This window comes from Lynx canadensis, chromosome E1, assembly GCF_007474595.2.
Source record: "Lynx canadensis isolate LIC74 chromosome E1, mLynCan4.pri.v2, whole genome shotgun sequence".
NCBI lineage: Eukaryota > Metazoa > Chordata > Mammalia > Carnivora > Felidae > Lynx > Lynx canadensis.
The window spans coordinates 19445454-19578848 of record NC_044316.2 but is presented as its reverse complement, the minus strand read 5'-3'; the positions used below and the strand labels follow the sequence as shown (position 1 = coordinate 19578848).

The 133395-nt window shown below is 39.5% G+C and overlaps 3 protein-coding genes and 2 long non-coding RNA genes across 7 annotated transcripts; 4 read left to right on the top strand and 1 right to left on the bottom strand.

Annotated features, from left to right (window-relative positions):
- Positions 1 to 8384: 8384 nt before the first annotated feature.
- Positions 8385 to 51915, top strand: CRLF3 (cytokine receptor like factor 3). Of its 2 annotated transcripts, XM_030295375.1 has the most exons (9): positions 8385 to 8566; positions 23732 to 23939; positions 26886 to 26973; positions 27465 to 27642; positions 30204 to 30426; positions 31106 to 31238; positions 49171 to 49283; positions 50145 to 50422; positions 50736 to 51915. In XM_030295375.1, the coding sequence occupies exons 1-8, from the start codon at positions 8450 to 8452 to the stop codon at positions 50399 to 50401; spliced, it is 1317 nt and encodes a 438-aa protein (XP_030151235.1). In that variant the 5' UTR covers positions 8385 to 8449; the 3' UTR covers positions 50402 to 50422; positions 50736 to 51915. The 2 variants fall into 2 exon arrangements, with proteins under 2 accessions (XP_030151235.1, XP_030151234.1); XM_030295374.1 differs by lacking the exon at positions 50736 to 51915 and having other exon boundaries at positions 50145 to 50431.
- Positions 51916 to 60397: 8482 nt separating this feature from the next.
- Positions 60398 to 79788, top strand: LOC115500725. Its single transcript, XR_003964631.1, has 2 exons — positions 60398 to 60758; positions 77915 to 79788. It is a non-coding gene; the product is annotated as an uncharacterized LOC115500725 (long non-coding RNA).
- On the bottom strand, positions 63700 to 110410 carry SUZ12 (SUZ12 polycomb repressive complex 2 subunit). 2 transcript variants are annotated; one of them, XM_030295371.1, is made up of 16 exons: positions 109907 to 110410; positions 107486 to 107532; positions 107334 to 107398; positions 103030 to 103098; positions 91079 to 91128; positions 87113 to 87198; positions 85262 to 85493; positions 84254 to 84347; positions 78180 to 78285; positions 74724 to 74901; positions 72871 to 72962; positions 72524 to 72667; positions 71570 to 71727; positions 70748 to 70946; positions 68682 to 68761; positions 63700 to 66189 (listed from the first exon to the last, which is right to left on the bottom strand). In XM_030295371.1, the coding sequence occupies exons 1-16, from the start codon at positions 110175 to 110177 to the stop codon at positions 65844 to 65846; spliced, it is 2217 nt and encodes a 738-aa protein (XP_030151231.1). In that variant the 5' UTR covers positions 110178 to 110410; the 3' UTR covers positions 63700 to 65843. The 2 variants fall into 2 exon arrangements, with proteins under 2 accessions (XP_030151231.1, XP_030151232.1); XM_030295372.1 differs by lacking the exon at positions 103030 to 103098.
- Positions 96902 to 109566, top strand: LOC115500726. Its single transcript, XR_003964632.1, has 2 exons — positions 96902 to 97035; positions 109178 to 109566. It is a non-coding gene; the product is annotated as an uncharacterized LOC115500726 (long non-coding RNA).
- Positions 110411 to 124482: 14072 nt separating the features above from the next.
- LOC115501375 (keratinocyte proline-rich protein-like) lies at positions 124483 to 125581 on the top strand. Its single transcript, XM_030296424.1, has 2 exons — positions 124483 to 124560; positions 124847 to 125581. The coding sequence occupies exons 1-2, from the start codon at positions 124483 to 124485 to the stop codon at positions 125579 to 125581; spliced, it is 813 nt and encodes a 270-aa protein (XP_030152284.1).
- Positions 125582 to 133395: the final 7814 nt, after the last annotated feature.

The window sequence follows — 133395 nt, the reverse complement described above, 5'->3', positions numbered from 1 at the left end:
GAAAATTCTGTCTCTTCCCCTCCCCTTTCTCTCAAATTAAAAAAAAATAAAGTGGAAATTCAAAAAATACAGAAAAGGAAATAATTGATTACATTCCACCCCCATGGAATAAAATGTTATTTTGGCAAGCGTCTTACCTCGAAATATACACACAGGATCCGAGATTTTGACTTTTTCCCCTAAACTGAGCAAAAGAGGGCATTGTTTCCCACGGATTTCTTCCTCCCTGGCAGCCAGGAGCCCAACATCATGGCCTCAGCTGGTTGGAGTGCATACCAGTTGTTCCAGGGGTTTGCTCGTTTGTAGTGATGATAATCTCATACTTCATTTGCATTCTTTTCACGGATTTGTTTAGCTTTGACTTTTTTTTCACATGAGTTTATTGTTGCAGTGATATAGACATAGAGTATGTTTATTTTGTTTGAGTGCATACTTTTAACTGCATGGTGTGTAAGAACTGAGTAGGTCAGGTAAAAGGATATGCCAAATAATAACGGGAAGCCACCTTGTTGCACCTGGCTATGCAAACTGATTTTAACTACGGATGTAACTGTGTCCATCTCGATACCATAAAGATGGTATTGCTATTGTTTTCACAACATAAAGGGTGCAAATTTCTCCAATGAAATTGGAGGTAATTATTTTTTTCTTTTAAAACTGTTAGCCAAGGGGCGCCTGGGTGGCTCAATCAGCTGATCATCCGACTTCAGCTCAGGTCATGATCTCATGGTTCATAAGTTCCAGCCCTGCATCAGGCTCTATGAGGACAACCCAGAGCCTGGAGCCTGCCTCAGATTCTGTGTCCCCCTCTCTCTCTGCCCCTCCTTGCTCTCTCACTGTGTCTCTCTCTTTCTCTCTCTCTCTCTCAAAAATAAAAAAAGACTAAAAATTTTTTTAAATAAAAAAATAAAACTGTTAGCCCAGAATAAGGTTTTTCTAAAATAAATACTGTTTTGTTGATCTGGTTTGTTTTTTTTTTTTTTTCCCCTCACTGTAGAGTAAGAACACTGACCAAGGAGAAGGAGAAGGAAGAGGAGGGGGGAGGAGAAACAAATGAGAAAATTACAGAGAAAACTGAAAGTCTCCTTGACTTCTATTCCCAAATTCAATCTCCACCTCTTGGCCCAGTGGTAGTCATTATTACCTGTTTGGTGGGTAGCACTGCACACTTTTTATATTTGTATGCATATCCATAGAAAATGCTTTACTATTGTTTTTATTTACATAAACAGTAATACTGTAAATATCACTCAGCAATCTGCTTTTTTCATTCATCATTGTTTTCAAGAGCTATCCATGATACATGTAGATCTGATTCACTCCCTTTCATTCTTGAGTATTCTGTCCAATTATACACATTTTATTTATCCATTCCCTTAGTGATGAACATTTGTCACCAGTTTTCTGTCTCAGTGAGTCAGTGAACACTCTTGTCTATGTCTCCTTGAACATGTGTAATGTTTCTCTAGAAGACACATCTAGAAGTGGAATTTCGAGGTTATATGCTATATATCTCCATGACTATTCTTCTAAATTTCTAAGTATTTAAACTGCATTGTTTTGTTAAGCATTTGCACTGAGTTCATTTTGAGATATGTAGTTCTTCTTAAGGAGCTCATGGCATTTATACATTTTAAATTAAATAAGCTCTAACGTTTGCATAGCAATTAAGTATTTACAATGTGCTCATGTGGTTTTTTATCATCTTCCCCATCTAGCTAACTGCTACTTTTAAGAATTATTATTAACCCTTATATTTATCAAAAGTAATGCCTGTGCTTGGTTAAGAAATGTCAGAGAGCATTATAAAACTTACTATCAAAAAAGAGCTAATTTCTTTCTTTCTTTTCTTTTTTGAAAGTTTACTTATTTACTTTGAGCGTGCTCAGGGGAGGGGCAGAGAGAATCCCAAGCAAGCTCTGTGCTGTCAGCAGCACAGAGCCCCATGTGGGGTTCAATCTCATAAAGCATGAGATCATGACCTTAGCCAAAACCAAGAGCTGCACATTTAACTGAGCGAGCCACCCCTCTTTTTTTTTTTAACGTTTATTTATTCTTGAGAACATGAGCTGGGGAGGGGCAGAGGGAGAGGGAGACATGGAATCCAAAGCAGGTTCCAGGCTCTGAGCTATCAGCACAGAACCTGACACAGGACTCGAACCCATGAACCTGAGATCATGACCTGAGCTGAAGTCGGAGGCTTAACCAACTGAGACACCCAGGCACCCCTCCCCCTTTTCTTTTTAAGTGGACTCTATGACTAATGTGGGGCTTGAACTCACCACCCTGAGATTAAGAGTCACATGATCTACTGACTGAGCCAGCCTAAGAAAGAGCTGATTTCCATTTCATACCCTGGTGTAATTTCCCAAGGGCAGCCACTTTCAAAAGTCTTCTAGCACTATAAATATCTCATTTTTATTTTTTAAATATTTTTTAATGTTTTATTTATTTTTTTGGAAGAGAGAACATAAGCAGAGAAGGGACTGAGAGAGAGAGAGAGAGAGAGAGAGAGGGAGAGAGAGAGGGACAGAGGATCCGAAGTGGGCTTTGTGCTAACAGGCTGACAGCTGTGAACCAGATGTGGGGCTTGAACTCACCAACCTCGAGATCATGACCTGAGGTAAAGTCAGTCGCTCAACCAACTGAGCCACCCAGGTGCCCCTAGATATCTCCTTATTTTTAAATACAGCAATATGCTTATACAGATATTTCTTGATTTAACTATTTTATTTTATTTCATTTCATTTATTTTTATTTTTTTGTTAATTTTTTTAAATGTTTATTTATTTTTGAGAGAGAGAGAAAGAGAGAGAGAGAGCACAAGCAGGGGAGGGGCAGAGAGAGAGGGAGACACAGAATCCCAAGCAGGCTCCAGGCTCTGAGCTGGCAGCACAGAGCCTGACATGGGGCTTGAACTCACGAATGGTGAGATAGTGACCTGAGCTGAAGTCGGACGTCCAAGCGACTGAGCCACGCAGGCGCCCCTTGATTTAACAATTTTAAACAGTATTCATTAATGTCCTTTTTTTCTGGTTAAAGATTTAATTCTCATGTACCACTACCCTCCAATATAGTTTTTATTTTAAATTTTTATTTAACTTCTAGTCAGTTAACATACAGTGCAATATTGGTTTCAGGAGTAGAATTCAGTGATTCGTCACTTACATACAACACCCAGTGCTCATCACAAGTGTGGGCTCAAGCCCACAAACCGGGAGATCATGCCCTGAGCCAAAACCAAGAGTTGAATGCTTAACTGACGGGGTCACCCAGGTGCCCCTATAGAGCATGTGACTCTTGATCTCCGAGTTGTGAGTTCGAGCCCCACTTTGGGGGCACAGTTTACTTAAAAAAAAAAAAAGTTATTAAAAAAAAAACTGGTTCAGAGATATTTACAAAGTGTTTAGCCAAGTCTCTTAACTTCTTAGCTTCTGTGCTTTTTTGCAATGTTACATTGTAGTCAGTACATGGAAAGACTGTGAAAGATATCCTTTTCTCCCCAGTATTATATCTCCTTCCCTTGATAACCATTACTGTTGTTATTCTGAGGTATACACTTGTCCCACTTGGTCAATTCCATCCTTGGTTCTGGATCCTTTGAAACTAATCTGCATAATTCCACCTCCTGGCCAGTTACCATTTCAAAGGCGGGCATGTGTTGGGGTGCCTGGGTGGCTCAGTTGGCTGTCTGACTTCCGCTCAGGTCATGATCTCACGGTTCAGGAGTTCGAGCCCTGCATAGGGTTCTGTGTCTCCCTCTCTCTCTGCCCCTCCCCCACTCACGTCTTGTCTCTCAAAAATGAATAAACGTTAAAGAAAAATTTCAAAGGTGGGCATGTGACCAAGTGTAGGCCAACGTAGGATTGTTACATTCCAAGAGCTCTTCTGGGTGCTTCTGGGAGATAAGCAAATTTGGACTACTGATATAGCACAGAAAGGGGTCCTTTCCCTCCTTCCAGAAGGTGGGTAAGATTAAAATAAGGTAATGGTACCTTACCAATGGCAGAAAAAGAGTTGGGAAGTTTGACCTTTGAATCAGACTAACGCTAAAGCCTTTTGAGTTACACCATGTTAGGGAATGGATCCCATTTATTGTTAAAGGCAGTTTGAGTCTGCTGTAACTTGTAACTGAAAGTATCATAAAGAATGCAAGATGCAAGAAGGCATAGAAAGGAAAACTTGGGAGACTGAATGTGTAACTAACTGATCTTTGTAAAACATGTAAATAGATACTAAAGATATTTAGAAACATTCTGAATAAATCAAGAGGCCATTGAGGTAACCCAGGAAAGACTGACAAAACCAAAATGTATTAACATGTATACACTCCCAGCCTTGGCTCTTACATCCCAGCCTATCAACAAAGAGAATTTTGCCCTCACTTTCTCACTTGCAGCTTGTTTTCAGCCTGGCTCCCAAGATTCTGTGGCACAGAATTGAGAGAAATGACTGAAGAGGTAGGTGGGAAGGAGGGAGCTGGGTATCAGGAGATTTGCATTGAGTAGGGAGTAGGAGGTTTGCAAGAGATTGGGGAAGAAAGTCCAGAGCACTAATGGGGAATTAAAACAAAACGGGAGTGGAGAAAAGAATATTAAGAATGGCTGTGAAAAAAAATAAAATAAAAATAAAGGGGCGCCTGGGTGGCGCAGTCGGTTAAGCGTCCGACTTCAGCCAGGTCACGATCTCGCGGTCCGTGAGTTCGAGCCCCGCGTCAGGCTCTGGGCTGATGGCTCGGAGCCTGGAGCCTGTTTCCGGTTCTGTGTCTCTCTCTCTCTCTGCCCCTCCCCCGTTCATGCTCTGTCTCTCTCTCTGTCCCAAAAATAAAAAAAATTAAAAAAAACGTTGGAAAAAAAAAAAAAAAGAATGGCTGTGACTTGGGGTGCCTGGGTGGCTCGGTTGGTTAAGTGTCCGACTTCGGCTCAGATCATGATCTCGCGCTCCCTGAGTTTGAGCCCCACGTTGGTTGGGCTCCGTACTGACAGCTCAGAGCCTGGAACCCGCGTCAGATTCTGTGTCTCCCTCTCTCTCTGCTCGCCCTCTATCCCTCTCTGTCTCTCAAAAATAAATAAACCAAAAAAAATTTTTTTTTTTAAATTTCTGTGGCTTAATATGAATTGGAGACTGTCATGACCTATGACAATTCAATGCAACCCATGATTCTGGATTGGATCCACTTGTTATAAGGGGCATCATTGTGGCAATGGATTAAACTTGAATGAGATCTGAAAAATAGACGGTATCAATGTTAAATTCCTGTTTTTGAGGGTGCATTGTGGGTGGGTTCATAGAAGAATGTACTGAAAGAATCTGTCAACTTATTCTCAAATGGTTTACTGAGGAAAAAAAAAATTTTTGAACTGTATTTGCAACTTTTCTGTTGACTTCTGAGATTCTGTAAATGTGAGTCCTCAAAATTAAAACTAGATGGCATTAATTAAAATGTTAAGAGTTACAGTCAAAATTAGAATTGTCTCTGAATTATTTTTGATTGGACAATAGTGTTTATTTGTATGAGTCCCTATTAAAAAAACAGGTATTGGGGCACCTGGGTGGCTCTGTCAGTTAAGTGTCCAACTCTTGATCTCGGTTCAGGTGATTATCTCAGAGTTTGTGGGTTTGTGCATTTGTGCCCTGAGCCGGGCTCCACATGGAGCATACTTTGGATTCTCTCTCTCCTCCTCTCTCTGACCCTCCTCCACTCGAACATGCATGCTCTCTCTTTCTTAAAATAAATAAATTCATTAAAAAACAAAAAACTAGACACTAAGGTTTACTTAGTTGTAGCCAGTTGATTTTAAACAATGAATTAATAGTTTTAAGTGTGTAGAAAGGGGAGTCAGAGTTAAAAAAAAAAAAAAAAAAAAGTCAGTACATGCCCAATACAGTTAGAAGCTTTCTGAGAAAAGCCTGGAGTGAGGAGAGAGGAAATCTTGGCTGACCAGATAATCAAAGTATTCTGGACTGAATCCATGTTTACCAAATAACTCTCTGGTTATAACTTGATTTTCCAGCTGTTGTAATCTTCAGAGCAATTATATCCTTATGTAAATAAATAACTTAACAAGTTGCTTTATTTGTTTCTTCTAAGTCTTATTAGCATGGGGAGTCTGTGACCCTGAATCTGCTTACCTCTGGATAACCTTGAAAAGTCAATTCTAGACCAGTGTGATGTGAAAGAGATAAAAACTATGGCCTGCTGGCTTCTATCATTCCCACCTCTAGATCAATCTTCCTGTCATTGACTAGAGTATTTACTTTGCTCTAAAGCTAAAAACAAAACAACCAAAAATTTTAAGCCTGGGAGGAGTGGTTTCACAAGATTTTCCTTAGTCCATATTATTTTTTTGTATAATGTGGCTATATTAAATACATATTTCCTGCCTCCCATCAGGTGGTATAGATCAAGGAAAAAAGTTGAACGAGACCAAGATTAGAGTCTTGGCCTTTAGACATTTTCTTTCTTTCTTTTTTCTTTTTTTTTTTTTAATTTCACACAGTAAGCCTTCTGGGGTAGGATCCAATTCTGTTCAATTAGCTTTAGAGATCACACAGAACACACTGTGTTCAAGAACATTTAGTAAATCCTGTGTGCCTACACCCTCCTATTCCCTCGAACCATTTGACTATCTTTTCCTCTGCTTTACTTTCAAACCTCTATAAAGGCCAACATCCTAATTCAAGCTTCTATCACATCATAGCTGGACTAGTGCCTATGGTCTTTTCTTATTTACCACTCCATCCATCTATCTTATGTATTTTCATTTCACTGAACAAATATTTACTGAGAATTTACAATTGGCACCCCCTTCTTTATCTTAAGACACACCCAAATGCCAGGTCTGTCATTTACCATCCTAAAACATTTTTTTTTGCAAATGTAAATGCAAAAATCTTTAATGTCTACTCATTAAAGTCAAAATGTTTTTTAATTATTTATTTTTGAGAGAGAGAGAGAGAGCAGGGGGAGAGAGAAGGGGACAGAGGATGGAAAGCAGGCTCCTCACTGAAGCTGAGAGGGGATGTGGGTCTGGAACTCACCAACGTTGAGATCATGACCAAAGACGCTTAACCGACCACCCAACAGCCCCTACAGTCTAAACTTTTTAACAGGAATTCCATGGCCTTTATTCTTCTCTCAACCTCATCTCGCAATATATTATTCAGCCCTACCTCTCCAAAGTGGTCTGTTCTTTTTTCTTAAACAATTCGCTTACATTCCTGTCTCCAAGACCTATATACCTTTCCTTACTTAATTCTGTCCTACCTAGGATGCCTTTCCACACCCCTTTTGCTTAGTTCATACCTTGATTCATTCCACAGATATTTGTTGAGTATTTACTAAGTGCCCAACTTCCTCACCTTCAAGATAAAGCTAATTTCCCATTTTCTCCAGAAGGGCTCCCCTTTTCTAAATTTCTCTAGTTCCAAGTGTCATTAACCTAGCACAAAACACGGTGGTAGAAAGAGCTTTATTCTGGTCAGAAAAACTGCGATCTAGCCTTTATCACAGTCTCGTTGTGTAACCTTCAGCAAAACCCGTTCTGTCTGTTCTCTTTCCTGGCCGAGGCAACTTTCAGCTCTAACATCCATGGCCAGGGGTCAGGAAACTACGGCCCACGGCCAAATCTGACCCACCGCCTATTTTTGTAGGGCCCCTTGGCGAAGAATGATTTTTATTTTTAAATAGCTGAGAAATGATGCAAAGAATACTTTGTGACACGTGAAAATTATGTGAGGTTCAAATCTGTATCCATAAGGTTTAATGTGCACACGATCACGCCCATTTACTCACGATGTTGCAAGAGACGCGGTGGCCCGCCAAGCTCCCAATTTTTACTACTTGCCCCTTACTGAAAAGGCTTGCTTACACCCATCTTGGCCGCTGCTCATCGCCTTGGCTCCCTCATTAGTCTGCGAGCTTCTGGACGGTGGGGCTCTCGTCTGACCCTCTGAGCGTGGTGCCTGGTTCATAGTAAGCCGCTGCAGGGACGCTCCTTTGCTTAGGAGGTAGGACAAGGACGATTTAAGAGCCATCTGGGCTGAAATCTCGAGAAAGTTGATTTCCCTCTCAGCCCGTCTCTTCCTTCGTGAAATGGAGACACAAAGGGGGGCTGGCAGGGAGGCCAGAATGAGATAAGATGTGGAAAGCACCCCGCGAAGTGTCCTTACTAATCCTTCCCTGACCCCACGCGTGTCTGGAGGAAGCACCACAGCCAGGGGCTGCGCGTGCACGCGGTCATTGCGCGGTGCGACTGGAGGCGGGCGGCGCTGGGACCCGGAGGCGGGTCGCGCCGGGCGCCGGCGCGGCTGTCAATCAAGGCGGCCGTGGGGCGGGGCGGGGCGGCGCTTCCGCCTGCGCGTGGTCGCGCGGGGCCGCTCGCCGGCGCCCGGTTCAGTGGGGAAACCGCGCCCGCAGCCGCCGGCCGCGCGGCCGGACGAGGGGGCGATGGAGCTGGAGCCGGAGCAGCTGCTGCAGGAGGCCCGCGAGAACGTGGAGGCGGCGCAGAGCTACCGGCGGGAGCTGGGCCAGAGGCTGCAGGGGCTGCGGGAGGCGCAGAGGCAGGTCGGAGGGCCGCGCCCGTAGGGGCGCCGAGGGCCCCGGGGAGGGCTCGGGGTGCCCGGCGGGTGGGTGGAGGCCAGGAGGGACGGAGGGGCGCGAGTGTCCGAAAACTCTGAAGGGAGAAGGGAGGGGGCTCTGAAGGTGCGGGAGGCCCAGCAGGGTCTGGGAACGAGGGAGGTGGGTGCTGCCGGGGGGGTGGGGTGCGGTAGTGGGGAGTCTTAAGGGGAAGAGACAACTTTGGGGGATCGCGGGAGAGTGTGAGGAGCGTTCCCTAAACCCTGTGGTGGCGGTGTTGGGGATAGGGGTGGGGTCCGAGGTTGGGGAGAGGGAGAGCAGAGCAAAACCCGAGGGCGTCACAGAGGAGAGGGCAGTGAGGACCGTGGAGCGCTGGGGGAGGTGGGGATTCTTTGGGAAAACCTGTCATGGGGATGGAGACTGATTTTAGAGAGCCTGGGGAGGATATTGGAAGGGGAGGATTGAAGACACAGAGACAGAGGATGATTGAGAAGCAATTGAGTTAACACCAAATGAATGGGATTAGTAGTACTTAATGTCTCATATAACCTTGGATGCATTAAAAAAAAAAAAGCCTTTAGCAGAACGCTATTCTATATGGTTTAGAATTTAAGGCGGAGTTATGTTGGAAGGGCAAAAGGAGATCAGAATACTTGAAGGAAAGAATACAAAAGTGTAGGGAAATGGAAAAACAGATTTAAAGAAAGGAGTGCTGAAAGGCGAAGCTAAATATACTTTCAAGTGACAGTTTTATCTGTTCAATGGGGACATGGTTATCAAAGATAAAGGAACACCCTGGAACATAGAAGATACAACCCACTGCCAATGTGTTACTAGGACAGATAATCCTCAAGCTACTAGTCACGCAGGTCCTTAGTAAATGCTGTGTGAGTGAATGGGTTCCATCTGAGTGGAATCATTTGGGTGAATGGGATTTTTCTACATCACACTTGATATTAATCTATATTGTTATCCTAGTAACTCCCATGCTGCGCAGAATCTGAAAATGTACAACTGGTAAAAAGTGCTATGATAACAATGCCTTTGGATATTTCCTCACTACGGATATTCAACATACTCTAGGTTTTATATATATTTTAAAACCTTGTAGGGGCTCCTGGGTGGCTCAGTCGGTTAAGCATCCAACTCTTGATCTTAGCTCAGGCTATGATCTCAGGGGTTCCTGTGGGTTCGAGCCCCATGGTGGGATTCTGTTTGGGGTTCTGTCTCTCCTTCTCTCTGCCCCTCCCCTTCTTCTCTCTCTCTCTCAAATAAACTTTAAAAAACAACAACAAAAAACAAATAAACCTTATAGAGCTCCTGTAGGCCAGGCATTATTTGTAGCCTAGTAGTAAAACTGGGAGCAAAATTTAGATATGGTTTCACCAGTCTGGTGAATGCTTTTTATGGCCTTCCAATGCATTCATCTTGATTTCCACTTGAAAACATCTGCCTTATTCCTTCTGCTATTTTGAAATAGAGGTTCATTGTTTTGAAAGAGATTAAAGTGTCTCTCTTATTATTTGACTAATGTTTAAGCCAGTTAAGATATCTTATATATGAGCAGGACTTTTGTTTAACTCATCTGCAACTAAGAAACAGTAGTGTTGACGCTAAAAGAATGAGTTTAGCACCTGGGAGTAGTACTTACTAATTTCTTGTGTAATATTGAATTCACTTAACAAATTTAGTATGATCCCATTCTGATTGGGTTAGAATTCAGTTTCCAGGCCTATATTCTTTTAATTTTTATATCCAATCATTTAAATACAGGACATACTTTCCTGCAATTTGGTGTAGTTCAGTATGGGTTTTTGTTTTGTTTTTTGAGGCCCATTGTGTCAGACTTGAGACAGAAAACACCAAGAGAACATCCATCACAGGTTCCTGGTGACGCTGCCTTCTGACTAGACTAATAGCGTAGTTTTCTCTCTTGTGAACTGGAATGTGTTTTGTGCCAGTCCCAGTTACAAGGCGTCTCCCCTCAAAGCTAATTCTAGTGGACTGTATATGTTTGGGTTTGTAGAATAAGCCCTCTGTCAACTTGCATTTTAAGGAAAGTCTGTGTTACAAAAATGTTATCAAAATAAGCAGCTGCTTTTGTTTAGTGGCTAGGGTATTTTTAGGGTCCCAGTCATTTTCAGAATAACTACATAATATTTGGCTTTTTAAAAATTTTTTTTTTTCAACGTTTATTTATTTTTGGGACAGAGAGAGACAGAGCATGAACGGGGGAGGGCCACAGAGAGAGGGAGACACAGAATCGGAAACAGGCTCCAGGCTCCGAGCCATCAGCCCAGAGCCTGACGCGGGGCTCGAACTCACGGACTGCGAGATCGTGACCTGGCTGAAGTCGGACGCTTAACCGACTGCGCCACCCAGGCGCCCCATATTTGGCTTTTTAGTCAAAGATTTTGTATGGGGGAAGGATGAGCACAGAGGAGAGATCCTCCCCTTTGTGTATATTTTTTTATTCATTGGTTTTGTTTCCTTTTGGTGTATGATTTTTTATTGATATATAATTTACATACCATAAAATTCATGCCTTAAAATGTACAATTCAGCATTTTTTAGTATATTTGCAAAGTTGTGCAACCATCACCACTAATTCCAGAACATTTTCATCACCCCAAAAAGAAATCTTCTCCCTGTGAGGTATCACTCCCTCTGTCCCTGACAGCCAGTAAACTACTTTCTCTATTTGGATTTGCCTCTTCAGAACATTTCGTGTGGATGGAATCATACAGTATGTGGCCCCTTGTGACTGGCTTCTTTGACTTAGCACAGTGTTTACAAGGTTCATCCTTGTGGTAGCACGTTATCGATACTTCAATCCTTTTTATGGCTGAATAACATTTGTTGCGTGGATATACCACATTTTAGTTATACATTCATCAATTGATAGATACTTGGATTGCTTTCACTTTTTGGCTATTATGAATACTGTTGCTGTGAACATTCATGTACAGGTTTTTATGTGGATACATGGTCAGTTCTTTCAGTATATACTTAGGAATTGCTGGGCTGTATGGTAACCCTTTGCTTAACACACTTTTGAGCACTTTTTATTTTTTCTTTTGTTTCTTACCCTTTAAAAATCTCTCACGAAGGGGTGCCTGGGTGGCTCAGTCGGTTAAGCATCTGACTTGCGGCTCAGGTCATGATCTCACAGTTTGTGAGTTCGAGCCCCATGTCAGCCTTGCTGTTATTATCAGTGGAGAGTCCTGTTGTATCCTCTGACCCTCTTTCTCTCTGCCCCTCCCCTCTCTCTCTCTCAAAAATAAATTAAAACATAACAAAAAAAAATGTCTTACGAAGTTTGTCTCATGTTAAGAAATCATGTCTATGAAAATCTAGAAGGAAGAAGAGTAAAAATATTTTGTTATTCTGTCAGAAACAACTGCCAGCATGTAGCAGTTTCTCCTCTTGTGGTTAGTTTAGGCCCTACCCTCTGTCTTTACAGAAAAGGAAGTTCTGTGTAGGAATGCACGGGTACTCTATAACTCTTGCTGTTTAAATAAGTTAAAGACTAGAGAGGTATGTTCATTGTCTTCAGGAAATCAGATGATGTTTACAGCCAGCCTGGCCTAACTGATGTTGAAATCATTAAGAATAATTCTCTATAGTTCCCTGGAATCCTTGGTACTAAGATGTAAATGCCAGAGAAATTAACTCCCACTCTCCTTAAATACTCATTTGTTCATTCATCAGTAAATATTTATTAGGTGCCTGCTGTGGCTCAGAGATACTTCTAGGTCTTAGAAATACTGTGGCTAGGGAAACAGACTAGTGCTCTCATGGATTTACTCTTCCCTTTGTTGGTGGGTCTTGGGACTGTTACCCCTAAAAACAAAACAAATACGAAACACCTAAATCCGTGTGTATTCATTTTCAGATTTCACTTCCATTGTGTTTTTCCTCACTTGTTTATTTCTGCAGGGTTGGTTTTCCTGCTTGTTGTAAGTAGAGATAGCTGATCAAGATGTCACATAGTGATGTCATCTGGCCAGTCAGATGTGCCTCACAGAGTGACACTGCCTTGATGACATTGCCACTGTCTGGGGCCTGGTCCTTAAGCTTTGCAGGTCCAGAAACTCCATCGTTGTATGTGATAAAGGGGGATGGATTAGTTTGAGGTACGGGAGGGGCCTACAGTGAGAAATACCAATTTTCTAGCCTGTGTACAGTTATAATGCATGCTAGAAAGTGAACATGTTGGCCTTCATATACCTTTTTTTTTTTTTTTTTTTTTTTTTTAAGATTGATTTGTTTGTTTAAGTAATCTGTGACCTCGGGGTTGAACACAAGACCCTGAGATCAGGAGTTAGTTGTGCTCTGTTCTACTGACTGAGCCAGCCAGGCATCCCCTTCATGTGCCTTTTGGTATGATTCAGTGTCTCTTGGGGCATTGATGAAAGCAAGTCTCTGTTCTTTGAGAATAGAGGGCCAGATCTTGTTACCTAATTAAGATACTCTGGTGAGGACCCTGCATAGCTCTGGACAGTGGTGTCCTTTGTTTTTTTAATGTTTGTTTATTTTTGAGAAAGACAAAGAGCCTGAGTGGATGAGGTCAGAGAGAGGGGAACGGAGGATCCCAAGTAGTCTCCACGCTGACAGCAGCAAGCCTGATGCAGGGCTCGAACTCACGAAATGTGAGATAACAGCCTGAGCCAAAGTCAGAGACTCAACCGACTGAGCCACCCAGGCGCCCCACAGTGGTGTCCTTTTGATCCTCGCTACCACAGATGTGGTTCTTGACCTGAGAGCTTATGAAGAATATAGCAATCAGGCCCTGCCCAGACCTACTGAATCATAATCTGTACTTGCACAAGATTGTCAGGTATGATATGCATGCACATTAAAAATTGAGGCATACTCCCCTCTCGGGGCTCCATTCCAAGACTGTGGGATCATGACCTGAACTGAAATCAAGACTCAGACACTGAACCAACTGAGCCAACCAGGCACCCCGAGCCCTCTACTGATTTTCCTAGTTTAAACCCATAGGTGTGTTGTTAAAAATTGCTGTCCTTTATCCTCAAGGTTAAAACATTGTTTGAGGGGAGGCTGGCTGGCTTAGCTGGTAGGGCATGTGAACTTGATCTTGGGTTTCTGAATTTGAGCCCTGCATTGGTTGTAGAGCCTACTTTAAAAAAACAACAAAACAAAACAAACATCGAGATAGCATAGGTTTGTTAATTTAAAAAAAAAAAAATTTTTAAGTTTGTTTATTTTTGAGAGATAGAGAGGGCACAAGCCAGGGAGGGGCAGAGAGAGACGGAGACAGAATCTGAAGCAGGCTCCAGGCTCTGAGCTGTCAGTTCAGATAATTTTTTGATTTAACTAGCAGTCTTGATATTCTTAATGCATAATACCATGTCCTCTATAGATCATTATTTCCACAGGGTTTGAAAACGCATAGCATACTAAAGACTGGGACAGATCTAGAACTCAGTGGGGAGGAAAAAGTCATTTCAGAAAAGCAGGGCAGGAAGTCTTTAGTAGCTTAGCAAAGAAAAGAAAGCTATCATTGCTTCTTTTATCTCCCACTTCCCCTTCTGTTACCCATTTTCAAAACAGTCCAAAACTCTGACTGAAAATGATGTTACTACAGTAGTAGTGATCATAGTGTCCTAAGAAAAGGTTAAATCTAGAGCTGGGGAAAACCAAGAACAGATGAACTAATTTTAAAATAACCTATAATTCTACTACTTACAGTCAACCACTGTTAACATTTTGGTGTATCCTTCTAGGCATATTATTTTGCAAAACTGAGAGACTACTGTATATACAACTTCATATTCATTTTTTTTTCCTTTTGGTTAGTTTTATATGGAACATTTAGCAACTTAGGGAGCATTTGTTGGTAGGCTAAAGCTGTATTGACGTAGGTATGCCAGAATACTGGAAGTGACGCTCTAGAAGCAAAACTAACCAACAGCCAAGGGGGAAGAAAAAAGCTGCACACATATTTGTGTGCAAAAGACCACGTGTTTACATTGGCTTTCAAACATATTTTCTCAATTCTTTTCACACATTTAAAAAAAAATTTTTTTTTCTTACGTTTCTTTATTTTTGAGAGGCAGAAAGAGACAGAGTGTAAGTGGGGGAGGGGTAGAGAGAGAGAGAGAGAGGGAAACAGAATCCGAAGCAGGCTCCAGGCTCTGAGCTGTCAGCACAGAGCCTGACGCGGGGCTCGAACTCACGGACCACGAGATCATGACCTGAGCCAAAGTTGGATGCTTAACCAACTGAGCCACCGAGATGCCCCAACAAGTTGTTTTTAAACATGGCACTCTGAAGGCACCTGGGTGGCTTAGTTGTTTAAGCATCCGGCTCTTGATTTCAGCCTAGGTCATAATCTTATGGTTCATGGGATCAAGCCCCAGGTCAGGCCCTGCACTAAGCATGGAGCCTACTTAAGATCCTTTCTCTCCTGCTACCCTGCTCGCTCTCTCACTCTCTAAAATAAAATTAAAAAAATAAAATAAAGCATGCCTTCTGAATCAACAATGTTAAAATCAGTGATGTTAATTACAGAGTGTGTGAATGTCACAGAGGTGCCCAGGTTTTCTCTGTGTAGATGTTGTTTTCGGTGTAAATGTAGTGTATGTATAATTTTGATAGAGAAAAACTACTTATTGCTATAAATCTGGTTAATCTGGCTAATTTATGATCTAAAAAGTCAACCAAATGTAGGACAGGCTTTTATTGAGGGTTATCAATATTTGCAGTTATTTTACTTTGCTAGCATTTGCTCCTATTAGCCATGAGACCTTGAGAAACTTTTTTTTTAATATATATATATTTAATATTTATTCTTTTTTTTTTTTTTCTTTCCAAGAGAGACAGAATCCGAAGCAGGCTCTGGGCTCTGAGCTGTCAGCACAGAGCCTGATGCAGGGCTTGAACCCATGAACCACAAGGTCATGACCTGAGCCAGAGTTGGACACTTAGACTGAGCCACCCAGGCGCCCCGAGAAGCTTATCTTTTCTGATCCTCACTTTTCTTATCTGTATGGTGAGGATAAAGATAGTACCTACTTTGCTTGGCCAATGTGGGAATTCAAATGAGCAATGTATTTAAATTGCTTAGCACAATGCCTGGGACATATAAAGCACTTCATAAATATTAGCCATAATAATAATACCACTGAATATTATTGTTATTCAAGGAGACATTCCCTGCTTCTTCAAATGTCTCCTACTGTGTTTCCCAGCAGAATGCTGTTTTTGAGTGTAGATGGCAGTTTGTGGCCATCCCACTTACGTAAGAACTTAATACATTTTATTATAGTTACGTGTGCATGCAACTATCTCTTTTACCAGAATGACAGTTTTTTTGAGGTCAGGCCCATGCTTTATTCATCTTTATAACCCCAGCTCCTGGCACATATTAGACTTCAATAAATGCTGAATAAGTGCCTTTATGAATGATGTGGGTGTAATTTTGCAGACATTCTTTTTAGATTATTCATGGTCTTGATTCATTAATGCAGATAATCAAGAATTAAATTTGTGTTATCATACAGTTTGGTTATTTGTTGTTACATAATAAACTATGCCTAAGTGTAACGGCTTAAAAAACAATCTTATTTGCTTACTGTTCTGGGGATTGACTGGGACTGGGGTGGGCACTTCTTCCAGTTTTGCTGGCGACACTCGTGTAATTGCAGTCAGATGGTAGCTAAGACTGGAAAGTTCAAGAAAGAACGTTCACTTACCTGTTAGGAGCCTTAGTGGCAGTGGGACTCAGTTGGAATGCTGTCATGGCTGGGCCTGGATGCTAGTCTCCCTCTCTCCTCCCTTCCTTCCCGCTTCTCTCCTCTTTCCACTCTTTACAAAGGAGTGGCTCAAGACCCTCAAAAGTGCAGAAGCAGCAGTTGTCAGAGCTTCTAAAGGCTGAGACCTGAAACTGACACAGCTTTAGTTCCACTGTGCACTTATGCCTGCAAGTGCATGTCACAGCCCAGCCCGTACTCTCGGGGACTGAACAAAGATAGAGTATCAGGACGTGTGGTTCTTGGTTCCCTGGGGACCACTAATAAATGTTTCTGAATGTTCTCAAATAGATATTAAAAAAAAAAAAAAAGCGCCTAACTCTAAGAGAGGCAAGGAGGAAATGTAGCGGCACTTATGAGTCCGTAAGTGAGTCATGCAATTCAAATTCTCTGTCACTTTACTCGCTTTGTGATGTGGACATGTTTATCTCTCTGACTCCACTATGATACTTATCTGCAGATGCTTTCTTCACAGGGTTGTGGTAGCATTTAAATGAGACCATGGCTGTAAGTACCTGGCACACAGTAGGTGTTCAGCAGATGATCGCTGTTGTTGCTGTATTATTATTGCCATCATCATTATTATTTTCAGTGACTGATATCTTGGTGTCCGTGCAAAGACAAGTGGCTGATGCAGTACATTTCACATGAATTGAGAAGAAACATTGTGGTTAGCTTTTCCAATTCCAGTGGACTATTTTATATCTTATTTTTGATCGTTATGTTCTTCAGCTAAGTGTTCAAAGCCAGTCCCTAATTTTAAAATAATTTTGGGGTGCCTGGTTGGCCTAGTCAGTGGAACATGTTTCCTCAGTCTGAGGATTGTGAGTTCAAGCCCCATGTTGGGTGTAGAAATTACTTAAAAATAAAACCTTTTAGGGGCGCCTGGGTGGCTCAGTCGGTTAAGCGTCCGACTCCGGCTCAGGTCACGATCTCACGGTCCGTGAGTTCGAGCCCCGCGTCGGGCTCTGGGCTGATGGCTCAGAGCCTGGAGCCTGTTTCCAATTCTGTGTCTCCCTCTCTCTCTGCCCCTCCCCCATTCATGCTCTGTCTCTGTCTCAAAAATAAATAAAAACGTTAAAAAAAAAAAAATTAAAAAAAAAAATAAAACCTTTTAAAAAAATAACAAAAGAGTTTTAGTTGCTTGTTTGTTAATTGGGAAACTAAACTTGGAGGATAAAAATTATTTTCTTCTATAAAGTCAAAATTGTTTTAGAGGAGATGGAGGAGATTTCAATTTCTTAATTTTCTGAAATATGCTATTATATTTATTATATCATATTGTTTTACATTATATTGATGTAGCAACTGTATATTGCCACTGAAGACCACAGATGTTTTAAGTCGCATTCTACATAGGTTTTATAACCTTTTTAGTATCTAAACTCATGAGGAAAATATATCAGTCTCTGTTATCTTGGAGGGCTATGAAGTATGCATTTACTAGGCTTTTGCAAGCCTTAGTATTGATACGTAAACTTGATGACTTTTTGGCATTTTGTGAACTCATCCTCATGTTAAAACATTAAAAATACAGTTGCTTGGTGGAGTCTGGGTGGCTCAGTTGGTTGAGTGTCCTGCTCTTGGTTTTGGCTTAGGTCATGATCTCACGGTTTGTGAGTTCAAGCCCTGAGTTAGGCTCTGGGCTGACAGTGCAAAGCCTGCTTGGCATTCTCTGTCTCTTCCTCTCTCTCTCTCTGCCCCTCCCCTGCTTGCATTCTCTCTCTCTCTCTCTCTCTCTCTCTCAAAAATAAATAAACTTGAAAAAAAAATCACAGTTGCTTAGGGGACACTCAATTAAGCATTCAACTTGATCTTAGCTCATGTCTTGATCTCAGGGTTGTGAGTTCAAGCCCTGGTTGGGCTCTGTGCTGGGTGTGAAACCTAGTTAAAAAAAATTTTTTTTTTAATTTTTATTAAAAAAAAATTTTTTTTTTTTTTACATTTATTTATTTTGAGAGACAGGACACTAGTCGGGGAGGGATAGAGAGAGAGGGAGACACAGAATCCGAAGCAGGCTCCAGGCTCTGAGCCATCAGCACAGAGCCCGATGTGGGGCTCGAACTCAAGAACCATGACATCATGACCTGAGCTGAAGTCAGACGCTTAACTGACTGAGCCACCCCGGCGCCTCCCCCCCCCCCCCCCCCAGTTTAAGGATTAGATTAAAGGATTAGATTAAACTGCAGTAGAAACTTTGTAAGTAAACTTTAATGGTCTGTTACAGTAGAGGTTTGATGGAAAATTGGTTTGGAATATTATTAATCAGCATAAACAGTGTATATGACAACTTCCTTTTTGAGACCTTGAGTTGCTTATCATTTGTATTCTATTTAAATGTACTTTGTTACTACCACAGTTGTTTTGCCCTAGAATGGCTAGGTAGAATTTGGGGGCTGTTTGGTAGTCTACCATGATTCTTTTTTTTTTTTTTTTTTTTAATTTTATTTTTTTTTTAATTTTTTTTTTTTTTTCAACGTTTATTTATTTTTGGGACAGAGAGAGACAGAGCATGAATGGGGGAGGGGCAGAGAGAGAGGGAGACACAGAATCGGAAACAGGCTCCAGGCTCTGAGCCATCAGCCCAGAGCCCGATGCGGGGCTCGAACTCACGGACCGCGAGATCGTGACCTGGCTGAAGTCGGACGCCTAACCGACTGCGCCACCCAGGCGCCCCCTTTTTTTTTTTTTTTTAATTTTAGAAAGAGAACATGAGAGCTGAAGAGAGGAGCTGGATGGAGTGAGGGGCGTTGGGAATCTCAAGCAGGCTCCATGCTGAATGTGGAGCCCCATGTGGGGCTGGATCTCACAACCCTGGGATTGTGACACAAGCTGAAATCATGAGTCTGATGCTCAGGGCACCTGGGTGGCTCAGTCGGTTAAGGGTCTGACTTCAGCTCAGGTCATGATTTCACAGTTTGTGAGTTCAAGCCCTCATTGGGCTTGGTGCTGGCGGCTCAGAGCCTGGAGCCTGTTTCAGATTCTGTGTCTTCCTCTCTCTCTCTGCCCCTCCCCCGCTCATACTCCGTGTCTGTCTCTCTAAAAAATAAATACACATTAAAAAAAAAAAAAAAGAGTCTGATGCTCAACCAACTGAGCCACCCAGGGCCCCCAACCACACGATTCTTTATGCAAGGATAAGAAATACAGGGGAGCCTGGGTTAAGCATCCGACTTTGGCTCAGGTCATGATCTTGCAGTTGGTGAGCTTGAGCCCTGTGCTGACAGCTTGGCTCTGTGCTGACAGCTTGGAGCCTGGAGTGTTTTCAGATTCTGTATGTGTCTCTCTCTCTCCCTCTCTCTCTCTCTCTCTCTCTCTCTCTCTCTCTCTCTGCCCCTCCCCCGCTTGCACTCTGTCTCTGTCTCTCTCAGAAATAAATAAACATTAAAAAGAAAAAAAAGGATAAATACATGTTATAGCAGGAAGTGTTTTTAGTCAGTACATAATTTATAGGTTTACCTGGGAACTCCTGAAAATGGGAAAAGTGGAAAGACCATGGTCCTTGGAGTCAGACTGTTTCTGGCACCATGAAGCCTTGGGAAAGTTATTTGATTTCTTCAAGATTCACCCTCTTCAGTGTAAACCATGGAGACCCACTTGTTAGAGTCATTGTGAAGTTAATGAGCTAACGGTGAACACGTTGGACCATGGTAACACGTCAAATAAGAAGAAACCACTCAGCAGTCAAGTCTGTGTTGTTTAGTTTCATAAAGCCAAGCAAATGAACTTGATTAGTTACATGATTGGATAAAAGGTGACTGTGGCTTAAATTATGAACTGTTTCAAGGGTGCTGCGTGGCTCAGTCCATTGAACATCTGACTCTTGATTTTGTGCAGGTCCTGATCCCAGGGTTGTGGGGTTGAGCCCCCCCATTGGGCTCTGCGCTGAGCATGGAACCTGCTCGGAATTCTCTCTTCCCCTTCTCTGCCCCTCTCCCCCACTTGGGCCCTCGCTCTCTCTCTGTCTCTTTCGAAAAAAAAAAAGGGGGGGGAACCATTTTGTGGAGAAGAAAATAATGCCAAGGTAGTATCAGGTCTGAAACGGCAATGATTGGGATTCTGTGAACAAAAGGGACCACACTTACAATGGAAGCTTAGGAAGTAGATTTGGAAGTGGAGTCTCCCCTCCCTGGCCCTCTCACTGCTTTATGTTCACATACTTCCTTTTTTTTTCCCCCCTCTGAGGTTCTGAAGTAAAAACAAAACATATTTGGCCTCTGAAACAGTTGAAGGAGCTTTTGAATTCTTTCTAAAGAGGAAATTGACTTTACCTAACCAATGCACTTCCTGTGTGTGCAGTATCCGTTAAAGAGTGAGACAGGACCTCATTGGTATACTTCTCAACTGCAGAATTTCCTCTTGGTGCTGGGAGTGTGAACTGTACTACAGGGTTTTGACATGTTATCTTCATTTATTTTGGAATCTGTAAGGTCTGTCATGATTCACCTAGGGATCTTGTTTAAAACGTAGGTTCTGATTCTGTGGTTCTTGGTGGGGCCTAAGAGTCTGCATTTCTTTCTTTCTTTTTTTTTTTTTTTTTAATGTTTTTATTTATTTTTGAGACAGAGAGAGACAGAGCATGAACGGGGGAGGGGCAGAGAGAGAGGGAGACACAGAATCCGAAACAGGCTCCAGGCTCTGAGCCACTACCACCAAGTCCGATGAGGGCTTGAACTCAAACTGTGAGATCATGACCTGAGCTGAAGTCGGACGCTTAACTGACTGAGCCACCCAGGCGCCCCAAGAGTCTGCATTTCTAACAGCATTCAGGTGATACATCAAAATCATAAGGCATTCTTTCCCTAGTTCCTTAAAAAAGGTCTTAAAAATGTACATGATTAACTTCATTTTTATTCAGCAACATTTATTTCCCTGGTGCTATGTATGTTAGGGCCTGAGTCTTAAAGATCCCACAGGTGACTCATGAAGCAAATCAAGTACATTTTGAATATGGCTCCCTCCCTTTTTTTTTTTTTTTTTTCTTCAACCTTGGCTTGGGCTAATTTCATAGAAGTTCCTTAGTAACTGCACAGACAGTGATCAACAAACTTAAATTAGAATCTCTCTTTTTCCTTTTAAAAAAAAAAATTTTTTTTTTTAATGTTTATTTATTTTTGAGACAGAGAGAGACATAGCATGAACGGGGGAGGGCCAGAGAGAGGAAGACACAGAATCTGAAGTAGGCTCCAGGCTCCTAGCTGTCAGCACAGAGCCCGACGCGGGGCTTGAACTCACGGACTGCGAGATCATGACCTGAGCTGAAGTCGGCTGCTCAACCGACTGAGCCACCCAGACGCCCAGAATCTCTCTTTTTCTTTCTTTTTTTTTTTTTTCAACGTTTATTTATTTTTGGGACAGAGAGAGACAGAGCATGAACGGGGGAGGGGCAGAGAGAGAGGGAGACACAGAATCGGAAACAGGCTCCAGGCTCCGAGCCATCAGCCCAGAGCCTGATGCAGGGCTCGAACTCCCGGACCGCGAGATCGTGACCTGGCTGAAGTCAGACGCTTAACCGACTGCGCTACCCAGGCGCCCCGAATCTCTCTTTTTCTTTATGATTTAAGGAATTCTTTGGGGTCCCTGGGTGGCTCAGTTGGTTAAACTTCTGACTTTGGCACAGGTCATGATCTCGCAGTCTGTGAGCTTGAGTCTGGCATCAGGCTCTGTGCTGACAGCTCAGAGCCTGGAGCCTGCTTCAGATTCTGTGTCTCCCTCTCTCTCTGCCCCTCCCCTGCTCATGCTCTGTCTCTCTCTGTCTCCAAAAATGAATAAACATTAAAAAAAAAATTAAAAAAAAAAAAGGAATTCATTCACTTCACACATACTATTGTAAGTTAAATTAATGTTGGAAGGAGAAAAAATTATTTCCATGATCCTTCCACTTCATCTAATCGTCAGACTGTCCCTGTATTTTCCTCCCTGTATTTCTTTGTACTCTTTGAGCATAGGCATCTTTTGTTTTTACATGGTTGTGAATATTTCTGGAAAACAATTTTGTATTCTGCTTTTTAAATTTAGTATTAGAGAATAAACGGAAACTTTTTAAATTTCTGTTAACTGTTAAAGTCGTATGCTTTGTGGATTTTCTTGGACTTCAAATGCTCTTGCAAAGATAAAGTTAGCAAAAGGGTTAGAGTATAAATGTAATAATGTCATTATGAAACTAATATCTGCAAAGTAAGTATGTGTTTGCTTTAATTCAACTTTTTGGCTTTTGTTAGAATTTTCCTGTTAAGTGGGAGTGAATTGTGTGTTATCCATATTCTTAAAAAAAAAAAAAATCTTGTATCTGTATAGACAACTGGTTTGTTTTCAAAATATGTCTGAGCTGTAAAGATTTCCCTGCCCTACCTCCCAGAACAGCAGCCCTTACTCTGGGCTCTGTGGACCTGAGGGCAGTGTTTCTCAGAGTCTGGGCTGCAGAATCACAGGTGTGCTTGTGAAACATGAGAACTGTATCCATATACCCCTTTACCCTTCTCGAAGGTTCTGAATCATTAGGTCTGGGATGGAGCCCTACAGTCTAAATTATAACAGGCAGCCTACATGATTCTTCTGCAAACCAAGTTTCAGAATTACTGTTTCAGGCAAGCCATGGTTGAAATTTGAGGGAATTTGTAGCTTTGAAATTGAATTAATTTCTTTAGGGTACGTATTCTTCATTTTACTGGGAAGAGGGTCTATAAACCTCTTGTTGAGATTTGCGAAGAGGAACGCGACTCAGAAAGGATGAAAGCGTTGTCCCAGAGGTGTGTTTTCATGAACATTCTCTGCCTTCTGTGAGCCTCTTTGAATTCTGAATAAATTCTTAGTTTTACCACAATGAGGGCATTTTATCCATTAGGTAATTAAAAAAATATATTAATTGCCTTCTAATCTACCTTTTATTTACTACTTTTCAGTAAAATGAACCTTAATCCCCTCCTAATTTAAAATTTTTTTGTACTGAAACATACTGTTGCCAAGAACTACTTTGTGTAGATAATAATACTTTCTAACATTTTTTGGGAACATCAGTGTGCCAGTTATTTTACCAAGTGTAATACATAGATTATTTTTATTTAATCCTTACAGCAACTCCATGAGGTAAGCATTACATTGATTTGACAATTAAGGAAATTGAGGTGTAGAGTGCTTAATTAACGTGACCAAAATCGACGGGGTTTGTGAACGATGGAACCAGGATTTGAGCCCATTCAGTTTTACCTGAAGGCCAGTTTTATGCATTTCTGCAAGTTTGTGCAAATCAGTCACATTTGATTTATCAAGAAATGGAAGATGGTTGTTGTGTAGTGCCTTGAGATTTTGAGTGATGCCTGCCCATGTATTAGCCTATTCAGAGATTCTAAGTTTTTATGTTCTTCCTTTTCAGATCAAAGAGAGTGCATCCCAGACCAGAGATGTCCTCAAACAGCATTTTAATGACTTAAAGGGAACCCTTGGGAAGCTCCTGGATGAGCGATTGGTGACCCTTCTGCAAGAGGTGGACGCCATTGAACAGGAGACCATTAAACCTCTAGATGATTGCCAGAAACTCATAGAGCACGGAGTTCATACCGCAGAGGACTTAGTCCAAGAAGGTGGGAGTCCAGGGAGCCTGTTAAGTGTGGCACATTCAGATTGGCACTTTGTCGATTTCTCAGGGTACCAACAGGCTTCTTGCCATCTGTGGGGTGCTTAGAATGTTCCTGCCTTAGGATGGTTTGTAATATAGGACAGCAGATACTGTGAGGTATCCCAGGGTGAGTGCAGTTAAAGTGTTAATTATAATTATTTACAAAACAAGGAGTAAAGGGTTTTTCTCAAATGGTTCTATGATAGGGTCTTACTCACTGTTAACACAGTGATTTTAAGGTCCTTTTGAGTCTATTTAAATGTTTTTCAGTGTTCAAATAATTTAATTCCATTGTTAGTTTTAGAAGGTTACAAATTACGATCGGTGTTTACTCCTGAAATCGTAATAGTTTCATACCCATCTGTAGCCCATTATTGTGGTTAAAGCATGCCCAGATCTTGCCTTGCTACCTTCCCGTCTTCACACCCACCTTCCTCCCTTCACATACTTCTTTGTTGAGTGTATTAATTAAAAAGATCACAGTTCTGCCCTGTGGGGTTCACAGTACAGTGAGAGAGGCATACATGCTGAGAGCAATCTAAGACCCACAGGAGCACAGAAGGGAAAGCCCTTAACTCCGGGAGAGTGTAGGGTAGCTTTCTGTAGGAGGAGTTGCACAGAGGCTTGAAGGAATTCATTAAGCAGACAAAGGAAAAAAGGAGGTAACAGCACAATTTGAAGCAGAAGTAACATCACGAGTGAAGTGAATGGTGTATCAGGGATCTATTGAAGTATTTTAGGCAGCAGAGTTACACAATCAGATTTGAATTAAAAAAAAAACAGCAAAATGGTACTGCCTACAGTTTGGAGACTGTATTGGAGGTCATAAGACTGAGGTAAAAGAGGCCAATTAGGAAGTTGTAGCACTAATCCAGACAGGAAATGATGAAGGCAATGACAGGTAGAGATGATGTGGAGCTGATTTTAAGATTTTTCAGAAAGAGAATTGATGATTTTACTTGTCAGTGAGTGTTGATTACTGGTGATTGTCTGGATATTGGAGGATAAAGGGAAGGCCTTAGGATGACCAAAACCAGCCTGATTTTGGATTACCAGGTGAATTGTGCTGTTTATGGACATGAACAAAGGAGAAGGGTGGGCTTCACTGGGTAGTTGGGCATTCAGTATGGGGCAAGATGCCCAGAAGGTAGTTGGGAATGTGGCATGTGGCTTAGGAGAGACATCAGTATGGCAGTATGACAATTGATGGTGTATACATCGAGTCTGAATCCGTGAGAGTAAGTAAATCGTCAAGAGTTAGTGTACAATATTGAGAAGAGAGGGTGGCAGAGGGTAGACGGTGGGGGATGCCAGCATTTAAAGGACAGTTGAGGAAAAAGGAGCCAGAGGAGACTGAATACCACCCATTCTGCATTGAGTGCTGTGAATGGCATGAGATAAAAAGGGTGAGTGGCTAACAAGTCTGTCATTCCAACTGGAAATTCATCCCTTTGTGGTAACATTTAGAATGTGGTATTGGTATTATCTGTAGATGCTCATTACATTTTGTCTTCTCTTCAGTGAGAACTGCTTATTTGACACTGACCCTAGCAGTGCCTTTGAGAAAATGCTTCTTAGTGGGACCATAGAACGTCTTTCCCTGGAGGCTTTGCATTTGGAAACAAACCCAGAAGTAGTTCACAGGTCATCCATCACCCTGAGGACTGAGAAATGTTTTTATTTTAGAAAAGAAATCCTTTGAGGCACAAACTTGTTTGTTACAGCATCTGATGCTTAAATTTTTTTATATTTCAGAAATATTTTGAATTTCAATCTCTTCCTTTCAAGGGATAAAGACTTATTGATGGAATTTTGAGGACTTTCAGGCATTGTTCAATATGTCTCTGTTTTACTGTTGGTGAGGGAGAATGTCATGTTATTTGGTCCCCAAAAACTTGAGTCACTCCAGGGCACATTCAGATGGAAAGAGTCCCGGTACTGTTTCTTCGGGGTCCTGGAAGGACACAGAAGTTGTCTTTATATAGCTCCTCCTTTTTATTTTTCTGTGGAATACTTTTTTTTTAATGTTTGTTTATTTTTGAGAGAGAGAGTGTGTGTATGAAAGAGGGAGTGGCAGAGAGAGAGGGAGACAGAGGATCTGAAGCAGGTTCTGCGCTTGAGAGTACAGAGCCTGATGCGGGGCTCAAACTCACTGACCTCGAGATCATGACCTGAGCCAAAGTCAGACGCTTAACCGACTGAGCCACCCCAGATGCCCCTCTGTGGAATAATTTCTAATGTGTGATATTCTTTCAGGAAAATAGCTGTATCATTTGACTTTATAAGACCCCGTGCCCTATTCTTCTGTCAGGGTAAAACCTGTACTGGCTCCTATTGGAGTTCTGTAAGTCAAGATTCTGTAGGAGAGATGGCAGAAAGTACCTGCACCTTGTCCATTGCATAAAATTGGTTGACAAACTAGGGGCGCGTGGGTGGCTCAGTAGGTTGAGCATCCGACTTCGGCTCAGGTCATGATCTCGAGGTCAATGAGTTCGAGCCCCGCATCAGGCTCTGTGCTGACAGCTCAGAGCCTGGAGCCTGCTTCAGATTGTCTCCCTCTCTCTCTGCCCCTCCCCCACTCATACTCTGTCTCTCTCTATCTCTCAAAAATGAATAAACGTTTAAAAAGAATTATAAAAAAATTTTCGTTGATAAACAGTATTTCTTTGTTTAGAGCACATTTTTTCATTTCTGGCAAAATGTTAACCATCATGTACCCCTTTTCCTCATGAGCTTCACCTTAGAGTCACTTCTAAAATAGTTTCTACTTTTGCTTTTTGGGAATTTGACTCTGGAATCACTTAAGAATTGTTTGTAGGAAAACCAGAGACCCACCTTGACACGGGTTGTAGTGATTACTTTGTAACAGGACCGTTTTTCATTGTACTTGTTCTCTTATTCCTGATTGTAGGGGAGATCGCCATTCTGGGTGGTGTAGGAGAACAGAATGAAAAACTGTGGAACTTTACCAAAAAGGCCTCACACATTCAGTTGGACAGGTAAAGTAGTTAGTGCCTTCAGGATTTGGTTTTAAGCATTTAAACTGTCTGCTTTTTTTTCCCCTCCCTATTAAAGATTCTGAGTAAGTGTGATAGAGAATATAGATTTCAAGGTCCACTGCCCAATACCAGTATTAGTAGTATGAAATAGTTGTGATTGTAATTTTTGGTATAGTTTTATTGTAGATTTTCTTCAATTCTAATGTGTAAGAGAATTGTTAAATTTTAGATATTCTGCACATATTGAAACTGAGTACATTGGATCTTTCAGTATAAACTTGACAGTGGTGATCCTACCAATTTTCTATTTTGTTGGTTATATTTATCTGGGAAGAGAATCTTTATGTAACATCTTGCAAAGCCTCTGTTGCCATTGGCATTATTTCCTGGGGGCTTCAGCATCATTATAGTATGTGACTGATTGAAACTCTGCGTCATATTTTTAACTTCCAGTTAAAAGCCTCATAAACACATAAGCTTTGTTTCCTCAGCTTACCAGAAGTGCCTTTACTGGTTGATGTGCCTTGTTTATCTGCTCAGTTGGATGACTCAATTCTGAACATAGTGAAAGACCACATTTTCAAGCATGGAACGGTAGCATCTCGCCCACCGGTACAGATAGAAGAACTAATAGAGAAACCTGGAGGCATCATTGTTCGATGGTGTAAGGTATGTAATTAATTGTAGAAGTGGCTTCAACATTGTGGATTTGAGATTTGAGGGCCTTTAGGATGTTTTTTATTAATTACCTTTGAAGATTTTCTTCTCTTCACAAACAAAAGTCTCTTCGGCTTTACAATTAAAGTCACAGGGAACTTGAATGGAGGTAGCTCTTCCAGTTTGAGATAGTTTTGAAGATGCCTTTAAAAATCTCTGTATCACAACAGTATTTCCCATCACATATTTCCCAAACTTAACCCTTAGTGAGTTGAAGATCTCTCCCATTTCTGTTTATTACAAAAGTCAAAAGGTCGTACTGAATATTGATTGGGTGTCTGATATTTTCTGTTCCACGTTGAACTAATGTTTCTGAAATAAAGTTCTTAAAATGTGGTTTTTTCACATTCTCAGCATTGCTGAGAATTTTGTGTGTTAAATCATGTTATGTATATGAGTTACCATATATTTTTTTTAATTTTTAAAAAGAATTTTATTTTTGGGAGAGAGAGAGAGAGTGAGAGAGCATGGGAGGGTCAGAGAGAGAGAGGGAAAGAGAGAGAGAATCCCAGGCAGGCTCTGCACTGTTAGCACGGAACTGGGCTTGAACTGAGATCATGATCTGAGCCGAAATCAAGAGTTGGATGCTTAACTGACTAAGCCACAGGCGCCCCTGGACATGGTTTCTATCTAAAGTATGGTAACTTGGGGTGCTTGGGTGTCTCAGTTGGTTAAGCATCTGACTCTTGATTTCAGCTCAGTCATGATTTCACCGTTTGTGAGATCAAGCCCTAGATTGGGTTTGACATTGATAGCATGGAGCCTGCTTGGGATTCTCTCCCTTTCTCTGTTCCCCTCCCCTGCTTGTGCATGTGCGTGTGCTCTCCCTCTCTCAAAATAAATAAATAAACTTTAAAAAAAAAAAAAAAGAAACCATGTCTAAATGGGTCATAAGTGTCTTGGCTGTTGACAGATAAATACATCATTCAGAGTGGGTGCTCATATTCTGGAAATAATTTTCTTAAATGGGTTTTCTAATGAAGCCTTATTAATAGAAAAAAAATAGAGAGGTTTTTGTTCGTTCAAAACAAAGACTGTCATTCCATTTTTATTCTTTTGCCTGTCAGTGGACCTAGAGTTTCCAGTTTTTTGCTGTAAACATATTATTATTCATGTTTCCTTGTGTACATGTGTAAGATGTTTTTCTTAAGTGTATACCCAGTAAAATTATGAGGTCTTAGAGTATAGGATCCATACTCTGCTAGATAATACTAAGTTATCTTTAATGTGATTGTACCAGTGTTTCCACCAGCAGTGTATGAGTTCCTGTTACTCTGCATCCTGACCAATACTTGGCTTTGTCAGACTTTGTATTTTTGCCTATATGGTATCTCATTTTGGTTTTATTTATTTCTTTATTATTTATTTTTTTCTATATCTTTTTTTTTTTTTTTTAAGAGTGAGTGTGTGCATACGCGTGGGAGGGGCAAAGGGAGAAAGAGAGAAAGAATCTTAAGCAGGCTCCACGTCCAGCACCATCTCACCACTGTGACATCACAACCTGAGCCGAAATTAACAGTCGGACGCTTAACCGACTGAACCACCCCACCGGGCACCCATCCTTTTGGGTCTATAAATTTTTTTTAATGTTTGTTTATTTCTGAGAGATAGAGACAAAGAGAGGGCAGGGGAGGGGTAGAAGGAGAGAGAGTGAGACACAGAATCTGAAGCAGGCTGCAGCCTTTGAGCTGTCAGCACAGAACCTGATGCGGGGCTCGAAACCACAAGCCGGGAGATCATGATCTGAGCCAAAGTCGGTGCTTAACCAACTGAGCCACCCAGGCACCTCCCTCATTTTGGTTTTAGATTTCATTGTCCATGTTACAAATTTGGTTGAGTATTTTTATATATTTTTGGTTGCTTATATTTTAATTCTGTAGAATGTTTATTTTGGTCTTTTGTCCATTTCCTTATTGGGTGGTTTTTAAGTTTTAGGAGTCTTTTATATATTCTAGATATTAATTCTCTTGGTTATATGAATGATGTAGTTGTGGGGTTCTTTCTTTATTTAATTTTAATTTAATTTAATTTTTGTTATTTTAGAGAGAGCGAGAGAGCATATACTAGTGAGGGAGAGGCAGGGTTGGGGGTCGGGAGAGAGTCCCAAGGAGGCTCCACAGTTAGCATGGAGCCTGACATGGGGCTTGATCCCATGACTCTGGGATCATGATCTGAGCCGAAATCAAGAGACGCTCAACCAAATGAACCACCCAGGTGCACCTAGTTGTGGGATTCTTATCTTTGAATTTTGAATACTTTACCTTTGGCTTTATTGTATAGAAAACATACAATTCTTCAAAAGAAGAGTTTTCCAAATCAGACTGGGAAGTGTAAAACAATATGGCTCAATAAAGGAAAGAAGGGAAATAATGATGGCATATTTTCTGTGACCTTCCTGTGAATAGCCCACATTCAGTACATGGGCTTCTATGCTTGGCCCAAGAGTTCTTAAGCCATGATGCTGAGAGAAATTATTTCCTGATTTTTACCTAACATAAAACCTTTCTCCTTAGGTGGATGACGACTTTATAGCCCAAGATTACAGGCTCCAGTTCCGCAAATGCACTTCAAATCATTTTGAGGACGTATATGTAGGCTCTGAAACTGAGTTCATAGTATTGCACATAGACCCCAACGTTGATTATCAGTTCAGAGTCTGCGCCCGAGGAGATGGCCGACAGGAATGGAGTCCTTGGAGTGTCCCCCAAATGGGTCACTCCACGTTGGTGCCTCATGGTATGCTGTTGCCTTCTCACTCCTGAAGCTTCACTGTGTATCAGACCACTTGCACCTGTTCCGTCAGCACACTGACAACCACGTTTGCTGACAGTAAAACCTGAATCGATAAGAAAAACATGGAAACTGCCCTGTTCAAATTACTTCATGTGAATTTTGAGAAATTTTCATCAGTTCTTCTCTCCAGAGTCCAAAAATAGTGCCAGGCAGGATTATTAGCGTTCCCTAAATCCAAGGGCTTAAGTATTGCATCAGAATACTGATTTTTCAAATGAATGAGTATCAGGATGGAGGTCTTAGGATTTGAAATTGGTCTCTCCTAAAAAGACAAAACAAAATGAAATTGGTCTCTCCTGTATTACTACCTTAAAACATTTGGACTTACTTGTTAACTAGTTCTTAATCAGGTTGGAATAAGCTCAAACAGTTATGCTTCACCCTGATTTTATGAGGTAGGAGAGAGCTCTCACTTGATCTTCCATGCCACAATAGACTAGCATGTGTTTCGTGGTTTGTAGGGTTAACCAGGATACCCTGTCACTGCCTCTCTTCTTTTATGGAACTTGCCCATGACCCCTAAGAGCAGCCTCTTCTGCTTCCAAGTTTTATTTAATGTGTCTGTATTGAAGATACTCCTCACAGGGTTTCAATAATTTCAATATTTTTGCTTTTTAAAAAGAGTGGACAGCTGGCTTTGAGGGCTACAGCCTGAGTAGTCGAAGAAATATAGCCCTCCGGAATGATTCTGAATCCTCAGGTGTCCTCTACTCCAGCGCTCCGACTTACTTCTGTGGGCAGACATTGACATTCAGGCAAGTAGATATTACAGTATCTGTCATGCCTTAGGCAGCAGAGTGAAGTGCATAGAACATACATGAGCTTTGGATTCAAAGTAGACCTGAGTTTACTTCGTCATTTGTAGGGAGAGTTACTCTGGGGAGAGTTCCTCATTTCTCTCTGCTTTGGTTTTCTCATGTGTGTTCATAGGGTTATTACGAAGATGAACTAAGATAATGTATATAAGATGTCTCGCTTATGCCTGATACATAGCACATACTTACGTTTATCTCTTTTCTTGGGAGATAGAGGTAGGTAGACTACCTCTCAGAAGTCTATCTTAGGGGCGCCTGGGTGTCTTGGTCAGTTGAGCATCCCACTCTTGATTTCAGCTCAAGTTGCGATCTCAGGTTCGTGAGATCGAGCCCTGCGCTGGGTTCTATGCTGACAGCACAGAGCATGCTTGGGGTTCTCTCTCTCCCTCTGTCTGCCCCTCCCCTGCTTGTGCACAGGCATGCATGCACTCTCTCTCTCTCAAAATAAGTAGGTAAACTTTTTTAAAAGTCAATCTTAAAAAATCAGAGGCCAAGAATTTTTTTCCTTTATGAATGAATATGAGCAAGTCTCTGTGAAAGACAACCTGCTGGTGTAAACATAATGAGAATTACATACATAATGTATGTGATGTGTATAATTCTCTGTAAAATAGAACTGAAAGCAAACTCTCCTGCCACCAATCATTTTTCTGTTTCTTCATCCATTTCTTCCTGTATTAGAAAAATTTCCTTGTTTTCATGTTATCTGAGATGCGTTCTCTATAGTCCTATTTCTGAATAGGTCCTGCTAGAAACCAAAGCCCAGTTTTGATTTGGAAAAGCAGGGTAGCCAACTCTTCTTTAAGTTTTAAGTCCAGATCATCAGATTTTATGGTGAATGGTTGCTTAGAGTTTCTGTTGTTCTCAGTCCTTTGTCATATGAAGCTTGGAGAGTATCTGAAAGCTTTATGTAAGCTAATATGGCCATGTTCTCCCCCAGCCAAATCACCTTAACTGTCAGCAGTTCTCACAATATACTGGTTTATGCTTTGTCTCATTTAAAAAAAATTTTTAATGTTTATTTTTGAGAGAGTGAGTGAGTGAGTGAGTGAGTGAGGGGCAGAGGAGACACAGAATCTGAAGCTGGCTCTAGGCTCTAAGCTGTCAGCACAGAGCCCAATGTGGGGCTTGAACCCACAAACCGCAAGATTGTGACCTGAGCCGCAGTCAGAAGCTTAACTGACTGAGCCACCCTGCTCATTTTTGACACCTCCTCTCACACCTTAGGTTTTGAACAATGACTTAATAACCAGAAAGATACCAACAGAGAGAGAGAGAGAGAAATGAGTCTATTACCTGAAGTCCTCTTAGTTACTCCCTAAAGGGGAGTTCATGAGTTTTATTTGCTAACAAACGCTTTTTTTTATCTTATATCCTTTGTTTATAGAAATACTGCCATTAGTGAATCTCCGGAGAACAATGTGCTCCTGTGTAATGATAGGGCTTCCTGAGTTGATAGATTCAGGTCTGATATCTCAGACAGTAAGAATAGTACTCGTAGTAATAATAATTGCAGTTGATAATTAAATGACATTTATTACATGTGGGGTACTATTTTAAGCACTTATATTCATTTCTTTGTTTTCTAAGTTTATTTATTTGAGAGAGAGAGGTGGGGGGGCAGAGAGAGAGAGAATCCTAAGCACTGCATGGTCAGTGCAGAGCCAGATGCGGGGCTCGAACTCATGGAACCGTGAGATCATGACCTGAGCTGAAACCAGGACAGACGCTTACCTCACTGAGCCACCTAGGTGCCCCTATATTCATTTGATTCTTACAATAACCCAATAAAATAGGTATAGCTACCCATTTTAGGGATGAGGATATCAAGGCACACAGAAGTTAAGTCACTTACCCAGTGTCACATAACTGGTAAATGGCATAGCTAGTCTGTATTGTTTGTTTTTGTCTTCTTCACAGGAGAATAAATGTGATTGTAGTTAGTGTTGAAATGTACAGTTTCTCTATCAGTATCCTTAGCTCTTTTCCTTTTCCCTCTTCTGTGACCATTTCCCCCCCAGTGATGGTGACCTGATGCTCTCCTGCTCTTAAATGCTTCCTTAAGTATTTAATGTTCTTAAATGTGAACACAGGGGGAGGTCTGATAGATGGTGTACTCAGGTTTGTTTCTTATGTCATTCAGTAAATATTTAAGACATTGGAAATGACCCAAACTGGTGTCACTCTACTCACTATCTGTGGACCATGACCTGACATTTAGTAGTCCTCAGTAAACCATTTGTTCCTTCCTCCTCTTCCAAAGATGTCTGACCGGGCCCCACTTGGCAGAGTGATTAACCGAAACTTAGTTCAGCTCAGTATTATTGTAGCCAGACCCTTGCATTTTTGTCATTTTTCCTTTGAATGCGGAAAGAAAATATCTTCTCTCCGTGTTAAAAGCAATTGCAGGCATCAGCAGCTAAGTCAGAAGATGTGAGAGATGGGGGGCACCTCCTCTGTATAAGGGGGGAACAGACGGGCCAACTTGACTAAAGGTAAACTTTATTCAGTTTTTTGAGGGTGTTGGAAGGCCTTGCAGTTAGAGGGAAGATTATAGTCCTGTAGGCACTGCCCTGTTGCTCCCCCCAGTCTATTCCTGATGAAGTTGCCGGAATGTGTAGAGCTGCGGAAGCCAAGAAACCTGTTACTGGCGGGCTCCGTCAGTCTCTAGAGCCCTGTCTCATTTGGTGGCCAGGTCTGCAAAGCAAACTCCTCCTGCTAGGCCTCTCCTTGATTTCCTGCCTGAACATTCCTGCTCCCCTCTCCTTGCTTCTAAGATTTCCTGATCTTCCTGTTTTTTTAACCATATTTTTATTTTCTTTTCTCTACCACTTCCTTTCTTTAAAACAGCTTCTTTTCAAACAACCTTCCTTAATCCTAATAGCCTAGGAGGTTACTGTCATCTTTTATAGATGAAGAGACCAAAGCACAGGGAGTACATGACTTGCCACTATTTAGATCCTGCCAGTCTAGCCCTAAAAGTCTGTGCTTTTACCCACTGTGCTATCTGCCTCCCACAAGTCACATGTGGTGGTAAATCAAGGGGCAGTAGGCTGGCTATTTATTGTTATAAACTTTCTCTTTTAAAGAACACAAAAAGTTAATGTTACAGTTAGCATTATCAATTGCTGTGTAACAAATCACCCCAAAACTTAGAAGCTTAAAACAGCAATAGTCATTTATTTTGCTCAGGAAACTACAATTTGCAGAGTGTCAAGGACAGCTCATCTCTGCTTGTTTGTCGGTAGCTGCAGTAGTTTGATTAGGGATGGTGGATCTACTTTCCAGATGGCTCACTCACATGACTGGCAAATTAACCCTGGTTCTGTGTGCCTGTCTGTGTAGGCCTGTCCATGGGTTGCTTGGGCTTCCTCACAGCATGGTGGCTGGGTTCTAAGAATGAGCATCTCAGGAGATAGGAAGTAGAAGCTGCAGAGGCTGTCACTTTTTAAGGCCTGGGCCTAGAAATTGGCATAGTGTTAACCTTACCCCATTCTATTGTACATTCACAGAGTCTAGATCCCAGGAAGGGAATAGACCCCACTTCTTGATGGGAGAAGTGTCAAAAAATTTGGGGGCTTTATCTTAGAAATGGCATGGTTGATAGCTGTAAGAAAGGGGTTGCTTGGGATTTGTGAATTTGCTTTAATGCTTGCCTTTGGTTAAGCGTTAGCATTACCTTTTCTGAATAAATTTAAGCTTGAGGGGATCTTTCTTTTCAGTATAAGGCTGGTCTCTGTCATTACCAGGTGTATTTTCAATACTGATTGTTAGCCCAACAGGTCATAGTTGAATTAAGAAGTTAATTTGTTTTGGGGCGCCTAGCTGGCTCAGTAGGAAGAGTGTGCAACTCTTGGTCTCAGAGTCATGAGTTTGAGCCCTCATTGAATATAGAGATTGTATAAATGAATAAACTTTTTTTTTTTTTTAAAGAAGGTAGTTTGTTTTTTATTAGTCTTTGAAATCTTGTCGGTTCCTCCTTTTATAGAGACAGAATGCTCTGTCCTAGGGAGAATACAGCTTTGCTGGGTTTTGTATTTTGCCAAAGTGGTCCCCTCTAGAGATATGATATGTAGGCCTTTCAGGTTGGAATTTGGCTTTTATGACAGATGTGGAGAATGCCAGACAGAGAGTTTTCCCCATAAACTCTTGATTATGTACATTTGGATGAGATAAGATAGCTCCTTTCCTAAATAGATCTCTTTTAGGATTCTATACCCTAGTTTTTAGTTTGTCTGTAGGTGGAGGGTTACATGAAATCCAGAAGGTGTATCTACTCTGAAGTGTTCACATATAGCAACTCGTCCAAATAATCTAAGGAGTATTTCTTGGACCTTTTTCCTGTCCATACTCTTTCTTTGTTAAACTACTTTATTATTTATTATTTTTAAAATATTTAATCTGTACATCCAATGTAGGGCTTGAACTCATAACCTGAAATCAAGAGTCATGTGCTCTTCCAACTGAGCCAGCCAGGCCCCCCTAAAATGACTTGAAAAAAATTTTTTTTTAATATTTGTTTTTGAAGGAGAGAGAGACAGAGTGTGAGCAGGGGAGGGGCAGAGAGACAGGGAGACACAGAATCCGAAGCGGTCTCCAGGCTCTGAGCTTTCAGCACAGAGTCCGATGTGGGGCTCAAGCTCATGAGCCATGAGATCATGACCTGAGCCAAAGTCGGAAGCTTAACCGACTGAGCCACCCAGGTGCCCCTAAAATGACTTTTTTTTAATGTAAGGACAGTTCTCCTTATCAACTCTAGTCTTTGAATGAGGCTAATCATTTCGTTCAGCCTTTACTCCATTCAGATGGTATTTACATAAAGTACTTGGTATTGCCATGAGTGTGAAGTTTAGGAAGAAAAAAACCCACAGAATCTTTGATTAATCGTAGAGTAAGCAGTTTATAAATTAGTATAAGAAAGATCCAAGCTACTCTGCAATACAGAGGGAGGAAAAGTTACTTCTAGATGAGGGGTTGATGAGGCTTAGTGCAGGTAGAGGTGGACAGGCAGTTCAGGTGGGGAAACAAAGCAAGAATCAAAGATACGGAGTAGAAAAAGTACAAATAGCAAGTCATGAGTCTGGATCGGGTTAATAGAGATAGGCACTATAGTCAGAGGATCCCAGAAAAGTAGGCTATACTTTTGAACAGGCTGCATATATTTCTTTTTTAATTCCTCAAAGAAATACCCTTTTGAAGGTCGCCTGTGGCCATTTACAAGGAGGATATTTGACACTGCATATGGAGGTCTCCCCACCCCCCAACAAAGGCCTCACCAAGTGAAGTTTACATTTTCATTCTCTTGGGGAGGGAGACATGCTCTCCTTTTTACTTTTCATGAATTCACAAGTTGAGCTAGATGGTACAAAATAATAATGGTCAGCTAACATTTATTGAGCTTTGCTGTGTGTGTGGTTTTTTTTTTGAGTTTTTAAATGTTTATTTACTTTTGAGAGAGAGGGAGAGACAGAGGCATGAGCGGAGGAGGGGCAAAAAGAGGAGACACAGAATCTGAAGCAGGCTCCAGGCTCTGAGCTGCCGGCACAGAGCTGGACATGGGGCTTGAACTCACAGACTGTGAGATCATGACCCAAGCCGAAGTTGGACTTGGACGCTTAAACAACTGAGCCACCCGGGCGCTCCTAGTTCTTAAGGACTTAATGAGTTAATATCTATAAATCCTCATTACATCCTCATCAGGTAGACACATTTTATAGATATGGAAACTGAGATGTAAAAAGATTAACTGACTTGCCTGAGGTTGTGCCGATTGTTTATAGTGGGGCTGAGATTCAAATCTTGACAGTCTAGCCCCATAGGCCTCTATTCCGACTTAGTGAGGTGAAAGGTCGTTGGAGGGTGTTGAGCAAACGAATGACATCATCTGATACATGTTTTACAGGCCATTTTGGCTGCTGTGGGGAAACTAGTCTGTGAAGGGTGTGGGTACAAGCAGGGAGACCAGTCAGGAGACGGTAACAGTAATCTTGGTGAGAGTGAATGGTGGCTTGGACTAGGATGGAACAGTGGAGGTAACAATAAATGGTTAGAATCTGGATAGATTTTGAAGGAAGGACTGGCAAGATGTGTTGCTTGTGGGACGTGAGAAAGAAGGGAGTCCAGTGTGACTGCAGGGCTTTTGGTCTGAGTAACTGTTGACATAGAATTGTCATTTACTGAGGTATGTAAGAGGCAATTAGAGTGTATTTCTGAGTGAATATCAGTTTGTTCTTTCACAAATTAGTAAGTTTGAGTTCCTTACTGCACATACGAGTAAAGAGGTGGATAGACAGCTGGATACAGAAATCTGGAATTCAGTGGAGAGAACCAGGCTGGAGATATTAACTTGAGCGTTTTTAGATTGTAGATGAGTATTTAATTTAAAGCCATGAGACTGGGTGAGATCAACCAAGGAGTGAGTGTAGACAGAGAACATTGAAGGATTGTAACATTTAGCAGCCGGGGAGGGAAGAAAGCCATCAAAGGACTCTGAGGAGGAGGAACCAGTGGATGCCGTGTCCTAGAAGTCAAGAGAAGGAAGTGTTTCAAAGAGGAGGTAGTGTGGGCTCAGTCATGTCAGATGGCACTGATCCACCAGGTAAGAAAAAGACTGAGAATTGACTTTTGGGTTTGCAGTGTGGATGTCTGTTGGTGACCTGACATGAACGGTTCCAGGGACGTTGTGGAGAAGCCTTGGCGAGAGGGCTCAAAAGAGACCATGAGAGCTTCTGGGACCAGTGCCTATGTGGTGGCACCTTAGTTCTGAATTTTTTCCACTCGCAGAAACTTTTTGGAGTAATAAGGAGAATAGAGGTAGGAGGACCCGTGAGTGCTTTTTCAACAAAACTAAGATACAGAAAACTCAATTCCAAATTAGGTCTAAAGACTTCTGAAGCCACAGATAAGCAGGAAGTCCACTGAGGAAATCATGACAGTTTGCTGAGAGGAAAAAAAAAAAAGATTAGCGTGGAGGTACCAATCGTAGAAATCTCCAAATACTCAATCCCAAAAGGAGAAGGCCCCACTCTGGAGACTGTAAATAGGGCTAGGACTGAACAGTGCCTCAGTGCTCTGATTGAGGAAGCAGAGAGAAAAGATGTGGAAAATGCCTGAGCAAGTTTAAAATGCTTGATCTTAAGAAAGCAGGTGGTGACCGTGGTCAATGGTCTGTGAAGCAGCCTTTGAAGAAACCACAGAAGCTGAAGTCTGGCAGTAGAAGCTCTTTCGAAACACATTAGGTCTTGAGTGTCAGAGGAGACAGGACTAATAGAGGAGCCACATTATGAGGCAGTGTAGTTCTGCAGCGATGGGGGGATGACAGGCCATAGAGCTGTAAACCTGAGAGTTACCCGGGTTTCCCACCCACCCCCTTCATCCCTCCTATTACAGGAACCCGATGCATTAATACGAGCAACAAAACGTGAATGTCCACGGTGTCTATACAAAGATAGGATAAGGGAAAGAAATGAAAAAGATCGGCAAATCTTTTCTATAGATAATGAAACACCAGCAAAAGTAATTGCCAGAAACGAAGAGAAAACTGTATTCAGCGTTTCAACCTTAATTTAAAAAAATTAATCACAGTTATGAAGGAAGATTACAAAGATTAAATACAAGAACTCAGGGAAGAGATGGCTGAATAGCAGGAGGTGATGCACAGAGAGCAGGAATCTATGAAATGCTAGCTGCCAGAACTTAGCAGAGAGATAGAAGAAAAAGGCACTATTTCAGAAATCAAGACCAAATTACAAGAAGCACAAAGGAGATTGATAGCATGGGAAGCAGGGATAGTAATGAAAAATGAGCAAAGTGAAACAAAAATCAAAAAGGGATTCAAGAGAAAATGAAAGAAAAGAGATAAGCAAAAAGAGATCCAGCAAATGTAATTAGAGGCCCTGAGAAAGGAAATCAGAACCGTGGGAACATAATACCTTAAAATACAATTCAAGAAACATTTCTGAAATAAAAGTTTCTATTTCTAATTTATCTTGATTTTTTAAAATCAGTAATGGCTGTAGAACTTTGTGACGTATCTTCTCTGCATCTCTCTGCCCACTCTCAAACTCTTACTGCAGTGATATACACCAGGAGATGTTCTTTTTTTTTTTTTTTTTAATGTTTGTTTATTTTTGAGAGAAAGAATGCACGTGCACACACACGGGGGTGGGGCAGAGAGAGAGGGGGACAGAGGATCCCAAGTGGCCTCTATGCTGGTAGCAGAGAGCCCAGTGGGGGGCTCAAACTCACAAACCATGAGATCATGACTTGAGCTGAAATCGGACGCTGAGCCACCCAGGTGCCCTGTGAATAGGTGTTATAATGTTAAATTAACTCTGCATTCCTGGGATAAATCCTACCTGATGGTATTGCTTTCTGTTTCACAGTACTGGTTTGATTTTGGTGCTATTTTTATTTTTTTTAATCTAATCTATATTCATGAATGAAATTGGCCTGTAATTTTTCTCTTACAATTTGTGTGTCAAGATTATAAAAGCCTCATGAAATAATTGGGTGATCTTTCCTCCCTGTTTTCTTTCTGTTTTTTTGTTTTGTTTCATTTTTTAATTTTACATGATAGATTATCTCTTCCTTGAAGGTTTCATAAAGCAGTCTGGATCAAGTAACATTCTTATATGTATATGGGCAGTTTTTTCACTTTTTAAAATTTTACGGAAGTAAAAATCAGTCTTGGGGTGCCTGGCTGGCTCAGTCAGTAGAGCATGTACCTCTTGACCTTCTCAGGTTGTGAGTGCAGCCCCCACATTGGGTGTAGAGCTTATAATTTAAAAAAAAAAAAAGTCCGGGTGCCTGGGTGGCTCAGTCAGTTGAGCATCTGACTTCAGCTCAGGTCATGATCTCACAGTTTGTGGGTTCGAGCCCCACATCCGGCTCTGTGTTGACAGCCTGGAGCCTGCTTCGGATTCTGTGTCTGCCTCTCTCTGTGTACCGCCCACCCCCACCCCCCCCCACCCCCCCCGCCCGGCTTGCACTTGTCTCTGTCTCTCTCTCTCTCACTCTCAAAAATAAACATGAAAAAGAAAAGTCTTTTTGTAGTACAGTTCTGAGTTTTGACAAATGTGTTGAGTCATGTATCCACTGCCACAATCAGGTACAAAACAATCTCATCACTTCGTAATATTCCCTTGTGTTATCTCTTGTGTTAACCCCGCCTCTCTCTGTCAACTACTGATTTGTTTTCTGTTTGTATAATTTTGCCATTTCAGAATGTCCTACAAATGGAGTGGTATATTAATAATATGGAGTTCTCTCTCTCTATTATATATGTATGTAGTATGTGCAGTTTAGTCCTTTATTAATATTATTTTATTGTGTGGATATATCAGTTTATTTACTAGTTGAAAGACATGAGTTGTTTCCAATTTGGGGCCATAAGAAAGCCTCTTTAAACATTTGTCTACAGGTTTCTCTGTGAACACAAGCTTCCATTTCTCTTAAGTAAACGAATATCTTCGATGACAATTGCTGGGTCATACTGTGTTTACTTATCTGTCTAATGAACTGTCAAACTGTGTTCCAGAATGGCTGTAACCATTTTACATTCCCTCCAGCACATATGAGATTTTCAGTTCTTCATCCTTGTTGGTATTTGGTATTGTCAGTTGTATTGGTTCTTCTTTTCTTTTCTTTTTTTTTTTTTTTTGAGAGAGGAGAGCAAACACACAAGTGAGCAGGGGAGAGGGGCAGGGGAGATGGAGAGAAAGATCTTATGCAAGCTTCATGCCCAGTGCAGAGCCCCATTTCGAGCTCAATCTCACAAACATGAGATCGTGACATAAGCCAAAATCGTGAGTTGGATGCTTAAGACTGAGCCACCCAGGTTCTCCATTTGTGCTTTTTTTTTTTTTTTTTAAGTTTGTTTATTTATTTTGAGAGCCAGAGAGCAGGGGACGGGCACAGAGAAAGACTCCCAAACAGGCTCTGCCCTGTCCGCACAGAGCCCGATGATCACGGTCGTGATCTTGAACCGTGAGATCATGACTTGAGCCAAAATTAAGAGTTTGATGCTTAACCAACTGAGCTCCAGGCATCCCCACTTTTGACTGTGAAGTTCAGCTAGTCTATATACATGTAGTTGTACCTCACTGTGGTTTTAATTTTCTTTTCTTTGATAGCTAAAAGATAGCATCTTTTCGTGTGTTCACTTATTGGCCATTTATATATCTCCATTGGTGAAGTGTCTTTTCAAACCTGTTGTCTGTTTAAAAAGATTTTTTTTTATTACTGAAATTTTATGAATATAATGTTTTGTTAAGTATATGTCTTGAAAATATTTTTTACCGATGTCTTTTGTGGAGAAGTTGTTAATTTTGATGAAATACAATTCATCAGTTCATGTAGTACTTTTGGTGTTGTATCTAAGAAATCTTTGCCCAAATGCAAGGTCATAAGGTCTCCTATATTTTCTTCTAGACACTTTATATTTTTAAATTTTACATTTAGATCTCTGAGCTATTTTGAGTTACTTTTAGTATAATGTGTGAAATATGAGTTGAATTGTGTTTGTTTTGCATCTGGTCCAGTAGTCCCTGCACTATTTGTTGAAAAGACTGTCCTCTATCCATTGAATTGCCTTTCACCTTTGTCAAAAATCAGTTGACAGTGTGGGGAACTGTTTCTGGACTGTTTCATTGATTTATGTGTTTCTCCTTTCCCAGAACTAAAATCTTGATTACTGTAGCTTTATAGTAAGTTATCAAATCAAGTAATGTGATTTTTCCAACTTTATTCTTTTTTTATTTTGGTTATTCTGGTGCCTGTGTCTTTCTATTTAACTTTAGATTCAGCTTGTCCATTTCTAAGAGAAATTTTTTTCCTGGGATTGAGATTGCCTTGAATGTATAAATCAGTTTGGGAGTAATTGGTATTTTAATATTCTGATTGTTCCAATCTATGGACATGGTATATTTCTTTCTTTCTTTCTTTCTTTCTTTCTTTCTTTCTTTCTTTCTTTCTTTCTTTCTTTCTTTCTTTCTTTCTTTCTTTCTTTTGAGAGTAAGTGAGCTTGAGTAGGGGAGGGTTGGAGAGAGAGGGAGAGAGAAAATCCCAAGCAGGCTTGGCACTGTCATTGCAGAGTGTGATGCAGGGCTCAGTCTCACAAACCATGAGATTATGACCCAAGCCGAAATCAAGAGTTGGTTCAACTGACTAAGCCACCCAGGCACCCCTGGGTATGGTATATTTCTTAATTTAGTTTCTTTTTTTTAAGACAACATTTTGATTTTATTGTTTAACTTTTTTTAATGTTTATTTTTGAGGGACAGAGACAGAGCACAAGTGGGGAGGGCAGAGAGAGGAAGATACAGACTCTGAAGCAAGCTGCAGGTTCTGAGCTGCCAGTCGGCACAGAGCCAGATGCGGGGCTCGAGCTCACGAAACCATGATACCATGACCTGAGCCAAAGTCAAATGCTTAACCAACTGAGCCACCTCAGCCACCCAGGTGCCCCAATTTAGTTTTTTAAACGATGTCTTTCATCAGTATTTTGTCATTTCTCTCTCTTTTTTTTTTTTTTTTGCCTCATCACACTGGCTAGGAAGCATGATTCTGAATAGCAGTGTTGAAAAAAAGCCTTCAGTCTTTCACATTAAGTATGAATGGTAGCTGTAGGTTTGAGGGTTTTTTAAGACTTGTTTTTTTTATATAAATTATGTTTTTTACATTTATTAATTTTGAGAGAGAGGGAGAGAGAATGTGTGCAGGGGAGGGGCAGAGAGTGAGGGAGAGAGAGGATCCCAAGCGGGCTCTGGCTGCACTATCAGCACTATTAGCTAACCTCACAAAGTGAGATGGGGAAGTGTTTCTTCCTCTTTTGTGTCCAGAACTGTTTGTGTAGAATTGGTATTATTTCTTCCTTAAGTGTTTGGTAGAGTTCACCAGTTAACCATCCTAGAATTTTCTTTGTCGGAAGATTTCCAATTTCTATAATAAAGGACTATTCAAGTTATCAGTTTTGTTTTGAGACAGGATAAAAGCTGTTTTAGGATTTGTATGGTAAGGAACGTATTTCTATTTCAAATATATTTCAAAAATCCTTCTTTGCCATGACTTGACAAGGCATCCCTTCTTTCTCTTACTCCTGACGTGTCAAGCTGTGCCATGACCCTCTTTGTCGACACACGGCTCATTCTCTCTTCTTGGGCCAGTCTTCCTGTTAGTGACACACAGACTGACTGGCTATGTTCTGGAAGCACTTGCAGGCCTCCCGGCAGTGTGTGAGGTACTCATGTCGCTGCAGACCTGGCTGTTTTTATTCCATCTGCAGCTGCTAGGCCAAAACAAAAACTTTATTTTATTTCTTCTGTTTATCATAAAGCTGGGTATTTTTCATATATTTCTTAGCGACGCAACTGAATTTTTGGATTTTTGTCCAAGCATTCACTGTGAAGAAAAAAGTTTGAGGTTGTATAATAAAAAGAGTGTCACTTAAACGCAATCAAAGTTAGCCAAAGTGCAGAATAATAGGGATAATAGATTAGCTTTCTTGTTGCCATCGAAATTGCTCCTCTTTGTGGCCCTGTTCTTTCTCAGAATATTTTGCCTAGGACTTTCTACTACTTTCGTCTATGCAGTGGATGCATTTCTAGTGGCTTTGTGCTCGCACCCACGAACCGTGAGATCGTGACCTGAGCTGAAATCAAGAGTCGGACGCTTAACCGACCAAGCCACCCATTTGCCCTGTAGTTTTCTTTCTTATATAGTTTCTTACAAAACTTGTTATGTGAAAGAACACCTACAGTAGTTTTTTTAGGATATAATGTCCTCCCTACTTGTCTTGTAATTTAAAAATTCAGTGATTTTAAACTTTCGTTCTATTTCTTAGTGAACTATGAAAATAATTCTGTGTTTCAGGCATATTGGCTATTTATTTTCCTGGTTCATTCCATTTTCAGAGCAACTTTTGTAAACTTTTTATGCTGTGCTGGTCTTATTTATTACGTGCTGTTTTGGTAAGATGCTTTTAGGAATTACTTTGTGATTTATTCAAATTAGGAGGGTTTTTTTCTTCCTAGGATTTCTTTTCTCTCACTGCGTTGAGGACCTTTTCTGTATTACTATCTTTAATTAATTTCAAGACATTTTAATTGAATTCTTGGTTTAAAATGTTTAATAACTAAAAAAATGTATACTTGCAACAAGTTGGCCAGACACAAGGTTAAAAGCATAGTCCTCCAGGGGAGCCCGGGTGGCTCAGTCAGTTAAGCGTCCGACTCCTGATTTCAGCTCAGGTCATGATCTCACACTTTGTGAGATCAAGCCCCACATTGGGCTCTGCACTAACAGTGTGGAGCCTGCTTAGTATTCTCTCTCTCTCTCCCTCTTTCTCTGCCCCTCCTCTGCTCAAGCTCTCTAAGCAAACAAACATTAAAAAAAAAAAAGCGTAGCCTCACTTTAGGTACCAGCTGCAAGTTTAGGGGTCTCCAAGGCCTCCCCTCACTTCTAACTACATGGAAAACTACAAATCCCAGGGTTCCCACGACCACCCTCAAATTCTGTAATTTGCTAGGATGACTCGCAGAACTTAGGAAAGCACTACACTATGATGAGAGTTTTGTTACAGCAAAAGGATACAAATGCGAATCCACCAAAGGGAGAGACCCATAGTGCAAGGTCTGAGGGGTTCCAAACATGAAGCTTCCATTGTTCTGTGGGATACCTGGCCCTCTAGCATGACAGTACTCAAACTTTCTAGTTTTCCTTCTGCCATTAATTTCTAGTTTCATTCTGTTGTGGTCAGAAAATGTATGTAGTGTGATTTTAGTATTCTTAAATTTGTCGTGACTTGTTGACCTAACATGATGATTCCAGGAGAATGTTCCACATGTGTTTGTGGAGAACATGTATTCATTCTACTTCTCTTGGGTAAAATGCTCTGTATATGTCTATTACATTCTTTTGGTTTACAGTGTTCAAATCCTCTGTTCCTTATCGATTTTCTGTCTGTTCTGTTTTCTTAAAAATGGGATATTGAAATCTCCTACTATTATTGTGTAACTATTTTTCTCTTCAGTTCTCTCATTGTTCATTTTCTATATTTGATCTGATGTTGGGTGCACATATGTTTACAATTGTTATCTCTTCCTGGTAAGTTGACCCTTTTTAATTATATAATGTCTTTCTTTGCCTCTTTTGTTATTTTATAACATAAAGTCTATTTTGTCTGATGGAAGTATGGCCATCTCTGCTGTCTTTTGCTTACCATTTGTATGGAGTATCTGGATCTTTTATATTCATCAGCCACTCCAATCTTTCCAGTGGGAGAGTTTAATCCATTTAGATTTTTAAAACTTTATTTTAGAGAGAGAGCACGCGATGGAGGGATAGAGGGAGAGAGAAAGAGAGAATCGTAATCAGGCTCTATGCTTAGTGTGATGTGGGCTCGATCCCATGATCCTGGGATCATTACTTGAGCCGAAATCAAGAGTCAGCTGTTCAACTGACTGAGCCACCCAGGTGCTCCAATCCATTTATGTTTAAAGTGATTATTGATAGAGAAGGACTTATTATTGCCATTTTGTCATTGCTTTCTGTCTTGTAGCTTTGTGTTTCTCTTCTTCTCTTGCTGCCATTCTTTGTGTTTTATTGTTTTGTTTTGTGTTTTTGTTTTTTTGTAGTGACATACTTTGATTCCTTTTTTATTTTCTTCAGTGTGTCTTCTGAAAGTATTGTCTTTGTGGTTGCATGGGGCTTACATAAAACAGCTTATAGTTATAACAATCTCTTTTAAGCTGATAACTCCCACACTGTACGTCATTGATGTCATAAATACATCTTTTCATATTGTATATCCATTAACATCTTTTAGTTATGTTATTTTTTATCTTTTGCCTTTTAACTTCTACACCAGAATTAAAAGTGATTTATCCACCACCATTACAGTATTATGGTGTTCTGTGTTTATATATTTACCTTTACCAGGGAGCTTTATACTTTCACATACTTTCATGTTGCTATTTACAGTCTTTTCATTTCAACTTGAAGGATTCCTTCTAGCATTTCTTGTAAGGCAGGTCTGCTGTGGATGACCTCCCTCAGCTTTTGTAGGGATGCCTATTTCTTCCTCATTTTTCTAAAGGACAGTTTTGAGATATTGTATTCTTGGTTGGCAGAATTTTTTTTCCTTTAAGCACTTTGAGTGTATCACCTCACTCCTTTCTTTCCTGCAAAGTTTCGACTTAGAAATCCACTGATAGTCTTATGTGAGCTTCCTTGTACCTGATGAGTCACTTTTAAACACTGTGTCTTTGACTTTGGACAGTTTGTAATGTGTTTCAGCGTGCTCTCTTGGGTTCATCCTAGTTGGTCTCCAGTAGGCTGCTTCTTCCCAAAACTTCATATCTGGGAAGTGTTTAGCCATTGTTTCCTTAAATGAACATTCTGCCCCTTTCTCTTCTCCTGTAAGTCTCTTAGACTTTCTTCATGCTTTTTTTCCTTGTGATTGGATAATTTCAAAAGACCTGTATTTTGATGTTTTTTTCTTCTGCTTGATTGTGTGATATTGCACTCCTCTTGTGAAGTTTTCAGGTCTTACTGTATTCTTCAGCTCCAAAATACCTGTTTGGTTATTTTTTATATTTTTCATCTCTTTGTTGATATTCTCATTTTGTTCGTGTCTTATTTTCTTGGGCTTGTAGAGCATCTTTATGATGGTTGTTTTGAATTATTTGGATATTTTTGAGACCTATTTTGTTTTTTTGTTTGGGTCTTTTTTCCCAGCTTCTTTATATGTCCTATAATGTTGTGTTGGGATCTGTACACATGAGAAAACAGCCACCTCTGACAGTTTTTATGATCTGGTTTTGTATAGGAGGTGACCCTCGCACGTGAACCCAGCTAGAGATTCTGGGGGCCTCAGAAACCTTTTTTTGGGAGAACGTGACTTTCCTGGGCTGAGTGTTGCGGGTCTTTCCGGAGCTCATAGTCTCTTGCTCCCTCTGGTGCCTGTTGGTGCCACGGCTGTTCTCTGATGTGACAGCAGCAAGCCGCCTGCCTCTTTCTTGTACTCAGTGGCCGCCAGGTATCCAGAGCCCGCCAGCTCCCCAGCAGTGCCCACATCAAGTGAGACAGATATCATTGCCTTGAGCAGCCCTATGAAAAGTTGGCGCAGAAGCACATTTGCCTCTTCTCCCTTCCTCGCGAGGGAGAGAAGCCTGAAGTTATGAACCTTCTCCCAGTCACACCACTCACATTTCTTTGCTCTTTGCAGCATTTGGGAAGCCATACTATGCTCACTCTGTCAGTTCTCCAAATGAGGCATCACAGAAATTAGTCCTTCAGGCAACCTTCCAAAGAGTTAGAATGCTGGATTATGGGGCGCCTGGGTGGCTCAGTTGTTTAAGCATCCGATTTCAGCTCAGGTCATGATCTCGTGGTTCGTGGGTTCGAGCCCCGTGTCGGGCTCTGTGCTGACAGCCCGGAACCTGGAGCCTGCTTCAGATTCTGTGCCTCCCTCTCTCTCCTCCTCTCCTGCTCGTGTTCAGTCTCTCTCTCCCTCAAAAATAAACATTCAAAAAAAAAAAAAAATAGAATGCTGGATTAATGCTTCACTCCCCTCCCTCTCTCTCTCCCTCTCTCCCTCTCTCTCTCACCCCCTTTCTCCCCCTCTCCCTCTCCTTCCCTCTCCCCCCCACCCCCCCAAAGAAAAAGTCAGAAGCCAGGTGTTCTTACCAGGCACTGAGCTGTGGTAGCTTGGAAGAGGGACTGACTTGGGAAAGTGAAATGTCTCTTGTTACCCATTGCAGTGTAGCTGTTTTCAGCGTTGTGCTCCCCTGGGGGTACTGTCACTTCTTAACTGGATTCTGGAGCGCTCAGAAAGGTGTTTCTGAGTATCATTGTGAAAGCCATGTTTCTGTGGTAGAGTGAGGACTGGGACTCCCAATTCTGCTATAACAGTGACGTCACTGTCCTCTTTAAGACTGCCGCCAGTTCACAAGTGCAGTGACTTCAGAAACCTGGCTACGTATTTATCTTGATCTTGCGTATTTGCCACTTTGCAACATAAGACATTTTGAGGCTCTGCTGACTAGAAATCATCACCTCTTCCCGTGGTAAAGCTACATCTTGTTCCTTGCTAATTTTTCTTTTTCTGTCCTTGCAAAGTCTGGCTTTCTGGAACAGAGGGAAAGATGCATCTGGTGGTAGAGATATAGGTTGACTTTATATTTAAGGTTCCTATTTCTGGAGGGCATGATGATGTATTTTGAGACTAAAACACAAAAAGAAATGCTTCAACTTTCCACACATGAAGTCCTCCAAGCAAAGTATGTTCGTAACTATATTACCCATTTGATAAAGACTAGAGTGTCTATTTCTTAAAGGCTTTAAAAACTTGACAAACAGTAATCAAACCATTGCTTACACTCTCACGTTCAAGGTTTAGGTGATGGCAGCAACAGTCACATTTATTATAATGGCAAGTATGACATGACAGGCTTTCTAGAATATATGTCCAGAGCCAGAACATAAAATGGAAATGCGTCGTCACAGCTGCAAGTAGTTAACGTACACCCTGCGATTAGAATGCCTGAGTTGCCGTCATGGGCCCAGCACTCAGCCAGGCGATCAGGGTCAGGGTATTTAGCCTCTTTTTAATCCTGTTTCTTCTCACGTATAAAATGGGTATGGTAATAATGAGGTACTACCTACCTCATGGCTTGTTACGTGAATCGAATGAGGTGATTGGCAGATAGATACAGAATGTTTAGAATAGTGCCTGGAATTTAGGAAGTGCTGAATCATTGTTAGCTATTACTAAGAGCAATTATGATGACATTGTTCTTTTTAACCTTAGTAACTGTTACAGATCATATTTAAGAAAAAAAAAAAGATTAATGACTTTCTCCCTCATTTACAGAGTTGAGACTGTGGGCCAACCAGACAGAAGAGACAGTATAGGAGTGTGTGCAGAAAAACAGAATGGCTATGACTCTCTGCAGCGTGACCAAGCAGTGTGCATTAGTACAAATGGTAAGAGATACACAACTGCTCTCCTCTTTGAAATACATGAATTACTGTGGTAACATCTGAACCTATTCCAACATCACGCATTTGTAGCAGGACACGAGAAAGTTCAAGTCTTTATGACATACCTATATGGCTACTACGTACCAGGCATTATTCTGTTCCCTTTATAAATAGTAAATTATTTAATCCTTTTAACAACTTGTTGAAGTGGGGAGTCGTAGTATACCCATTTTATAGATGATGAAAACTGAGCCACAGAGAGGTTAAGTGACCAGCTTAAACTCCCTTAGCTTAGAGGTGACTGTGGGATCTACACCAGGGAGTCTACCTCTGGATTCTGTGTATATAGGGCATCTAAACTCAACACAGATCGATGAAACGAAGAGAGTGTTGACTTAATTTGTTTTATCTCCGTAGGGTTCTTTGGCCCCTTACTCTACCGTAATCACACTTTTAAAATCCCCTCTGAAGATGTGTTACTATTTCCTGGTATGGGTCAAGCAGTAGGTAGAAAAAGACTCTTTATTTCACGTGCAACAACAGTCTTTCTGTTTCACAGGATGTAATCTTGTAATGGAGTCAAGTTTCTTTTGATCCCATCCACATTGGAAACTCAGTCTCTGTTCTAAAAGAGTAGCACCCTCGACCAGAACTGTGAAATGTGATTAAAGCTTTAACTTTTTCTCCTGCCTTGGGGATGGCGGTTAATTAACATATTGAGATGCATTCTCTTTGACCAGTTGGCGTTCCAGAATGTTTTCTTGATGTGAGTTAGGAAATTAGCTGTGTTATCAGTAATCTAGAATCCGTTTCATTTCTTCATTATTGCTCACATGTAAATGACTCTTTACCTTAACATTTTAGGTGCAGTTTTTGTAAATGGAAAAGAAATGACTAATCAGTTGCCAGCAGTTACTTCTGGGTCCACTGTCACATTTGACATTGAAGCTGTGACTCTGGGATCCACCAATAATAACGAAGGAGGAAACTTCAAGCTTCGAGTAACTATTAGTTCGAATAACAGAGAAGTGGTTTTTGATTGGCTACTGGATCAATCTTGTGGTTCTCTTTATTTTGGATGCTCATTTTTCTATCCTGGATGGAAAGTGTTGGTGTTCTAGATTTTTGGATGATTGGCTTTGGTTTGCAGGGTTTTATTTTTTTTTTTTTTTTTTTTTTTTTTTTTTTTTTTTTTAAACTTTTTTTTCCAACGTTTATTTTTGGGACAGAGAGAGACAGAGCATGAACGTGGGAGGGGCAGAGAGAGAGGGAGACACAGAATTGGAAACAGGCTCCAGGCTCTGAGCCATCAGCCCAGAGCCCGATGCGGGGCTCGAACTCCCGGACCGCGAGATCGTGACCTGGCTGAAGTCGGACGCTTAACCGACTGCGCCACCCAGGCGCCCCTTTTTCTTTTTTTTTTTTTTTTTTTTTTTTTTTTTTTTTTTTTTTTTGGTTTGCAGGGTTTTAAATGTAGCTGTCCTCAGCTCAGTATAGTTGAAATTGGTTAAAAAAATTGTTAGATTCATCTCTCAGTTAAGCCATTGAAAATGGAAATTGTTTACTGGATTTATTTGGAACATTTTAGCAAGAAAAGATTTGACTATTGTGGACAAAACTGTAGTGCAGTCAGTTTTACTTTTAGCGTAGTGTTAATTGGAATATCAACATCACGATAAAAATCAAATTGGCTTTTAAAGTATGAGGAGATACAGAAAGCCCTGTACCCTTCTACTGTACTTCTTTAAAAGCTGGTTATTAGACCAGAAAAACCTAGTGTAACATTATTTTATTAAACCTCTATCTTTTAAGGATCCAAGGCCACGTAAGACTTTAGGATAAAACAACAGGACTAGACCAGCCAGAGGCCAGAGTTCTGTAATATGCCTTCACTTGTGTGCTCTCCACGTGAGTGTTGAGTATGCTCTCCATATTCACGTATCTGTAAGCAGTATTGAATTTTATCTCCTGTTCAGTGATCTTGAAGTCCCAAAAGTGTGATAGGTTTTGTGTTTTTTTAAATTACTGAGCACATGTCTACAATAGGCAAGTACTTGCTTTTTTCTTTCCTTGCAGTTCGATTCATGATAGTTTGGAGGATTTTTACAGGGTAAAACTACGAAGTAGTACGTACAGCAGTGGCCATTCTCACGTATGTCATGTGCACATGTGCATGTCCAGCCTCAGTGATGTATGTGTTACTCCTGATAGGGTATGAGCTACAGCCCAGTTTAATATCAGTTTTATAAATGGTCTGTTAGTGGACCAAACAAATATAGGCTAAATACTTGACCTATTTTTTGGAAAACTTCAATTTGTTTAAAATATTTATTTGAAGGACTTAGTGTGTAAAAATGATTAGCTTAACTTGCTATACCAGCCTACAGATTTTTTTTAATGTGAATTTTTTTCCTTCATTTTTAACAGTAGAAATGTGGAAACGCAAGTTTGATATTTTTGTAAGATAATTTATTTGGGGATTCACATTCCCTGTTGGACAATCATGACCTTTTTCCCTTGCTTTTTTATATACAAGTAAGTCGCTTTCACCTGTTTAGTGACCATTAAGAAGATGTACTAGAGTGTAGATGTCTCGTCCAGCTGTCTGAAACAAAATAAAAACCTCAAAGTTAAATGTGTGTATTTTTTTCTTCTGTGAGATGTGATGAATCCAATTTTAATCTTTACTTTTAAGTAGAGGGAGGAAAGGATTTCTTGTGTCTCCAGTCATTTTAATGCAAATACCATTGTAACTTGTTGTCAGGTTACTTAGGCTTTATCTTCTGTGTATCTGATACTGAGCATCGTGCCTGACATATAATGTGTGTCCAGTAAAAGTTGGATTGAATGAATACGGATGGGTTATTTTCTCCAGAATGTTTTCATCTCATTTCCTTCATTTGTCAGTTCCTTATTGAACCTCATTATTTCTTATCCTCTGCAGGAGGGCGACATCTTACATTTATATCCTTAGAATCTGCCCTTTCACAAAAATGACTAAAACCTGACTTAATTCTAGATAGGAGTGGATTGCAAAATTTCAACTCTGAAGCTACTTTAAATACTGTGGGGTTTTTTTGTTTTGTTTTGTTTTTTTAAGATTTTATTTTTGGGGATGCCTGGGTGGCTCAGTCAAGCTAAGTGTCTGACTCTTAGTTTCAGCTCGGGTCATGATCTCCTGGTTTGTGAGTTCGAGCCCCACGTTGGGCTCTGTGCTGACGGTGTGGAGCCTGCCTCGGATTCTCTCTCTCTCTCTCTCTCTCTCTCCCCCTCTCCCTCTCCCTCGACCCCCCTCAAAATAAATAAATAAACTTTAAAGAATAATAAAAAGAGTTTTTAAAAAAAGGTTTTAAGTAATCTCTATACCCAGTGTGGGGCTCGCACCAGGAGTCTCGCATCAGGAGTCTCATACTCCACTGTGACAGAGCCAGCCAGGTGCCCCTGCTTTTTTTTTTGCCCCCTTGAACTGTGAACATAAGATTTTGTTAAAAGCCAACTCATTCTGTTTAAACAGATAAAGGAGCCCAGTATTCCAAATCTATTTGTATGCTTGGAGGGATGAGAGAGTTTGGGTGATGATAATTAAAACGATAATAAGAATTGATCTTTATTGAGCCCCTACTACGTGCCAGGCACAATGCTGAATTTTCAGAATACATTTATTATCTCATTTAATCCACATGATATATACTGTACTGTTATTACTGTTATTCTACTTTAGAGACAATAGAACTTAGGCACAAGAGATGTGAACTAATTTGTCTAAGGTCAAGACTAGTTACTAGCCTAGTCAGGATCCTAGCCCAGACCCGATTAGGTCTGGAGCCCCTACTCATAACCGTTGTGCTCCTGGGAAGAGTGGACACTACGGGGAAAGCCTCAGGTGTAGGTAAGAATCAGCCATGGGATCAATGATAGCAGTTGTTGGAGTAGCACGTTATCTTTATATGTTCTAGATGCTAGTGCTTTGTTGGATTTATGGTCTGCAAATACCTGGTCTCTGGCTGGTCTTTGCATCCTTATACCAGGGTCTTTTCCAGAATAAAAGTTTCTACTGTTGATGAAATTGAATTTATTAATCTTTCCTTTTATGATTGTGCTTTTGCTCTCCAGTCTGTGAACTCTGCCTAGCCCTGGACCCCAAAGAGTTTTTCCTGTGTTTTTTCCCGAAAGTTTTAGAGCTTAACCTATTACATTTATGTTTGTGATCCATTTTGATTTTTTATAAGGTTAAGTTTCACTTAGGAACATATCTGTTCATATGGCTGATCCGTTGCTCCAGTGTTGTTTGTAGCAAAGGCTGTCTTTCCTCCATTGATCTGCTGTTGTCCCTTTGTCCAAAATCAGTTGGACATATTTGTGTGAGCCTGTTTCTAGGCTCTTCGTTCCACTGATCTGTGGGTCTGTCCCTCTGTCAATACCACACAGTGTGATTACTGTAGCTATATAAGGTTTTAAAATTGGGTAGGCTGACTTCTCTTTTATTCATCTTTTAAAAAGTTGTTTTAATGGGGCGCCTGGCTGGCTCGGTTGGTAGAGCATCCTACTCTTGATCTCGGAGTTGTGAGTTCGAGCCCCACGTTGGGTGTAGAGATTACTTAAAAAAGAAAAAAGGTGAAAGAGAAATTTTAGGTATTCCAGTTTCTTTGCCTTCCCATGTAGATTTTAGAATATGTTGTTTATATCTACAAAAAATCTTGCTGAGATTTCTATAGGCATTGTGTTAAAGCTATCAATTTGGGAAGAGTTGACATCCTTGCTATGTTGATTCTTCCAATCCATGAATACGGTATGTTTCTCCATCCATTTAGGTTTTTGATTTCTTTTACCTGCATTTTGTAGTTTCCAGCATACAAGCTGAGTTTTGTTACATTGACACCTAAGTGTTTTGTTTTGTTTTATTTTAGTGATTGTAAATGGTATTGTATTTTTAATTTTGGTTTTCACATGTTCATTCCTAATATATAGAATATGTCTTTGTAGTTTATCTTGTATCCTGCAAAATTGCTGAACTCAGTTTTTTTCCTCCCTCAAGATTTCCTCTTCAGCCCATGGACTTCTAGAAATGTGTTATTTAGTTTCTGAGTGTTGGGAGATTTTCCTGCCATCTTTCTGTTATTGACTTCTAGTTTGATTATACTGTGTTTGAAGAACAGTGTATATGATTTCCATTATTTCATATCTGTTGACTTATATCCCAGCATATGGTCAGTTTTGGTATATGATCTTTGGGCACTTAAAAAGACTGCGTATCTTCCTCTTAATGAGTAGAATGTTTTGATCTTGTAGAGTTCTATATATATCTTTCCTGATTTTCTGTCTTGTTGCTCTATCAGTTCTTGAGAAGGGGGTGTTGTAATAATGGGTTTGTCTGTTTCTTCTCTTATTCAATCAGTTTTTGACTCACATCTTTTGTAACTCTTTTGTCTTATAAATACATACTTAGGATTGCCGTATCTTTTTGGTGGACTGACCATTTTTTCGTAATGTCCCTCTCTGATAATTTTCTTTCCTTCGGAGTCTACTTTATCTATATGAATCCAGCCTCTCTTGCCTTCCTCCGATTAATGTTCACTTGATATATATTTTCTGTCCTGTGCTTTCAACTTTTCCATATTAATATATTTGGAGTCAGTTTCCCATAGCATATAGCTGAGCCACAGTTTTTTGTCGTTAATTTACTCCGTCAGTCTCTGAGTTGCGTTTGGTCTATATAGACCATTTATATTTAATTGTTATTATTGATTTGTCAGGATTTAAGTTTGCCACTTTTCTTTTTTGTTTTCTGTTCTCTCTGGTTTTCTGTTTTCTGCATTCTTGTGGGTTGCTTGAACATACTTTGGAATTCCATTTTGACTTATCTATAGTGTTTTTGAGTGTCTCATTCTGTAGCTTCTTTAGTAATTGTTCTAGATATTAAAAATACACGTTTATAACATACACAATTGATATACACAGTATATATACATTAATATATGTATAGCATATACATTACATATATATGTTGTGTATGTGTGTTTCTACAGATATACATATGTAGGTATACCTACATTAATACGGTAATGGTTTTTTTCATAAAAGCATAAATCCTCTTTGGATTTCTTTGCATTAATGAAAACGCACTGAGGTAGGTCTTCTTGTAAAGTGACGTGGCGTAATGTGAACTTTTAGAAAGCGGGGGATATTGTTCACTTTATGCCATTTCAGCTTACAAGTTTTTGTTTTTGTTTTTTTTAAGCTTATTTATTTTGAGAGAGAACCAGTGGGAGAGGGGCAGAGAGAGAGGGGCACAGAAGATCCCAAGCAGGCTCTGCGCCGACAGCAGTGAGCCCAATGTGGGGCTCAAACTCATGAACCGGGGAGATCATGACCTGAGCTGAAGTTGGAAGCTTAACCGACTGAGCCACCCAGGTACCCCGCTTATGAAATAGCCATGCTCCACTTTTGGATACGGGGGATATAAAACTTCCCAGTCTGTTGGTGTCATCGTTTTATCCATTCAAGTGAAATAATCTTTACATGTCTTTATCCTCCCCCATGTACAGTAATTATCTTTCTTAAATATTTTCTCTATAAACATTTAGAACATAGACAATGTTGACCTAACAAAAAATATTTCAGAAAACTCAAGAGAAGTGTCTGTTGTTATTTATCTGTATTTCTGTTTACTGTGTTTTATTTTCCTTCATGATGTTCCAAGTTCCATTACCATTTCCCTTCTGTTCCAAGAACCTACTTTCGGCATTCTTCTAGAAGTATAATTATGATGTGTCTGTGCCTGGGATTCTTTGGGGTTATCTTGTTTGGGTTCCTCAGCTTCTTGAATTGTTAGGTTTATATCTCTTGCCAAATTTGGAAAGTTGTCAGCCATTATTTCAAGTACTTTTTTCAGCCCTGCCCTTTTTCCTTTTCTTCTAGGACTCCAGTGACACAAACTTTACATCTTTCATATATCCCCACTGACTCCTGAGGTTTTGTTTGGTTGTTTGAAGCTGGCTTTCTCTGTGTTGTTCATTTTAGGTAATTCCTCTTGTTGTACTTCCAGTCCACTGATCTGTCTTCTATCACATTCATTCTACTTTTGGGCCCCTACTGAGCTCTTTGTTATATATTTTGGTTATTGTATTTTTCAGCTCTAAAGCATCCATTTGGGTCATAGTCATATCTTCTGTTTCCGTGCAGATTTTTTTATATTCTTTGCTGAGGCTGTTCATTTTCTCATCTGGCTCAAGTGTGTTCATAATTGCTTGTTGAAACATTTTAATCGTGGCTCTGGTGATGTTTAGTTGTACGTGTCAGTTCTTCTGGGTGAAGGGATGTTCAGATGGCTAATTAAAACGTTATTCTGGGTGTTCTGTGAGGGTGTTTCTGGAAAAGATTGGCATTTGAATTGATGGACTTGAGTAAAGCAGGTGGCTGTCCCCAATGTGTTGGGCCCCATCCAATCTGTTGATGGCTTAAATAGAACAAAAGGCAGAGGAAAGTAGAATTCGCTCTCTGCCTGTTGAGCTAGGACATGGATCTCCTGCCCTCAGTGCTTCTGGCTCTAGGGCCTTCCTATCTGGACTGGAATCTACACCATTGGCTCTCAGGCCTACGAACTACATCACCGGCTTCCCTGGGTTCCCAGCTTGCAGGCAGCAGATTTTGGGACTTCTCAGCTTCTCTAATCGTGCACTGGTTCTGTGTTTTTTGGAGAACTCTAATACAGTGCTTTTTAATCTTTGTCAGATAATTCAAATAGCTTTGTCAGCCTGGGGTTGGCATCTGTTGTCTTTCTTTTGAGATCTTTCTGGTTCTTGATACAACGTGATTTTCTATTGAAATGTGGGCATTTTGTATTATGTTATGAGACTTTGGATCTCTTTCAGCTGGTCTCTTGATACCACTCCAGCGGGAGAAGTTGGGGCAGGGGGTGGGGGTGGTGGGCACCGCCTCATTACTGCCACGTGGAGATAGAAGATTAGCTTCCCCTTGGCCTCTGTTGACAGCCGGGAGGAGACCAGACCCCTGTTACTGGTCGCATGGGCATGGGGGGTTCCTTCTGTGACCCCCGCTGACACTGCAGCAGGGGTGGCCTCATTCCCCTCAGCAGTGGTGGAAGTCCTGACTCTTCATTAGGCTTCTTCTAAGACTGCGTATCAGAGAGGGGGAGAGGGATCTTGGTGGTGGGTGTGGAGGTGCAGGCTCCTCTCTCACCGTGGGAGGTGGCTTCCTTGCTGCCCAGTGGGGTGAAAGTTTTGCCTCCCTATTTGGTCTTCTCTGACACCATCTTGGCAGAGGTGTTGGGGTATCTCATTACAGCCTCATGAATGTGGAAGTCTAGACTACCCCAGGCCTTTGCCAACATGGGCAGGATAAGGAAACAGTCTTTTCTGTAGTTATTTTTGTTAATCTTAGGGCTTCCATAACAAATTTCTACAGTCTCAGTGGCTTAAACACACAGGAATTTATTCTCACAGTTTTGGAGGACACAAGTCTGAAATGACGGTTTTGGCAAGACTGTGCTCCCTCCAAAGGGTCTACAGGGGACCGTTCTTTACCTCTGCCAGGTTCTGGTGGCTTCAGATACTCCTTCACTTGCCCCTGCATAACTCCAATCTCGGAGTCTGACCCTGTCTTCTCACGGCCACCCTTCTGTTTCTTACAAGGACACTTGTCTTGGCTTTAGGACCCATCCAGATAATCCACGATGATCTTATCTCAAGATCCTTAACTTATTTATATCTACAGAGATTATTTTTCCAAATGAGGTCACCATCACAAGTTCCAAGATGTGGGCATATTGTTTTATGGGCCACTATTCAACCCTGTACAGTAGCGTTTGCCTGGAAGAAAGCTGTGGTTGGCTAAAGGCTGTCTTACAAGGCTGCCCCTTTTGTGGTCCTTTGGCTAGAGAGAGCAGGCTTTTTTGTTGGGGCTTTTTTTGTCTTTCTTTGTTGGCATTTCCTGGTTGCTGGCTTCCTCAGCCCCAGCTCTGGGATACACGAGACAAGAAAATCCAAGGAACTCACCACTGTGTTGATCCTTGGGTTCTGAGATTCCGAGCCAGTTGACCGGATCTTCAGAGTCTTCTTAGGTGGCTTTTTTTTTTTTCACATTTTTTTCCAGAACTTTTAGTTGTGTTTACCAGGAGGAATAGGAAAGACATGATACTCCGTTTTCTCGGAGAAGCATAAATTCTGAAGCTATGTGATAGATTTAATGTCAAAACATAAAAATAGAACAGTAAATAGAAAAAGTAAATGCAGCTCTTAGGAGGGATTTCCCTGTAAAGGGGTAAAAGCAAGCACCTGAGGGCCTCTGTTATTACATGAAGGATTAGTCCAAGGTCAAGAACTGAAATGTATTAAATTATTGGTAACAGCAAGCTCTTGTGACGACTGTTACTGACAGAAACACACTCATGTGGGTGTCTCCCAGCCTGGCTCAGGCAGCCACATGCATGTAGAGCCCCATGCCGGAATGTGGACTTTGCTCAGCTCGCATCCAGTGCCGCCCTTTCTGTTCCCCACATTCCAGGTCTTCTTCCTTGGATTCTTCCATTATTTTAGTGAAGCGTTTCCTCCACTTCCTGGGAATCATTACCCAGGAGGCAAGATTTTGGGGAAAGAGATGTGGAAATTCCTTCCTTTTTCCTCCACTTGAGTGGTGGTGACTGGTTAAGAATTCTAGATCGGAGATCATTTCCCCTGAGAACTTGAAGGCATCGCTCTTTCTAGCTTCTAGTATTGAGAAGTCTCGGTGCTTTGCTGCTGCCTGTTCATTTGTATGTTGTATGTTTATTTTCTGTCTGGAAAACTTTATTCCTGGTCTTCCCAAGTTGGTGTAACAGTCAGCTGCATAACCCATTTCACTGGCCTTGTGGGTATTTAAGTTGGTAATAACCTGCTTTGAACTCACTAGATTGTAAGTTCCTTGAGGTTTTGTATCTACTGTAGCAGATGTTCTCAGTCCTGACTGCATACTAAAATTTCCTGGAGAACTTCTAAAAATAACAAAAATTCTGATGTAATCCGTATCAGTGGAGATCAGGCTTTTTGTTGTTGTTGTTGTGTGTGTGTGTGTGTGTTGTTTTTTTTTAATTTTTTTTTTTCAACGTTTATTTATTTTTTGGGACAGAGAGAGACAGAGCATGAACGGGGGAGGGGCAGAGAGAGAGGGAGACACAGAATCGGAAACAGGCTCCAGGCTCTGAGCCATCAGCCCAGAGCCTGACGCGGGGCTCGAACTCACGGACCGCGAGATCGTGACCTGGCTGAAGTCGGACGCTTAACCGACTGTGCCACCCAGGCGCCCCGTGTGTGTGTGTTTTAAGAAACAGAATGGTTCTATTTGGAAGGCAGATTTGGGAGCAACTGCTCCAAAGTAACCAAAAGTCAGTCTCCACAGTAATTCTGTTGCAAATCTAAATGTAGTCTACTAAAAAGACTATCCTTTATTCTGAAATAATCCCTCCTGTTCTTTATGTACTGACCTTTTATAAAGTGAAAGTGCCAGTGGACGTCATTCAGGTTTGATTGTTCTGTTTGCAAATCGTCTAACCAGACAAAACAAAAAGTCAGCAATGTGAAAAATGTGTAATACTGGTCTGTGAAATACACAACTGTGGGATCTCCTTGACACCCTACATTGCCTGATATCTGGGCATCTGAGAAATACTTTTTTTCTTTTTTTTAACGTTTATTTATTTTTGAGACAGAGACAGAGCATGAACAGGGGAGGGGCAGAGAGAGAGGGAGACACAGACTCTGAAATGGGCTCCAGGCTCTGAGCTGTCAGCACAGAGCCCGACGCGGGGCTCGAACTCACAGACCGTGGGATCATGACCTGAGCCGAAGTGGGCTTAACCAACTGAGCCACCCAGGCACCCCTGAGAAATACTTTTAAATGAAGACCTAGTACTTTTCTTCTTAAAAGACAAAAGCTGTATTTGCTAAAATAAAACTAATCTCTCATAAAAGCTTTTAATCTCGAGGCCCTGGGTGACTCAGTTGGTTAAGCCTCTGACTCTTGGTTTCCACCCAGGTCATGATCTCGCAGCTCATGGGGTCGAGTCCCACATCAGGCTCCACGCTCAGCATAGATTCTTTCTCCCTCTCTCTCTGCCTCTCTCTCTGCCCCACCCCTGCTCATGGTTTCTCTGTCTCTCAAAATAAGTATTTTTTTAAAAATGGGAAAAGATAAATACAATAGTCCAGTATCAACCCTGTTTTCTAGAACCAGCTTTATAAAGTGATTCATCCCATGTGACATTTAAGTAACAATCTTAGGCTTGTCTAAGAATGTACTTAGTGAGTTTTTAGCCTTTTATAAAAATCAACCTTACCCTCATAGGAAGCAGTACATAGGAACCCAAGATACTCCAGGAATTGGATCATAGACTATATCCTGAGAACAACAGAGTGCATGGTGTGTATTTAACTTCTGCCATGTCCTGGTACTCCACTTGGTTGGAGGGGAGACTGCATACATGAGGTAAGACTGGAAAGATAAATAAAGTCAGGTCAGGAAGAGTATGAATTTCATTCTGACAACAACCAGGAACCATTAATGAGATCTCTCCTTTAATATGGTACTTGGTGTAATTAACAGAACCTCGCATATTTCCACCTTTCTAGGAGCGGCATACTATTTATATTTAATAAAATGGAATTTTAATTTTTTTAAGTTTAGAGCATGAGCGGGGGCAGGGGGGAGAGAGAGAGAGAGAGAATGAATATGAATGAATCCCAAGCAGGTTCCATGCTGAGCTCGATCCCATGACCCTGAGATCATGACCTGGGGGCCAAAGTCAAGAGTTGGACACAACCGACTGAGCCAACCAGGTGCCCCCAAATTGAATTTTTAGAAACTATTTTTGACAATGACTATTTTTACTTCATAGAAATTTACTGTGCTCAGAGCTCTGTGCTACACACTTACCCATTTTGCCTTTTTCCTAGTGAGAACACCATCCTTCTTCAATTACCTTTTCTATTGTCCGGAGTTAATTTTTTAAAGATTTTTTAAATATAAGAACTATAGGAAGGGGCGCCTGGGTGGCTTAGTCGGTTGAGCAGCCGACGTTGGCTCTGGTCATGATCTCACGGTTCCGGAGTTCCAGCCTCGCGTCAGGCTCTGTGCTGACAGCTTGGAGCCTGGAGACTGCTTGGGATTCTGTGTCTCCCTCTCTCTCTCTGTTCCTCCCCTGCTCGCACTCTGTCTCTCTCTTGAAAATAAAGATTAAAAAAAACTGGAGGACACCTGGATAGCTCAGTCAGTTAAGCGTCCAACTCTTGATTTCAGCTTAGGTCATGATCTCAGGGTCATGGGATCAAGCCCTGTGTCAGGCCCTGCGCTGACAGTGTGGAGTCTGGTTGGGATTCTCTATCTTCCTCTCTCTGCTCCCCAAACCCCAAATAAATAAAACATTTAAAAAAACATGTAAGAACTTGGGGCTCCTTCGTGGCTATGTCAGTTAAGCGGCTGACTTTGGCTCAGGCCATCTCATGGTTTGTGAGTTTGAGCCCCATGTCGGGCTCTGTACTGACAGCTCGGAGTCTGGAGCCTGCTTCAGATTCTGTGTCTCCCTCTCTCTCTGCCCTTACCCCACTGGCGCGCTGTTTCTCTCAAAAATAAACATGAACTATAAAAAATACATAGTAAATTGAGATGTTTCAAAAATGGCAATGTGAAAAGACTCATCTGTTCTCTACTCCAGCTATCTTCCCCCAAAGCAGCTATTTCTATGTATTCTTCAGACATATTCTATAACCAAATGGGGTATATTCGTTTTTCAATTAAATTTGAAGCATGCTAGAAACTGTTCTGTACCCTTTATCGTTGCAAAAAACCTTGATCCTTTTTCATTGCTGCATAGTATTCCACATATGGAGTGTATCATTTAACTGGTTCCCTGGTGACTTCTGTCTAACCTGTTTTCAACAGTGGTAGCAATTTGTCATTTTACACATGTTCTAGTTTATCTGTAGGATAACTACCTAAAGATGGAATTGTTAGGGCAAGACAAAATGCATGATTTTAATAGAACATACCAGATTGCTCTCTCTAGACTTCGTACCAACTTATTTTCCCACTGGAAATGTCTTGAGTGCTTGGTGATGTGCCGGTAGTGACTTTCTAATGACTGTATTAGCAAAACTTCCTCCTTTAGCAAGCTGAGTCCATCTGTGTTCTTGCTCTTATTCTTTCCCTTTCTGGTAACTTTTATCTTTGGCTTCTGTCTCGTCTTAGTCTGCATTCATGCTTAAGCCTCCCATCCATTCTCCCCCAAATTCTTTGCCTGTCTTGGTAGAGCCCCATTTTCCATACACTCTTCATAAGCCTAACTCCTTTCCCATGCATTCAACGCATCAACACTGTTTCCAAGCACTTCACTCCCTTCAAGTGGCTCTTACTCTTTCTCTACACTACAGGACTACTGCTTCCTTTCTGCAGTACTCTTCTTCACCTCATCACTCCTTCATCCCACAACACCGCTGAATGAGGGCTTCTCAGGACGGGCTGTTGCATATCTCACCTGGGCTATTACAGTAGCATCCTAGTGATTGATTCTTCCTGTGCAGAGCCTCTTCCCTCCCAGATTCTTACCGCCACGGCTCACCAAAAACACAGGCTGGTTTGTGTCCTATCTGTGCGGTAATCTCCAAATACTCCTACTGGCTGAAATCCAAACCCATAGCATGGCTTATAAAGCCCTGAGCTCGTGTCACCAAATATCTGAGCACCAACTAAAACCGTGAGGCAGTACTAAGGCCAGTGAGATGGGCCTTGCAACGTAATGAAAGGCGAAGCAACTGCTTAGAAGATACTACATACAGTAAGCTTTGGAAGCACAGGGGCACGCAGCTCAAAGAAGACACAGCAACCTGCATACGGGCCACAGGCTATTACCAATCAAGAGCAGCCGAACTGTCAACTCTTCTGTAAAGCTTCCCCTATCTGTCCAGAGTTAACTTCAACAACTAACCTCACAGAATGTAGTATATAACTTTATTATACGGCGTATCCTTTTAAAGTTTATTTTTTTGAGAGACAGCAAGCGGGGGAGGGGCAGAGAAAGAGCACGAGAGAGAATCCCAGGCAGCCTCTGCACTGTGAATGCAGAGCCCCAAGCAGGGCTTGATCTCACAAACCACGAGATCATGACCTGGGCCGAAACCAAGAGTCGGACACTTAGCTGAGTCACCCAGGCACCCCTCATTTTACTTTATAATTCTCATTTGTACCCCCTCTATGAGCTTTTTGAAGGCCAAGATAAATTCTTTTTCATTAAAAAGAAAGAAAAAACCACAGAGATGAATAAGCTATTAGGTTAACATTGCCATTGAACTGTAAAAATATTTTTAGACTATTACCAAAATTACCATAAGTAACATACTAGTTGCATTTGACGTCACTGGAACTGAAAGCAGGATTTTACATTAATTTTTTTTCTTAATTTCTAGTTCTGACCAGTGGGTGTACTTTTTCTGGATCCTTACTATCATAGCCAAAAGAATATTTCAGTATACGCATTAACAATGCATAATAAAACCAAAACCAAAACCAAAACAGAATACAGCTTTTATATTATTGAACTTTATGTACAAAATCATTCGATTTCAAATAAACATTTAATGTAAAAACAAACGTTCTTTTAAACTGAATTTTTTTTTTTTTACATCTACTGTACCATTCAAATGCTTTATCATCTTACATGATTTCTTCAAAATCTCTTATCAAGGGTACATATAGAAAAGCATTTTTTTATAAATAGAAACAAAGGGATTTTTTCAGCTTTTATTATAAGATGACATAAAAAGTTTACTCAACAGAAGTAATTTCATTACTATTTGGGGGAGGGAATCACCGACTTTTTGTGCAAACAATGCTAGCCTTCTTTTAAGCATTAAGAGCATAACTGCTTAAGAAATGACATAAGCAATAATTCTACACCTACATCTCCCCTAAAATAATCTATTTTTTTTTTTTACATATGTGCACAGCTTTAGCAAATTAAAGCCCGAGAGAAATGCTCGAGATTGACTATCCAGAGGCATGATCAGAGTTGACTGTAACTCCTCATGTAGAGAGCTTACCAATCAAGGAGTCTGTAATGAAAGCTGCAGTTTCCCTCTTTCCTATTTTTTTAACACAAAAATCAATGACTAAGAACTTAATACTGGATGACAAATCACATCCACACTATTAGTTAAATAGCCTCACAGTTAAACACATCTTAAAAGACCAATCAAATCAGTATTTACATTTTATAAATTTCTGAAGACACCATTAGAAAGCTTATATATCCCTTCATTAAACAAAATAGGGAACTGCATCTGATGGTGGTGGAATGAAATTAAAAAATTAAAAATACCTGTATTTACAGCAGCATTGATCCTTTATAAATAAAGAATATGAAAATGCAATTATCTTTAAGGATAATAAAAAATTGAGGTGATGTTACTCAACCACAGTGCTTGGAGTTGGAATAAAAATCTATTGGTGCTTGTTAATGTGCCAGTAGTGAAACCACTTTCTGTTGGAGAAAATCCAACTGCAAATATGTGCATAAAACACATATCTCACAGGGCAAAACTGCTCACAATTCAAGTCAGCTTATCTGTATTGGATATTCTAATCATGAAATACATTACAAAGACATCCTTGCAAAGAAAAAAACAAGTTATAACATCTTCTGGTTCATTTTTATAGAACATTTCCTTCCTCAAAAGTGGCATCTTAAAAATCCCAAACTCATTCTTCCCTTAGTTTATAATGAAAAGATGCGGACAGATGAATTTTCAATGTGATTACCATGTTGGAAAAAAAAAAAAAAAACCAAACAGCAAATGTTCAAGTTTAAAAAAATATACTGGGTGAGCAATGCAATAAAATTATCCACATAAAAACAAATGGTCAGTAACCTTGTAAGCCAATATGACATTTCACTGTCAACTATATGAAAATTAACATTTCCTCAAACAGGCATAAGATGAAGAAGTGCTATTTTAAAATTGTAAAATGAACTTAGATAAAATATCTCATTGTAATCTCATTCCAAATTGATAAATGATTTCAAAATCAAGGATCAAGGTTTGATTGCAAATAATAATGCAACATAATTTCAAGAAATCTCCAATTTTTAAAAAAGGGAATCACACTCCAATTTTCCCTCCCCAAGAAAAGGTTTCACAATTACAAAGTAGAAAAACAGCCAGTCACAAATGCAAAAAACATTGTAATTTAAATATAGGAAATAATTTCTAGCTTATCAATTCAATATATTTCATAAGACAATTGTTAAAGTTAAAAATACTTTCTTTGAAGTATTGCTTTTCATGCTCAAACTAGAGAGTGTTTTAATGACATCAATAAAACTGATATACATGTAATGCTGCATAATGAAGTGAAGTAGAACCCTGATACAAATACCCTTGTTGAAATCATTTACTTCATCTAACAGTGCCTGTTTGAAACCTATGATTACAAACAAAAACAAAACCCTTCCTAGAGGCTGAATTCCCTAGAATGACAATTTCAGTGTTTGTCCGTAACATGGGGTTAGGCCTTTTCTTTTCAGAGTTTTTGTTTTTTGCTCTGTTTTGAAACCCCTGAGACACCATCTGCTTCCAAAGCTTTCTCTTTTGAGTTAATTTCACTAAATCCATTTGCTGTCCCATTTTGTTCTTCAGTGATTTCTTCATTTGCAGGGGAAGCAGATTCTCCTTTTTCTAATTTTTGCTGCATTTCACGGAGCTTGGTAACAGCTTTATCTATTGACATTATGCTAATAAGATTAAAGTCATGCATGCTGACTAGATGAAGCATGAAGTTTCGACATAAATTCTTCTTAATTATTTTCTGTCCATAGTTTTCTACAAACAGCATACAGGCATGATTCATTTGATTGTCAGCAATAAACCTATTTAATAAAAATAACACAAACATCAATAGTAATACAAAGCATTTTTGTCAAATGCAACATAACTATGACGATACTCCAGTAAGTGATGATTTAACAAGCAGTAAAACTACAATGAAGCTGAGATTCAGTGACCTGAATGGGCTTACGGTTTTAAAATTTTTAAGAGATTTAATTTAACCAGAGCTTAAATAGAAATCATTTCTGTCTGTCCTAATGAAATTGCACACAACAGTATTAAGAGTATATAAAGCATTTTCTCTTGCCAGCACCACCTTCATGAACTCTCTACAAACAAGTTAGCTATCCCCTTTATTCTCTCCCTTGACCTTGACACACTTTGCTATTTCAGAAGCAGCATTTCTCTGCATTTTCAGTTCATGGAAAACCTTTAAGGAAACAAAGATGTCACATTTGTGACAATATGGATGGACCTTGTAAGCATTCTGCTAAGTAAAAGAAGTCAGAAAGAAGGACAAATACTGTATGATCTCATTTATATGTGGAATCCAAAAAAAACAGGGGCATCTGGCTGGCTCTGTTGGTAGAGCATACGACTCTTGATCTCGGGGTTGTGAGTTTGAGCACCATGCTGGGAGAGAGTACTTAAAAAAAATAAAAACAAAACTCATTTTAAAAAAAGATCAAACTTACAGGCACCAAAGGCAGAAGGTGGGGGGAAGGGGGGATCGGAGGAAGGTATTCAAAAGGTACAAACCTTCAGTTGTAAGATACATAAGAACTAGGGATATAATACACAACATGATGACAATAGCTAACACTGTTGTATGATATATAGGAAAGTTGTCAAAAGAGTACTAAGAGTTCTCAACACAAGGAGAAAATTTTTTTCTTTATTCTTTTTATTATATCTGTATGAGAACAGGGATTTTAGCTAAACTATTGTGGTAATCACTTCACAATATATGTAAATCAAACCATCATATGATACGCCTTATAAAGTGATATATGTCAATTATTTCTCAATACAACAGAAAAAAAAGCCACGTTAAAAAAAGATTTGAGGGGCGCCTGGGTTCGGCGTCCGACTTTGGCTCAGGTTATGATCTCGCGGTTCATGGGTTCAAGCCCTGCGTCGGGCTGTGTGCTGACAGCTCAGACCCTAGAGCCTGCTTTGGATTTTGTGCCTCCCTCCCTCTCTCTCTGCCCCTCCCCAGGAAGCACTCTGTCTCAGTCTCTCTCTCAAAAATAAACAAACATTTAAAAAAAAAAAAAAAGATTTGAAGATGTCACAACAAATGTGGTACAGTGTGGTTGTGTTAGTAGAAAGCATGCAGGGTGCACCCACAATGAATAGAATTTGAAAAAATAAAATTAAACCAAACAGGAGGATGGCTGCTCAGTTACCCACTGAAACTGTGAGTTCAACAAGGTCTGTAAAGTCTGCCTGCAGATATTGTAAAATCCAAAGTTTACCCAGCTACCTGCCACTTTATAATGTTGGTAAATCATGAACCCCAATAGTTGTTATTCTAGCAGATTTGGATCAAGGAATGAAAATGGAACTCAATATAGTAATACGACTAAAATTCTATCTTGAAACTGGCATATCAGGACAAAAGAAAAAATAGACACTAAGCTTCCACATACATACTTTACTCACAATGGAGTTTTAATGACTAGACCACGGACCAGGCAAACATTTTCTATGAAAGGACAGAGAAACATTTTAGGCTTTGCGATCCGCTGTCTTCCTCTTTTTTTTCTTTCAACCCACTTAAAACGTGAAGACTATTCTTAGCTCAAGACCATATACAAAAAAAAGCTATGGCTCATGCACCCTAGACATCTGGGCTAGACAGAACTTCTGCACCAATTCCTCTTCACTCCCAGGAGTAAAGAAACAAAAGTGCTCCTTCCCATTTATTTCATTACAAATGAAAAAACCTTGGCTGCTTGTACTATAGAAGAAAGCCTTAAATGAGGATCTAATAATGGAGTCAGAGGAGAAAAAAAACGTGTATTGATGGGCAAACAGTTCCCACAGGGAAGGAGACAGAACTGTAGGAAAAGCAATGTCGTGGAACACGCTTTTAGCCATAAAGGCACAAGAAGTACTGTTCTACCCTGACTTCTATGGAACGGTAGTAAGAAATCAGAAAAGCTACTTCTATCTTATTCTTCATAATTAAGCAATTTTAAAAATTATGGTAATAACTGTGATAAGTAATTTTCAGGATTTCCACACATACAGCACAGGACGTTATCTTTTTAATCCTTGGCAATAAAAGAAATGAAAATTGGGTCATTAAAAAGACATATTAAAGATAAATGCCGTTAGAGGTTACACCTTCCTTACATAAATCCCTTTTTCCTTATGCAGTTATAATAGTTTGGATTAGAGTAAGATTAGGGCACATTATGTCAAAGCTAACGGAATTTTAAATAAGATTCAAACACAGATTTATAGAATGTGAAGTAGCAAGAAGAGCAAAAAGGAAATGGAATATTTAAATTTAGGAATACCCTACCCATGTTTCATGACATGGAGATTCCATAGTTTCATCACCTCCTTCTCTCCTTCATTAACATCAGAAAATTCCTCAATTTGCTAAAAAAGGAAAGAAAAAATATCTATTAAGTGCACAATAAACAGAATTGGTATTTCTAAGAAAAAATTGTGAGAATGTAAAAAACTGAACTTTTGTAACTAATACCACAATTTACTTACACAGCAAAGTGGGAACATCAAACAGCTTTTATTTTAAGTAGTAATTTTAAAAGGGAAACCCTAAGTTACGAAAGAGTTACCTATTAAAAAATGAAAACACAATACAAAATCACAAGAAAACCTGTATTTTCTTTAGTTAGTAACTTTCATTTTTATTTATGAAAGACTTTTTTATGTCACTCGCAACTATGTGGATGGAACTAGAGGGTATTATGCTAAGCGAAATTAGAGAAAGACAAAAATCATATGACTTCACTCATATGAGGACTTTACGACACAGAACAGATGAACACAAGGGAGGTAAAAATAATATAAAAACAGGGAGGGGAACAAAACAGAAGAGACTCGTAAATATAGAGAACAAACAGAGGGTTGCTGGACGGGTTGTGGGAGGGGGAATGGGCTAAATGGGTAAGGGGCATTAAGGAATCTACTCCTGAAATCATTGTTGCACTATATGCTAATTTGGATGTAAATTTAAAAAAATTAAAAAAAAAAACCAACAAAAAACGGGAAAAATATTTTTTTTTATTTTAAAGTTGATTTATTTTGAGAGAGAGAAAGAGAAAAAAAGAGAATCCCAAGCATGCTGTGTGAAGCCTGACATAGGGTTCGAACTCATGAACTGTGAGATCATGACCTGAGCTGAAACTGAGTGGGACGCTTAACCAACTGAGTCACCCAAGCGCCCCAGTTGATAACTGTTTAAATAACACAATTACAAAAATTGTGGAGGGGCACCCGGCTGGCTCTGTCGGTGGAACATGAGACTCTTGATCTCAGGGTTGTGAGTTCGAGCCCTAAGTCAGGTGTAGAGATTACTTAAAAATAAAATCTTTGGGGTGCTTGGGTGGCTCAGTTGGTTAAGCATTCAACTCTTGATTTCAGCTTACAGTTCGTGAGACTGAGCCCCATTGGGCTCTGTGCTGACACTGTGGAGCCTGTTTAGGATTCTCTCTCTGTCTCTCTCTCTGCCCTTCTCCTGCTCACACTCTCTCTCTATAAATAAATAAATAAACTTCCAGTAAATAATATCAAATCCAATCAAATCTTTAGGGGTGCCTGGATGGCTCGGTTGGTTGAACATCCAACTCTTGATTTTGACTCGGGTCATGATCCCAGGGTTGTGGGATGAAGCCCCATGTCTCGCTCCGTGCTGAGTGTGGAGCCTGTGTAAGATTCTCTGCCCCTCTCCCCCACTCATACGTGCTCTCTAAAATAAAAAAAGAAAAGAAAATCTTAAAAAAAAAAAAAAAAAAAGAACTGTGGGGGCACCTGAGTGGCTCAGGTCATGATCTCATGGTTCAAGAGGTTGAGTCCCACATTGGGCTCTGTGATGACAGCTCATACCTGGAGACTGCTTCCGATTCTGTGTCTCCCTCTCTCTCTGCCCCTCCCCCATTCACAGTCTCCCTCCCTCTCCCTCTCTCAAAAACAAATATTAAAAAAATTTATTTAAATAAAATATAATAATGAAAAAATTGCAGATTCCAAAATTCCTTCATTTATTTACTTATTTTTTTATTAATTTTTTTTTTAACGTTTATTTATTTTTTAGACAGAGAGAGAGAGAGTATGAATGGGGGAGCGTCAGAGAGAGAGAGACACAGAATCTGAAACAGGATCCAGGCTCTGAGCTGTCAGCACAGAGCCCGACGCAGGGCTCGAACTCACGGACCGCGAGATCATGACCTGAGCCAAAGTCAGCCGCTTAACCGACTGAGCCACCCAGGCGCCCCATCAAATTCCTTCATTTAGAAAGAGCTCCTGTACATTAAGATTTTAAATCATATTAAACAATAGTTTTTAAACACAAATCCGTAAGATTCTAAAGTCACAGTCAATAGTGATACTAGTAATACTTACTGTAATGGTTTTTTCTCTTAGCCATTCAGGATCCTTTTCATCTTCACTGTCTACTTCCATTTCTTGTGGACGGAGAGGTAAACAAGTATCACTATGGAAATACAGACGGTTGTGTCCACTACTGTACGTTCGCTGCTGTTCCACTTCTCCATCTTCAGATTCAAGAAATTCAGACATGCTTGCTTTTGTTCGTTTTGGTCTAATGGAAAGAGATGTTGATGGAACACTGAGTGACAGGGATTCTTTCTATTTCACATCTCTCAAATAGAGTATGTTCCTTGTTTCCTATCTAGGTATGCACATACTAACTTCCACTGGAAAAATTCCTTAATCTAGAGCAGTCGTGATATTAACATTTAAAACACAGGAAAGGGGCGCCTGGGTGGCACAGTCGGTTAAGCGTCCGACTTCAGCCAGGTCACGATCTCGCGGTCCGTGAGTTCGAGCCCCGCATCAGGCTCTGGGCTGATGGCCCAGAGCCTGGAGCCTGTTTCCGATTCTGTGTCTCCCTCTCTCTCTGCCCCTCCCCCGTTCATGCTCTGTCTCTCTCTGTCCCAAAAATAAATAAACGTTGAAAAAAAAATTAAAAAAAAAAATAAAAATAAAAATAAAACACAGGAAAAAGTTCTAAGGAGGAAGTAAGAAAATCACTGTGGGAGCTGGGGAGGGTTATAAAGCAGTATACCACCCCAGAGACTTAGCTAACAATCTGAAATAATGACTCCCACCTAAATAGTAGCTTTGTCTGGCTCTCCTTTGTTCTTCCACCATCATCAATAAAAGTCAGAGGATAAACTTTTGTTGTATGACCTTTTTACCTACCTGCACACAAGAATGTGTGTGATAGGTGTTCTTTTTACTGGTCCATTTCGGCTAAAAGCAAATCCAGGTTGGCGATGAATATCCTGAGGATTTCCTGCATAGGAGCCATCATAACACTCGTTGATAGAAACATCTATCCTAGCACCTTTTGGATGATACTGTAAGAAAAATGGCAAGATGCTTATAATAAGGAAATATTAATTATCCCTACCCTGAACACCTAACATGCCAATTTATTTTAAAAAGTACTAGTGGGTTCTTAATGTTTTGGAAACTAAAATAAACTACACATACCAGCATGGTGAAAGGGAAGTGAGAAGATCTGGACTCAAGAAGATCTGTGTTAAAATCCTGGCTGTGACATTCACTGGCTTGGTAATTTTGTACAAATTATTTCTTGTTTGAGCAAGAATAAAGAAATTACCACTTAATTCAAAGAGCTGGTGTGAGGATTATGTGTGTCAATATAGGTGCAATATGCAAATATATACAAACCGAATCACTGTAATTCATGCATTAAGCAATCCATCAAATGCAAAGATTTTGGTATTTTTTGCAGAAGGGAAATTTATTTTATCATGTTTTAATTTCAATATAATTAACGTACAGTGTTATATTAGTTTCAGGTGTACAAAAGTGATTCAACAATTCTATACATTACTTGGTGCTCAACATGCTAAGTGTACTCCTAAAAAAAGCACAATTTTTGAAAGTCAGACTGTCTTATATATTACTGGTAGGAAAAAAAAAGGGGGTGCCTAGGTGGCTCGGTCAGTTAGTTAGGCGTCCGACTTCAGCTCAGGTCATGACCTCACGCTTCGCTGAGTTCGAGTCCTACATCTGGCTCTCTGCTGTCAGCAGAGCCCATTTCGGATCCTCGGCCTCCTCTCTCTCCGCCCCTCCCTTGCTCACCCTCACTCTCAAAAATAAACAAACATTAAAAAAGTTACTTACAACATAATTGAAGATAAATCTGCTGTGGCAGAGTTTAAGATGCTTGAGTAAGCTATAAAGTTTGCGGCAATTCAGAGTACACCATGGGCAATGTAGGTCGTCTCTTGCTTCGGTTTGTTGTCTCGTGTTGTTGTTATAAAGGAACTTGAAAATAACAAAAAACAGCAAATCTCCAACTTAAACATCTCAAGATATTGTTTCATCATCCCCTTTAAAAATAGTTAAAACGACTTAAAAAGAAAATCAAATTAGAGACATTTTCATTTAAATATGCAAAATATTTCAGACGTGATGTGCAAAACAAAGGTGTTTCATGATTACTTAAAAATGAAGGGCCAGATGTTTACCTGATAAAATATTCTTAATTTTTGTCGGTTTTCGTTTGAAGTATCTTTTTCTTTTCTTGTTTGTAGGTCCGTATTCAATGATTCTTTAACAGCTGAAAATACATACTTTTATATTTAATGCAAATACCTGCTTATAAAAAGTGAAATAATGCATCTTGTGAAAATAATTAAACATGAAAGGTTTCAAAGAATTTTACTTATGGTACTTAAAACGCTTTTTGTTCTCATCCTCATGTGATGATTATAAGAACAATCTCCTTAACCAGCACTCCTAATCAGTTAAGGTCTTTACTGGCAGGAGCCATTTTTTCCCCTTTAAAAACCACCTCTTATATTCTAAACCATTATAAAAGTACCCCAAATAATTATATGTAGTCACTACAGTATTTTAAGCACTCTGAAGGTCAGAGTATGGTTCTGACTGGTCTTTGTATTTTCAATGCACAGCAGTGAGCAGACTTCCACTAAGTGTTAGTTTAACAAAAATTAAATTAAAAATGATTGTATTAATTTCATTGCAAATCCAATGCAAAGATAATGGCCATCAATAATTTTGTTCTATTTCTTTATAGACTTAAAACGTTTTTACTTTCCCTGACAGAACAATTTCATATGTACAATTTTGTATGAAACTTTTTTTCTCAGTTTCTTTGAAACTCTTTACCTAGCAGACTGGCCACAGAGTATTTTCAGAAGTACCCAGACCACAATTTACTTGGGAAATCTTTGCCCTGACACAGGCCACTTCTTACATCTCTTGGACTCTAACAGTAACCTGCACACCATAAATGGACATGAGGGGTCAATGTCAAAGACAACTGTCCTACACCTTCTGTCTTCTTTAAACAGACTTAGACAAAAACACATAGATGCTCTCAATCAAGGACAGTGTTCCTATCAGGCAGTACAAGATGACAGAACACTGCACCTGGGCCTTAACTCAGCAGAATTAACTTCATTTAGAAGTGTTTTTCCTCTAAAAATTGACTGCAAAATTTAACCTGGTAAAGGGGCACCTTGAGTGGTTCATTCAGTTAATAAGCCTTTGACTTCAGCTCAGGTCATGATCTCACCGTTCAAGAGGTTGAGCCCCACGTCAGGCTCTGTGCTGACAGCTCAAGAGCCTGGAGCCTGCTTCACATTCTGTGTTCTCCCTCTCTCTCTCTCTCTCTCTGCCCCTTCCCTGCTTGTGCTCTCTCAAAAATAAATAAACATTACAAATAAATAAATAAATAAATAAATAAATTTAACCTGATAAAATTCAAGTTATGATGATCCACACCTAGAACTGTGAAAACACTCTGAAATACTGAATTCAGTTCTATAACATATACAAATCTTTACATGAATTATAAAAAGCATACAGTTCCAAAACCCTTAATATAGCTGCAGTTCCAAAATCTAAAAAGTTAGAAAAACTAATTGTTTTTCTCATGAGCTTCTGAGAAATGTATTTACTGGAAAAACGTGTTCTAAATAGACATGAGGCTATCTCTAGACCTCATCTGGAGGCATTCCGTAACACATGGCATATATATATACTATATGTTCCATCAGACTTTTAACGTTAAAAACAAGAGCCACAAAATTCTCAGACATATCTGGCAGAAAACATAAAGAACTGCTGAGATTTCTAAAAGAATAATTATTAGCACAAAAGGCAAACAAATTAATCCGAAGCCAAGTCCTAACTCTGTAAAGCATTATTTTGTAATTTTTTACAGTTTATTTATTTTTGGTAATCTCTACATCCAACTTGGGGCTCAAATTCACAATCCAGAGTTGCATGCTCTTCTGACTGAGCCAGCCAGGCACCTATGCAAAGTGTTATTTTGACAGCAATGTTTTCTTACCTATAGTCTGAGTAGGTTTAACTGAACCAGGCTTGTTTTCTTGATGAAGACTCTCTGAATTTCTAGTGGCAAGAGGCTTGGCAATAGGAGCTGTAGATTTATCATTGGTCTCTCCTGTCCAACGAAGAGTGAACTGCAATGTAGGTCCCTGAGAAAATGTTTCAAATGGAGGCAGCCTCTAAAAAACAAAGCATAGGAGAAGAGTGAAGATTCCATATAATGAAAGAAATCATAGGGGAGAAAAAAAGCCTCCCAATATTTATTATGATAAATTAACGTGGATTTGAAAACATCTAAATGCCTACAGAGATGGCCAGGCAGATAAAGCAAATCCGTGGCGCTGTACCGACTGTAGTACTGGAGTGCTCGGGTTGTGTACAAAGAGCCACTTAACAGCAACAGATGAACTGTTGCGATGTGCAAACAGAAGCCCAGTACCATCACATTTTCAGATTTTTTTCAAAAGTCAGAAATCCAAGTTTGCGTGGGAAATCTTCCTATTTTTACATGTTGGCAATCAATGGAATATGGATTTAAAGGCAACAAAAAAAACCGTGGTAACCAAAGCCTGCCAGTTTGCAACCTCTGTTAGATGACCAACTACTTTCTTTTTGTAAACTGAACGATTATGGCAATTTGTAAATTTTCCTGGACTTCTTCAGCTTCAATGATAGCTGTCCTTGTTTCTCCTGTTTGGGTTTTGGGACCCGGAACTATCAGCCTTCCTCCCCAACCTCAAATCATTTATAAAACGACCCTTCTGGTCTCCCTTAATTCCCAGCTAACATTTAGCCATCTGCCCTAATCTCTCACCTATCATCAAGGATTTGCCTGTTAGGCTGATGATCCCAAACTGATCCTCAATTCTTTGTGCTTGAGGTCTAACCCCATATATCTCCAACTGCGGAGACGCTACTGCTTGGATGACATCAATGTCACCTTGAACCAAAAATATGTTTAGATGTGAATCTATTTTCTCTCCTTCCCAGGCATAATTATTTTTGTTCCCAGCATTGTCATTCTACTAGTGATCCTAAGCTAAAAACTTTAGAATTACATTTGACCATATTTTTCTTTTTGTTTCTCTTACATAATCACCAAGTATAGATCCTTATTACCTTTTTACTACAGTATCTCACCTGCTCTCCTGCTTCTACTTTTTACCTCTCAATTCATATGTAGGAGACCAAATAATCTTCTGAAAGACTACTTTCATTTTATTCCATAGAAACCTTCAGTGGGCTCCTGTATATTTTACTGCCATACAAGCCTAACCTCCTACATCTTTATTACAAACAGTCCTCTTAAAACTGTAATTTTAGACAGGAATGAAGTAAGTGTGCTTTTATAAACTAGTTTTAAAACAGTTAAGTCTGTATCTAGGTATTTATCTTGTAAATATACTTACAACGCATAAAGATACATGTACTAGTATATTTACCACAACATTTGTGAAAATGTAAAAAAAATTTAAGATAACTGAATTACCCATTAAAATAGCATCGGTGTAGTAAATTATGGGACATTTATTTAAAAGAATACCACAACACTTTTAAAAGTTAGAACCAAATCTAAATGTTCCAATTTTAGAAGGATGCTCATTTCATATTGCTTTAATTTCTTGGGAAAAACCATCAACTCATATATATATAATTCTTATTTTCTTGTGAATAAGAACTTTAAACAAGAAACTTAAAACATAATGAACACTTGCATGAAATTCAAACACTGTAGATAAGCATAAAAAAATAAAAATTTAAAATTCCGTCACCTAGAGGTAACCACTATTAATTTTAGAAAAAGTGGGAATATGTATACTATTAAGTAAAAATTAAATACCATGGAAATCCTATCAAAGTATTGTTCTTTTTATGTCTACCTTTGTAGATTTAAGGTACTTCCAATTTCTCATTATTTAAAAATTTTGCCAGGACCTGTTACCTACAACTTATCAGTTAACCAGTTACTACACCTTGTGACAAAATTGAGTAACTGGACTTAATTGCTAATGCCTACATACACAATCTAAAATGTCATCCATATTGCCAGTCTGCCCTCCAGTAAGGGTGTCCCAACTTACTCTTACATTAAAGCATTATTTGAGAATATGTGTCCTCACACCTCCAACTAGAAACTGTCAATCTTTTTAACTGTCAAACCAGTAGTTAAAATAAGATCTCTGATTTTGTGTCTCTGAATGCTAATAAGGTTGAATATCTTTTTAAAAGCTTGCTAGCCATCTACATTTGCTGCCCTAAGAATTGCCTGATTGTTCTTTACCCATTTTTCTAATTAGATAGCTTATCTTTTTTCTGGTTGATTTATAAAATTACACATTCTTAATACTAGCTTTTTGTATATTACATTTTCCCCAGCCTATCGTTGTCTTAAACTTTAGATTTTTGCAGTTTTAGAAATGATCCACCTTTAGTTATTTTATGTTTTCTAGCTTTTGCATCATACATACAATGGCTTTCTTCACACTATCAAGATTATATTAATATTTACCATTTTTTTCTGCAGTTACGTAGTGTTAGTTTTTACATTTCATTTATGAGACTTCTGGAATTTATTAGGTCTGTGTTTATTTCCAAATGGTTAGAGACCAGTTTTGTCACAATTAATGAACAGTCCATCTTTCCCACACAGATTTAATACTAATTTTGTCACAGATTAAAGTCCAAATGTACATGAAACTTTTAAAACTATGCTTCAGTAATCAGCACTTCTACTCCTGTTTATTATACCATACAATGTGGGGTTTTTTTTACCTTTATACTATGTTCTACTATTTATTGAGTAAACGTTCTCAGACAACTTCCACAGTTTTCCTTAGTATTATTATAAATTGTTTTATTTTAACTTGAGACTTATTTTCAGGCTTAAAAAACTGCTGGGATTTTGCTCATGATAGCACACTGACCTAACATATTTAAAAACAAATGACATCATTATTTTGTTGAGTCTGCCTACCCAAGAAATGTTATTCATTCTTTTTAGTCTCTTAGAAAAGTTACTTTAAGTATGGTTCATCTAAGTTCTTGATAAATTGGTCATCATATGTTGCCTGCTGTTACTATGAATGGGATTTAAAATAGTTAACATTTATTGAGCACTTATTTTATGCCAGGCACAGTGGTAAGCATATTTCATTATTTCATTAAATATCAATTCTATGCCTCATTTTACAGATGAGAGAACTGAGACACAAAAGATTAAATAATTTGCCAGAACGCCACAAAGTTTGGAATGGAGATTTGAACCTGGCCATCTGGCTCCAAGGACAGTGCCTTCCTTTAATACTCTGACTAGGTAACTTTTACTTTGTGTATTTTAAGGTATAAAAACAAAGAACTTGTTACTTCCAACAAGAATTTGCATTTGGGAAAGAACACATCGATTAAAAAAATGGGAGTTCATAACTATAACGTGCTCCACCTTCTAAGTATTCCATACCTTCCCATCAAGAATAGTCTCCCATGTTGCTCTTTTCTTGCTTATTGGACATTCTTCCATTTCCTGCATGGCTACTTCATATTCCCCATCTAAAAGCTGTAAGCGCCTGTTAGACAAACACATACACTTTAAAGTAACCTGTGTATTACTGTAAGTACACAAATCTACATCTTTAGATTTATACTAAAAAGCATTTATTAAATTTATAAACTAGCTTACATACCCAACAAGCTTTTGAAATATACCTACTCTCCACTCCTGACAAAAGCAATTTTAATGATTTGCACTAATAACTATTATTACTAGAGAATTGTTTCATTATTGTAGCTACTCAGATATAAATTTAAACATTTAAAGTATAATACATGCCTCAAGTCTCAAAACTTGGTAAATTTTAAACATTAAGTATAAAGCATAAGTGTAAGCTTTATACTTTTAAAAAAAATAGGATAACAACAGTGTTACAATACTTGCCTTAGGGAACCACTAAGAATTATGCCTCTGTTATTTCTAACTATTGAAAATATTTGAACTAGAATTCTTCACTTTCATTCATTATGACCAATAAACTTGATGATTATGACTCTGATAACTACACGATCCTGGGGGCACCTGGCACATATAGGTGCTCAATAAACATTTCATGAATGGATGAATGAAATACCAACTGAAACAAATAATTAATGCCCATATTCACAGTGTAGTTTTAATGTGTGTGTACATGTATGTGTGTGTATGTAAGGTTTATATATATTTTTTTCCATACCTTAATCACTGGTAACACTACTACCCTAAACACCATTCTTCAACCATGCTCAATAATTCATTGTATACAGCAACAATCTGGCTTCTATTCGTCAGTCTTGGGAAAATTCTGTTAGATGATAATAGCTAACATTTATTGAGTGCTTACTATGTGCCAGGCACTATTTTAAAGACTTAACGTTTCATTTAACCTTCCCAACTCCATAAAGTAGATTACTCTGCTTTTCAGAAGAGGAAACTGAGGCACCGAAAGATTAAGTAGCTTGCCTTAAGATGACACAGGAAGTAGACAGAGCTAGCAATTGAACCCAGGTAGTCTAAGTCTGATCTTAACACCAAATGATTTTGAGACTTAACAGTTTTTGTCTTTATGCTATGCTCCTTGTATTTATTCTTTGACAGTACATCAGCAAAGCTATTTAACTTAGTATTTTACAAAACTATTTTTATTTGAATAGGTAATACATTCACATACTTCTAAACTGAAACGAAGCTTCCCTCATGCGTTTACATGGCTACAAAATATCCTATTTTATAGTTGCACATTTGATAGCTACAATCCAATTTACTCTCCTACCTGTAATGCATGAGGAGGCCCTTTTTTCCCACAGCCTCATCAACAGTGCTTTATCAGTTTTTTGATCTCTGCCAAACTGGTAAGTGAAAAAATGACATCTCAGTGTACTTTTATATTCAGATGTCTTATCTTTTAAATGTTTAAGAACCACATATATTGTTTTGTAAACATCTTTATCCTTTGCTCATTCTTCTATTGTGCTGTGAAACAGCCATACTCTATAGTATGAGTTGAAATTACTTTCCTCTTGTCGTTTTTGACTTAGCTTGTGACAACCTCTTTGTTTTCAGAGTAAGTTTTTAATTTTGCTCACTATTTCATACTTTTTCTCTATGGCTTTTGAACTGTAGTCATTCTTTAAGGAGACTTTAACTTCTCTGAGATTATAAGAAGAATTTTTATACATCTAACTCCTCACATCTTGGTGTGTAAAGTACTTTTCCTCCACTAAAAGGGATCAAAACTCTTTGAAGTGGCCAATTCCAGAGCAGAAGTAGAGAGGGAAAATGTAAGCCTAAAATATCTTACTATTCAAAAAATAAGGAAAAACTAACAAAAAATAAATAAAAGTAAAAAAGACATATAGGACCCTGTTGGGAGGGCCTCCTCCTGACTAAATTTGGGACAATTTGGACAATAAAATGAATGACCAATGGCTAGATTAAAACAGACGTACTAAAAATGGTATTTGTTACTGATTAAGAAAACATACTGATTAAAAAAATAAGTTGAGGGGAAGAATGCTCTTCTATGTCATTTAAAAAATGCCAATAAACATGAAAGAAATAATAGAATGTTAAAAGCTGGCAACTGTCCTAAGAATAATTTTTTCAGGCACGCCTGGGTGGCTCAGGTGGTTAAGCATCGACTCTTAATGTCAGCTTGGGTCATGACACCAGAGTCACAGGATCAAGCCCTGCCACTGGGCTCCACTCTGAGCATGGAACCTGCTTGGGATTCTCTCTCTCTCCCTTTGTCTTCTCCCCTGCTCACGCTCTCTCTCTACAACAAGCAAAATGAAAAAAAAAATTCTTTTTTAAAGAATAATTTTTTCAAGGAAGAATCATCAATGGATGCTAAACTGTTGGGTAAAAGGTTGTTGGGGAGAAAATGGACATTTACCCAGTTTCACATATTACCACAGAAATTACCTATTTAAAATTTTTTTTAATGTTTATTTTTTTGAGGCGTGCACATGCATGCGCACACGCGCGCGCACACGCGCGCGCACACACGCACACACGCGCACACACACACACACACACACACACACATACGTGGGGGAGGGGCGGGGGGGGAGACACAGAATCTGAAGCAGGCTCCAGGCTCTGAGCTGTCAGCACAGAGCCCGATGTGGGGCTTGAACTCATAAACTGTGAGATCATGACCTGAGCCAAAGTCAGACGCTTAACTGACTGATCCACCCAGATGCCCCGAGATTACTATTATTAATTAAAGGAAAAGGTACTATTACATTAGAGAAATACTATGAACACCACCTTAACCAAGTGACCAAACCTAATTTTACCTGTGCCTGTGATATACACAAAGAACACATCACCATTCAGTGTTCCTGCCCAAAATGTTTAATCTGAATCTAATTATAAGGACATATCACAAAAGTCCAAACCGAGAGACGTTTTGCAAAACTACAGGCCTGTACTTTAAAAAGTATCACAGATAAACAACAAAAAGAGAAAGGACACAGATGCATAAACAGAAAACAAACTAGTGGTTGCCAGAGGGGAGGGGTGTGGGGGATAAACAAAATATGTGAAAGCAGGACTCCTGGGTGGATCAGTCAGTTAAGCGTCCAACTCTTGATTTCAACTCAGGTCAAGATCTCATGGCGTGTGAGACTGAGCCCTGCATTGGGCTCTGTGCTGAGCCTGCCTGGGATTCTTTTTCTCTGCCCTTCTTCCACTTGCACACACATGTGTGCTCTCTCTCAAAATAAATAAATAAACAAACTTAAAAAAAAAAAAAAGAAGTGAAGGAGAGTAGGAGGTACAAACTTCCAGTTATAAAATAAATAAGTCACAGGGATGAGAAGCACGACATAGGGAACATAGTAACACCGTAATAACCTTCTATGGTGACAGACGGTGACTACACTTATTGCAAACTCTGCAAAATGTACGGAATTGTCAAATCACTATGTTGGAATTACTAGTTGTATCCCCGAAAGGAGTATCATGTGTCACCTATACTTCAATGTACAACAATGTAATACGAATTATAATTAACAGTAGAAAGTGTAGCAAAGGCAGAAAGAACAGAAAAAAGAAAAAGGGTTGAAGAACTATCCCAAACTGAAGGAGACTGAATAGATATGGCAATTAACAACTAGCTCACAGGTCACAACCCTTGACTGGGGGCGGGGTGGGAGAGGGTGAATAGCTATGAGGGGGGCATTATTGTGGTCAGCTGGGAAGAGTATTAAAATTCCTGAGTATGACAGGTGTATTGTGGTTATGAAGGAACCGTCCTTGTTTCCAGGAGATGCATACATACTTTAGGAGTGAGGAATGAAAGTAGAGTGTCACAAACTAACTTTCAAACGGTTAAGCACAAGAATAAAATACACATTCACAAATAAAGCAAAGGTAAAACGTTAACAACTGATGTTAACAGTGAAGGGTTATGTGGGTATTAATGATATTTATTGTTCAACTTTTTCACAGTTCAGAAATTTTCATAATGGGGCGCCTGGCTAGCTCAGTAGGGAAGAACATGCAATGCTTGATCTCAAGGTCGCGAGTTCAAGTCCCACATAGGGTGTAGAGATTACTCAAAAATAAAATCATTACAAAAAAAAAAAAGAAAGAAAATTTTCAATATAAGTGGGGGGAAAATTCTGTGTTTTCTTCTTGGTACTTTTATTTATTAAACAGAAAGCAGTATTTCAGGGGTGCCTCAGTCGGTTGAGCATCTGACTTTGGCTCAGGTCATGATCTTATAGTTTGTGAATTCGAGCCCCACATCAGGCTCTGCTCTGCTGTCAGTGCAGAGCCCACTTCTGATACTCTGTCCCCCTCTCTCTCGGCCCTTCACTTGCTCACACGTGCACTCTCTCTCTTAAAAATAAACTTTAAAAAAAAGGCAGTATTTCATAAGTAAAAGGAATGTGTTAATACATATATAAGGTAGAAAGAATTTTAAAAGGCACGCATGCACACACACACACCCCGTGCTGCCTAAAATAGAACACTGACCAACACCAACAAAGCCCAGTGTGCTGCATCCTACTTGCTTCTCCCACAGACATAACTACTATCTCCTAGAACATTTGTTTCTGTTGTTTTCCATTTAAATCTCTAACTCATGGGGTGCCGGGCAGGCTCAGTGGGTTAAACGTCCGACTTTGGCTCAGGTGATCTCATAGTTTGTGAGTTCAAGCCCCACATCAGGCTCTCTACTGTCAGCGCAGAGCCAGCTTCAGATCCTCTGTCTCCCTCTCTCTCTGCCTCTCCCCTGCACTCTGTCAAAAATAAACATTAAAAAATAAATCTTTAACTCGTAAGTTAAACTTCACAAAGACACTATATTGTTTTAATATTAAGTGATATATTCTAATAGTGATGTTAAGTGATTTATTCTAATACAGTAACCAGAACTTACGGCATTTTTCCTAACCATCTTTACTTTTCTATTAAAGGCCTCGTGACTTTCTTTACCTGGTGGCTAACAAGTGATTACATAAAGCAACAATCTAGTACTTTTTAAAGAGTAGGGAGAATGTACTAGTTGCTGTCCTTGGCTCTTTCTCCTATACCTGACTATTAGTGAACTGTGTTAACCACTAGCAAGCAGCCTGAAACAAGAACTCATGGCACATTACAGGTTCCATTCTCCAACTGGGTCAAAAAAGAATGCTACTGGTGGCTCAGTCGGTTAAGCGTCCGACTTGGGCTCAGGTCACGATCTCATGGTCTGGGAGTTCAAGCCCCTTGTTGGGCTCTGTGCTGACAGCTCAAAACCGGGAACCTGCTTCAGATTCTGTGTCTCCCTCTCTCTCTCTCTGCCCCGCCCCTGCTCAGTCTCTCTCAAAATAATAAAAATAAAATAAAAACATTAAAAAAAAAAGCTGCCTTTGTTTCCTAGATCTTCTTTCACTGGCACTAAGATGCTTCCCTCCCCAATGAAAACTGCAGAGATGATGACAAATCCAGGTCGTCTTTGCTACCCTGTGCCAAATGCACATAGAGCTACATGATGACACACAGATTTCTTCCTTATCTCTACAGGAAATACATAGTGTCAAGATGCGCACATGGCCCACTTAATTCAGATTTCTGTTCAAATATTACCTTCTCCTAGAGGCTTTCTCTATAAAACAACCACTTAACACTCATCACTAAGTGACATTAGTTGATAGAATTTTGGGGGCAGTGGTGTCTGTTTTCTCCACTAGAAGTTAAGCTCCATGAAGGGAGAGATTTTTTCTTTCTTTTTTTTTCTTTTGCCTTTTCACTAACCTAGAACAGTGTCTGACAAAGAAGGGACACTCAGAAAATACATGCCTAATACACAATCTTAACTGAGCCATTCCAGTAACAACTCGTCTGTGTTTATTGCTTTCTACGTGACAAAGAGAAAAATTCAGTATTTACACATTTTTTCATTTTTAAGAATAAAGAGAAATTTGGCAAAGAAATATCACACTATATTATGCTTGAGAATAAAAACATTCCAGAACATTATGGGAACCTCACTTGTCCATCAACATTACCTGTTTTTATCAAATACTGTCATTTGTGCAACAAATGTCTTTTCCCCATCTTCACGATTTCGTTTTCTTCTAGCTGGAAGTTCTTCATTGACATCTGTATTTCACAAACATTTCTCATGAATCACATATTCAAACAAAAATGTCACATTTATGGTATATGGTCCCTTATCCCAAATTACGTATAAATTACGATTAAGTTGTGATACAATATCCAGATTTACACTCTTCAATTTTATGTTTTACCATATGTGTATGTCCTTACTAGGCAAGGAGAAAAAAAATCCTCATTTATCATTATTTTTCAAGAACTTCAAAGGATACTTCAAGACTCAAAGATTATTTCTCCCAAGGTGCTTCTCCACTAAACTTCACATGTACCTCTATTATACCACTCATCATTTTGCTACAATTATTTATATCTCTGTACTCTTAGGTCAGTTTTTGTGACCTTTTGGAAGACAGAACTGGATGTTTTAATCTTTGTATCCTCAACACCTATATTTTGGTTGAATGATTCCCTCAAAGGTGGATTCAGAACTGTTGGGAAGACAGAGGAATAGATATGTGATAAGCAAATACAGTAAAATCTTAATTACAGAATCTAAGCAGTGGGTCATTAGATGTTCACTACATAAACTCTTTCAATGGCTGTGTATGTATGAAATTTTTCACAATAAAATTCTGGGGGGGGGGGGATGAAATTCTGTTTGCTGAGAGACTAATTTGAGATACCAGTCTTCTCTATCCACTGTTTAATATAATTTTTTTTACTACATGAAATACGTTTTGTCATGGAACAATGAGAACTTTACAGATTAAATACCTAGTACAGCACAATAGCCAACAGTTTAAGATCCAGGGCAAGCTACCATAAGATTAATGATCTTATCAGACTGTAAAAGATTTGCAGATAAAGGCCATGCCTTTAGAATGCATGCAATTTACTTCTACTTCTTTCTTGGAAAAGTAAAGTTTAAAATAAATTAAAATTATTATAACAAAAATTACCAATATTTTCATTGGTTTCTCCATTAATCATTCCATTAAACTCTCTTCTTCCCGGACGAGTCACTCTAAATAGCAATGAGTAAGACTTCACCATATGGCTGTTACTAGGTTCAAATTCATTACTGGAAACTGCAAGGGACGGGAAATTTCCAGGTTTTGTTTGATTGAGATCAGGATTCAAAGGCACCTGCTTTTTACCTGTAGGAACTTGCCTTATTGGACAACTTACATCCTGCAAAGGCAAAGATTATGAAATTATACTTATTTATCCATATGCAATTATACGAGTTATAATAAAACTTCTAATCACAGATATAGGAAACATCATTACCAAATGGCATGCTGAAATTCTAACCATAGTTCTGAAAATTGTGATGAAACAAAAAAAAAATTTGGAATAACCATATACCAAATCTTAACACAACTGAGGATTTCTCCAATCCAATGTGATAAAGATAATGATACAGTATATCCAATATTTAGCTGGTGGTCATCTGAAATATTTTTACCTTAGAAATATGGAATTAAAACCATGCTTAAAATGTTAAGCTCATATAAATTAATAATCTTTTCCCTTAAATCTTCTACTTTAACAAAATAATTGATGGGACCATTAGAAATGAGAAAATTATAATAACACCACTGTCAACTTTATGAAATAGTAAATCCGTATGTTTAAATGCTGCTTAATAAAAGCAATATTAATCATCTTATGAGTAATGTTCTATAATTATATAAGTGGAATCGCTTCTCGGCCTTTTGGCTGAGATCAAGTGTATAATTATATAAGTGGAGTTATACTGAAAAAAAATAATTGAAAACTGAGAAGATGTGGAAGACCTTTATAGCAAGTTAGCAGCTTCTTTTTGAAAATAGAACATATTCTTATTATCTAAAAAAAAATTCTACTCTACAAAAGAGTATAAAATGAGAAATATTTAAGTCTGCCCCACTTCCCCAGGTCCTACACTCCAAAGATAACTAACATTAGCAGTTGGTTGTGTATATCCTTCTAAGCAAATGTTTACATCTATTATTTTTTTGAAACACAAAAACGGCCACTATAGTTGTATTCACTTTTTTTTTTTTGCCTGAATATAACATATCTTGAAGAATTTTCACATCACTGTTTATCATGCATACCAGGATTGCACTGTCTATCACCTTAGTGTCTATCACCTTAGTGCACTCCATACAAGTGCTCTAGTAGTGTTCAAGCCCTGTATCACCTTACCATGATTTTGGAAGAACATCAGCAATAGGAACCTCTATACAGGTCATTCCTACTCTTAAAATACCCTAGCTCTGGAAGCTACCAGAAGTATAACTGTTGGCTTTAGTGGGTTGCCAAGGTAATTTAACTATCGTAACATGTGTTTCTATGATGAAATGATTTAATCTTACAAATAAAAATGTGAAGCAACAAATAAAAATTATCAGCAATGGCTGATAATACTGGCAACAAAATTTCTTTCCTGAGAGTAGTGTTACAAGAGGTAACTCTCTCAGCCCTTACTTAAATTTCAATTGGTTCAAATAGCTAAAAAAAAAAAATTAGCTAAGAGACTGAAGTGGTAGAGCAGCAACTGAATTTATGTCCTAAGATGCTAAAAGATAGTTTCTTTCCTTCAGTGTCAAACTCCTATAGAAGAAAGTTTTATGCAGACATCTACAGCCAGTCCAGAAAAAAACATGAGTCTGCAAGGTTGGCAAAAGAGGCTATGAGTTTTATAATTCAGCATCGACATATTTAAAAGCTTTCAAGGTTTAAAAAGCACAATACATATGCACGAACATATTCAATTAAAAAAATTATTCCACATAATCTACCAGTATCATTTTACATGTTACCTTTCTTTTTTTGTGGCAAACTTTCACAAGCAGGACTTCCAGGGTAACAGAATTTTGTTCATTTTCTGAGTTTTGTGATGGCTTATCTAAACAGAAAATCAATACTTTAAAATGTATTTTTTTAATATAAATATCATACTCATTTTCCTAAGTAATTTCCAACAAGACTTCCTATAATGAATACTTCTCAGAAGTTTACTCATTTTTCCCCCAAAATCATTTTCGAATTTGCAGCAAACTCTTTCAAAGCCTTCATAGTCATTTAAATAAACCTTTCACAATACAATTATAATTACCTTCCTATAATACTGTGATTTTCTTTTGATTCAAGTAAGATGCTCAATTACTTTAATACTAAAAATATTTACTTATTTGGCTATAAAGATAAGTAAAATTTATTTGGCTATAAAGATTTAACATTTACAGTAATAAGAGAATATAATACACTGTTAGTCAAAAATATTTTTTGACAAATACAGTTAAAGCTTCATGGCAGAAAACACGAATGAAATATTCAGGAGAGACAACCACACACAAAATTAACATTAAAAGGTTTTTTCCTTCTCCCAAAATCTATTACAAAAATTACTTAAAGATACACTTAAACTGAACTAGTTATTATTATATATGTTCATTTTGAATACACAGCGATGTTAAACCAGAAAAGTTCTTTGATTTGACCAGGCCTTGTGACCAAAGGGATTAAAATAATGGATTTCTAAAATATTTAACAGTGTAAAAGTTACCTAAACAACTATAATATAATTTCACAAGAAAAATAGCTAGTTTTTTATCTTTTTCCCAGAATTTCTCTAAAGCCTACACAGAATAGCAAAAAACTAGGATATTATTTACTACCTGGGTTTACAAATCTTAAGGATTTTAATTTAAAATCCTGTATTTTATATATATTCCCTGTATCAATTAATTAACAAAGGCTTTTGCAAATTGCGGTTCTAAGAGTACTTTTCTATAACATACTTGTCTTCAATCCTAAAGGCATTATTAATAGTTCAAACTAATCATTTATCATTGTTTCAATAATATATATAGAACTACCATAATAGATGAATCCACAAGACATAAAAAAACTTAATTTTTGTTCTGAGATTTTGGATAACTCTTTTTTTTACTTGAAAACATTCTTCTTATGTAGGGGTGTACATAAAATACATTTGAATTAGTACCTTTGAAAGTTATATCCAGGATAAAAAACTTTAATACAGCAGAAAAAAAAAAATCCAATGTTTAAAATGCAGTAACAAAAAACACTCTCCAAACAATACTATGAAAATAGCACCCTAATATCTTTGTATATTCATTCTAACCAGTTTCAAGTAGTAATAGCTAACAAAAGTCTTCATTTAAAAACAAAAGGAAAAAATAAATAAATAAAAAATAAAAAACAAAAGGAAAAATAATCACATTTTAGGAATCTTAATGTTGCTTTTCTATCTTGGTTTCTTAAAAAAAAAAGTATAAATATAGCTTAATTAGACAAGAGAGGCAATATAGCTGCTTCTTCCCAACTTTCACTAATTTTCAAAAAGTGGCAAATTATTTTCTGGAAACAGAAGTATCAACAGAGTTTACTTTCTTATTTACTTCAGTAACATCAAGAAAAAATTAAAACTTTGAGTTTGAGCAATTTTGAACTTTACATATTTTTGTTATGTAGACAGGAAAAAAGTTTAATCAGACTACTATCCAGTTAATTTCAACTAAGTAAAATTAATTCAACTTAAATATTAATCAAGTAACTTTAATTAGTAAATATTCAATTAATATCCATCACCAATTTCAGTTATGAATAACTTTACATGTTTTATGTACATCCCTGGGAACAAAGGGCTAATGAAACTATAAAATTCAAACTATAATCTTCTGAAGTATTATGATCCATGTACTGTATTACTACTTTTCTTTTCAATTTTTTATTTTAGAGAGAATGTGAGCAGGGGAGATGGACAGAGGGAGAGAAAGAATCTTAAGCAGGCTCCATGCTCAGTGTGGAGCCCAATACGGAGCCTGATCCCACAACACTTGGATCATGACCTGAGCTGACATCAAGAGTCAGAGGCCCAACCGCGTCATCCAGGTGCCCCCCAGAGTACCTTAAAAGTACCACAGAAAACCAATAAAATGAATGAGTAGAAAAAAGGACTCTACAAGATGATTATAAGTAATTTAGGAAAAAACATAAAAATGCTACTCAGTTTACTTATATATAAAAAAAATGGACCAGATCTAAGGTAAATCTAGAATTAAAGTTACAGTAGCTGCTAATACAGATCTGACCAGATTTCAAACTTCTCACGTAAAAAAACCTGATAAGGGTTTTCAAAGTGTTCTAATATATTATTATTAAACTGTTTCTTATTAAACAATACCAAGGATTACCAACTTGACATGTTTCTTGTAAAGATTTTATTCCATTACACGATAATTAAAGATGGATAAGCCAAGTGGCATTTTATCCATTTTGAAACCAAATGAAACTCTACCTAGCATACTTTAACTTCTTTTAATGAAGTGACATTTAAGACAATATACTTCTCTTTGTAAAATACCTAACATATTGATATATTCCACTGGTAGCAGTGGTTGCTTCTGTTGTTTTATTACTGTATTTTTTAAAAATTATAATGCGGGGTGCCTGGGTGGCTCAGTTGGTTGAGCGTCTGACTTCAGTTCAGGTCATGATCTCACAATTCATGAGTTCAAGCCCCACATGGGGCTGTCTGCTGTCAGTGCTCAGCCCACTTCGGATCCTCTGTCACGCTCTCTCTCTCTGCACCTCCCCTGCTCATGCGCACTCTCTTTCTCAAGGACAAATAAAAAAAAATAAAACTGAGGATGCAATAATATCAACTAAAAATGTTTATGCAGAAAGGGTTCTACTCAGGAGACGCTTCACCTATTCCAGATTCTAAGACAGTTAAAGTTCAAAATACATTGGAAGTAAGAAATAACAAAATCTAAGAAACTTAATTATATGAAAAGATTTTCCCATTTTCTAGTTATGATCTCTGGAAACATGATGGCTCTGAGATGGGTAAGACAATATTATATAGCCTTTTTTTATAGCAATAGTTAGTGCCCTAAAAAGTACCATTTAGAGTGAAGAGGTGGAATTCCATCTATTTCTACATAAGCCAGATGCAGCTAACACTGACCTTCAAGAATGATCACACACAACATTAAATAATTTTAACAATTTCAAAATCTACTTAAAACTTAAATCAATAGCAGGAAAGCAATAAGGAAACCAGGCTATGAACAAGATCTTATGTATAAGGTCCACCTAAAAAAGCTCTTAAGCCAGTTTCATAAAATTTATTCCTGAGACAACCAACTTCTGAATTACCTTGGTGCTTTATTAAAATGCAGACTCTTAAGTTTTACCAAACGTTGGTATACCAAAGCTATATCCTACTAGATCTGAGTCTTTGTAGGTCCAGGTATACATATTTTAAACAAACTGTCAAAATATTTCTACAAACACTAAAATTTAAGAACCACTACTTTAAAAGTTTAACGAGTGACAAGTTATATCTTCCACATCCCATCATTGACCACATAAAGCAGTAACTGAATTGTTGGAAAAATCAACTAAAGAGAAACTGAATTATCAGAATCGACATCTTTTCCATTAAATATAATTTTATAAATATTTTTTAGTGTTTATTTATTTTTGGAGAGAGAGAAGGGGGTGGGGCAGAAAGAGAGGGAGACAGAGAATCCGGAGCAGGCTCGAGGCTCCAAGCTGTCAGCACAGAGCTCAACGCGGGACTCGAAACCATGAACTGTACGATCATGACCTGAGCCCAAGTCGGATGCTTAACTGACTGACCCACTCAGGCACCCCTAATTTTAGAAATTTATATATACACGCAAAATAATTTTTTACATTCACAAAGGTGTTCTGATGTTAGAATGCCAATACATTTACTTTCAAGTACATACCATTTTTGTGGAAGAAACCAGTAAATGTAAGCTGTAGATGAGCTGACAAGCTAAAAAAACAAAAAAAAAATTTATCACTTTAACATTCTATAATAAAAATAGCCTAAACTTTAAAAATTAAGATTGAAATCAAATTAGTTACTTCAGGTAATCTACAAATAATATTTGACCTTCTTACTCTTAATTCTATGCAAGCCCACAACTTCACACAAGCCTATGAAAAACAAAACATAAAAATACACCACACAAAAATACCAAAGGAAGCAAAATTAATACAAAAACAGGGAGGGGGACAAAACATAAGAGACTCTTAAATACAGAGAACAAACAGAGGGTTGCTGGAGGGGCAAGGAGCTAATTGAGTAGGAGACATTAAGGAATCTACTCCTGAAATCATTGTTGCACTATATGCTAATTTGGATGTAAATTAAAAATTAAAAAAAAAAATACCAAAGGAATAAGGCAGAAAAGAAACAGATCAGCAAATACTTTACTGTAATTTAGTACCATCTACCTATAAAATGTGAACACATTTCCCTTCCCAGGCCTTAAAAAAAAAATTTTGATAAGGGTAGCTGAGTCCATACAAAAATGCTTGAATATTTTCAAGCTGGGGAAATTCAATCTCCTAACAAATGATGCAGAACCATCATTTTCTTCTTCCATTAGGGGTGAAATATACAATTACAGATCTGTTATAGATTTGTAATTTATTGTTTCAACATGTCATTTTCACTGTTTGTTTTAGAAGCAATGGAAAAGGAAACATAAACTATACTGATCCTTTTGTTTTGAGAATCATCAACTGACGTGGAAAAACTATGAAGATGAGACAGAATAAACAGAAACATCCATAGGCTTTTGTAGTACCTTTAAACTGAAAGAGAGAGCAATCTATTAGTTGACCAGGAGCCATTCATAACTTTCTAGAATACGGTTTTTGTAGTGTGATACTGACAGATACCACATTATAGAGAACAGATGTTGGGGAAGGGAAGGAATATTGATTCCTTAATCAAAAAATTTACTAGTGTAAAAGACAATAAGGATCAATAAAGGGTATGGTTGTATGTGTTTTTTTTTTTTTAATGATGGTGACAATCTAGTCATTCTTATAATCAGGGAAGAGTTATGTAAAGACATTGAGGCAAAAGAGTTTTAAGGAGCAAGTAATGATTAAAAATGAGGTCATACTATAAAGAGATTAGCTGTGTAACTGTGCCCAGGATTCCTCTCTTTCTTAGAGAAGTAAAAGGAGAGTGATCCTTCAACAGAAAATGTGAGAATGTCTCTATCTTCTTACTGAGGTAAGCCATGAAACTGTATGCTAAAAAAACTACAGGGTGAGTGGTCTCAAAAGGCATTTCTAGAACAGTACTAAGTATGCTAGGATACCAATAGAGGACAAAATGATTATGAAAGAGTAGAAATGTAAGGGTCCAAGCAGAGTTAGAAAGCATAAATATAGGGGCGCCTGGGTGGCGCAGTCGGTTAAGCGTCCGACTTCAGCCAGGTCATGATCTCGCGGTCCGTGAGTTCGAGCCCCGCGTCAGGCTCTGGGCTGATGGCTCAGAGCCTGGAGCCTGTTTCCGATTCTGTGTCTCCCTCTCTCTCTGCCCCTCCCCCGTTCATGCTCTGTCTCTCTCTGTCCCAAAAATAAATAAAAAACGTTGGAAAAAAAAAAAAAAAGAAAGCATAAATATAAGGGGAAAACTAACAATAACAACTATAACTTAAGCATCAACAAAATATAAATGGGATAGAACAGGATCCTTGAAAACAGGTAAATAATGTATATTACTCACTTTCTGACATGCATCAGATTTTAAAAGAAGGGGTGGGGAAGAAGAGGGCTGACTATAAAAGGGTCATGAGGGGGGTGCCTGGGTGGCGCAGTCGGTTAAGCGTCCGACTTCAGCCAGGTCACGATCTCGCGGTCCGTGAGTTCGAGCCCCGCGTCAGGCTCTGGGCTGATGGCTCAGAGCCTGGAGCCTGTTTCCGATTCTGTGTCTCCCTCTCTCTCTGCCCCTCCCCCGTTCATGCTCTGTCTCTCTCTGTCCCAAAAATAAATAAACGTTGAAAAAAAAAAGGGTCATGAGGGAATTTTTAGGAATCTTTATCATGATTGTGGTGGTTGCTACCTGACTGCATGCAGTTGTCAACACTCAGAACTATACACCAAAAAGACCGAATCTAACTACATATAACTCACATCCCCACCCAAAAAGTACATTAAGGAGACAAACTTGAAAGAGGCCCAAAGGGATTTTTCAAGATGATAGAAATGTTCTATCCTGGTTGTGGTTATGGTTATGCAAGTGTGTACATTTGTCAAAACTCTGTACTCTTAAGGTGGGTGTATTTTATTGAATGGTAGTTATATCCAAAGCTGATTTTAAAAAGTGTATCTGTGGGGCGCCTGGGTGACGCAGTCGGTTAAGCGTCCGACTTCAGCCAGGTCACGATCTCGCGGTCTGTGAGTTCGAGCCCCGCGTCAGGCTCTGGGCTGATGGCTCGGAGCCTGGAGCCTGTTTCCGATTCTGTGTCTCCCTCTCTCTCTGCCCCTCCCCCGTTCATGCTCTGTCTCTCTGTCCCAAAAATAAATAAACGTTGAAAAAAAAAAAAATTAAAAAAAAAAAAGTGTATCTGCCATCTACAAAATCTACATGTCATTTTACTAGAAAAAAACAAGCACTTTCCTATAAAAAAAAACAGTTTCATAAATGTCACCTTACAAAGCAGAATTACCGAAACTCCAAAGCATAACTGAAAGACAAAGAGGATTATTCTATAATTTCCACATGTTAGAAGATAATCCATTACAACCCATCTATCCTATTCTTCGTTGTTTGAGTTAAACCTACATCTCAAGGCCAGGTTAATTCTCTTAAAACACCATTCTGTATGTATCATTCCTTTCTCCAAATTTTCCAATGAGCCCCAACTGCCAAATCTTTTGTCTAATTGCTGTCTAGAATATGGCTCCCATTTCTTTCTATCTCCACTAAAGCCCTACAGAGGAAAATTAGATACAATGGTAAAACAGAGACAGAAAAATCCAAGTTTAAATTCTGGCTCAGTTATGAGCTGTGACCTAATATCTGTAAAATGAGGAAATGAGCTCTCTCAAAACTGTGAGGCTTGTATAAAATAATAAAGTATCCATCAAAGTACTCATCCTCTTCTACAATGGTCCCACACCCAACCATCCCAGAGCTTAATGATCAGAGCTTAATCCCAAGTACTTTAATTTCCCACTTTTTTGTCATTGTTGTTTCACACACAATCTTTTTATTACATCAGTGTCCCTACCACCTAGCAATGCTTTTCATTAAGAATAGCGATGTCCTCCTAGAGTAATAGGGTTTTTTTTAAAACTAAAACTCGATGCCAAACATGAGGCTTGAACTCACAACCCCGTGATCAGGAGTCGCATGCTCTACCAACTGAGCCACTCAGGTGCCCCTAGAGTAACAGATTTTTAAGGCCAGGGATCATGACCCATTATACTTCAGTGCTCTGCTTATGGTATTATTTACATTGTTTTATAGAATATGTGATTCTGGGGCGCCTGGGTGGCGCAGTCGGTTAAGCGTCCGACTTCAGCCAGGTCACGATCTCGCGGTCCGTGAGTTGGAGCCCCGCGTCGGGCTCTGGGCTGATGGCTCAGAGCCTGGAGCCTGTTTCCGATTCTGTGTCTCCCTCTCTCTCTGCCCCTCCCCTGTTCATGCTCTGTCTCTCTCTGTCCCAAAAATAAATAAAAAACGTTGAAAAAAAAATTAAAAAAAAAAAAAAAAAAGAATATGTGATTCTAAATTCCAATTCTGAAATGCCAGAAACATCTGACATTGATCTACCCCAGAAAATATTTTAAATTTGTGTTATTCAAAATGTGTTCTGCAAACTGAGGTCACAGGGGAAACTTGTTTCCATTCCACAACAAGAAACAGAGGAAACTTAAAAACTTTTACAGAAATCTAACATTGCCATAACATCTAAGCTTGTGATCCGTAAGTGTATTTACAAAGGTATCTATCTATGAAAGACTGAAAATTAAAGACAAACAAAAAGGTCCCTTACCACAGACAGATTGAGACAGTTTTAAATGGTACATTGTTAGGGGGGCGCCTGGGTGGCTCAGTCAGTTAAGGATCCGACTTTACCTAAGGCCATGATCTTGCGGCTCAGGGAGTTCAAACTCCACATCGGGCTCTGTGCTGACAGCTCAAAGCCTGGAGCCTGCCTCAGAATCTGTGACCCTGTCTCTCTGCCCCTCTCCCACTCATGCCCTGTCTCTCTCTGTCTCTCAAAAAATAAATAAATGCTAAAAAAAAAAAAATTGTTTTTAAATAAATGGTACACCCTAGGGGCACCTGGGTGGCTCAGTCAGTTCAGCATCCGACTGTGGCTCAGATGATATCGCGGTTCATAGGCTCAAACCCTGCATTGGACTCTATATTCACAGATTTGGATTCTATGTCTCCCTCTTTCTGCCCCTCCCCCACTTGCTCTCTCTCAAAAATAAATATCAAAAATTGTTAACGAAACATAAAAAATAACAAACGGTACACTGTGAGTTAAATAAGATACGAAGCACACATTCAGCTATCAGCCTAACATTGTTTCTTAAAAAAAAATTTTTTTAATGTTTATTATTTTTGAGAGAGAGAGAGAGACAGAGAGCAAGCAGGGGAGGGGCAGAGAGAGAGGGAGACACAGAATCAGAAGCAGGCTCCAAGCTCCGAACTGCCAGCACAGAGCCTGACCCAGAGCTTGAACCCACAGACTGTGAGATCATGACCTGAGCTGAAGTCGCCTGGTGGTAACCGACTGAGCCACCCAGGTGTCCCATAACATTGTTTCTTTAAGAAAAATAATTCCAGGGGTGCCTGGGTGGCTCAGTCTGTTAAGCACCTGACTCTTGATTTCGGCTCAGGTCATCATCTCAACAGTTTGTGGGTTTGAACCATGTGTCAGGCTTTGCGATAACAGCACTGAGCCTGCTTAGGATTCTCTCTCCCTCTCTCTCACTACCCCCCCGCCTCAAAAATAAAATATAGACATTTTAAATAAACAAACGTTAAAAAAAAGAAAAAGAACACCAAGTTTCAATTAACCAACTTAAAAAATAACTTTGGGAATGTGATTTGCTATGCATAATTTCCCCTGTACCTCCCTCTTCTAAAAGTAAAAACTCTAATATATACCTGGAATAAAATGTAACAATGAGGCCTAGTTGCCCTCTTCCATAGCTGGCTTCATTCAAGGAAAAAGGGCAATTTTCTTTCCCTTCCTGATACTCTATTCCCCCTCTTTTTAAATTTTTTTCATGTTTATTTATTTTGAGAGCGCACACATGAAAGGGTGATGGGCAAAGAGAAGGGGAGAGAGAGAATCCCAAGCAGGTTCCATGCTGTCAGCAGAGCCCAACGTGGGGCTCGAACTCCCTAATCATGAGATCATGACCTTAGCCGAAAGCAAGAGTCAGACCCTTAACCGACTGAGCCACGCAAGCGCCCCTACCCTCTTCCCTCTCGTGGCTACTATATCCACATCTTAATAGTTAAGAATGGAAAGCAAAGAAAATGTAGGACTGGTCAGGCCTATTTGGTTCCAGGCTGCACATGATCCTAACTTAATCAAGACAAGACACCGGTTCATCTTTGTGATGTGTTCCCTAGCTGTTTTTTTTTTTTCTTAACATTTATTTTTGAGAGAGAGCGAGAGCAAGCAGAGAAGGGGCAGAGAGAGACAGAGACACAGAATCTGAAGCAGGCTCTGAGCTGTCAGCACAGAGCCCCAAGCAGGGCTCGAACTCATGGACCACAAGATCATGACCTAACCTGAAGTCGGATGCTCAACCAACTGAGCCACCCAGGCACCCTCCCTATCTGTATCTTCTGAGGAAGCAAGCTATGGGGCAACAACAAACTATATCAGGAATTTGAAATTCTGAGGTAAGATTCCAAGCATAAACATCTAACAATTCTAAAGCTGTCTACAGAATGAGGTTAAATAAATTTAAATTCATAAGGGATTAACATTTTGAGATGATGTTCATGTAGAAAACTCAAATTTTAAGAATGTGCCCTCTCAAAAAAACCAATAGCCAGATCTCACTGAAGGACCAAAGTTTTTATGGTGGAAAGAGACCAAGATTAGTGCCTCTAATTTGTACACATTAATCTGACAGTGGTAGACGTAAGGCTTCAACTCTAGAGTTATAGCTATATTACCTCAAAACAGGATAATCTATTTCTGTTAGAAGTATACACTTAACGTATTTAACGTATAATTTCTTATATATTTAATGCTATGATGTATAAAATTGAGGAATTGATGACTACATCAAGCCCATTATTCTGGAATCTAGCGTATCTTCTGAGGTTTAGATACAGATGGGAACACTTTGTAATGAGAAGATAAAGTTGAATGAGGTGAGGGAATCCATTACAAATAAATAAATCTCCTTTCAGAAGTACAGTAGACAAAACATAAAGGAATTATTGTAAATCCAAAGATTATAAAAGGAGAAACACCTTAAAATTGTTCTTAAACACTTAGATTTTAAGAATCAGATATGCTCAGTAGCAACTGATAAGACACCTTTAGGAATAGGTAAGTAAAAAGAAATCTATGGCTTATGTTCTGAAAGAGGAACAACTAAAACTTGAACATGAAAACATGCTGATTTGAAAACAACTTCAAAATTTATAGTCAATACAAGATTGTTTAAAGAAAACAGAAAGGGGAGAAACACCTAAGATCTTATTAATGGTGAAAAAGATGTACAACTGAGTTAAAGAAGCAGGCTGAAGGTTTAAAAATGCAGCTAAGCTAAAAAGGAGAAGGGTGGGGAAATGGACATTAATTCAATACATCTATTTAAAGTAATTTATGGGTTTCTTGGGATAAAGACCAACATCCTCAAATAGCCTTCAAGCCTCTGCATTATCTGGCCTTGGCCATATGCTCTAGCTTTATCTAATACCACGCTCCTTATTCTTTCTAGTTAGCTACTCTGGCCTCAAATGACATATATATAATATTTTCTTTATTTAGAATCACCCATCTCTTCACCCTCTCTCCCCATTTTATTCCTATATTCACCTTTCTTATATCTCAGCTCATTTTTTAAAGGAAGGCCTCCCTGATCATCACTATTCCCAAATCCAACATCTCAAACAAGAACTGGTTCTCCTGCTCCATCCAGTTTCCCTATCTTTTTCTTTCCTAGCAATTATTTTTTTAATTGTAATTATAATTATGCCTTTTTTCTCCATAACGGCAGGGCCTTCATCTGTTTTGCTCATCATCCTATCCCCTAGGACTAGTATAGAATTTTGGACATGATACACCAAAAAACTACAATCTCAGACAAAAATAGATACAAACTTCATTATACAAAAGATGCTCAAAAAAGGAAGATTACTAACTCAAAAGCTTAGGTTGTAACAACAACAATAAAAAGCGATGAAAGGCAATTTATGTTATTGATCTACAAAAACACTGGCTTGAAAATATCCCTAGTTGGGGTGCCTGGGTGGCGCAGTCGGTTAAGCGTCCGACTTCAGCCAGGTCACGATCTCGCGGTCCGTGAGTTCGAGCCCCGCGTCAGGCTCTGGGCTGATGGCTCGGAGCCTGGAGCCTGTTTCTGATTCTGTATCTCCCTCTCTCTCTGCCCCTCCCCCGTTCATGCTCTGTCTCTCTCTGTCCCAAAAATAAATAAAAACGTTGAAAAAAGAAAAATTTAAAAAAGAAAAAAAAAAAAGAAAATATCCCTAGTAAAAGCTCAAGTTCTGGAATCGCTCTTTTTTTTTTTTTTTTTTTTTGAAAGAGCGAGCATGGTATGCAAGCAGGGGAGGGGGAGAGGGAGAGGAAGAATCTTAAGCAGGCTCCACACCCAGCATGGTTTGATCTCATGACCATGAGATCATGACCTGAGCTGAAATCAAGAGCTGGATGCTTAACTGACTGAGCCACCCAGGCGCCCCTAGTTCTGGTATCTTTTAAGGGGATTTCTTAAAAAACTAACAGTGGACCAGGAAGGGATAATGATTAAGGGAAAGAGAGAAAAGACATTTTGCTTCTCATCTGGCCCCAGGAAACACTTTTGGAAGCAACTCAAATTTGGAAATCTTTTCATGCTACCATTTAGCCAGTGGATATACACTTAGAAGTCAGAGGAGTTATGACTACAGAATTCCGAAACTGGTAGTACTAACAGCACAAAAGGCTCCTGGAATCGTGCCAGGATATAAAACTAAAGAAAGACTAGAGACTTACTCCAATAAGTCACAGTGCTTGGTCAAAACCCAAAATAAATTAAAACTCATAATATACTGGAATGTCAAAATTAGAGCTGAAGATGACAGGATATAAGGAATTATTTCAGACATTCTAAAAAGACATACTTTAAATACACCCTATCACACTAAAAAAAAGGCAAGGAGAAAGAGCAGGAAAAACTTGAGACTGTAGGTGCAACCACTATGAATTTCTAAAATTTGCTACTTGGTATGGAGTTTTCAGAAGTCATTCTTCAAGAAAAGAAACAATCTTCATAGATGGTAGGGCTTATTACTGAGTTTTAGGGTTATAAATGTCAATTCTGGTCTATTGCCATGAATTGACTGGCATGTTAAAGAAGGAAAAACCATAAAGTGTCCATGTTTTTCTTTCTTCTATCAGCTGCTTCCCCTAGTAAGTTTTGCCAATATCTGTAACTAGGTAAGACAACTGTAGATCTAGAATACAAAATAATAAAAGATCCTTGAACACTAGCTTCATTTTGCACAGATAATGCTGGGAATTTGGTTTGGTTTATGAGTTATTACAAATGTCATAAATAGGTCAGGCAGCTGATTGTTCTAACTTTTGGGCTGTGGGACTACAATATTTTTCGTATCATGATATTCCTCTGGAACTTTGGAGAATGAAATACATGGGATTTAGGAGTAGAAATGTAACTTGGGAAATGCTGAAAGAACATGAGTTCCAATGAAAGACTCCCAGACTACCACTACTGAACAAATCCAGGGTCCAACGAGACTGAATAAGATCTGTCTGAGATGGTACAGAATAAAAAATATAGATGGAAGAGAGATATGTTTTTATGTATGACTTAAGATTTTAACTTCTACTAATTAATGTCAAGGAAGAACAAAGATTCGTATTGTAGGAGAATTTGACCAAATTTTACAAAGTTTTACAGTGCTGGCATTACATATTTTGCTGTGTAAGGAACTTCTTACAATTCTATGTGTTACGTTCAGTGGAACAATAGGATTATGCCTAATTTTATTGTATTTTTTTTAAAGTTTGGACACCCTGATGCAGGGCCCAAACTCACACACCATGAGATCATGACCTGAGCCGAAACCAAGAGTCGGACGCTTAACCCACTGAGCCACCCAGGCACCCCAGGATTATGCCTAATTTTAGATGAGAAACACATTCAAATAATTTAATAATATAGAGCCTTAGGGTAATAAACTTAAAATGAAGCAATCTCCCAGTTCATTTTAGTGACTCTGTGAGTGACATTGAGACATTCATAAAGACTGGGGTGGGGGTGCTGAAGCACTTAGCACAGTAACTCAACACCTCCAGGGCCTAAAGTGCCTTCCTGGGTATTAAGCATAGTCAGCTCCAACATACATAGGTCTGTAATTAAAAAAGAGAGAGAAAGAGGGGCACCTGGGTGGCTGAGTTGGTTAAACGTCTGACGTTAGCTCAGGTCATGATCTCATGGTTTGTGAGTTTGAGCCCCGCGTTAGGCTCTATGCTGACAGCCCAGAGGCTGGAGTCTGCTTTGTATTGTGTCTCCCTCTGTCTCTGTCCCTCCCCCACTCATACTCTGTCTCCCTCTCAAAAATAAACAAACATAAAAAAAAAGTTTTTTAAAAAGAGAAAGACGAAGAGGGGGAGGAGGGAGAGGGATCTTGGGGGGTTCAGATGGCTAATTCACTAGTCCTAGTTGGATACTAAAGACTAAAAAAGTTGTTTTTATCAGAATCACAGAAATTCTTGCAAGCTCTGATGTTTCTGTGAGTTAAATATACCCGTTACAGTACTGCCCTAGCTACTGAACTCACTGCGTCAAAAGGAACAAAATTATTGGGTGATTATTCAGAGAGAGCTGACCAGTATTACTGATCTCCCTCACAACACACATTCTAAGGGAAGCTCTGTAGTATTTATCAAAGCCAGTATCACAATGAGATAGTAGTAGGGTTTAGCAGTGATAAACATGGAACCTTGATGGGGAAGATGAAGAAAAGGGTCAAGTTTTCTTTTTGGTTTATTATTCTTTCTCACATAAACCCTGAAAGACCTGGAGAGCAAACTATTAAAATGTTCAGAAGAAGCAGGAAGCTCAGAGATCAGGGTTTGACTCTACAGCTTATACTTTAAATTAAAAAGACCCTGAGGATCCCAAGAGCTCTGTCTACGGTAGGTGACCAGACAAGGATCTGGAATAGAAATTCAAGCAAAAAAGTGTACATGTACTGAGAATATTCTCAGTCCTATGTTGTAAGGCACTCCTTGGGCAGTAAGAGATTAGGTAAAGAGTTGGGATCTCAGCTTCTAGAATAGACTATCACAGCTTATTCACAAGTCAAGACTGCCTAGATATGGAAATATAAATTACAGTTCAGTCCTACAAAAATGCAAGATATAAAATAAAAAATGTGATTTTACAATTCAAGTAACAAAAGAACCTAATTCAAAAGCCAAACTTAAAACATAAGCAACTACAAAAATGACATTTTACACCAGTTATTACAGATGAGAAATCATAAATGAAGCATCATTAAGTCAGTGTACATGCTATCTACATCAATATGACTTAAAATTTTTTCAAGAGAGGGGCGCCTGGGTGGCGCAGTCGGTTAAGCGTCCGACTTCAGCCAGGTCACGATCTCGCGGTCCGTGAGTTTGAGCCCCGCGTCGGGCTCTGGGCTGATGGCTCAGAGCCTGGAGCCTGTTTCCGATTCTGTGTCTCCCTCTCTCTCTGCCCCTCCCCCGTTCATGCTCTGTCTCTCTCTGTCCCAAAAATAAATAAACGTTGGAAAGAAAAAAAAAAAAAAAATTAAAAAAAAAAATAAAATTTTTTCAAGAGAAAAAATCTACTGTAGCAATTTTACCAGCTTCATTTTTTAAAAATCTAGTATTTTTAGTTCTGTATTCTCCCTGAAAGTAGTCAATAAATAAAAACGACCCAAGTTCCTGTGTCTCTTTAGAATAATACTCAAATTTCTTTAGTTTGACATATCAAGAGTAAATGGAAGCACACTATCTAGCTTAGGCAGATATTAGGCTAGTCAGAACATTTAGGGATTAGTCCTGGGTATTACACTTGAAAACATACAATAGATTCTATCCTAAGGGTCAAGTTTCTGAAACTGTAATGTGATTAACATATTTCAAGTATAAAATAAAGTAAGGAATATTCTGACTGAAAGATGTAAATATGGGGAAGGTCAAGATAGAAAGAGAGCCTCTCTCAGATTTGAAGACAATTACTGACAAGAAATGTGATGTGTAGCACCTGGCAGAGCATCTGGTATGTAGTAAGTACACCATAAATATGAGTTTCTATCCCTCCTTACATAAGGTGGCAGGACTAATACCAACTGCAGAAGTTATAGAAACTTGGAGTAAAAATGCAAGAAGCTGGTAACAGAGATAAACAATAATGAATACAACTGCCTTAGAAAACAGCAAGTCCCCAATGTTGGAAGTATTCAAGATGAGGCTTAAGGGTTCTCTGTCACGAATGCTATAGAATTAGTAATTCCTGATTTGTGCATGAGTTTAGACCAACTGACCCCTAAGGTTCCTTCTAACTCCTTACAATACTGGGGTGATCACTAGAGAAATGATCACTATAATTTCTCCTCTTTCCTCAAGTATGTCACTTAATGTAAACTGATAGGTTATCTTACCTATGAGATTCTTGCTCTCCTTTCATTTTCTCTACTTTTGATAACATATCATCAACTTTAAATGTTTTCCTGGAAGAGACAGATAAACAAAATAATCACTTCTCCACTGGGGAAAAAAAAACAGATTACACTTTATTGTTACTATAATAGGCAAGTTGGAAATCTGATTTTGATTATTTTTAATAAGATAAATTGTGGATGGTTAGCCGTAACAATGAATACTATATTGAGACAGTGTATGTTATATTACAGCAGTCGAGCCTTCAAGTCCCATCTCAAATGCTAACTTTTCCATGAAACCTTTTGTAATTATTCCCAAACCAGAGTGATTTCCCCTCACCTACGACACTTGGTTTATATTCATTTTGACATTTAGTCTCCTAAATGTGAACTTGCATAAATATTTTATTTCTCCTCCTAGACTATAAGCTCCTGAAGGGTAGAGATTGCTTTTCTTCAAGGAAAGTCATAGTGCTTGGCACAGTACCTTATATTTTGAAGTTATTCAAGCATCTGCTGGACTGAACCAAACAAATGCAAATCATGTATACTGTGAAATATTCATATTTCTATTAAGTAACTTGACAAGTATATGCTAGCACTATCACATAAAATATATCTGGAGTTAATAAAACGGTTTTAAAGATTATTAGCAGTGGCTCAAGTTAAATGATATGTCATATTAAAGAGATGGGTGTCAACCATCATGAAAAAATTTTGAAGTTTAGGGGATACACCCATCAAATCATAATAAAATTATTAGCTTTTAACTCTACAAGTTTAAGAGAAAAAGGTATTTTTTCCACAAAACAGAAACTCAGATTAAGAATAACCCCCAGGCACTCCCAAGCAAAGTGAGAATGAACGGACTCTAGAACAAGCTTCACCTTAGTTTTTAAGGTGGTCTATTATTGTACCTGTCCTAAGACAGAGGCTAAAAATCTAGACCCATATGTTAACTGGAAATGAATATTTCTCTTTATACTCATATATTTTCTTCAAGTTTAAAACATGAAAAGCTTAGTGTATTCTATATAAATTACTTTGTAAAGCTTGAATTCAGATATTAGAAATTATTAATGTGCTCATTCCTCAAAAATAGCTATCATACTCAATTACTATAATGTAAAATTATCAGTAGAGAAATGTTAATGTAAATATATTACAATAAAACACCAACAGGAAGAGAATTGATGCAATCTATAATTCAGGTGAATAGCCTCCATTAACAAAAGATCTTTTTTTAAAAAAAGCTTCTCTCTTTACCTTTAGAGTTACTGAAAACTTCAATATTAAAGTTTCATCCAATGAGCACAGTTAAGAAGTATTTTAGGAAGGATGGCAATACATTTTCAATCTCCACAGATAAGAGAGAAGAAAGAAGAAAAATGTAGGATTATTTTAGGCTACTTACAAAAGAACTTTTCAGTATAAATGCTGAAACGTACTACTGAGGAAGGTTGTAAAGTTACTGGAAACTTTTAAGAATATGTTTATCTTTATGTAATGATTAAGAAGAAATCCTGTCTGTAGGAAGAAAAGTTAAGACTAGAAGTCACAAGGTTCATCTCTTCCAACATTATGGACATGTGCATAGGACAAGTGCATAGGAAAGTTGAATATTAACAACCATTTGAAACAAGTAAGATCATAAAGGCAATCCAGCCTTCCTTAGGAAAAAAAACAAACCACATAAGCAACTATACAAAAGCAGCCCCACTCCAAGCACCAAGTATTTCTACTTCTGTTCTTTAGAAAGGTACTGCAACAGTAGCTCAGATTTAACAAGGGAAATAGTTATCAAAAGATCATCAAAAAGGAGAATATTTTTAAAATTCAAGAAATTCCAGGAAATTGTCTTGGGAGGATTCAGAAACAACTTATGTGAAATCTAGTAAAATGAATTTAATAAAAGATGCCTGTCTCCTCACGAGTATTTCCCCTGTATCAGTGTTGTGTTAGTCTAAAGCATTTGAATACCTCTATGAAAGGAGACTAAAGTACAAGGTGAGTTTGACAAACATACCAGAATTAATATTACAACTGAGTGTAGGACTTCAAAGGGAGTGATATATTTATTCCAACAAGGGATATTATGCTGTTACAATAGTAAAAAGGGAATTCCAAAAACATTTTGAACAAAAGGATAGTATTAAAAGCAATTTTGTAAAAGGAGTCCCTAAAACATGTTTAACAAAGACCACAATAACTAGGCTAAATTCACCACCCTCCAAAGTCACCAATTACTCTGAAAAGAACAGCTCTCATTTGAACATGTAGGTCATATAATTTGTTAAAACTTAGTTTTAACATCTCTCACAGGCCAGGTATATAACAAAAGCATTAAGTGATTCCTAATGCATTTTTGCATGAAAATAAACTGGGATTTATATGTTTCTTGGCTGGTAAACTGCTGCAGAACCCCCCCAAAAGACAATTTGTTGCCTAAAGTACAACAAATTAAGAAAAGTAGTTTCTACTACCAAACTTTTAAAACTGTCTCCACCTATTAGCTGACAACAGAAACGTATCCCACGATGAGACAAATAGTCCATTAACAAATATGACAAGAAAATGGGGTTAGATTTTAAACATATTTTGTATTTATTTATGGATTAACTCACTTATTTTGAAAAAAAAATCTTTAAAAGATTTTATTTTTTAGTAATCTCTACACCCAACGTGGGGCTCAAACTTATACCCCCCCCAACAAGATCAGGAGTTACATGCTCTACTGAGTCAGCCAGGTGTCCCTAAAAAACTTAATCACTTTAAAATTAAAATCAGGCAGCAACCTAAATGATAACTCAATTAATTGTCCATATTAAAAATACCAGAGTAAAAGTTAACTGCTTAATCAAATTCTCCTAGTTTTATAGACTAAATCAGCAGTCAGCACACTATGGACCATAGGCCAAATCCAGCTTACTATCTGTCTATGCACAGCCCACGAGCTAAGAATGATTTTTATGGATAAATATTTGCGACTAATTTGATAGAGAATTCTAAACCCCAATTAAGGAGAATGTTATCTCCTCCCAAGCCACAAAAAGAAAAGAATCTCACATTTCTCACTAGTAGGCCCATATTACAAAACATTGTACTAAGTTATTGTATTTTAAATCTCATCAATAAAAATTTGCAGCCATTTGTTACCTCTCTTTTTGTGTAAGTACCCACCTACATTCTACTTAATAACCTCAATTCTGCCTCATGGACCACAAAGCCTAAAACATTTACTAACTGGTCCTTCATAGAAAAAGTCTCCTGAACTCTGTCATAGATCAAATAATTGCATAGACAGGCAAAAAGCTGACAAATTTAATTCTGTTGCCTAATCCATCACCTTCTTCCTAGTTATTTAGGCTCTTGGCAAGCTTCACCTATTAAATGTAATGCGCACAAGTGCATAATCGCTCCCACGCTCTCTGTTCAGAAAAGATTACCAGAAGACAAATAGTTTTAACATTTCCATCCTTCAAAATACACACAGGTATATCTACAAAGATAAACCAAGTCTTGCTATTGAAACATGATGCTTACTTAGTAACCAGTATGAGCCTCCAAAGGAGTTTGGTTTCAAAGTCTATTGGGATAACTTAATGGTTTTAGTGAGTCAAGACTAACAACTAACTACCAAATGCTTAATACAAGATCTCTCCTTTAAACTTAAAACTGTTCACTTGATGTGCTCAATAATCTTGCACACAGGATAAGAAACTAGCATTCCATAATTACATATAGTTAAATATCACATGTTATAAACAAAAATAAGCTCTGATCAACACCTCCAGACTCTACCTGAAGACTAGATAATTAAGACTTCTTGTTTTTTAAGGACATTCAATGTAGTGACTTCAAAAATATTTCCTCTTTTACAAAGACCACCATCAAAGGTATAAAATGAGACTTTCTGAACCTATCATTATGGAAGCAAATTCTTTGTTAGAACATATAAGAAATACTTAAAAATTAACTTAATTTTATGTATCGAAGATAGTTCCCCTGAGCCCTTTAATATTTAAATCCTCAACTTCTGTCAACTTGAAAGAAACTCTTAGCACAAAGGAAAAATATGAATCAGTAAAACTACTTCATATACTTCACTACTAAATCATTTCTATTAGAAAAACTTTGGTAATAAACTGGGATTTATAAAAATGTACTTATTAAAAATCACTTGGCAATCAATTCAATCACTCTTTTACCTCAGTTTTCATATTTAATCTTTAATTAGAAATAGTACTTTAATACAAAACTTTAACATCGTTTAATCAACTCGGAATAAAATTCATAAAATGTACCTTTTTATGTTTGTTCTGGAGTTTCGATGAGACATGTAAGTAAGAGTCCTGTGCAAAAATATTGGCTATAAAAAAAGTTTTAAAAATATTAAAATTAAATAGGTGAAATTTTTAGTAAAAAGTAATATTCATTAATTGTATTGATTACTTACAGCTATAAGATTTCGAGTTCGAAGAAATCTATAGATCTGTGTTGGTTCTAGGTAACAGGAAACAAAAGGATTATTTAAGTTCTCAAGAAAATAACCAATCTAGCCAGTGTTGTAACCAATGTAAACCAATCAATCACCTGTACGAAAATCATGTACTAAATATCTTGACATCAAGAAAATTTGTATGCACAATAAAACCAAAAGACATTCAATCTACGGCATATATTCACAAAACTCACCTACATTTATTTTATTTTATTTTAATGTTTATTTTGAGAGAGTGAGGGGGGAGGGGCAGAGAGAGAATCCCAAGCAGACTCTGTGCTGTTTATGAAGGGCCCCACGCAAATCTCACCAACCTTGAGATGATGACTTGGATGTTTAACCGCCTGAGCCACCCAGGTACCCCTCTACATTTATTTTAAATTTAAGGTTCTCTACAATCTTGTGCTTAAGCCTTGCATTTCTAAGGTAGCTACTTTTTAAAAGTAGCTGAAATGAAGTAGCTGGGATTCAACAAAAGAACTTATTGATAACAAATAGCAAAATGAAATTTTCATTTTTTAACTGGTCTTTTAGAAAATTTGTAGTAAACCAAAACAGAATACAACTGTTTCCTAGATGTCCTAATACAGATAGAAAGTCTGTCAATAATGAAAAAAAATGACTCAAATTGTAGCTGAAATTTCCAATGAATATTTAGCTATACTTCAAGTTTGTATCCATTTTGTTCAATGTAAATATTATCCCAATATGTAAATACCACCTCAAAACATATTCAATTAATTGAGATTCCTAGACTTTTTAATGCTATTTAGTTAAAATCAGTTTGCCTTTATAGATAAAAAGGACCTGTATACAAATAATACCAGTTACATTAATGATCTATTAGTTTCACACTTCCTTTAATAAAGGAGTATCAAAACAAACTAAAGATGACTGACTATATCAGTAAATACATCAAAGCATTCCAACCTCTCTGAAATTAAGATCAACGTTACAGAAGAATCAAGCTGTTGTGTGACAAAATCTAGCCCTTAATGACAGTTTGCTCCTCCCAACGTAGACTCATCAGAAAGCAAAACAGCTAAAACTTTCTTGGCAGATTTGTCTTCTCTTAACATTTAGAAGGAAGTGTTTAAATGTCCACTTAATCTTCAGGTAGTTTAATTTTAGAGGCAAATAAACGAAAAAGAGAGATGATATTTTAGAAGGAGTACAAACATGTATGTTTATTGTCATCACTGCCCTTCAATGCTCTATCATTTTTCCAATTTAAAGCGTCTCCAGAATTTTCAAAGCAGATTAAGCAAAAGAAATGTGAATCTCCCTCAAGCAGGTTCAATATTCGTTTCAATAAAAACTGAAATTCCTTGTATTAAATTCCAATTAGAATTTCATGAGGCACTAATCAGAGAGAATGAAAGAAGGGTATTAAACAATGTAATACGTCTTTTCAAGCACAGCTGATACCATGGCCTTAACATATGCCACGGTAAAATTGTAAATAAAGACATTCCGCGGTAAAGCCGAGTTTATTCAAGTTTCTCTTATTTAGCTATTAGCGATCGTCCGAATTGTAAAATGTACACAAAAGCAAAAAAGGAAAACAGAGTGTAATACTCACTAAAGGACAATTGAGATTATTTACAATCATGATGTTTTTAATAAATTCTATTGTTTTATTTCCAGATAACCTTGCCTGCCTTCCCAAATCATGTCATAGCTTTTGCCCTTTCAACAAGACCATAAAAGCAGAAATTGACATAAGAAAATGTTACGGAATTAAGACAAGTACGACCGGCAGCATTCCGAGGTCGCCGCAAGATGCGATGCTTAAAACACTACCTGACTCAGTTTATGTACCCATGAAATGGGTGGATAGATTTGAAAGGTTAAAAGCACCAAAAGGTGCCATGTTAACATGCAGCACCAAGTTAGTGCGAAAGCATTTCAGACAAATGACAATTTGGTCGATTTCACTGCAACTCATCCCTTCACAGGCTTCATTTTGCTCCTCAAAACCCACAACCTACAAACCCCTTGTACTTCCAGAGTAAAAAAGACATGAAAGAAAGCAAGAACTAGTCTTGGGATCTGACTGCATCCTCCGTCCAACTGTAACCTCCTCATGTAAAAGAAACCTGCTCTTAACGTGGGGCCACACTGCCCAACCTCTTGTGTAAATCTTCGGGGAGTCAAGAACCTCACCTGCACCCCCTATTCCACCTCCCCCGAAGGCCCTAGACTTCGGGCCCCTTGGCCGTAATCCCTGAAGTGGGAACAGCCCCCTCAAATTTCTCCCTCCACTCCCAAATCAAGTCGAGTCCCAGAGAGGCAGGGGGGCCCAGCACGAGCGTCCTGGCCTCCTAATGCTGGACGAGGGGGTATTCCTGCCCTCAAAGCCTCAAACACACTCACTCTCAAAGGCCTGGAGGAAAAGCTCGTGGTCAGCCTGGACGTGCTCCATTTTCGGCTTCTTCACCGGTAACACCGCGGCCCCCGCCGCTGCCGCCGCGGAGGAGGAGGAGGCCGAGTAACTGCCGCCGCCTCCACAGCCCCCGCCGCCGGATTTGCCGCCCGACGCCGTCGCCGCCGCCACCGCCGCCGAACCCCCGAAGCCGCCTCCCCCGGACCCCGCGCTGGGCCCCGAGCCGCCCCCTCCCCCACCGCCGTGCTTCTGAGGCGCCATCGCGGTTCCTGCCTCCTCCCCCCGCCAGCTACCCGCCGGGCGGCCCCGGAGAGTAAGCGCCTGCAATACCAACCGCTCGCCCCAGCAGGCTCCGGCGGACCGAGGGGGGAAGGAGGAGAGAGGGGAGGAGAGGGGAAGGGAAGGGAGGAGGAGAGGAGGGAAGGAGGGAGGAAAAAAAAAGTGTCTCCTCCTGAGAGCCCCGCTCCGCTCGGGAGGCCGCTCACCCTAGCCTGGCCTCGCTCCGCCCACTTCCCCCGCCCGGCGCCCCGATTGGCCGGCGGGAGCGCGCGCCGCCCGGCCGCCCAGCCCGTTGGCCCGCGGATTCTCCCGTCAGTCACGCGGAGGCGCTTCTCGCGGAGGCGCGGCTTGGTTGGCCCGTGCGCGCTGCCGATCGCGGGCCCGGCCGCCTCTTTGAACTGAATTCGCGGGAAAATTAGGGGTCGGAGCGGCCTTCCTGCTGGCCCCGGTGCATTGTGGGGAGAGAGGGACCCAGCGAACGGCTTAGGGAGCCGTTTCTCGCCTTCTGAGCGTCGTCAGTCACCGCCCCCAGGGGGTACAAGACCCCTGAAGAGAGGCGGGCCTCTGAGGAACTGGGGGCGAGGGGCCTGTTAAACGAACCGAGATCCATTACAGATCATCGAGTCTCTAACTTCACAGGAAGGGGCCTGGCTAGGGGTTGGGTGGGTCGTTTCTCGTCAGAGGGGCGCCCAGGGCGTGGATCGCGCGTCTCCTGTCCCCTCGCCACCACGTGCCCCTTGCCACCCAAGGCCGAGTCCCACCCAGCAAAGCCCTTGAGAGGACTGAGGGCAACCAGGGGGTTGTGGCTGCCGCTCTCGGACGCGACCGGGCTCCACCAAAGGGAGCGACTTCTATGTAACAGGAATCACCTATGAAATGAGGAAAACTATTTTTGGTAGGTGCTTTGAAGCTTCAGGATCGTTGCTGAGAAAGTCGTGGTTTCTCAACGTGTCGGAAGCCAAACGTAGATACCTGATCCCACCCCCACTCCATCCTCCCCCCACCCCCACTCCACCCCTCTCCCCACTCAGCCCCGCCAGGCATCATCGGAGTGGGCAGAGATAAACTGAACGATTTCTTAAAAGTATGTATACCCTTGTTGGGAACCTGCTCGTGTTGCGCTCAGAAGCTCGAAGGAATCCGTGGTTTTGCCGGTCCTGCTAAAAAGACAGATGCATAGGCCCGATTTAGTCTGCTCGTACAGACCGGTTTGGAGGTGAGCTGACCTTCTCCAAGATTTGAATTTCAGCTGGGACAAGGTGATGTCTGAGATGTTCTTCCAGTTCAAATACTGTGATCTTGCATTACGTTAAAACGAAACATTATCTTCAAATATCCCAATCTCTAAGCACAGAACCATTTCATACTTCCAATAACAATACTTTCACACTTTCACATGGCTGCTTGGGGACCTTCGTAGAAGGCAACTGCAAACACTGTATCTTTGGAATGGTTGGTTATTCAAGCTGTTTACAAAACTAGTGTCTTTGGAACAGTTATTCAAACATCTGAAGTACTGATTTTAATCCAAGCATTTGCTACCTAAGAAAATGAGCTCTACAAATGGTGTGTTTAATATAAAATACGGCAGTTCAGGAACGCATCTGAAATAAGATATACCTGTTGCTGATACATAAGTACAGCCTGTATTTTTAGTCAGATAAAAAGTTCAGAATGCTCTCATTTCTTATACTGCTCTGTGCTCTGGAAAAACTCCCCCTTCCACAAAAAGAAGGTTTTTTTTTTTCTTCTTTTTTTAGATTTCTGAAATAAGTCTTTTCTGATTGATGCCACCCCACAATTTTAGATTGGGGTTTTAGATGTTGGTAAACTGCTTGTCTTTAACTTTTCCCGGTTAGAAAATGAGGCTTCATCATTCGGTCGGGGTTTGGAGAGTTAAATCACACTAGGCAAATCACAAAATATCAAGTTAAAAACTAGAATGCCAATTTATTCGCAGTAAACATAACCCGTAAGTGATCCATTATTTATACAGGGTTTTTCCTTTGCAGGGGAGTGTGGGGGACAGGTATGATCAAAGAAAAAGAGCAAGGCACAGGCTGTCGTCAGTGTTTGATGAACAGAGAAATGGAGCTAAGGGAGCTGGGATGTTCTTAAGGGGTATTTCCCATAAGAATTCCATGTTAGGTAACATTCTTGGCTAGGCATGGGCATGGTTTTGATGTACAGTAGAAGAGGCAGAGTAACAGATTCTCCCTTTTTGTACTCTGTCTAGAATACATGTAGAACACTGAAAAAATCGTATTACCTTGGACAAAGTAGAGTTAACTGATGAGTTGTCTTTTACAGTCTGCATAATCACATTTTGTTCCATAGGCATAACTATTTAGAAATCATCACGCGGTTGGTTGTTTCTGCGGCCAGCTTACTTATTTTGTGTTGTTATTTCTAAGTTTGGGGTGGCAACTGTTTTGGAAACTTGTCATGCCTCTTTCTGAAGGCACTAAATAAGATCTAGTAGCAGTTCAATCTGATAACTTTCAAAGTAATGATGACGGCAAATAATATTTTGAGATACCTGCAAGAACCGTAATGTGATACAGAAATATCTGTAATTTCTCCTGGAAACAAAGCCACAGGCACTGCTAACACTACTGTGATTTATCACTGTTATGAGTAGTTGAAGGAAATGCTCACTTCATTTAGGGACTCCTCGAATCTGATTCAAGTTATTAGCAACCCGTATGTTATAGCGCCAAATCTTTTTCTTTTTACTTTGCTGTAACCTCTTGGGTGCAGGGATGATGGGTGATTTGTCTTAGTAACTTAGATAGATAATGTCTACCGTTATGCCTGGCATAGAATAGGAACTCATCCAATGACTTTTGGTGAATAAGGATGGATACCAGTGCACAAGTATAAGTAACAATAATGATTACCGGTGCCAGTGACAGGCAGTATTTTAAGGTTTTGTTTGTTTGTTTGTTTGTTTGTTTGTTTGTTTTTTAAGTGGGCTTCATGCCCAGTGCATGAAGTCCAACATGGGGCTTGAATTCACAACCCTGAGATCAAGTCCTAAGCTGAGATCAAACTCAGTCACTTGGGGTGCCTGGGTGGCTCAGTCCATTAAACGGCCGACTTCAGCTCAGGTCATGATCTCACAGTTTGTAAGTTCGAGCCCCAGGTCAGTCTCTGTGCTGACAGCTCACAGCCTGGAACCTACTTTGGATTCTCTCTCCTTCTCTCTCTGCCCTTTCCCCACTCGCTCTCAAAAATAAATAACCAAAAGAAAAAATTTTAAAAAAAAGAAGAGTTGGTCACTTAACCAACTGAGCCAGCCAGGCGCTCCAATTAAAATTTTTTAAATTTTTTTTTAAAGATTTTATTTTTAAGTAATCTGTACACCCAACATTGGTCTCAAACTCACAACCCTGAGATCAAGAGTTGCCTGCTCTACCACCTGACCCATCCAGACACCCCAGTATTTTAAGTTTTTAACATTTTTAACACATTCAATCCTTATACCAACTTTCTGAGGTAGGTAATTATTATTATCCCCATTTCATAGATGAGGAAACAACAGCAAAATTTGTAATGGAGCTAGTATTCTAACCCAGACAGTTTCCAGAGCCCTCACTCTTGACCATCATGCCATGAACCTGGAGAGTTTTAGAGATATAAGATGCTGAACATGTCATTTCTAGGTCAAGAAAGATCAGTAAATATTACCTCTGAAATACTTTGATAAATAATCATCAGCATTGAATGCATTTGCCGACAAAACCTAGATATCAGTTTTCCATTAAAAAAATTTTTTTAACGCTTATTTTTGAAAGACAGGCACAGAGCGTGAGCAGAAGAAGGGCAGAGAGAGAGGGAGATACAGAATCCGAAGCAGGCTCCAGGGTCTCAGCTATCAGCACAGAGCCTGACGCGGGGCGTGAACTCACAAATTACAAGATCATGATCTGAGCCGAAGTTGGACGCTTAACTTACTGAGCTACCCAGGCACCCCTCAGTTTTCCTTTTTAAATTGCAGTGTCTTTCTATCCTCAGTCCATTCCTATCACCTTAACTAAGTGCTGAGACTATTGAAACAAGCCAATAAATGCTATATCAGAAAAAAATTTGTTTTAATCTTGCTTTAAGGAGACTAAAACTTTATATTTGCTAATAAGTTCTTAGAGAAATATAATCAAATTTGACTTAAAAAAAAGGAATGGCCTCCCCTTAAGAATAGCAATAGCCTTCCTAATAAGAGTGGAAAGGAATCATTTTAACAGTTCTATTTGAAATTTAAAGTCAAAAGTTACTTTTGTTTCTTTTGTCTAGAAAAGAAAAACAGGGGAACCATGGAACATTTACTGCATACTATGGAGTGTTTGTAACAAACCGCTGATTTGAATGTGTGTGTTTATCTGGAGTTAACTAGATATAATAAGGATGGTAGTAGGCCATGGTTAGAACCCCTGGGACAAGAAGAAACTTGATACTAATAACCTGAGGGATGAAAAAACACCTGAGACAAATTGGAAATATCTAAACCTGAATTTTTGGGAGGCCTACATCTGGAGACAGCTATTACCCCTGTGTGTGTGTGTGTGTGTGTGTGTGTGTGTGTGTGTGTGTGTGTGTGTGTTTAACTGTGGGATCAGTGTTTTATGTTTAATTTTAAACAAAAGCACAAGTGAACTGATATTTATTGGACGTCCTATCCATACAACAATCATAAGCTGTAATTTTAGTTGCTATCGGTGACCTCACATACACGTAACTCAATCTCAAAGAGATTAACTCATCCTCCCACAGCTTGTAAGAGGGTCAGCTGAGATTTGAGCCCAGTTACAGGAGACTCAAAACCCCACGTGTTTTCCAGTACAACAAAGGTATCTAGGCTGTCATGTTGAAAGCCCCAGGGTTTCAAAAGCTACCCCAGGGAAAAGACAAGGCTGCAAAATGGTGGGGTCTGCACCCTCAGGCAGCTACTCTGATTTTATCTGTTTGAAAATTTGTTTGAAGATAAGTGGTTGTAGTTACTAAACAAATTTGTTTTGAAAACACCACACGATGTGTTTTTTACCTTCCCAAGTCTGGTAATGAGAGACAATGAGTTAAAGTGGCACTAATAATATAACCTGGGCTATACTCACCTCCAAAATCAACAGCACTAAAAACACACCTATGATAAGAATAATGAAGACTATTTCATTTCATAGTCATGAAATACAGATGAAAGAATCAATCTGTGTATCTCTTAGGCATGCTCTGCTCAGGAAAAAAAAAAAAAAATTAGTCTTGCTGTTCCCTCTTAATCTGTGTGTGAGCTTATTGTTTCCAAAATGTTTTCTTTATTTTATGAGGAAAAAAGAGCATTGCTGTGTAGCTGTCCTTGATAAATCAGGTCAGTATAATCAGGTATTATAACCACTTCCGTAATACTATTGTAGTCTGCATTTCCATTGAAAGTATAAATTCATCTTTTCATCATTACTAATTACTGTTAATCAGAACAAATTACGAGATAAAAGGGAGACTTAATTTTTAGTTTTTATTGCAACTACCGTTCTTATTTCCGTGATGTGATTTTTGTTTGAAGGATATTATTTAGCAGTTACTGTTTAGAAATTTAGTTATATGAAGACACACTTATAGCTAGAGGAAACTTAGTATCTAGTTTAAGCCTCTTCCTACACCTGAGGAAATGGAATCCCAGAATTTAAAGTAATTTGCCAAGATCATACTAGAGATTAAGTACATGTTGAGAGAGAATCTATTTGTGGAAGAGTTGTCTCCTAGCCTAGAAATTCTGTGTTCTTTGAGATGTTTCACGTACCTCACACGAGAAATGCCTTTACCCACCTTACTCTATGCAAGATTTTACTTCTGCTTACACTACTCAGTGGAACTAGTTTCTGGTGAAATGTTGCTGTTATTCCTGGTCGAACTACTATTTTTTTCTTCATACTGATGGCTTCCTATCTCTTAATTTCAGTCTGCAGGAAGATTTTTCCTAGGACCCTGTAGCATTTGAAATTTGCTGTGAATCCATTGAAAGGCATTGTCATTCCACATTGCCTGTACTTATTAGCACTCGCAATAATTTTTGGCACGGAAGATTCTGACAACTTACTCATGTGACTAGTTTTAGAAGGTTGCCACCTTCATGACTGAGCTGAATAAGAGATGTACTGACGAGGCCACAGAATGACTTAGCAGCTGTTTTTGATAGTACAAGGGCTTATATGTTGTCACTAGTAGGAGAGTTTGTACTCTATGTGCTTGGAAGAAATTCCTTGAGATTACAAAAGCATTCAACAACAGAATTCAGAATTCTGTAACCACTTTCTATCATACAGGCACTCAAAGAGGAGGAATGGTTGGAGGAGTAGGACTTCTAGGACTTTTACTTTATATCGAGATAAATTAAGTTTCTAAATTAACTTTCAGTTTATAAGGATCAAATTAACACACAGAGGCCAAGGAATTTTTATTTGGTCGGGCTTTCTTCAGAAAGAAAGAAGAGTTTTCTTTGAAGAGAATTCTCTTAACAGGAGAGAAACGCTTCTGGCTCTATTTCTATTTTTAAAACCTATTTTATCCTCAAGTTCCCCTTTGCAACAATCTTAGGAGAAAGAACATTGTATTGTACTATAATCAAGACTTGACTTAATCATTAATTCACAGTGTGAGTTTGAGAAAGTTATTTAACTTCTCTGATCTTAGTTTCCTCAAATAGAAAATTAAGGTTTGATTTAGGTCAGTGATTTTTGGCCATGATCTCTGAAAGTTGAGGATGGGTCATGTGTAATTTGGAAAATCATATTTAACATTATAATTTTATTTTTGGCAAGCAAAAACAAAGTCCATTTGTAGTTTTTCACTGTAATCACTGAAAACAAAATTCTTCATCATTGGATGTTAGGATATACAGTGTTTGTATGACACATTGCTCTAAAGAGATAATTTCAGAAGTGGGGGATAGGAATTTTTAAAAAATCAATTTAGACATTGAGAAAAACCAAGAAACGATGTCGCTTATTGTTAAAATTATCATAGTTCTTTAATTCTAAGAAAGTCACTGAAATTTCATTGTGCTATACCAAAGTTAAATTCATACTATTGTCCCTTTTCTATAAAATTATGTAGCTTGGATTCCCTTTTTGGTTCCTGAATGATCAATAAACAAAAGGAAAATTGTGTCATCCTTTCTCTAACATAACAGAAGGGGATTACAAATTCAGCTCAAAACATGTCAAATGATGTCGAAGAGTGCCCAGTAAGAAGGTGAACTGCACAACATTTAGAATTGGAAATAAAAGGGAGAGTTTGTATCACACTCATCATGCAAGAATCTCAAAATCCTCTTTCACAAATGGCAGAAATACCTGAAAAATACTGAAAGTACAAAAAGATAGGAGCATTCTGATAGGTGTATCACAAAATAAAGAAGTTAGGCCTTTTTTTATTTTTCTTTCTGTTTTTTTTTTAATGTTCCATAATTTCTTTAACCAACCTTTTATTCTGTGTTGCAGTATAGTAAGGGGGAAAATGCTGTATAATATCTGCTTTTGAGAATTTGCTGAATTTTTTTTCAAGGCCTAAAATGGTCAATTACTTTCAATGTTTCATGGCTGTAAAATAATATGCATATTTTCTGTTGGGCAAAAGTTTACTGTTTATGTCTATCTACCTATCTCTCCATCTATCATCCAGGATACCACATTACTTTTAATCCTCATATTTCCTTAGTCCGCTCTGGTCTGTGACCTGTGACACTTTCTCAGACTTCCCTTGTTTTTAATGACCTTGACAGTTTTATTTTTTTTTTAATTTTTTTTTTCAACGTTTATTTATTTTTGGGATAGAGAGAGACAGAGCATGAACGGGGGAGGGGCAGAGAGAGAGGGAGACACAGAATCGGAAACAGGCTCCAGGCTCTGAGCCATCAGCCCAGAGCCTGACTCGGGGCTCGAACTCACGGACCGTGAGATCGTGACCTGGCTGAGGTCGGACGCTTAACCGGCTGCGCCACCCAGGCGCCCCGACCTTGACAGTTTTAAAGAGTTCTGGTATTTTGTAGAATGTTCCTCAATTTGGGTTTGTCTGGTGTTCTTCTAAGAGTGGGGTTATGGGTTTGGGGGAGGAAAATGACAGATGTGAAGTACCATTCTCATCACATCATATCCAGGGGACATCCTATCAACATGACTGTCATTGATAATGTTAACCTTAATCACCACCAACTTAGTAGTTGACAGGCTTTTCCACTGTAAAGTTACTTTGTCTCCCTTGCTCCCTTGCATTCTGGAAGCAAGTCCCCAAGTGTAGCCCACACTCAAGTGTGGTGATAGTGACTGGGTGGTGAATTAAGCTCCACCTTCTTATTTGGGGAGTATCTATGTAAATTATTTCCAATTCTTTTGTAAGGAGATTTTCCTCTTTTCCTTCATTTCTTTATTTATTCAATCATTTATTTGTATCAGTATGAGTTCTTGGATATTTGATGTATCTAATACTACATTATTTGTTTTGTTATTCATAATGTTCTTTCTTTGGCCATTGGGAAATCTTTTAGTTGATTCCTCTGTCCCTTTGACATGACCCTATCATTGTGGGTGTTTTTTGCCTTTAGCAATTCCTTACTTTCTTGTACTATGAGAAGCGTGTCTCATTTTATATATTCCCTACCCCAGTTCTAGATCAGCCATTTCTCCAAGGAGCCCTGGTTCCTTTCATTATGATAAAATGATACAGAAACCAAGATGTGGGTGTTAAGTGTGTTTATTGCCTCTGGGGTGTCATTGCTTCTAGGCTCTCAGTAGACAGAACTAGGAAATATGTGTATGTAAATTAATACTTATATGCATACAAATTTATAATTATTTCTGTATCTATCCATCTCTATATTGATAAACATGAGTTCATACTGCTGTCTCTGACTCTAATCCTTTCTTGTTTCTTTGTTATTTCTTTTTTAAGTTTATTGTGACAGAGAGAGAGCTCACGTGTGAGAGTGCAGGGGAGGAGCAGCAAAGGGGGAGAGAAAGAATCCCAAGCAGGCTCTACATAATCAGTGTGGAGCCTGACATGGGTCTCGAACTGTGAAAATCATGACCTGAGCTGAAATCATGAGTCGGATGCTAAACCAACTGAGCCACCCAGGTGCCCATTGTTTCTCTGTTGTTAATGAGAGTAGTCCTATTCTTTTCAATCTCTCTCTTTCCTGAGCATTTATTCCAAGGGGGCCCAGTTGTTGTTGTTAATACAATTACATACGCGTTTACCATATTTTAGTGAGAACTAATTTCATTTTCCCAGGAAGCTTGAAATGTCAGGGAAGAAATATATGACAACCAAATTCTTGAGTTATAGGAAACACAGCATTGCTCCTAGCTCTTCCCAGCAAACGCTGGTGAGGGAAAGAGGCAATGGGGGTAGCGAATGAGTTGAAGGTCTACTTAAAAGTGATGTCTCTTTTTCACTGGCAGAGCTCACTCTCTAGACTGGGGGCTTACTCTTCACTTAAACGTGAATCCCCATCATAAGAGGCATGTTTTGGGTTTCTGTCTTTAAGGGCTCCCGGAAAATTGTATTAGCAACTATATTTTAATGGTTGTGATTATGTTGCTTATATACTCGATTAAAGCAGAGGTTTTTGTTTGTTTGTTTCTCATTAGAAGCTACTTTGCAGGGGCGCCTGGGTGGCTCAGTTGATTAAGCGTGCCACTCTCGAATTGGCCAGGATCATGATCTCCGGGTTGTGGGATGGAGCCCTGCATGGGCTCCGTGCTGAGCATGGAGCCTGCTCAAGTTTCTCTCTCCCTCTCCCACTGCCCCTCCCACCCTACTCTCTCTCTCTCCCTCTCTCTCTCTCTCTCTCAAAAAAAAAAAAAGATGCTACTTTTCATTACTTAGAAATCTTGAAATTTTATTGAAGTGTTGGAGTAGAAGAAGGAAAGCAGAATATAACATGAAGAGAAAGAATGAGTTCACCATAAAACTCCCAAATAAAGTTGGGGAACTTGTTTTATTCTGGGCTAGATGTTTCCTGACACTGTGAATTCAGGAGTATTTCAGAAGAAAATATGGCACATAACAAGTAGTTTGGAAAGCCATGAAGACTTCTTTGAATGCCTAAGCTACTGATTCCTGACTGAAACAATACCATGATAGCGCCTTTTGCAAAGTTAATCAATATCCTCAATTTCTTAGGTAAAGGCCTTGCAAATAAGAATCTTCCCACCCTCTTACCTCATTTCTTTCTATTCCTGCCCATACTGCCTGCTCTGGGTCATACTAGGTTCAGGATTATTCCATGAACATTTTTGTACTTTCTTAATATGCTTGGAATGCCTCTCCCCCCGCCATTCCCTCACCAAAGTTCTACACATTCATCACTTTAACTCAGATGTCATCTCTGCGCATGAAAATATCCCCCAATATTCCCAGATAGAATAAGTTACCAATAGCGCATATGTGCTTGTCTACCCTATTAGCTAATGTCTATTTCATCTGTGCATCTCTACAGCCTGTTATTGAATAGGCATGCAATAAATCTTGGTTGAACTAGTCAACAAAGGAATGAACATATGGACATAAAGTTGTTTCTCTACTGCTTGGTGGACATCAGAGCTTGCCCCTAGGTGAATATTTTAAGTATTTTGAGGAAAAGACACACTAAAGTATGAGCCAGGATACCTAGGTCCTCTAATCCTAGCTCAGCCAACATCTACGTAGCCTTAGAAAAGTCACTTCGACTTTTCAGGCCTATTTCTCTACACAATTCGAAGAATTTTTTTTAATGTTTAATTTTGAGAATGAGAGAGAGGGAGAGAGAGTGAGAGAGAGAGCATGAGCTGGGGGAGGGGCAGAGTGAGAGGGGGACAGAGGATCTGAAGCGAGCTCTGTGCTGACAGCAGAGAGCCTGATTCGGGGCTGGAACTCACAGACTATGAAATCATGACCTCAGCCCAAGTCAAATGTTCAAGCGACTGAGCCACCCAGGTGCCCCTGCACAATTCAAAGATTCTACTAGATCGTTTATTCTCACTTCTGAAATAGGATCATCGCCTAAAATATTTTGGGTCAGAAAAATCTTGTTAACTTAGATTTAAATTTAAAAAATTCTCAGAAACTATAAATTGTTTGTATACATTTGCAGATCTAGAAATCACTTATTTTTGAAAATCTGGCAGCAAATCAGAAAGCACAAGTAAAAAGTAGGACAAAGCCAATGCTGTGTTAAGTGAACTGAATGGTAAAGAAACTATTTTATACTTCGAAGGAGACTAAGTTTATTAGTGAGCAAGGGCCAGGAATCCAATTTGTGAAGATAACTGGAGATTATACGTATGACTCCTTGGCTCTGAAACACTCTCCTGAATATAATAGGTTCTAGAGGCCTGAAGAAAAGAAAAGAAAAAAGAAAAATCTTTGTGATCTTCTGATGATTACTAACCCTATGAAATCATGAAATACATGGTTTCTGTCTAGCCTATAGCTCATTACATCTTTGAAGTATATTTTTCCACTGCCTTATACTCTAATACTTCCATTTATTTTTCATATTATTTCCATGACATTTCTTCCATTCACATTTGTAAATACTTCACAAACTTAGCAGCATATACTTTAATATTTCCACCTTTCCCATACACTGATAGCTTAAAGAAATCCTTTGTTGGTTCACTCTGAAATTTTTGTCCTTAACCAAATAAACCAGCAGTTTGTTCTGAGGACATCTCTTTTCACTTAAAAAAAAGAGAGAGAGGGGCGCCTGGGTGGCTCAGTCTGTTGAGCGTCCCACTTCAGCTCAGGTCATGATCTCATGGCTGGTGAGTTCGAGCCCCGTGTAGGGCTCTGTGCTGACAGCTCAGAGCCTGGAGCCTGCTTCAGATTCTGTGTCTCCCTTTCTCTCAGCCCCTAACCCAGTCACATTCTGTCTCTGTCTCTCTCAAAAATAAATTAACATTAAAAAAAAATTTTTTTTGAAAGAGAGATTAGCAGTCTTCAAAATGAACTCTTTTTTTTTTTACCTTTAGGGCTTGTGATGAGAAAGCATATAATACTTAACGAAACAAAAATCCCAACCCACTAGTAGACCTAAAACACAAGGAAAGACAAACTGAGTTTTTCCTTGGCAGATCCCCCATGCTGAATTAGTCATTTGCTAGGCATTCCTATAGTACTTGTGCATGGTGTGTGTGTGTGTGTGTGTGTGTGTGTGTGTGTGTGTGTGTGTTTTACGGTACTTATCACATTCAATAGTATGTAAGTTTTTCTTCTCCTACACTGGGAGTATCTCAAAGAAAGGAAATGTATATTATTCATCCTTGTATCCTCACTCTCTTGGTTAAAACCTTGCTTATAGCAGATGCCTGATCAATATTTGTTTAATAGACAAGTAGGAAAGGTGGAATGTGAATTGAGGGTTGACTGTTGAGGTTTTCAGTAGGCAGAGAAACAACAAAGAGTTTCACTTAGGGAAGTAATGTGATCAGAACTGTGTTTAAATTACTCTGATTTGTAGGAGCCTGGAGCCTGTTTCCGATTCTGTGTCTCCCTCTCTCTCTGCCCCTCCCCCGTTCATGCTCTGTCTCTCTCTGTCCCAAAATAAATAAAAAAAAAAAAAAACGTTGAAAAAAAATTAAAAAAAATAAATTACTCTGATTTGATTTTACTATGTTAGGGACCATGATTTTTTACTTTGAAGCAGTAGTTTGCAGGAACTGGCTCCTACCAGTTTGGAAAAACCAATTGTTGATTTTTCAGGAATTTTGCAAGCCATTTGTTAAACACAGTCATTATTAAAAGTTCAATTATATAAAGCTACAATTAAATACATTAAAAACAAAAGTAATAAGTACTAAAAACTTCTCACTTCCAAATTACTCTCCTACATATATTATCTATGTTCTTGAGATTATTTGTCTGTGGTGTGTATATGGTAGAAACACTAATACACTACCATGCCTCACTTCCAAGTCTGCATTCAGTGATGTCATTTGGTAGCTTGCAAATCAGCCATGGTGGAAATATTTACACTATGGAAATGGGCAAACAAGGCTTTTTCCTCCCCTTCTAAGAGCTGGTTGTTAGACATTTACTAGCACACCATTATTTAGAAGACAAAATGGAAAATAGAAGATGAAGAGTTTAGAAATAGAGTTGAGAAAATTTGCAGACAATAAAAAGAGCAAGGAGCAGTGAAAGAAAAAATGATTGAGAGGATTAGAATTATTTACAGATCCCAGGATACAAATAACAGGAATTTGTGAAAGTGAGAACAGAGGCACCTGGGTGGCTCAGTCAGTTAAACTGGACTTCAGCTCAGGTCATGATCTCATGGTTGGTAGGGTTAAGCCCCGTGTCGGGCTCTGTGCTGACTGCTCAGAGCCTGGAGCCTGCTTGGGATTCTGTGTCTCCCTCTCTCTCTGCCCCTTCCCTGCTCACACTCTGTGTCTCTCTCTCAAAAATAAAATAAACATTGAGAAAGTGAGAATGGAAAAGATGGGTGGGCAATAGAATAGGATAAAGCACAGATGTGTAGAGGGGAGAGATCTCATGAAGAATGCAAAGGAAAAATAAAGTAATGCAAGAAATTTGCCAGAACTGAAGGGCAAAAGTTTCTAAATTAAAAGGGTCTGTGAGTGTCTACCAAAATGAATGAAAATATCCATATCAAGGCATATCATTGTGTATTTTCAAAACATCAAAGATAGAAGATAAAGCTTCCAGAAATAGTAATAACAATAGAGTAATACACAAAGGTATATGGGTCATGTACAAAAGTAAGAATTTCATTAGAATTGTCAGCAGTAAAATTGGAAGGTAGAAGACAATTCACAGTTCTAAGAAAAAATGAATTCCAACCTAGAATTATATACCCAAACAAATGATCACATCAGTCAAGTGAGGAAGTCAAATAAACATATGTTCAGATTTGCAAAATCTCAACAAAAAAATCTCCTTTACACCCTTTCTCAGGAAGCTACCGGTGGACTGGCTGTACCAAATGACAGAGAAAAACAAAACTCGGGATCCAAGGACACAGGGCTCCCAAAATGAAGCAAGGAAAATTCCCAGGATGATGATGAAGGGAAATCCCAAAACAACAGCTGTGCAGTTGGCCTAGAGAGCAACACTTAAGATTGGAATGGGAGGAATAGTTCCAAGGGGGGAAAACACAACAAACACACACACACACAAACAAAAACAGACGTATTACCTGAAGAGTTTGAATGAATGGAAATTTACAGTTATGGTACAGCACTGGGAAAAAAAAATTAGTGACAGATACATAGAAAGCTTACAAAGAATCGAGACAATGATTAACCGCAGGGAAAAGAAAAAGTCTGATGAGAAAGATATCATCGTAGTATATGACACAGACCCGCTGTACAAAGTATTTTCAAACGCATTCTAACGTACATTAAAAATTGTTTAACCCACATTCTCCTGGACGGTTTGGGGAGGATGGAGGAGGATGAGTGTGTGTAGGGGAGGGGACGGTTGACGAAAGACCAGTGAAAGTATACTACATTTCGTCGAAACAGACAGACCGCCACCCCCCAAACAAAGGAAATTTCCCTGGGAAACTGCTTAAGTCCTGGACCCCCTCAGCCCAATAAAGGGCTTAAAGAGGGGTCAGGGGAACGTGGGCGGGGATTGGTGGAGCGGTTTCCGAGGAGCAAGGCTGCGGGAGTGTGGGCCCAGCCCCCCACCTTCGAGAATGGGGGGCGAAGGTGCTCCCAGGCGCCCCAGCCGCGGGAGCCGGGAAACCCGAAGCCCGGAGCCCGCCCCATGCCGCAGGCCCGAGGCGGCAGCGACCTGGCCCGCCTCCCACCGGGAATCTGTTGCTTGGGGCCGAGGCTGTCGAGTCGGGCTGGGGCTGCGGGCGCCGAGTGGCCGCGGAGAGGAGGCCGGGGCCGAGGTCGGCGCCCGCTCCGCGCGAGTGCTGCCGCCCTGTCGAGCGCCCGCGGTACACTTCCGAAGGGCCGCGGCGGGAGCGCCGGCTCCCGTCCGCTGCCGCCCCCAGAGCCCTGGCCCCTCGGCTAAACCCAGACGGCCTGACGTCCCCCATTCCCCCTCCTTCCTCAACCGCCGCCGCGACCCCGCGACCTCAATCCCCGAGCCCTGGCCGGCACCAGCGCCCGGGCCCCCGCCCGCCGACCGCCACCCCCCTCCCTGACCGGACCCTGCTTCTCGCCCTCCGCACCCACCCCCGCCCCTCGCCCCACGATCGCTACCCTTGCCTCAGGCTCCGGCCCTCCTCCCGAAGTCTGACCTTCGCCCTCCTGACCCCAGCCCTCGCCACCCCCAAACCTCACCCCAGACCCCACCTCGCCCCTCGCCCTAAACCCCACTTGCTCCCAACTCTGACCTTCGTCCCCTCCCTCCCGGTCCTCGCCACCGATTCTGTCTGACCCCTGACCCCAAACCGGATCCCCCAACCCCGACCCTGGCCCTCTCCCTGAGACCCAAGTCCTTGCCTGAGACCAGGGCCTTCGCCTCAGACCCTCCTCCCTCACGCCCTAACCCTGGCCCTCGCTCCCCGACACTTGCCCCCCCCCCCCAACCCAGCTGTCACCCCCGGACTCCGACTCTTGGCGTGCGACACGGCCCTGGCCCCGTGATCCCGGCCCCGTGCCTCTTGACTCGGACCCTTGCCTCCCTGGCTCTCGCCATCGCCCTGTCCTCGCTCTCAGACCCTGACCGCCGCCCCCGACGCGCAGCCCGAGAAGGGTCTGGGAGGAAGGCCGGGAACCGAGGCCCGGCCGGGCCGGGGGAGGGTGGTTTCTCAGCCCTGGCCAGGCTAGTTACCGCAGCGGTCGTGCTGGAGACTCAGAGTGGGCGAAGAGAGGGGACCCGACCCAGGTTTCAACCTGAGAAGGGAGGGTGACCCGGTGAAGTACAGAGGGACGCAGGGAGTTGACGGTAGAGTGGGGTTTTGGTTATATTGTTAAATCTGCACAACGCACCGGTTATTCATTTGGAAATACAGGGCGGTAAACCAGCAGACCTAGCTTTAAAAAGTTCCAAGTGGTTGCACTGGAGAGTTCTAATAGGAGGGAGGGGACGAGTGGGGTAGGGGAACGCTGTTTTTCTTTACAAGTTTTAGAGCACTATTTTTATTTTTAAACTAGTTAACTAAAAAAGGGGGGTGGGGTGGGAGAAGAACCGTTAGTGACCTTCAGTAACCCCCAAGCCTAGATCTCCCAGCAGGCTCCCCCTCTTACTAGCTGTGTGACCTTGGGCAAGTCACTTCACCTCTGGAACCCCGGTTTGCTCATCTGTTAAATGAAACTTGACCCACCTAACAAAGTTGCTATGAGGATTAGTGACAAGGTAGGCAAAAGTGCTTGGTCAGAGCCTGTGATGGGTACAAACTAGTTGTTCAATGAACCTTATGAATGAAGTTATTTTAGAATGAATAAAGGAGTTTGTAGCCAAAAGCGGCCTCTCACCCACAATACCTGGGTGCTGAAGGGCTGGAGTGGATGTGATCCAATTTGAATGTGGGTTTTTGAGCAGACCAAGGCTGTAAAGGAGAGAGCAATAATAGAGCTGCTTGTGTGAACAACTTGAGGTCTTTTTAAATGTTAATTTGTACCTGGACAGCTCCCAGGTTGTGGAGGCTTGGGGTGAGATGGGGAGAAAAGAGAGGATTTGCGAAAGAGACAGAATATGCCCTATTTATTATGGGTATTTTATTAGCAAACAGATAAGTTAGGGAGTGAAGTTACTCACTTTACAAAGTGTTCTTCATATTTAAAACAGATCAACAGTCCCTTAAGGCAGAATCTTCTCTCGTGTTTAAAAACGATAATGTATAAACAAAAGCTGAGATATTTCAAGCAATTGCTGTGAAGTGTCAATCTGAAGTTAAGATAAAATAAAATAAGATAAAAACAGAGAGGGAAGCAAACCCTAAGAGACAATAACTATAGGGAACAAACGGAGGTTTGGCGGAAGGGGGGTGGGTGAGGGGATGGGGTAAATGGGTGATGGGCATTGAAGGGGGCTCTTGTAATGAGCACTGAGTGTTTTATGCAAGCGTTGAAATCAATAAATTCTACCTCTGAAACTAAAAATAAAAATAAAGCAAATTTTCATTTTAATACTTGAAGCAACTCTAAAAGATGATGGAGCTAGGATTTGAAACAGAATTTGATTCTGAAGCCTCTTTCACTTTTCTATGCAAATATTTTATTTAAATATTTTATTTAAATAGAAATCACAAACACAATTCATCTTTGTTATATTACTCAATAGTATACCAATACTCAATTTATACCAATGTAAATTTCCCATTCCACTTCTCAGAGGTGACCACCATGTGAATGGTTTGGTGGGCAATCCTCCAAGCTTTTTTTTTTTTTGCTCATAACACATCTAGACACACATTTAAAATGGATTGTACAATACCTACTGTTCTACAACTTGCCTCTTTTAGATTAACAATGTATAATTCATCTTATTTCATACACTCCTCATAGTATACCTGTGTACAAGTGTACTATAATTTATTTAACCACTTGGCTGATAGGCAGTTGAGGGTCTTTGCTGTTACAAACATTACTTCAGTTACCTTCCTTATACTTCTGTTTGTGCACTTTTGTTAGTACTTCTGTAGGAGGGATTTGTAGATGTCCGATTGCTGAGCCTTAAGACATGTATATTTAAAATGTTGGTAGAACTTGCGAAAATGTACCCAAATAAAGCTGGTGGTCTTAACCGTTGTGCCCCACTGCCTCTGGGAGCAGAGCAGCGAGTGCATTTTGAAATAGCCGGCTTTCTCTGTGGTAGTGACAGCTGTGTGGACCCACAGGGGAGGGCTACTAATGGAGAAGGAAAAAGAAAAAGATTGTGACCAAGTCTTTGAAGCAGAAAGCCCTTTTTCCTTAGGTGCTTTGTGTTTACTGTCGCCAATGGTATTCACTGAAACGTAGCAGGGGAACTTTAGGTTTGTGGCTCTCTTTTGGTCCATAAATCCTCACTTTTTCAAAGAATGCAGCATTTGAATTTCTGACAGTATATTGCTTTTGTAATAAGACTGATAAATAAAAGATTGTGAAAAGTGACCAAATGATAATCTATTGCTGTAAATCCAGAGTTTCAAATTTGTTTAAAGCAAGGTACACGCACGTTGTAAGTGGATTCTAGCTTGCCAATAGAGTATGACTTTAAGGGAAACCAAATGGCTCCAAAGAGAACATCCCCCCCCCACCCCCATGCTTCTTAATAAATGCTCAAATCTCCAAGGGTTAATTGCCAAAGGCTTTGAAGAACATGCCAAATCTATCATTTGGTAGAAAATATTCTCACTCTTCTACATGTGACAGCAACTGTATGAACTAAGAACTTAGTCAAGGTTGAGGGTTGTAAAGAATAGAGACAATCTCTTAAGACACCCTAAGCAATTGGGTGTTATTGTAAGTTGATACAGAGAACAAGAAGGATCTTCAAGAGAACTGTATTCAAAGCATTTCAAAATGGGACCTCAATTGCATGACTTTGTCCCTCCAAGTTGCTATTATTATTACTACTTTAATCTTGAGAGAGAGAGAGAGAGGGAAAGAGCAAGAGCAGGGGAGGGACAGAGAGAGAGGGAGACACAGAATCTGAAACAGGCTCCCGGCTGCCAACACAGATCCTGATGCTCAAACCCGTGGACCGTAAGATCATGACCTGAGCCGAAGTCGGATGCTTAACCAACTGAACCACGCAGGCTTCTCTCCAGTGCTCTTATTAATGGGGTTCAGTGACTATCCATTTTCTCTTAGGTACTGTGTTTCCACCCCACTCCGCCCTTCACTCTGTGTACCTTTTCCATATTTCCTAGTTTCTGCCTCCTTACCACTTTGCCTTGCCAAGTTCCTCAAGCTTCTATCTCTGACTCATGGATTCTCTCTGGTTTTAACTCATATGTTCACATCACGTAATTCTCTTTTTTCCTCTTAATTCAGAGTCCAAAGAGGGAGAGTTAAGTTAGCCTAGTTCATCTTTTCATGCCAGGTTTTTGACCAGCCAACAGACTGATTGTCTTTGAATCAGGAGCTTACTTATAGTCTGACCAGTAGTGGCAAATTGTCCAGGGTCAGGTGGTAAGAAAAAAAATAGCTGTGGGCAGACAGGTTTCCTTTAAGAAGGGTTCTGGGCACATTAAACACGGTGAGTGACTTTTATACCAGGTGTTATGCATAATGTAGCGTTGCTTCTTTTCAGTGAATGTTTATTGAGTACCTAATGTTTTCCATCTAGGTCCTAGGGACTTCAAACATAAGTAAAATACTAGTTCTCTCTCCTACGGCAGTCATAATAATATGAAGGCATATAAAAAGACATAAGTTGCAATACAAAGTAATGCAACTATCAAACGTTCATTTATTTAACAAATATGTAATGAGCACGTATTGCATGCCTAACTCCAGATTCAGCAGCAAACAATTTCAGCTCCTTGGAGTTTATGTTTTAGTGTATGTGTGAAGGGAGACAATAAACACTACTATATTGTAGATGGTGATCAGTGATATGGAGGGGAAAAAAGCACGTAGAATAAGGGTTGTTGAGGGTGGGAAGTGCAACTTTAAATATGAATGGCGTCCTTGAGAGAGTGACATTTGAGAAAGATCTGAAGGAGTTGAGGGAATGAGCCTTGAATTTATCTGGGAAAGAGGATTCCAGAGAGAATTCCGGCCAGCGCAAAGGCCCTGTATTGCCACATTGCCATGCTGAGGGGATACCAAGGAGGCCAATGTATCTGGAGTGGGAAATAAGGTCAGAGAGGAAAGGGAGGGGCAGGGCACCAGACCATATGGGACTTTGTAGGCAAGTGAAAGGATTCTAGTTTTCACTCTGAGTTAAGAAGCCACTGTAGGGCTACGAGCAAAGTGATGTGGTCTGACTTAGATTTTAACTTTGGCTACTGTTAAGAATAGATTTCTGTTAAGAATAGACTCAAGAGGGGCACCTGGATGACTCAGTTGGTTGGGCACCTGACTCTTGATTTCAACTCAGGTCATGAGCTGAGGGGTGTGGGATCAAGCCCCATGTCAGGCTCCGCACTGAACAGGGAGACCAGTTGGGGCCATAGCAATAACCCAGGTGAAAATTAACAGGAGTTTGTACTAGGACGACAGCAGTAGCAATGATGGGGAGAAGTCATAGTCTGACTATATTCTGTAGAGCCGAGAGGATTGCTGACAAATTAGATGTGGAGGCAGGGACAACTCCCAGGCTTTGGCCTGAAAAAATAGAATGGAATTGCCATTAACCAAGATGGAGAAGATAATAGCAGGAGCAGGTTTGGAGGGAGAGCATCAGCAGCTTGGTTTTGCACATACTAATTTTGAAATGCCTGTAAGATCTCCAAGTAGAGATGCTGAGTAGGCAGTTGCATATACTGGCATGAGTCTGGGGTTCAGGGGACAGTTATGGATTGGCGCTATAAAATTGACTGTCCAGGGGCGCCTGGGTGGCTCAGTCGGTTGAACGTCCGACTTCGGCTCAGGTCACAATCTCACGGTTCCTGGGTTTGAGCCCTGCGTCGGGCTCTGTGCTGACAGCTCAGAGCCTGGAGCCTGCTTTGAATTCTGTGTCTCCCTTCTCTCCGTGCCCCTCCCCCGCTCATGCTCTGTCTCTCTCTGTGTCTCAAAAGTGAATAAAGATTAAAAAAAAATTTAAATTGACTGTCCAGGGGCACCTGGGTGGCTCAGTCAGTTAAGTGTCTGACTTCAGGTCAGGTCATGATCTCGCGATTTGTGGGTTCGGGCCTGGAGTTGGGCTCTGTGCTGACAGCTCACAGCCTGGAGCCTGCTTCGGATTCTGTGTCTCTCTCTCTCTATTTGCCCCTCCCCTGCTCACGCTGCCTCTCTCTCTCTCTTCCTCAAAAATAAATCCTTTTTTTTTTTTTAATTGGCTGTCAAATGTGGCAGGCACTAGCTACATGTGGCAATTTAAATGTAACTTAATCAAATGAAATAAAAAAATTAATTTCTCTGTTGCTCTAGCCAGATCTCAAGTACTCAGTAGCTTACATGAGGCTCAGGGCTACTGTATTGGACAGTGAAGACATAAATATTTCCACTATCACAGAAATTTTTATTGGACAGCACCTTAGATGACATTTAATGTTATGAGGCTGGATAAGATCACCTAGAGAATTAGTGAGGGGAGGTGGTGAAAGGATTCAGAGACTGAACCCTTTACATAAATGGATATAAGTACACAAATTTGTGGCGATGGTAGGATAGTGAGGTGTCAAGGGCAGGCTTCCTTTTTTTTTTTTTTTCATGGACTAAATGGGGACTAGGACACAAGACATTCCAGAGTAGGGAATAGTATATTTTAAAAGAAGTATAAAATAGCATGCGTGGTATGGTGGGGAACTATAAGAAAGCTGGCATTTCTGGAGCAAGGCCATATTATTTTAGTATAGTTAAACACACACACGTACACACACACACACACACACACACACACACACAGAACTCTAAACCTCTTCTTTGCTTAAACAATTTGGGACTGATCATGAGGTGCTGAGGCTAATCAGTTCAGGTCTAATTGGAGGGCAAAATGAAAAGGGTAAAAAAATTTCCTCATCAACTTGTAAATTGTGAGCAAAAATGGATGTGAGAATTAAATTTAGGGAAATGGATATTTACCTCAGAACAGATACTATTTCTTTCAGTGATAAAAAATTGTGATATTCACTCTCAATTTTTTGAAGCTTTGTTCAATAAAGACCTGGGAGTTACTTCAGCAGGGAGTGGGTTTCTATCTGGAGTGGGGGCAAACTGAAAAAAAAGTTGACGTACCTAATCAGCTATGGCTTTGATGAAATGTACTCATACACAATCGCCAAGCCCCATCCTGGAAGCCAATCATTTCAGAACATGTTTTTCCAAGATGTCAGTTTGTTTTAATAGTACGTTGCTATCCCCAAACTACCATATTCTTGGTTTTCTTTTTGTTATTCTTTTTTTTTTCAAGTTTGCAAAAAGCAATAACTAAGCCACAAGAAAAAACCCACAAAAATGCTGTTCACCAATTAAAAGAAACTCTTTCCATTTACATGTGTTTTGAACTAGAATAACCTAAAATTAAAAAAAAAAAGATTTCATTAGAATAAAAAAAAAACTTTTCAAAGTAGACTCTATTAGAATCTCACGTTGTCATTCTATGCTCCTGCAGTTAAAGACTATGTCATTATTTCCATTATACTTACCTCCTAATTTTCAGGGCTTATTAGCCCGGCTGTAAAAACTTGCTCCAGTTGAAACTTGGCAAGCTGACAAGGCTGCGTGCCAGAAGTAATTTACTATCCAGTGTGGTTTGCAAAGTAAAAGAAGCTATATATAATAGAAAAAGAAATGAAAAGTTCCTGGTTCCAAATATTTTAATGTGTGTAATGTGTGTCACCTCAAACTTTTCAGCTTTTGTTGTTAGCAACGTGAGATAACATGAAAGGTTTGAAAAGTACAGATGCTTTGCATTCACATGAAATTGAGGGCTCCGATGTTCTTAGGCATCAAAGACCAGTCTGTGTCTATCACTTCTGCTTGACTTTGAAGTCTACCCAGAGCTCTGTGTGGGGAGAAGCAGGCAGGGGACTTCGAACAAGGTAGGGGGATGGGATTCCAGGTATCACACCTCTCATTATCACTGACATTAGGTACCTCTCTTTATCTAATAATAATGATCATCATCATAATAATAATGGAAAAAAAAAAAGAGAGCGTTCCTTTCTTGTTTTCAATCGCTGAGCTGTCCATGAACTTAATCTTCGTGAATATTCTAAGGAATGGATAATTCTAAGGAAAATTTCAAGTTTATTTTGAAGTTTACATGTAAGTACTTTGGGGACAAGAATAGATGTTTTAACTTGATCTGCAAACTCTGGCTACTGTTCATTTGTCAGAGTCCTTAAGACATTGTCTTGGGACCCTAAGTGAGACACCCTCTTCTCTATTTTCCAAACTGGCTCATAAGCGCTGCAATGGGGTCAAATGTTTCTCCAGCATGAGGTGAGTAGCATACACCTTTCTGAAATTAATCTTACATGACAATCTGGAAAAAAAATCACAAAAGTTTATATTAAAACAAATATTAAGGGCGCCTGGCTGGTTCAGTCAGTAGAGCATGTGGCTCTTGATCTCAGGGTTGTGAGTTCGAGTGATCAATCCACATTGGGTGTGGAGATTACTTAAAAAGATGAAAAAAAAAAGATGAAATCTTA

Bases quoted from the DNA above. Each gene is read 5' to 3' on its own strand.
- CRLF3 (XM_030295375.1), top strand. From the start codon at position 8,450: ATGGAGCTGGAGCCGGAGCAGCTGCTGCAGGAGGCCCGCGAGAACGTG. The intron at 26,974-27,464 runs GTAAAGTAGTTA...TTGTTTCCTCAG, and splicing joins TCACACATTCAGTTGGACAG to CTTACCAGAAGTGCCTTTAC. The intron at 31,239-49,170 runs GCAAGTAGATAT...CCTCATTTACAG, and splicing joins GGGCAGACATTGACATTCAG to AGTTGAGACTGTGGGCCAAC.
- SUZ12 (XM_030295371.1), bottom strand. From the start codon at position 110,177: ATGGCGCCTCAGAAGCACGGCGGTGGGGGAGGGGGCGGCTCGGGGCCC. The intron at 91,129-103,029 runs GTAAGATAACCT...TTGTTTTTTTAG, and splicing joins GGAGAGCAAGAATCTCATAG to CTTGTCAGCTCATCTACAGC. The intron at 71,728-72,523 runs GTAAGTAACTTT...TTTTTCTTACAG, and splicing joins GATTTATCTTCAATTATGTT to TATCATCCAAAAGGTGCTAG.
- LOC115501375 (XM_030296424.1), top strand. From the start codon at position 124,483: ATGATTAACCGCAGGGAAAAGAAAAAGTCTGATGAGAAAGATATCATC. The intron at 124,561-124,846 runs GTATTTTCAAAC...GTTTCCGAGGAG, and splicing joins ACACAGACCCGCTGTACAAA to CAAGGCTGCGGGAGTGTGGG.